Here is a 144,179-nt window from a genome sequence, read left to right as displayed (position 1 = left end):
GACGGCAGCATAATTGATAGGTTGGGCTCTGCCCGCTACCTTCACCCAGGAGTATCTATTTGACATAAATGCTAACCATCACTTGATACTTCTCAACTTGTGAAACTTAGCAGTTTCAAAATGCCATTCACCTTCTCACTATGCCACTATGACTTCAGCTATGTCAAACCATATCAGGAGATGCCACAACTATTATCTCAGGAGCTCAAATCTTGGGAAATTTCCTGGGAGTCTTCATTGAATTCTAACTTCTGAATTCCAATTGTATCACTATCAATATAATGCCTCTCAGCTCCAAAGTCACTCTTTACTGTCTACCCAGCAGACATGGAGTAGTAAGGATTTCTGGTCTGTAAGTAGCTGACACCACATTCAGCTATGTCAATAAAAGACACTGGGGACTCTTAAGAGAAAAAAGACTTCTCCTCCTGGTGCTCTGTGGCTTCGAAGGTACATATAAGGGCAACCAAGGGCATTCTAACTGAGGCCCATGTCCTTTGACTCACAATTTTGTCCCAGCCAAGTGATACCTTCACTTCGGCTCTGCAGGTAAGGACATCGTACCCCAGTGCCTTACAAAGCCTCACAAGTACCATTTTCTACAGACTGTTTTGGTGATCAGCGACTGAAGTCTTAAAAATTAATGAGCAGCCATCTAAGGTATATTTGGCTTCACCCTGTCCAGAGGAAAGAAGAATGCAGGAAACCGAGTATGCATGGAAATCATTATTCCAATGGACCACTGAACCATCAGTCTCCGCAACTCTCAGGGCAGAACTAGATAGTGCTCAGTCACCACTACTAATCACTCTAAAAGAGGTAATATTAGAAATTTCTGGATACCATGGAAGATAAATGTGAAATGAAACCCAAAATTATTAAAACAACAACAACAAAAGCGTGCAGAAAAGCTTCTGAAACTGGGGTTGTGACCCCACATGGTATCATGTAACTGAATGTAGGGATTATGAAAAAGTTGGCAATGGTAAAAGGTTTCTAAATGTGCAATGATTAAAAATTAATGCAAAATCAAATGTGTAATAAATCCAAGATATTTCTGGCAGTGCTTGCCCACGTTGCAAATTTCTCAGGTGAAAAGGGGTCATAAATAGGAAAAGTGTAAAAAGTCCTGGTACAAAGACTAGTGGAACCCCAAGATTGTAGACTTTAGTTACACATTCAGGACTAAAAATGAACTCATCCTTATGTCTCACCTTTCAGCCGAATAACAGACATGTCCATAACAGATACAATACCAATAGTGACGCATGCATACCTTAGAATAATCACTGAATTGAGATCAAAAGGACAGTATTTAACCAAGGACAAATATCAGAACGGTTAGGAAAGAAAGAAAAATGGATGCAGGAAACACAAGAATTAAGTGAGATGTGTGAGGTTCAAGGTGGGGATAACAATAAATGGAATGAAACAATATGTGTATGAATCATTGAACAGAATATTGGTCTGCTCTATAAACCTTTACCCAATTCAAAATAAAAGTGTCTTCTGGATTAAGAAAAGCTGCAAAAATTAGAACCTGTGTAATGCAAAAACTTATCCGAAAAGAAAAACTCAAATATATTCCTAATAGTAGACAGCAATAAAAAACAATAAGATTGTACCCTGTCAAAAGTGGAAAGCATGCAAGGCCAGGAAAATCAAGGTCCTCCTGGGAAGTTATGGCTCTCACAGGTTTCATTATATGCAATCAATAGGGGAAAGTCAGAATATTGGATTAAGTTTTTGAGTAAGCAACTATGAACAGTAATGAGTTTTTCTTTATCTTCTGATATGGAATTATGACCTTGATCTACAAAGTATACAGAGTAACAGGTGTAGTATGAACTTTAAGCAAAAGCTTTCTTTTGCCTTCTAATCCTATGCCATAACAATATATTTCTCTCCACACCGAGGCAAAACACTAAGGGGTGCAACAGAACTGCAAGAGAAAGGAGCGGCAAGGTCCCCAAGAAATGCTGAATGTGGGCTTTGGGGCCAGGGCATGGTGCCCCAACACGCTGGACTGGAAAACACTCCTAAAAGCCAACAAACAATCCTTGAACTAACTACAAAATTTTCTTTCTTGTTGTGTTTTGTTTGCTTTTTTTGTCATTGGTTTATTGTTGTTTTGTTGTATATTGTTGCTTTGTTTTGCTGTCTTGTGTTTGTGCATGTTACTATCTCCGTAGGACTGTCTAAATAAAATAGGCTGGATGAACAAATCTGGAGGAGAAAACACTGGGACCAACAGTTCTGGGGGGACATGGGAGAGGGGTAGATGGGGGGTAATGGTAGTGGGGTTAACAAACCCAGGGACAAGGGAACAACAAGTGTTCCAAATCGGTGGTGAGGAGGGTATGGGAGGCCTTCTAGGGCATGATCATGGGTAATGTAACCAAGAGGAATTGCTGAAACCCTAGTGGGGACTGAGCATGATAGTGGGACCGGAGGATAGTCAAAGGAAATAGAGGAAAGAGCTGGTAGGCAAACGGCATTTACAGAGGTCTAGATAAAGACATGTACATATGCAAATATATTTATATAGAGGATGGGGAAATAAATCTATATGCATATATTTATAGGTTTAATATTAAGGTGGTAGAAGGAAATTGGGCCTCCACTCAAGTACTCCCTCAATGCAATACTTTCTTCTATTAAATTGGCATTCTATGATGCTCACCTTCCCAACACAACCACTGAAGACAAAGCAGGTGAATAAGCAAATGTAGTAAAGAAAGCTGATGGTGCCCGGTTTTCAAAAGATATAGCATCTAGGGTCTTAAAGGCTTGAATGTAAACAAGTGGTCATCTAGCTCAGAAGCAACAAAGCCCACATGGAGGAAGCACACCAGCCTGCGCGACTATGAAGTGTCTAAGGGATCAGGTATCAGGCATCATCAGAACAAAAAAATCTTATCATAGTGAGTGAGAGGGAGGAGTGTGGAGTGGAGACGCAAAGCCCATTTATAGGCCACTGGACATCCCTTTACAGAAGGGTCTCGGGGAGGAGACGAGCCAGTCAGGGGGCAATGTAGCAATGATGAAAAAATACAACTTTCCTCTAATTCCTAAATGTTTCTGCCCACCATCCACTACCATGATCCCAATTCTACCTTGCCTTGCAAGTCTGGCAAGACCAGAGGATGTACACTGGTACAGATAGGAACTGGAAACACAGGGAATCCAGGGTGGATGATCCCTTCAGGATCAGTGGTGTGAGTGGCGATACTGGGAGGGTAGAGGGAGGATGGGTTGGAAAGGGGGAACCAATTACAAGGATCTACATGTGGCCTCCTCCCTGGGGGATGGAAACAATATGTTTCTTTTCTTTTTTAAAACATTTTATTAGGGGCTCATACAACCCTAAAGCGCATCTATACATTCTTTACCCTCATCATTTTCAAAGCATTTGCTCTCCACTTAAGCCCTTTGCATCAGGTCCTCTTTTTTTTCCCCCTCCCTCCCCGTTCCCCCCTTCCTCATGAGCCCTTGATAATTTATAAATTATTTTGTCATACCTTTCCCTGTCCAGCATCTCCCTTCACCCCCTTTTCTGTTGTCCGTCTCCCAGGGAGGAGGTCACATGTACATCCTTGTAATAGGTTCCCTCTTTCCAAGCCCCTCTCCCTCTACCCTCCCAGTATCGCCACTCAAACCCCTGGTCCTGAAGGTATCATCCGCCCTGGATTCCCTGTGCCTCCAGCTCCTATCTGCACCAGTGTACATCCTCTGCTCTATCCAGACTTGCAAGGTAGAATTCAGATCATGATAGTTGGGGGTGGGGGTGGGGGGTGAGGAGGAAGCATTTGGGAACTGGAGGAAAGCTGTATTCTTCATCGGTGCTACATCGCACCCTGACTGACTCATCTCCTCCCCTAGACCCCTCTGCAAGGAGATCTCCAGTGGCCGACAAATGGGCTTTGGGTGTCCACTCTGCACTTTCCCTTTCATTCACTCTGGTAAGATTTTTTGTTGTTGTTCTAATGATGCCTTATACCTGCTCCTTTCAACACCTTGTGATCGCACAGGCTGGTGTGCTTCTTCCATGTGGGCTTTATTGCTTTTAAGCTAGATGGCCGCTTGTTTACCTTCAAGCCTTTAAAACCCCAGACGCTATGTCTTTTGATAGCCGGGCACCATCAGCTTTCTTTGCCACATTTGTTTATGCACCCATTTGTCTTCAGTGATCGTATCCTGGAGGTGTGTACTCAATGATATGATTATTTGTTCTTTGATGCCTGATAACTGATCCCTTTGGAACTACGTGATCACACAGGTTGGTGTGTTCTTCCATGTGGGCTTTGTTGCTTGTGAGCTAGATGGCCACTTGTTTACCTTTAAGACCCCAGACGCTATGTCTTTTGATAGCCGGGCAGCATCAGCTTTCTCCACCACATTTGCTTGTTCACCGGCTTTGTCTTCAGCGGTTGTGTCAGGAGGGTGAGCATCATAGAATGCCAATTTAATAAAAGAAAGTATTCATGCATTGAGGGAGTACTTGAGTGTAGGCCCAGTGTCCTTCCACCACCTTAATACTAAACCTATAAATATAGGCACATAGATCTATTTCCCCAACCTTATATATATATTTGCATATGTACATATGTTTATCTAGACCTCTATAAATGCCCTTTGCCTCTCAGCTCTTTCCTCCTCTCCCACTATCATGCTCCGTCCCCATCTGGGTTTCAGCTATACCTCTTAGTTACATTACCCTTGATCATGCCCTACCAGGGCTGCACACCCACCTCACCACCAATTTGGATCACTTATAGTTCCCTTGTCCCTGGTTTTGTTAACACCACTTCCTTTCCCCCCACCTACACCTATCACATGTCCCCCCGGAATTCTCAGTCCCTTTGTTTTTCCTCCAGATAGTTCATCCAACCTATCATTTAATCTGCAGCTCCGGAAGCGGGACATATCTGATCCAAGCACACGGGAGCAGATGAAGGGGGAGTAGGAGAGAGTGGAGCACATCCTGGCCCACCAGGCCCTGAGGTTGATAATCCCAATTAGAGCAGCCAGTCCACTATGTTGTTTGCACTTTCTAAATTCATGTATCATTTTTGTTTGAATGAAATAACTTAGTTAAAAGTGTTAAAAGGTGGGGGGTGGGCAGTTGCTGCTGAATCACTTCTGACTCATGATAAACACATACTGAGTGCAGAGTAGACCTCCACTCCAAAGGTTTTGGGGTGTGTGACTATTTGAAAACCAATTACCAGGTCTTTCATCCTAGGTCCCTATTGGTGAGTACAAATCACCAACATTTTGTTAGTAGTCAAGGGCTTACTTATTTGCAACACCCAGGGAGCCCTACTTCTATAGTTATGATGGTCTAAATCTTTGCTAATATTCAAGATGACTTTCCTTTTAGTGAGGTGAATCATGGTTTGCTCCTTTGTTTTATTTTGTGTTTACCTTTTAGCTAGTAATATCTAATTGAGCTTGTTGCTGTAGGCTAGCTATTGGACTGCTAATCTCAAAGTTGGGGTCCAAACCCACCAGTTGTTCAGCAGGAGAAAGATGAAACTGTCTACTACATAAGATTTAGTCCCAGAACCCCCATATAAAGCCTATGAGTCAGAAATGATTCAATTACGTGGGTTTGGTTTTGTTAGGAGAGGGTTCAAAAATTTATTTGGATAATATTGATTCGATGATGTTTGTTTTAATGGGCACAATTTATATTTTTGTCATTATTTAATTGACTAAGGTTAAATATATTATCTTGTCATTGTTTTATTTCTCCCTTCTGTTATTTTCCTTCCTTCCTTCCTTCCTTTCTTTCTTTTGAGTTAATTTAATAGATTTGGGAATTCCATTTTATCTCCCTTATTAGCTTATGAGTTTAAAATCTGTTTTGTTATGTCAACAGTTTATTTATGATTTTTTAATGTGTTTACATTTCAGACTATATTCAACAGTTCAAACCACTCATCAATACCCCCCATATCAAAACTTACCCATCCCCCTCTCCTGATATCTCTTCTCCCTCTTATAGATCTCTATCCTCCCTTTCCCCTAAGTTAATACTTGTCACTTTCTAGTCTGTTGTTTTGTCTTCTCACATTTGCCTTCTCGCCCTTGGGAACACCCAAAAAGCTTTTCCCTTTGGTATTCAAGCCTTTGTCTTGTGTAATAGTGGTCCCACACAGCAGACCATTCTCCAGGTCTATCCCTCTCATTAGGTGCTCCAAGGTTTCATCAATGTTTTCTTGGGATTTTTTTAGCAATGCATAGAATTCCATTGTGGGAATGTAACAAAGTTTCTTTATTCATTATTTTACTTTTATAGACAGATGCATACATACATGTCATTATTGTTGTTAACTAGCTGTGATGCTTATATAGTTATACAAAAAGAGAAGTTTGTATAATAAAAATAGCTCAGACTATTATGGGGTGGGTAAATCCAGTCTGGTTCAAGTTTGAGTGTCAGATATTGAGCTGGTGAAGATAAAGCAAATGCATAAGCAAATGTGGTGCAAAAGCTGATGATGCCTGGCTATCAAAAGATATAGCATCTGGGGTCCTAAAGGCTTGAAGGTAAACAAGCAGCCATCTAGCTCAGAAGCAACAAAGCCCACATAGAAGAAGCCCGCCAGCCTGTGTGACCATGAGGTGTCGAAGGGATCAGGTATCAGGCATCAAAGGACAAAAAAAATCATATCATTGTAAATGAAGGGGGGTGCAAAGTGGGGACCCAAAGCCCATCTGTAGGTAACTGGACATCCCTTCACAGAAGGGTCGTGGGGAGGAGATGAGCCAGGCAGGGTGCAGTGTAGCCATGATGAAACATACAACTTTCCTCTCGTTCTTAAATGCTTCCCCCCCCCCACCCCACGCCCCCACACACAAGCTATCATAATCTCAATTCTACCTTTCAAATCCAGCTAGACCAGAGGACGTACACTGGTACAGATAGGAACCGGAAACAGGGAATCCAGGACAGATGATCCCTTCAGGACCAGTGGTGAGAGTGGCGATACCAGGAGGGTGGAGGGAAAGTGGAAAGGTAGAAAGGGGAAACTGATTATAAGGATCAACATATAATGTCCTCCCTGGGGAATGGGCAGCAGGTAAGTGGGTGAAGGGAGACATTGGACAGTGTAAGACATGACAAAATAATAATAATTTACAAATTATCAAGGGTTCATGAGGGAGGGAATAGTGGGGAGGAAGGGGAAAAATGAGGAGCTGATACCAAAGGCTCAAGTAGAAAGCAAATGTTTTGAGAATGATAATGGTAACAAATGTACAAATGTGCTTGACACAATGAATGGATTGTGATGAGAGTTGTATGAACCCCAAATAAAATTATTTTAAAAACAAAAAGATGTTAAGCTGGAGACTCTTCTTGGACTATACGGTTGCAGGAAGATGAAACAAGAAAACCATAGGCTGTGTATGCCAGCAGATCATTCCCATGACTGGCAGAGTCAAATGAAGGAATCCAAAGTCAACAGTGTCTGATGGATTACAAGGGTAGGCAGGTATTATGTTGGGTCATTGATTCAAGTACTAGAGATTGATTAAGCAGATGTGGGATCCAGGACAGCAAGAAGAAATGAAGCTCTATATTGAGCATCTACTTAAGATAAAGCAAGGCTATGACCTGAGTAGCTTCTTGATTTATAGCATATCCCAACATAGAGTTGATTATATTATGCTAAATCACATTACATGGGAGACTTCAACTGAGAATCCTGGCCCAGCAAGTTGATACAGAACTTATCACACCAACTATCCCTCCCATAGTACTCTCTTCTTCTCAGTTGGGTTTAATAATTCATTGCAATGATTTCAAAGAACTCACAAAAATTACTCATGATTTTTTTACTAAAGAAGTTCATAGGCTGCAATTCAGGGTCATAAATGCTTAAAACACAGTTCTTTGGTCAAAACAACCTCTTCTCAACCATGCTTACAGGCTCTGTCTGATCTTTGGCTTGCCCTCTGCCCTGCTTGGGTGATGTTATAAAGCTCTTTTAGCACTAACTGCTCATAAATGAACAAAGAGCACTCCATTCTACCATAAACCATATTCCAAAGGCTCACTGCTTTAGTGCTATGGATTAGCAAACTTAGCCTACCAGATTGCATGCCTGAACACACCCAACTCTGCAAACAAGTCCCTTATACAAAACACTCGGCTTTACTTACACACTGGGCTAGAAATTCCAATACTCTGTCTTGTGCTCTGACTCCATTGTTTCCTCTTCTCTGCTACTCCTCTGATGTCACAGCTTTCTGCCTCCTAGAGCTAAGAAGATCCACACCCAGGAATCTCAGGGTCCAAAAGACATGCACCATTTCAGTTTCTTCTTTCTTGGTGATAGTGATTCTTCCTATTTCTGAGATGGTTCCTTTTAAACCCATCTGCAGATTGATCAATCACCAAATTGCTGTTCTACATTTGGACAATCACAATTAGCTCTGTTAATGATCACACACACAACTGAGTCATGCACTAGGATTTATTTTTTACTTTTTGCAAAGTACAAATTTAATCTTAATGAGTAAGTAAGTTAAGTCGTTTAAAAATCTTATTGCATTATTTAAATTTACATTTAAATATTTCCTAGTTCTTTTTTTAAATCATTTAATTAGGGGCTCATACAACTCTTATCACAGTCCATATATACATCAATTGTGTAAAACACATTTGTACATTCATTGCCCTTATCATTCTCAAAACATTTGCTCTCCACTTAAGCCCCTGGCATCAGCTCCTCATTTTCCCCCTCCCTCCTCACTCCCCCCTCCCTCATGAGCCCTTGATAATTTATAAATTATCTTTTGTCATATCTTGCCTTGTCCGACATCCTTCACCCACTTTTTTGTTGTCCCTTCCCCAGGGAGGAGGTGACATGTAGATCCTTGTAGTCGGTTCCCCCTTTGCAACCCACCTTCCTTTTACCCTTCCAGTATCGCCACTCACACCACTGGTGCTGAAGGGATCATTTGCCCTGGATTCCCTATGTTTCCAGTTCCTATCTTTACTGGTGTATATCCTCTGGTCTAGTCAGACTTGCAAGGTAGAATTGAGATCACGATAGTGGGGTAGGGTGGGAGAACCAGTTAGGAACTAGAGGAAAGTTGTATTTTTCATCATTGCTACATCGCACCCTGACCCTCACTCATATTTTGAGTGTCTTCTGACCTGAGGAGCTCATCTTCTGGCACTATCTCCAACAATGTTCTGTTTCTATTCATTAGGTCATCAGTATTTGACAATGTTCTATACTATATGTAGATTTTCAGCTGCTAATTCCTCTAAAGTAGATAGCAATTCCTTCTTCGGAATCTGTTTTGAGTCTGGAAGCCCTGCTGAAACCTGTTCACTTTGGGTGATCCTGCTGACGTTTGAAATATTAGTGACATAGCATCCAACACCACAGAAACACACAAGCCACCACAGCACAACAAACTGATAGATAAGTCGTGGGAAATTTCACTAAGAAACTATAAACACTTATGAACAGGTTATTTCTTGGCATCTGGCTTTCTAATTCAGTTGGAGTAAACTGACAACACATACTCACAATCATTTCCTTGCTTTCTTTGAGTACTGACAGAGGAACAAGTGCAATCACAGCAAAATCTCAGTAAGTGGGTATCCTTCAGAAAGTCCAGAGTGATGATAGGTATTTCCACCATGAATCTGTACCGGCCATTCCTAATTAGGGTATTCATCATCTAAGTCACCTGCCTGCCTTTCCCAAATTACACACGCCTGCTACCCACCTTGAAACATTCTGAGAAGTCTGGGACCAGCAACATAATATTCTGGGACAAATGAAAATGTGGAACCCTTTATTAACAATTACAAGAATTTCAAAACATTGACAAGAGCATTAAAATAAGCACAAGGTCCTTCAGATTGCAGGGCCATGAACAAGTGGCAAGGTCACACAACCATGAAGCCTGCTCTGAGACTATCATGTTCATCCTGAAAAGTGGTCCTCAAATGACACAGTAATGAAACTCTCCCTAATATCTATGACTCGCAGTTCAATTCCTGAAATTTCTGATTTGAGGACTAGAGGCCTCAGGGCCTAGAAGAATTCTGCAGGATTACTTACCTATCATTCCACTACACACACTGCCATATTATATTACTCTTTGTGTTTTAAAACTATATGTTTGATTTCAAAAGTGGTTTATTTTTATGATTACTTTTATCTTTAAGAAGAAATTAAGCCAATTGCCATCAAGTTAACTCTGACCCTGTGTTTGTCGGGATAGAACTGTGCTCCCTGGGCTTTTCAAATGTCCATTTATGGAAATCAATTGCCTTGCTTTTCTTCCAAGGATCCTCTGGGTAGACTCAGACCTCCAACTTTAGGGTTACCAGTCAAGCATATTAACCATTTGCACCACCCACTTACTCCTCAAAAGACCCCAAGTCACCAGTTGGTGATGGAGTTGGAAGACAGATACAGTAGGTACACTCATTGGCCTAATTTCTATGTGTGTAAGGCAGACACTTGAGAGAAGTTGTGCAAGTTTATGATGACCTGGTCTCTGAGGAGAGAAACAAAATAAATGAAGACCTAATTCCTATGATCAACAATCTTATAGTCTAACAAGACCAGTAGCTAAAGCATACAAAGAAGTCTAAAATAAAGGGACCCTGCCATATCATACCATAAGACTAGAAATAAATCCAAAGTAAATGAAATAGAACTCAGAAGAGCTAGAAGAAGTCAAGCTGTATTGTGACTTTTTAATCTGGCAGTTTCTTACTTATGAAATATTCTGGTAAGAGAAAGTGTGAGGCCAACATGATCACTTCTTGTCTAAAGGCAGCAGATGGTGAATCCATCTGGAACCCTGGTGGTAAGCCCACAACTGGCATGCACATTTACATTCCTTCTGTTTCACAGCTGAATTGTTTCCTGGGCCAAGACACTGAAACAGGCCCCTGGGTGCTTCAAGAATGTGCACATCCCACCTCCCCGCCCCCCCACCCGTGGTATGTTTGTGGAATTTAGTGGGTGTTGTTTCATTTAGGTCACAATAACCCTCTGAATTTGATAAAATCATTACCACCATTTTACAGGCAAGGATATTGAGGTGTGGAGTGGTGAAGTTGATAAATGGTGGCAGAGTTAGCCCGTTCAGAGTCAAAATACTAGACATAGTTTTAGATTTAATTTCTTTTAAAAACCCAAAATATAACAGTCCTTCCCTTGTAGTAAAAATTCCTTTTAAGCTTAACTCAGGAAAGAGGCAAGTATGGCTATTTAAATAAACAATGCAGTATAAGACTTCAGGGGTTGGTGGTCTGAGATTGGTGATCTGATAAACCCCTGGAGAAACAAGGATTGTTTCCTGTTAAAGCATTCTTGTTTTGTCCCATTGTTTGGGGGTCCTGTGATTATTGCAAAACCTGCTAATTATTTACTCGGACCATTGCACAACTTGTTTGTTTCATCACATTGTTTAAGATATGTATCTTACTTGATTTTCACTGATCTTTGGATAAGTTTGAAGGTAGCAAACCACAGTATTTCCTTTTGCTTTGCACTTCCACAAAACAATTTAGAGTTCCTTGAGGTAATCTGGTCTGTCTTTGGTTGAAATAGAGAGAGGCAACCCCAGACTATTGATTGCATCCGATTGGTGACCACTAATGGATTCCATGAGGCCTTCCATGTAGTTCGGAAAACTCATTTAAGGAGCCTTCCTTCCGGGGCGGGGGGGTGGGGGGGGATAGGGGGGTCCTGTGAATTGTCTAAACAAGGAAGACTTTAAGTGGAAGTACCAGAAACCACTAGAGACCACCAAAGGTCCATTTCCTTCTAGAGCTGCTGGAAGGAAATTCACCATCACCATCCCCCATTACCTTCACTTCCAGATTTGAAAACTCTGGTTTCTGGACCCATCTGGTGGGTGCACTTCGTATTATAAGTCCCTGTAGTGGCAACTCCTAGGGTTTAACAGTTTGTATCTGTAGCTGTGTCTGGGAGGTCTCTAAACTTGTAATCTGAAAATGTGGTTTCATGTAATGAGCTCCAAATTATATGTCCAGGAGGAAAGTCCTCTAGGGCATATTCTGTCCAGATGGTCGTCTGTGATTCGTACATTTGGTTGGTTGCTTATAATGGGATTCAAACTCTGTCCTGGAGAAAAGCCTGCTGTCCAGCTGGGCTGCTAACTAAAAAGTGGCAGTTCAAGCCAAATGGCCATTCTCACTCGAATGCACACGTTTTCTGTAATCAGAAGCTCACAGCTTTTAAAAAGACATTTGATAGTATGTTCAATTTTTCCTAATTTTAAAGTTTTTATAAAAGATATACCAGAAAATGGCTTAGGTGCTAATTTTTGATATATCAAAAAGTTTACCCATCTAACCCAAAAAGTTTAATTAATAATATTAATAATTAGTTTTTTGCCATTGGATAAAAATTATTAATAGTTAGTAGTTTGAAAATCAAACTTATTCTTTGAATAGTCTGGCTTCCAGGTGATGGTAGATAAGATTTTCCAAACCACATGATCTCTGAAAAGGCTCCAGCATAACTCAGATCACTCCAGATTAAAAAAAAAATTCATGGAAAGCCATGCACCCTAAACTTAACATCCTTTTGTTGTTGTTAGCCTAACTGCATGCCATGTTTGCTTTGCTCCTCACCCAAGCATTCATGGAATTGGTGTTCATGACTTTTTGTCATGCTGGAGGACAAGCATGGTTCTGGATAATTTGGCCTTGAGGGTCATCTAGAATTATTAAGACAACATGTCATTATTTTATCTGACTGCTATAGTAGAAATTTCCATCAATTCCTCAGTTATACAATAGAGAAACAAAACAAAATTTCAGTAACTTGTTTGATGTTATATCTGAAATTTTAAGCATTGTATATTAAACTATTTCCTTTTGGTCTAATGATCTTTCTGACTTTTTATTTATCTTATTTGGCTTAGTTGTGTTTTGGGAATTTTCTAATCAATTCTTTCACATACATATGAAATATATATTTATATATTTGTATATAAAATAAATTTATACATATTGGTTAACTGTGGTTATATCAACTTTTGTTATCTATAGATAAACTTTTGCTTTCTACTCAACTCACTATTATTAAGTCCATGCTGACTCAAAGTGACCCTATAGAACAGAATAGAACTGCCGCTGTGAGTTTCCAAGATTGTAACTCTTTATGGCAGTAAAAATCCCCATTTTTCTCCCAAGGAGTGGCTGGTAGTTTTGAACTGCTGACCTTGATATTAGCAGTCCATTATAAAAACCACTATACAGCCAAGGTTCCTGCCCCTATCATACTCCTAGGTAATTATTAATCCAGTTACTTTCTCTATACATTTACCTATCCTGGAGTTTATATACAGTAAATCATGCACACACACAAGAAACTAACAAACAACAGCAACCACCAAAAAACACAACATGAAAAATTAAAAGAAAAAAACTTCAGTCAAAAAGAAAGCAAAAAATATATGATCAATAGAAACAACTTTAAAATTAGCCCAAAAGGAGATCAAATGACAAAATATTACATTTTAACCTAACCACATGTGCCATAATCAGCCTTACAATCCTCTCCATCTGATACTAAGACCATACACATCCCTGGACTGTGGTCAGGGGATTCACCAGAGCCTTAATCCATGTGGGAACCCTGTAAATGGATTTTGGGCTTCCACTGTCATCCGCTGCCCAGCAAGCCAGGTGTTCAGAATTAAAGCTTTAATATTGTTCCCTCATCCAGAACTGGATTTTATTATTTACCGTTCTTGTATCACACAGGCTGGTGTGCTTCTTCCATGAGAATTTAGATGATTTTTCACTTAGGTGGCTGTTTTGTTTTGTTCTTAAGGTAAGCCATTAAGACCCCTGATGCTATTTTTTTTATATCAACTGATTTCTTCACCACACTTTCCAATAGCACGCATGATGCCTTCATGAAGGGAAATATCAAGTAAAGTATGTCATAAGAACAAATTAGTTTAGGGCTATGATTAAATTCAAGCCCCAAATCCACTCATATATCTATGGTTTACATTAGTCTCTTGTTCACTATGGAGACATCATAATAATTTTATAATAGGAAACATTGTAAATCATGCCAGTGGGCCTAAGTAATTCTATTATTAGTATCATTAATTTAGCCAATGGTACAGAATTTAAAACCCTTTTGAGGAAAGGAAATTGTACATGCATAGAAGAGCTTTTCCAACCACAATACAGAAATCGATGACTTGTACAGATTCAAAACTTAAGTGATTAGACATGAACAATGAAGATATGGATAGAGCAAAACTTGCAATAAAACGCATTCACAAACCACTCCTGCCAGAGTAACATTAATTGGGCACCCTCAAAGAAAGCGGTTGGAACCCAAGTCAACTACCACCCATTCCATAAACTTGAGATAAGTGTCATGTGCTTCTTCTCATGCTAGGTCCTTTCATTTTAAGTCCAGGGAGTAGAGCAGTTCCTTTAATGCACTACATGTGAGTTTAAGGCAGAGCCCAGTCTCCTTAGTGGCCTTTCAAATCAGATTCTTCTGTTGTGGCCTATGAGGATGTTGCGTACCTTGGAAAAAGACCATCTAAAGTCCCAGTTGTGTACAGCCCATGGCTTTGGTCACCAGGGTCTAGATAGAAACTAAGTCTAAAGTGTTGAATTAGGCCCACAATAACAGACATATTCTCTTCTTGGGTTCTATTTAAATATAAGTGATTTCTCCCTGATGGCATGTTGCTCCAACTGGTATACCTACCAACAGATGTAAAATCACCTTCTCAGAGACAGACATGTCCCTACCTCATGTCTTGATTGAGTTTCCAGTGGGGTTCACTAATCACTCTTGCAGAAGAAAAATTGTTACATGGCAGCAACTGATTAGTCTTCTCCCTCTCTCCCAGTCTTGAGAAACAGACCTCATTGAGGTGAGGCTTCTTCTGTTGAAGTGGTTTTCAGGATGTACAAATATGGTTAATGGGAACTAAGCAGGTTCACTAGCTCATTGCTTGAGAGATGGGATTAGAAAATTGCATTACCTGGGAGTAGAAGCCAGTCTACCTTTGTCATACTGTTCATACAATATTTGCCCTTTTGTAACTAAATTCCCTCATCATAATAGTTTCCAAGTCCTTCCATGTTGGAAGGTGTTTCACGGTTTAAGCACTGTTTTTTAGGGATATATAGAAATCCATTGTGTGTATACAGCAGTTGGCCATTCTTCTACTGATGGGCATTTGGGTTTTTTCCAGCTTCTTGCTATTGTGAGCTTTGCTGCAATGAACATGGGAGAGCATAAGTTTGTCTGTGTGTGTCTCTTACACCTTTAGGGTATATGTATGCCCAGGGGAGGTAATGCTGATTAATATGGTTGTATATATTTATAGTTCCACGAGCAGGGTATAAAAGTTCCAATCTGTCCACACCCTCTCCAGCATTTGTTGTTCTCTCTGTATGTGTCTTAAATTGGGCTACTGCTGTTGGTGTAAGGTGATATTCCATTGTTGTTTTCATTTGCATTGCCCAGTTAACTAGTGATCTTAAACATTTCCTCACCTGTTAGCCATTTGATTGTCATCTATAGTGAAATGTCTATTCATGACCCTTGCCCACCATTTAATTGGATTTTTTTCTTATTGAGGTGTTGCAGAATTCCATTGATTTTATTCATTAGTGTCTTGTCGATTGTGTCATTGTTAAAGGTTCCCCCCCCCCACTCTTGATTAATGGACTCTCATTTTACTCTTTTGATAACATCTTTTGATGTTCGCATGTGTTTTATTCTTAATAGGTCCTAGTCTTCTATTTTATCTTCCACTATGAGTGCTTCATTTATTATATATTGCATTATGTGTATGCTGTGCCCTTAAGTTTCTCCAAAATTTCTCATTAACTATCCATAAAGATCTGTGGCTACATTTAGTTCTCTCTAAATTTAGTTGTCAGACTCTGGTTGCTATTGTGTTGTTGTGGTGCTGGAAGACATGTCACTAGTATTTGAAATGTCAGCAGGATCACCCAAAGTGAACAGATTTCAGTGGAGTTCAAGAAAAGAGCAGATTGTGAGAAAAGAATCTGCTTGCCATTTTTAAGGAAGTAGTTGCTGATTATCTTATGCATAGAATGGAAATATTGTCAGGGCTATAGAACAGAAGCAGAACATTGTCAAAGATAGTACCAGAGGATGGGCACCTTATTTTGGAAGGCACTCAAAATGGAATGGGCCTAAGGCTGTTGGACTGGCACTTTGTGTACTTCATTTGCTAATGGGACGCAAGTCAGAAGAAGAGAAAGAACTGCGGGTGGGGGGGATACTACTAGTGATAAGAAATTAGAATGTATAAAACATGAATCTAGGAAAATTGAAAATAATCAAAAATGAAATAGAATACATAAAAATCAATATCCTAGGTATTAGTGAGCTGAAGTGGACTGGTGTTAGTCATTTGAAATAAAAGTATCGTGTAGTTTACTAGGCCAGAAATGACACAATCAAGAGAAATAGTGTTGTATTCATTCTCAAAAGGGACATTTGAAGATTTATCTTAAAGTATGCATGATGCTGTCTCTGATATAATTATATTTATCAGCATTCAAAAAATCCAATTAGTCAAACTATTATTAAAATGTATGTACCAACCATGGACGTAATTGATGAAGAAATTGAAGACTTCTACCAACTTCATCAGTCTGAAGCTGATCAAACATGCAATCAAGATTCATTGAAAATCATTGGATATTTAAATGCAAAGGTTGAAAACAAGGAAGAACAGTAGTTTGAAAAAAGGTCTTGACAGAAATGAAGCTGGAGATCATATGATAGAATTTTTCAAGACCAATGACTTGTTCATAGTAAATACCTTTATCTAGGGACTTCTCTACATGGAAAAACCAGAAATCAAATTGACAATATTTGTGATGAAAGATGAAAGAGAAACTTAATATCAGCAGGTTAAACTAGGCCATGGGTCGACTATGACAAAGAGCATCAATTGCTCTTATGTAAGTTCAGGTTGAAGCTCAAAAAAATTTTAAACAAGTCCAGGAGAGTTAAAATACAATTTTTACTCTAGCCTACCTGATTTCAGTAACATCTCAAGATGAGATTGATGCATTGAAAACTAATGACTAAAGAACTGAAGATATGTACGGAGAACCCAAGAACGTCATTCCTGAAAAAGTCAGAAGGTGATTAAAAAGACAGGAGAAAAAGAAAAGATCAAAGTGGATGTCAGAAGACACAAAAATTTGCTCTTAGTAATAGATTAGTTAAAGCAAATGAAATAAATGATTGAATTAAAGAGCTGAATAGAAAATGCCAAAGGTAAACTCCTGAAGATAAAGCCAAATGTTATAATGAAATGTGCAAAAACCTAGAGTTAAAAAACAAAAGGGAAGGACGTGTTCACCAGATCTTAAAATAAAAGAACTCAAGAAAAAATTCAAGCTTCAATTTGCAATCTTCAAAGTTCTATGGGCAGAATATTGGAGGCGGCAAGAAGCATCAAAAAAAGATGGAAAGAATACACAGAATCCAATACAATAAAGTACAATAAAGAAATAGTTGGCAGTCCAAAATTTCAGAAGAAAGTATCTGATCAGGAAGCAATGTTACTTAAGGAAGAAGTTCAAGCTGCACTGAAAGCATTTGCCAAAAACAAGGTTCCAGAAATTGATGGGATACCAACTTAAATGTTTCAACAAACTGATGATGCACTGGAAGCACTCAATCATTTCTGTAATGAAATTTGGAAGGCAGCTATTTGGCCAATTGACTGGAAGAGATACATATTTGTTTTCAGAGAAAGGACACCCAAGAGAATGCTCCAATTGTAGAACAATATCACTGATGTCCCATGTTCAGAAGGTGATTAAAATTAAAATTTTGCTGAAGATCACCTAACAATGTTTGCAGCAGTATATAGACAGAGAACTTCCAGAAGTTCAGGCTGGAGTCAGAAGAAGACATGGAAAAAGGCATATGATTACTGATGTTAGATGGATCTTGACTAAAACAGACAGTAGAAGAAAGATGTTTTCCTGTCGTTTGTTAATTAAGCCAAAGCCGACAACTCCTTTCACCCACTTTTCTGTTGCTGGACAATGTAAGATGTGACAAAATAATAATTTATAAATTATCAAGGGTTCATAAGGGAGAGGGAAGCAGGGAGGGAGAGGAGAAAATGAGGAGCTCCAAGGGCTCCAGTAGAAAGCAAATGTTTTGAGAATGATGATGGCAACAAATGTGCAAATGTGGCTGGCACAATGGATATATGTATGGATTGTGATAAGAGTTGTATGAGTCCCTAATAAAATGATTTAAAAGGAAAGAAAACACTGAAATTCTGCAAGTTACATAAGCTTAAGGGTAAACAAGCGGCCATCTAGCTCACAAGCAACAAAGCCCACATGAAAGAACACACCAGCGTAATCAAGAGGTGCTAAAGGAATCAGTGATCAGGCATCAAAGAACAAAAAATCATATAATTGGGAGCACACCTCCATGGTACGATCGCTGAAGACAAATGGGTGCATAAGCAAATGTGGCGAAGAAAGCTGATGGTGTCCGGCTATCAAAAGGTATATAGCATCTGGGGTCTTAAAGGCTTGAAGGTAAACAAGCGCCCATCTAGCTCAGAAGCATCAAAGCCCACATGGAAAAAGCACACCAGCCTGTGCAATCATGAGGTGTCAAAGGGATCAAGTATAAGGCATCATCAGAACAAAAAAATCTTACCATAGTAAATGGGGGGTGGGGGGGAGTACAGAGTGGAGACCCAAAGCCCATTTGTCAGCCACTGGAGGACGAGATGAGACAGTCAAGGTGTGATGTAGCAACGATGAAAAAAACAACTTTCCTCTAGTTCCTAAATGCTTCCTCCTCCCTCTCCCCCACACCCCCACTATCATCATCCGAAGTCTACCTTGCAAGTCTGGCTAGACCAGAGGATGTACACTGGTACATATAGGAACTGGAAACACAGGGAATCCAGGGTGGATGATCCCTTCAGGACCAGAGGTGGGAGTAGTGATACTGGGAGGGTAGAGGGAGAGAAGGTTGGAAAGAGGGAACCAATTACAAGGATCTACATGTGACATCTTCCTTGGGGGACAGACAACAGAAAAGTGGGTGAAGGGAGACGTCGGACAAGGCGAGATATGACAAAATAATAATTTATAAATTATCAAGGGCGCATGAGGGCAGGGAAGGAGGAGAAAAAATGATGCCAGGGGCTTAAGTGGAGAGCAAATGTTTTGAGAATGATGAGGGCAATGAATGTACATATGTGCTTTACACAACTGATGTATGTATGGATTGTGATAAGAGTTGTATGAGTCCCTAATAAAATGATTTTTTAAAAGAACTATATCATATTAAAAAGTTCAAAATACATGTTTAAATTTCAAAATAATCATCAGTATAAAAAATTAAGCAAAAGCATTCAACTATATGGATCATAAGAAGCAGAAATGATGGACAGCCTGAGAAGAAAAACAAGGAAATACCACATGGTTTAAAATCAGGAAAAGTGTGTCAAGGTTGTATCCTCTTATCATATTTACTTGATCTCTATGTGGAGCAAATAATCAGAGAAGCTATAGAATATGAAGAAGAATTTGGAATAAGGATTAGAGGAAGACTTATTAACAACCTATGATAGGCAGGTGACACTACTCTGCTTTCTGAAAGTGAGGAGGACCTGAAGCACTTGTTGGTGAAGTTTAATGATTGCAGCCTTCTGTGTGAACTACAACTGAGGGAAAAGAAGACCCGGATCTTCCCAACTGAAGTAATATGGAACATTATATTAAAAGGAGAAAAGATGGACATTATCAAGGATTTTGTCTTGCTTTAATCCACAATCAATTCTCATGGAAACAGCTGGAGGCACAGGGAATCCAGGGTGGATGATATCTTCAGAACCAGGGGTGTCAGGGGAGATACTGGGAGGGTAGAGGGTGAGTGGGTTGGAAAGGGGGAACCGATTACAAGGATCTACATGTGACCTCCTCCTTGGGGGACAGACAACAGAAAAGGGGGTGAAGGGAGACGCCAGAAAGGGCAAGATATGACAAAATAATAATCTATAAATTATCAAGGGTTCATGAGGGAGGGGAAAACGGGAAGGGAGGGGAAAAAAGAGGACTTGATGCAAAGGACTTAAGTGGAGAGCAAATGCTGTTAAAATGATTAGGACGAAGAATGTACGGATGTGTTTTATACAATTGATGTATGTATGTGTATGGATTGTGGTAAGAGTAGTATGAGTCCCTAATAAAATGTTTTTAAAAAAAGATAAAAAGATGTTTTGCATTGAGTGAATCTACTATACAAGACTTCTTAAAACTGTTGAAAAACAAAAATGTTACTTTTAGGACTGGGGTGCACCTGACCCAAGCCATGACATTTTCAAAGGCCTCAAATGCACATGCAAGTTGGACATTGAATAATAAAGATTGAAGAAAATTGATGAGTTTGAATTTTGGTGTAGAAAAAGAATATTGAAAATACCATGGACTGCCAAATGGACAAATATTTCTTTGAAGAAATATAGCCAGAACAAAGTCCACATGGAAGAACACACCAGCCTGTGTGATCGAGTGGTCCCAAAGGGATCAGTTACCAGGCATCAAAGAACAAAAAATCATATCATTGACTGCACACCTCCATGATAGGATCGCTGAAGACAAATGGGTGCATAAGCAAATGTGGTGAAGAAAGCTGATGGTGCCCGGCTATCAAAAGAGATAGTGTCTGGGGTCTTAAAGGCTTGAAGGTGAACAAGTGGCCATCTAGCTCAGAAGCAAATAAGCCCACATGGAGGAAGCACACCGGCCAGTGCGATCACGAGGTGCCAAGGGACCAGGTATAAGGCATCATGCAAAAAAAAAAACACAACGATATAAGTGTGTGTATATATGTGTATATGTATATATATACCATATTAAATGAAGGGGGAAGTGCAGAGTGGAGACCCAAGGCCCAAGTGTCGGCCAATGGAGATCCCCTCATAGAGGGGTTTAGGAGAGGAGATGGGTTAATTAGGGTGCGAGGTAGTACCGATGAAGAACACAGCTTTCCCCCAGATCCTGGATGCTTCCTCCCCCCAACTACCATGATCCGAATTCTACCTTGCAGGCCTGGATAGGACAGAGGCTGTACACTGGTACATATGAGGGTTGGAGGTACAGGGAATCCAGGGTGGATGATACCTTCAGGACCAAGGGTGTGAGGGACGATGCTGGGAGAGTGGAGGGTGAGTGGGTTGGAAAGGGGGAACTGATTACAAGGATCCACATGTGACCTCTTCCCTGGGAGAGGGACAGCAGAGAAGGGGGGAAGGGAGACTCCGGATAGGGCAAGATATGACAAAATAACGAGGTATAAATTACCAAGGGCACATGAGGGAGGGGGGAAAGAGGAGGGAGGGGGAAAAAAAGAGGACCTGATGCAAGGGGCTTAAGTGGAGAGCAAATGCCTTGAGAATGATTGGGGCAGGGAATGTATGGATGTGCTTTATACAATTGATGTATGTATATGTATGGATGGTGATAAGAGTTGTATGAGTCCCTAATAAAATGTAAAAGAAGAAAAGAGGAGAAAAAAATGATTAGGGCAAAGACCGTACAGATGTGCTTTATACAATTGATGTATGTATATGTATGAACTGTGATAAGAATTGTATGAGCCCCAATAAATTGTTAAAATTAAAAATAAATAAATAAAATAAAATGTAAAAAAAAAAAGAAAAGAAATACAGCCAGAGTATGCCTTTGAGACAAGAATGGCAAGACTAAGTCTATAGTTTGAAATTGTTTTCAGGAGAGACCAGTCCCTGGGGAATGAAATCATTCTTGGTAAATTAGAGAGTCAGTAAAAGAGAAGAAGGTCCTCAAGGAGGTAGATGGGTGCAGTGGTTGCAACAGTGGGATAGTGGGATCAAACATAGGAATTATTATGAGGATGGCCCAGGACTGGGCAGTGATGTACATGAGGTGGCCTGGGGTCAGAGCTGACTTGATGGAACCTAAGCAGCAATAACAACAATCCAACTTTAGTTCATTTTTTTGGCAGATTGCCGTTTTATTCTTTTGCAGATGGAGACACATTTTCCTTAAGATCGGACAATCTGTGGAAGACAGGAGCTCTGGTAGAGTAGTGGCTGCAAACTCCAAACTTTCAGCTCAAATTCAAGGCTACTCAAGAGAAAGATGGAGCTTTCTACTCATCTAAAGAGTTATAGTATCAGAAACTCACCAGGAGCATTTCTACCCTGTCCTATAGGGTCACTATGACTTGACACCAACTTGATGGCAGTGAGTGAGTGAGATTTTCTCAGGATATAATATTGCCTATTGGTTTTTCATATATCACTTTTATAATGTTGAAGAATTTCCTCCTTAAACTGGTAGCTATTAAAGCGTCTGCTTTTGACAATATTTATGCGTAGCATTCCTTTTGGCATCATCACGTTGCTGAAATGCAGTGACGGTGCACAGATACTCTCTTGGTGTATGAGACTGTCTGAGAACTCGCTTACTCAGACCATCACTAGGCATCACTGAGAAATACAGGAGAAAGTGTTCCCGACAACCTCTGCAACAAATAGACATATTCAATGCGGTCATTTCTTCTTCAGTCCTTTAGCCTCAGCCACAGTCAAAAGGTCAAAGAGAAGTCATGGGGAAGAAATTATTTCTAATCCAACCTTACATCTGCCCGAAAACTATTGTATTAATCACATCTACAGTTCAGATTTTCCAAAATCTGATTTTTATTTATCTTATTTTATGTTTTCTTTTAAAGGCACACATTTAGTGTTTAGGAAACACTGCATTTCATTTTATCCTCAGCTGGAGTCTCTCAGGGGTATAAGCAGTTAAGCATTATGCTACTCAATTGAAAGTTATTAGTCTTTTATCTCACAGTGCTCTTTACCATAAAGGAATAATGAAGATGAAGATAAGGATAATATAGAACTCATGCCTTCTGCCCTTTCCTATCTCTGTGTCATAGCCATTTCCCATAAAGTGACAGGAAAATAGAGGGGCCTGTTGGAGGTGGCTGTCTCCAGAGCAGATGGTCCCAATATAGCCACAGTCAGGGTAGACTACATGAACGTATGAGGCCATCAATTTGAGTCTGAATTAAGAACAGTGGTGCCTTGGAGGCCCTGTTTAAGGACTAAATGGGTAAATGGATCAGTGGCATGAGGGGTCCTCTTCCACTGAAAACCCCACAGAGGGATATGGGCATGTGTGCATCAATGTTTACTAACAAAGCAGGGAAGAGTGCATGCTCTGATGAGAGACAGCCCTGGTGTTAAATCCAGGCTCTCATAAAAAAGAAATAAAGAAAGCTGGAAGCTTTTAAGCAAGTTACCTAAGTTCTGATCTGATTTTTAATTTTTCCATCTATAAAATGGAGTTGGAGTTACTAATTCCTTTCTCCGAGTTATTATGAGAATTTTATACTTCCTATAAAATGTCTGGCCCAAATAAAGTGATATAGAAGTACACATTTTTTATTACTACCTCCAATCTACTTCATTATACAATTACCTTTCTGTTACTATCACCATGTTTTGGTTAAAAATGAGAGGCTATTCATTCATGTAATAAATACCAATTTTAAAAGCAACAAAAACAAAATAAACACTACCATCAAGTCAATTCCGACTCATGGCAACCCTTTATGACAGGGTAGAATTGACCCTGTGGTTTTCTAAGAATGGTACTATATATGGGAGTAGAAAGCCTCCTCTTTCTCCCTCTGAGTGTCTAGTGGTTTTGAACTGCTGACCTTATGGTTAGCAGCCTACACATAACCATTATCCAACCAGTGCTCCTGAAATACCTATTAGGAAGCAATTCTTAAAAAAAAAGAGAAAAAAAAAGAAAGGAAGGAAGAAAGAAAAGGAAGCAATTTTTTGCCAAATATATGGAGGCTGAAAAATTCTGGGCTCCATAAAAGTTAATAATACTTAAATCTCATATCTAATTAAGAGAAACTATTCAACAGAAAATAAATATGCACAATTACTTAAAAGAATAAAACAATAATAATTAATAATGTGGGGTCTCAATATGTGCCCATTGTGGGATATGCACCATGTGTGAGTTATATGTGCCTCATGTGGGCCATCTTTTTTCCTACAGTATACAATATAAGTAATCATATTTAAACTTCATGGCAATGGTTGGCATGAGCACTATTATATTTAGATTTTACTAAGATTTAATAAGGTCAAATGAGTTACTCAAGGTCACTCAGCAAGCATACACTGAACTAGAACTCAACTCAAGAATTTTGGTTTATAGGACATTGGCCAAAATTGTACAAAGCCCAAGACAAAACAATTTTTCAGGCAGAGGAAATGCTGTGGAATTTTAACATAGAAACCTGTCCTGGGCTTTGAAGAATGAGTGAGAGTTTGCAACACAGCAATGAAAAAGAACCTGGCATGGAATAAGCAGCTATGGAGTACTGTTAGAGTAGGCCAGGGCAGTGTGGGTCAAGCAAGAGTGGTGAAGAACAAATTGGGTCCAGAGCACAGGATCCGAACCCAGGCTCCACCTTGGTATATCTGGGAATTAGGGAAGGGTGTCAAGGGAGCTGGGCTAATTTATTCTGTACTTATAAAATCATTGCAATAGCAGAGAGAGAATGAAGTGAAGTTGGAAGAACTAAGAGAAATGAGAGACCAGCTGGCAATTGCAGTAATAGACACATTGTGAGAGACCAAGATCTGCAACAATGGACAATGTGTATCTGGAACAGTGGACTTGGAGAGTGATAGAGGAAGTACCCCAAAGTCTGAAAGGGTATGTTATAACTGGTCCAGTGTGTGAGGTGATACAGCCTTCAGGAGAGAGGTGAAGAGAGCAGCAAGATTCCCTGTGAGGTTGTCACAAAGAGTTTAATCATCAGCATTTTCTTAATCCATAGAATTTTATGGGCCAATCTTTGGCCTGGCCTCTGTGGGTATTTCCTAACCCCAATGCAGCCTTGGTGAGTTTCCAGCTACATGGCCTGTGAGCCTGACAGATGCCCAGATTCTTTGAGCAAATCCTCTCTGATCATTTAAATGGCTTCAAGAAAATATCATCATCATAAGCAAGGGCAAGAGAGATAAGCAGAAACAAATCACAATTTCTGGAGAGTTAAGGAAAACTTAAAAGGAACCCAGTTTCCTCTCCAACTGTCCTGAAAGCCATTGTGTGGGAGGGACTTTTAATTGGGAGGAGAATGATTATGGAATGTGGCATTTGATGGAAAGAGTCAGTGTAGGTCAGAATTACAATGTGATATTTATTTCAAACCAACCAGCAAATGATTCACTTTCTTGCTGTCATGAACAGAGAGTCCATTTTTCAAATAGAAACACTATGAATGTGATTGCACATTCTGCACTATGCTCCACAGAACCCTTGCTTCATGCCAAAAACCGGAATTCTTTACCTCCACCTAGGGAATACACGGCTCCATTTCTCAATTGATGAAATATGTTTCATTTTATTATCTATGGGATAGAGTTGGGTTTGTTCCTTAGGAGGTATTAGAAATAATTATGGTGCTAGAAGAGGCTTTAGCAATGGCACATGCCTTTACTTTGCTCAGCCCCAGTAAGGCACTGGAAGTATCCAGTACACTCCTCCTTGCTAGAAATCTTGAGTCATTCAACATCCTTGTGTTTTAATCCTAAATCTGTCCACCAGTAACTTCCATGCTCCAACTCTCTCCAAAGAGTCAGTTTTCAATACCCGATGAGAATCTTTTAACAAATAAGTAGAGAAGTTGGATTATGAAGAAGAATGCAGCATCTGGATTGGAAGAAGGCTTAACATCCTGCTATATGCAGATGACACAAACTTGCTTGCTGAAAGTGTGGAGGACTTGAGGCACTTGCTGATGAAGATCAAGGATTGCAGCCTTCAATACAAATTACAACTCAATGTAAGGATGAGCAAACTCTTCACCACTGGATCAATAGGTAACATTATGATAAATGAAGAAGAAAGTGAAGTTGTCAAGAATTTTGTCTTGCTTGAATCCATAATCACAAATGCAGCAGTCATGAGATCAAAAATCACATGATATTGGGTGAATCTACTGCACAAGACCTCCTTAGAGTATTGAAAAGCAAGAATGTTACTTTGAGGACCCAAAGCCATGTAATTTTGTACTGCCTCATATGCTTGTGAAAGGGAAGAATTGAAGCATTTGAATTATGGTTCTGGGGAAGGCCAAAAGCTCAAACAAATCTGTATTGGAAGAAATATAGCCAGAATAATCCTCAGAGGCAAGGATAGAGAGAGTTTGTCATACATACTTTGGATATGTTGTCAGGAGAGACCAGTCCATGGAGAACGACATCAAGTTTAGTAAGTAGCTCTCAAAAGTTCATTGCCATCAACTAGATGCCAACTCACAGCGACCCTATAGGAAAGGGTATAATTGCCGCCTTTGAGTTTCCAAGACGGTAACTCCTCTTTCTCCCATAGAGGGACGGGTGGTTTTGAAATATTGACCTTGTGGATTGCAGCCCAATGCTTAACCACTATGCAACCAGGGCTCCTCAGTAAAGTAGAGGGGCAGCAAAAGAGAGCAAGGCCTTCAACGAGATGGACTGATACACTAGCTGGAACAATGGACTCATGCATAGGAACACTTGTGAATATGGTGAAGGACCAGGCAGTGTTTTGTTCGGTTGTGCATAGGTGGCTATGGGTCAAAACTGACTCAATAGCACCTAACAACAACATGAGAATCTTAAACAGAAGTTTGCAGCTGTTTGCCTGAAGTCTTCTCTCCAGGATCAATAGTTCAAATTATCTTACGAACTCTATCACATGCAGTGTCTATCTCTACCTTGCTTATGGTGCTTTAGGTCCTTGGAGCTAACGCAGGTTATGGTCTGCTGCTGCGTCAGATGGTTTTTCTTTGCCACAAGACAGTGTAGGTCTTCCATCACTCACCATTTGCTAATGACACGCACCATTTTTGTTGTTATCATTGCTGTTGTTTATTTTTCCCTTATGTGTGGTATCAATCCAACTATGTTTCTCCTATGAAACAAAATATTGGAATCTAATGTCAGAATTTTCTATTTGCTTCTGGAAAGTTTCACTGTGTTGGTCTTGGCTCAATTTATAATTTTAATGAATTTATTTTCAATTTTGTTTGTGTTTTCTATACAGCCTCCATGTCTAGATTATCAGTTCCTGTAAACATTTATAGTGCCAGAAACCCTAAATTAGATGACTATGAGTTGGAAATGACTTAAGAGCCATGGTTTGGGGGGCTGGATGATGCTCAGGTGTTAACAGGAAAGTTGATAGGTCAAGTCCACTCAGTTTCCTCAGAAGCAAGGCTTGGTGATCTACTTCCAAAATGTTAATCATTGAAAATCCTATGGAGGACAATTCAACTCTGACATACATGGGAATATCCTGAGTTGGAGTCCACTAAATGACAACTAATAATTGGTTTATATTTTAAGTTCCTGCAATTTTAGATAAATATATATTCTATGGTGGTCCTTCAAACCACCAGGATTAAAATATTGAAGTAGATAAATTCCATGACAGAGTTCTGACTAGCGACTAAAAACAAGCCCATGTGACAGAGCGCCAGAACTTAACATTATAAACAGTTGTAAGTTAAAACAAAACAAAAGCCAGTTGACTAGGATTGGTTCTAAAGTGCCTAAGAGAAAACTTCCTCACCCTCACCACACTGTCCCATATCTCCAATATCAAAGACGTTGAGTCATCCTCCTTGTATCAGACCCCCTGCCAAAGTCAGTCTGCTAGTCTCCTGCTCCAGGACTCAATTCCCACTCAGTCCACTGAGCAGATTTGCCAGGCACAGCATTCCAAAGCAGGCAATTTTGTTGTTGTTTTTACTTTTTAATTTTGTATTGAGAAGCACACAATTGTTCACCAGTTCATCTGGCAGGCTCTTGGGGAAATAATTTTGTGTAAGGATAAATATGTGATGTCAAAAATCCTGAATCTCCCACCCCAACCCCAACTATCAGGGCACCTCCCATCCTTCTTTTCATAGCTAATTTAGTCAGTTTTTAAAACAATATCAAGCTGGCAGCTCTCTGTTGAAATGGTGACTGAGGACAGCAGCTGTCCAGCCACTGATCCTCGTTACAGCCTCCGGCATACAAAGCATCCATTAGCTTTCCTAAAATAGCAACTTCCTCAATGCTTCTCGGTAATGGCCCTCAAAAGGAAGGATACCCTATTTCCTATGCACAGACTGCTTTATTTATTACCATGCAAAGAGTCCATATTTGGAGAAAAAAATGTGAAATGAAATCATATGTGAAATGAAATCGTGTTGTAAATAACTGCTGTAAGCGTTTAAATTAAATGGAGCTCTCCCAGACAATGAAAGTATGCATATATGGAGATTCACTGGCCAATTTTTTTAAAAAAAAGAAGTAGGTCACCTGGCACTCCTTCCTAATTGCGTTAACTGGTGAGACTCTCCTGATATGTGAAATACCTGAGGCACAGCCTTCAGCATCACGTCCACACACCAGTCACTCGCACAAGTATGCAAACTTGCAGCCAAGTGGTAGTCAAGTGAATGCGATGCTGAAAGCTCACCTTCTATCCTTCTTTCACCCTATCCACTCATTTTTGGTGAGAAATTTTGAAATTAGCAATCTGCTTACATAACTGGATGAGCTCTGTGACCGTTCAAAGAAAGATGACCCACAGAACGTAGATATTATTGAATAATATCACATGGAAGTAAAAGTATGTGAAAGGTAAGTCAAAATAGTTGCAGGATATATTAACAGGAAAGTGCTGGTGATTTAAGCTAGGCTCACAAGAGGAACTAGAGTAAGGGATATTATTGCTGACATCAGACAGAACTTGACTGAAAGCAGAGAATACCAGAAAGATGTTGGCATGGGTTGTGTTGACAATGCAAACAAATTTAATGATGTGGATCATAGAAAATTATGGAAACATTGTATAAAATAAGAATTCCAAAATACTTGGCCTGTGCATGGACCAAGAAGTGGTGGTTCAGACAGACGAAGGATACTGGATTTTTCATATCAGAAAAGGTGTGTGCCAGGGTTTTATCCTTAATATGTACACTGAACCAGTTATCCAAGAAGCTGGACTATATGGGAGATTAGAATGAGGAAGATTTATTAACAACCTGAGATATGCAGATGGCACAGCCTTGCTTGATGAAAGTGGAGAGCATTAGAAGCATTTATTGATAAAGATCAAAGGCACAGTCTTTAATATGGATAACACATAAACAAAGAAAACCAAAAATACCTCGCAATTGGATTAACAGGCAATACCATGATAAATGAAGAAAATATTCAATTCGTTAATTGTATTGTCTTGAATCTAAAACCAATGCCCATAGAAGCAGTAGTCAAGAAATCAAACAGCATATTACATAAGCTGAATCTGCTACACAAGATGTCATTAAAAAGTAAAGTAAAAAAAAAGTAAAGTATCACTTTGAAGACTAAGATGCACCTGACCCAAGCCATTGTATCACCTCATATTCACACAAAAGCTGGACAGTCAGTAAGGAAAACTGAAGAACAATTGATGTCTTTGAATGTTAGTGTTGGCGAAGAACATTGAATATATCATAGATTTCCAGGAGAATGAACAAATCTATCTTGGAAGAAATACAACCAGAATGCTCCTTAGAAGCCTGGAGGGTAGGAATTTTGTCTCATGTGTTTTGGACATGTTAACAGAACAAACAAATCCCTGGAGAAGAACATCATGGTTGGAAAAGTAGGTCAACGGAAGAAAGAACGAAAGAAAGAAAGATCCTCAAGGAGATAAAAGGATACAGTGTCTGCAATAATCAGTTCAAGTAGTAACCACTGTGAGAATAATGAAGGACCAGAAAGTATTTTGTTTGGTTTGTTTTTTTAGTTGGTTTGGTTTGGTTATACAGGGGTCACTGTGAGTCAGAACCAACTCTTGGGCAACTAATGCCAACAACAATGTATGTAAACATATGTAGAGAATCACTATAGTGACGGGACAGAAAATAACAAATGGGGTCTCTGACAACTGGAGAGACTGCTTTGATAAGAACTTTGGCAGCATCATACATCTGCTCAGTCAGATGAAGAGAGCCATGGTGGTAGCTATTTCATCAGTGTTAAAACAGAGCTTTTATTTAGCTATTTAAAACAAATCTACTCACCTTATCCCAGTGACTTTGTGAGTACGTTTCTCCTGTTGGCCCTTCTGACACTCCTGTGACATGCAGAGTCCATGATTTTCTTCCTTGATGTACCAGAGCAGCACCTTGTCCAATAAATGAAATCTGGGAAGCCACCTAGAAGATGACTTTGATCTGCAGCACGCAGGAATCTTCATGAAGAGAGCACCCAAAATGGAGTAACCACGCACATTGAAAAGGCTGACAAGAGACCACCAAGAATAAAGAAGTGAACAACAAAATAGAACCTGGACAGAATCCACGACTATCAGACTAAACCCTTGAGGTTGTACCCCTTATTGGACTGAACACCCATGATCACACCTATGGCTGCATTCCCCCAAAATGGTAGAAAATCAGCTAAGAGCCCAGGTGGAAGAGCTTCTGATTTCTCCAAAGGAACAGAACTCTCACCCCCTCACTCACTCTTGCTGGTAAGTCTGGCCTATTTTTCTTGACATACTATTGATATGTGTGCATGCCCGTTAGAATAAATTGGTTAAAAGACTGTCTGGCTTATAGAGTATGCTATGCTTGTGAAAGAACCTGGCCTAGTTACTGAGCGAAGCCCTGGTGCATAAGCTGACTGATTCCTAACCACATACGAGGGAAGACAACTTAGAGACTGCAAGGTCCCTGCCTCAGCGCATAAGCTGACTGATTCCTAAGCACTGACTTTGGACCCGTCACAAGGTGCTCAAGACAATTGTTTTTAATCATTTTATTGGGGGCTCATAAAACTCTTATCATAATCCATAAATACATCCACTGTGTCAAGCACATTTGTACATTATTTAAGATCTTCTGAGTTTATTTGTACAGTAAAGAATCACTTTATAAGGAAGTTAATTACCATGTTGTCTTGCATTGTTATAGAAAATGAGACATACCAACTGATAAAACAACACAGAAGACCACATTTAATCTCCTCTGGCATCACAAGTAAAAAGGAGAATCCAACTCTACACAAACCCAAGGCCAATTGCCAAAAGGCAGGGGTCAGACGGGCCTCCACCCTCTAGCCTTCCTTCACCCTTTTGTGACCACCATCCACAACACTCTACTTTTCTGCTAGGCTCAATAATTGTTTGCAATGGTCACTCAGAACTCACAATCAAGTAGGTTTATTCAGGAAATTAACAGGTTTCCAAAAGACAATGTATTAGTCTGGGTACTTTAGAGAAATAAATCCACAGAAACTAATGTATTAGAGACAATTTTATATAACAGGTAAGTGCACATCAAGAAAATATCCCAACCCAGTGCTTCCCAAACCCACAAGTCCAACATTAACCCATTAACCCATATGTCCAACACCAATCCGCAAAGTCCTCCTCCATCTCACAAAACAGACGCAATGATGCCGACTGCAGGAGGAAAGCTGAGTCAGTGAATGTGTAAGCATCTCAGCACTGTCAGGGTGCTCCAGCACTCAGGGCTGCATCAAGGAAGGTCCATGTGACTTCTTGAGAATACCTTGCAGGAAGAAAGCCTTGTCAGCTGAAGCAAGAACTGACTAAGGCAGCTGCTCCCTGGTCCAATCATCACAAAGCAAAATACCCGAGAATAAGAAAGGTGAGGTTCACTGAGCCATGTATCCCTCCGCCCTTCAATTAACCACACATCTGTTTATTGGCCAGGTTGGTAGAATAAACTACCTCAATCCACCCCTTGCGAAATTGGAACCTGTACATAGTTCTTTAGCTTCATGATTGCAATTAAGTAACACCTACACTTTAATCCTGCGAATATGTTCCCCCACCTATGAAAGTTTGTAAACCAACCGCTTCATTCCTTTATCCCCCACCAATTTTGAGTATCCAACTTATATACTGCCCACCCACTTACATTAACCCAGCGCTCTGAGAAGACAATCATAGTTTTTGACATCAAGAGTTTTCATTCCAGTTGGAACCTTGTGAATGCTGCATCCATAAGCAAATTCAAATCTGGACAGGGCATCCATAAAGTCAACAACAATATGAACCAGTTCACAGGCTCAAAAATCTCCATCTGGTCGGCTTCTGGTCAACTCAATGTGGGCTGCCTCACTCAGACTCCACAGGGTGCCCATTGGTCACCTTACTTTTAGACCATAGGCTCTCACCCAGTACTCAACAAGCCTAGCCCCCTTGTGCTAGGTCATGAACCTTAGACCAGTCAATCCGCTCACAGCTTCTCCTTTTTTTCCTGTAAACCAGATCCACAGGTGTCAGCGGTCAAACTCAACCCATCTCTTTATTGCTGCATTTTTCCCACTTCCATTCAACAAATAGATCCAGGCATTTCAGCCTGCTCACCGGCATCCTTTAACATTCAGTCCCAGAGAATAGTTTTCTTCATGGTTCCAGAATTTTTTCTACTTCTGACAAAGACTACTGGTTCCTGAGAACTCCAAAGCACTGGGTAGGGCATATATTTTCAATGCTTTCTTTGCAGACATAGCCTAAACCCATCTAAAGATCAAATTTTAATGGCTGAAAGCAAGTGAGCTTACAAACTTTCTATTTTCCTACTTCCCATATTTTTCCCAGAAAGCAACCAAATAATGTGTGGCTTTATCTGACCTCTGGCTAGACAAAGAAAAGCTACCATGAGGGAGAGGTCAAACAAACATCTACTCTCCATCTTATGATTTGTTTCTCCTATACCCCACTCCCAAGATACCATAATATTAGTCTAAGTACTTGGAAAAACAAATCCACAGAAACTCATGTATGAGAGATTTTCATATAAAGGTTAAGTGTGCATCAAGAAAACATCCCAACCCAGTGCTGCCCAAGCCCATAAGTCCAACATTAACCCATATGTCCAACACTCATCCACAAAGTCCTCCTCCATCTCACAAAACAGATGCAATAATGCTGACTGCAAGAGGAAAGCTGAGTCAGTGAGTGTGTAAGCATCTCAGCTCTGGCAGGGGTCTCCACACGGCTACTCCAGCACCCAGGGCTGCATCAGGGTAGGTCCATGTGGCTTCTCCTCAGGAATATCTTGCAGGTAGTGAGCCTTGCCAGCTAAAGCAGAGAACTGGCTAAGGCAGCTGTACCCTGGTCTGAACATCAGAAAGCAAGAGACCTAAGAACTAGAAAGGTAAGGCTTACTGAGCCATTTATCCCTCTGCCCTTCAATTAACCCCACATGTGTTTAACGGCCAGGTTGGCACAATAAACTAACTACCTCAGACAAGATCAAAAAACATTCTGGTTATAGTCATTAATCCACATTATCTCTTTCTTCTGCTACCAGCCAAGTCTCTTGCCAGTCCTCTGCCTCTCACTTACATGGTTCCTAGCCTCTGTCTCAATGGGCCAACCAGTCAGCCTGCTGCTCTGCCTCACAGTCTTACGTATTAGTGCTACTCCTCGCTTCTATCCCATGGTCTCCTTGCCTTGGTATCTGATCCTAGTCAGGTTCCTTTGTTCTACCCCAATGTGTCCATGCCATTGATGCCTTTGGTCTCAGGCTCCATCACTTCAGAGAACTCCAATATGCCCCACTGGAGGCTCTTCTTCCTTGAGCATTCTGGGATTTCTCTTTCTCTGCTTTTGAGAAGGCTCTTATACACAGAGGAATGGCTTTGATGGAAGGATATTTTTGTCTTTCAGCAGAATATTCTCCAGGAAATAAAGGGTGGGTGACTTCGTTCATACCCTCTAGTAAGGTGGAGACTGAGAATGCATCCCACCTTAATCTTGTCTGTTAGCATAAGATAATGCCGTCCAAAATGGCCACAGGGATAGAGGCTAGAATTTATAAAGCAACACATAAGTGAGTATAGCTACAAGGGTCACATTAATTAACTGCATCTCACTTGCTAAGGTTCGGGTGGTGCAAACCATTAACATGTTTGACTTCTAACTGAAAAGTGATAGTTAAAGTTTGCACAGAGGGAGACTCAGAAGAAAGGGCTAGCAATCTACTTGCCAAAAGCAGCTATTAAAAATCCTATAGCACTTGGTTCTCCTCTGATACATAGGGAGGGTTACCATTACTTGAAATCAGCTTGGTGGCAACTGTCTTTTATTTTTTCTCCTCTTAGATAAAACCTGACTTAACTGGAGCACTAATTTTATACAAAATAAAGAATGTGCACTGCTTTTACTTCCTTCTTCTTGTCTCCCAGTTTCCAGGGTTTGTGATGATAGTGGGTAACTTGTCATTATTTTTAAATCAACATGTCCTGGTTAATTGACTATGAAATCAATCATATAACCTCTTTTGAAAGTTGTTTTTGGTGTTTGGTATTTTTCATATATTTTAATATCTATTAAGAATTACATTAATTTTGTTTCATATTTTTGTTTGTCTTGTGGGGAGCAGGTTCACTTTCTTTTATTATTTGGTATTTGTTAGTTTCTCTCACCATGAATTCTCCATTCTTGAAGTTGATGTTTTCTCACTCAGTGCTTTAAAGTGATCCAAATATGTTTTCAGGACACTCACATGGCTTGTTTACCTTTAAGTTCATGCATGCAGAGTATGCTGCTCAGTCTAAAACACTGATGGTCATCATGGGAAGGTATACATTTAGCCAGTGGGAATGCAGAACACTCAGTTAAAATTTTTAAGCTAAATAAATAATAACATATGAGTATAAGGATTCCCCCAATATTATGTGAGCATCTTGCATTTTATCTATCTGTGAAATTTGAGCCGCAATCCTGCTGCCCTCACAATACGTAACCACTGAAGCTATTGCCTCTTTGTGCCACTATGGAGAAGAGGAAGCAAGTTTGAATTTTGATAGCACACAGATAACCTACCCTTATCTGCTTTGATACTCATGGAATTTATTTTTTATTTTTAGATTAAAAATCAATTATCAGATAATTTTAGATATTAAAAACCTTTTGGTAATTTTTATGGTATTCAGACAGCTGAAATTTTCTTTCACATGGCAAAATTTACCATTATTTAATGATAACGCCATACCTCTTTATTTTTCCTGAAATGTTCCAATATTTAAACATTAAATAGTCCACATCTCTGGTCCCTGTCTTTCTTATATTTTCTCCCATTGTCTTTATAGCTTAATTTTCCACCCTGGATTCTATGATGTCAAAATTGGCTTCTATTTCATCAAGCTTATTTTCAAAATGATCTATTTTGTTTTTTAATCCATTCCAATTTTTGAAATTAATTTTTTAATCTCTACACTACTTTCTAAAATCTGTGTAATTTCTTCTCTTCTCCAATCTCTGTTCAGAGTTCATAGAAGAAATATCCTATTAAAACTTGTCAGAAACACAAATCTGGAGTGCTCTTAAAATGTTCCTGTCTGTTTTAGAAACTATATTTCATAGGAAATGCCTTCTCTGCTTCCTCCAAGTGTTCCCTTTATTTTTCATTGTACGGTCTTTTCACTTGTCTGGTGCTTGTCCTCTTCTCCCATTGCAAAAGGTGTGCAACGTTTGTCAAGAGCTGATAGTTGAATCGCACTCGAAATTGTTCCAAGCTATGGGAAGCGAAAGGAGAGAAGAGATAAGGTTCAATTTACTAGAGCTGTACTTTCCGTAGCCTGAGAAGATAGGGCATAAGGGAGCCTGAGGCATTCTTGCAGGGGGTTCCTTCAGATTAGCAGGAAACACAAAATTTCCTGGGAAAGTTCCCTTGTTCTTGACCGAACACTGGCCAGGGAGCACTCTTATTGTCACCCGGGCCTCTTCATTCATGGCAATTGTAACCAAGCATGAGTGGCACAGTGAGTTATAAGAGGCATAATTTCCATCTGCTGAATCCCAAACAGCTGCAATGGGTCTCCTTGTCACACACTGCTAGGCAAATAGGTTTTCCTCTCTGTGCTTCCATGTACATATTCTTTACATGCAAAGAACTCCACATGCCTATTCCAGTTTTGTTGAGTTGACTCTGACTCACAGAGATTGCTAGTGTATTAGAATAGAACTCTGCTCTGGAGGAGTTTGACTAATTGAGTTTTAGAAACAGATTGCCAGGCACTTCATCTGAGGCCCCTCTGGGTTAGCAGCAGAGCATGTTGACTGCACCAGACAGGAACTAAACACATTTCCATAGCACTTAGCTGACAAAATTATCACTGCTTTGTGCTTGAGGTTATTGCCCTTCTCTGTTCTCGAGAGCAGAATCATACCCCATACCCCACCCCACTTTATGTAATAGCTATTCATGTCAGCATGAAAGTTGCATAGGATAAATTTATAATATTTCATAGTTTGCATATTTTTTCTGTCTTCTTTCTGGAATAAAAACAGTCATCTTTTCTTTTGAACAAATGGAATATAAAATAAACTCCACTTTATTATATTTATTATTTTTTAACAGAAACAAACCCAGAGCTACTAGGGTCCTGGAGCAAGGGAACTCTCAACCCCTGCAGCTCAGCACAGACAATTATTCCAGGCCACAGGTGGCCACATTCCACCAGTTCCCACTATCCACACACAGATGGAGGACACTAGGGCACCACCTGACCTCACAGAATACAAACTTCTGGTCAGACCTAAGAGCTTAGCATGTGGCTATCCTGGTCCTGAGGGGTCTGGGGTTGACTCTGAGCATGTTGGGCGCCATCCTCCTCAGGGTCTGGACCAGTAGCACATTCTTCTGGTTCATTCTCGCTGATCTTCATGGACACCTTTGCCCCAGTGCCCTCCTCTGCTGGCTTTGCAGCCTCCGTCTGAACCTTCTCTTTCTCCTCCTGGTCTTTCCTCTTGCATATCATGAAGAGGTGAAGTCTGAGGGATCTGGCAGTGGTGTAGCAGAAACTAAAAATGACACTGAGCTCCGGAGTTGTCTGGTACTGAGGAATGTGGCTCTTGAACTTGAGCCCTGAGTCTGTTGCAGAGCTACATTTTGCACACTGAAAGGAGCACTTGTGTCTTTTAGTGGAAGAGAAAGTCATGCCATTGGTGGTTTCTGCAATGTCCCCTGCTTTACATTCTTTTCCAGATGGCTCACCAGAGGGAAAGGCCCACCAGGAAGTTTGACTTTGGACATCAGGCTCAAATCTAAGTTTCTGCTACTGACATAAGACTAACATGACTCAAGAGGAGGGAGGGCCCAGGCAAGCCAGAGCTGTCTTCCACGCAATCCCCACTAGTGTTGACTTTCTTTACTGTTTCGTGGTCATTGTGGATGTATATTTACAGGCTATTGGGGATGTGAAAGGACTGCTCCCACTGCCAAAGTGGGTAACACTCCCAGACCCAACCATAGCTCATTTTCTTGTGGGACATGTAGCTCTCCTGATCAGGCACCCACTCCTGGCACTGTTGGTAGGTCCAGCTCATAGTCCTCAACTGGGTACTGGCTTCCATCCTGCAGTGGGCTTTAGACCTGCCACAGAGACTAAAGGACAGGGCACTGCCCCAAACAGTTACACCAGTGGCCGCAAGCTCACTGGTGATGCAAGAGTTAGGGAGGCCTAAGAATGTGCCCACCGAAGACCAGAGGCTTGACAGCTCATCCACATTGTCAGGGAACAACATGGGTGGTCTTGATGTGCTGTTTCAGCTCTAACTTCTGAGAAAACAAGGGTGGGCGCTCAAGGCACTAGAAGATGCCCACCTTAGCCTTAGTGGCATTCTTGTAAAAATGCTGCTGGTTGTGCCTCTTCATGTTAAAGACCAATTTACAGGCTTACTTTAAATGAAATAAGCACCATTTTATTTTGGACATTGTTCCATGATGTATACCGTCCAATTTAGCAATGAATTCCATTCTCCAATTTATTCTAAATACTAAGGTCATCCATCAATTTTTAGAATCTGAAAGCTCCTCCATGTTCTTTAGGTTTCTTTGTGAGTGTTTAATAGAGAAACTCTTGCTGAGGAAGCAATCTTGGTTTCATTCTATGATAGGCAAGGTGTCAGGAAAGACTAAATCAAGTGGCAATGGAGTTCCCAAGAAAGTTCCTTCTGATTTATGATGATAGTTCTAACAATATTGCCAAACATTTTACACATTGAAATGACCACGGAGTTATTTTTTACATATCAGAGAACAGTCAGCACATGTCAGAGCCAAGAGTTCAGCTACAAAACAAAAAATGCCTAAGATGTTAATTAACAAAGTTTGGGGGAAAGAACTTCTAATTCCTAATATAAGTCTTTGTTCGTTTGTCTCTAGCACATCTCACACCTAGAATCAATGGAGGTATTAGAGGGAAAAATGTGGAAACTCTCCTAAACTGCATTTGATTTGGGTAATGTGTTATTTATCTGAAATGGAAGGAGAAGAGGCACTCAGGACAAAAAAAAAGAAACTAGAAGTCAATCAATAGCAGGACAGTTACTATGAGTCACAGAAGAAGCCTGAACTATTTTTAGAATGAATCACAGTGTCAAGAGATAAGTGCAGCAGACTTATCTTCCAGTTGTTGTAATTGCCTAGAACCTTCTACAGAATTGTATGGATATTATGATATATTTTCGTTTATCTTGTATTTGGATTTTTAAGAAGCAACTAGGCCAACTTTCTAATAGGAAGCAGGTGTAATTGTAATTTTAAATGTAGTAAAACATAACTACCACCGAGTCAATTCCAACTCATAGTGACTCATAGAACTGCTCCTGTGAGTTTTCCAGACTGTAAATCTTTACTGGAGTGGAAAGCTTCATATTTCTCCCCCAGGAGTACCTGGTGGTTTCTAACTGCTGACCTTGCAGTTGACAGCCCAACACACAATCCTCTACAAACCCATTGCCTTTGATATGATTTTGACTCATGTTATTGCTGTATAGCCGTTTCTGAATTATAGCGACTATGTCCAAGAGGATGAAACACTACCTGATCCTGAGCTGTCCTCACAATTGTTCCTAGGTTTGAGGCCATTGTTGCAACCACTGGGTCAATCCATCTCATTGAGTGCCTTCGTCTTTTTCACTGCCCCTTCACTTTACCAAGCATGATATGCTGATCTCTCCTGATAATATAACCAAAGTACTTGAGACAAAGTTTCACCATCTTTGCCTTTAAGGAACATCCTAGCTGTACTTCTTCCAAGACAGATTAGTTGGTTCTTAGGGAAGTCCATGATACTTTCAATATTCTTCACCATCAACACATTTCAGATACATCGATTTTTCTTCAATCTTCTTTATTCAATATCCAACTTTTACATGCATATGATATGATTGAAAATGGCAAGACTTTGGTCAGGTGTATCTTAGTCTTCAAAGTAGCACCTTGTTTTCTTTCTTTTTTTTTTTAACATTTTATTAGGAACTCATACAATTCTTATCACAATCCATACATACATCATTTGTGTAAAGCACATCTGTACATTCTTTGTCCTCATCATTTTCAAAGCATTTGCTCTCCACTTAAGCCCTTTGCATCAGGTCCTCTTTTTTTCCCTCCCCTCCCCTCCCCGCTCACCCCTCCCTCATGAACCCTTGATAATTTATAAATTATTATTTTGCCCTGTCCAACGTCTCCCTTCACTCCTTTTCTGTTGTCTGTCCCCCAGGGAGGAGGTCACATGTACATCCTTGTAATCGGTTCCCTCTTTCCAACCCACTCACCCTCTATTCTCCCAGTATTGCCCCTCAAATCCTTGGTCCTGAAGGTATCATCCGTCCTGGATTTCCTGTGCCTCCAGCTCCTCTCTTCACCAGTGTACATCCACTGCTCTATCCAGGCTTGCAAGCTACAATTCAGATCATGATACTGGGGCGGGGGTGGAGGGGGGGCTGGAGGGAGGAAGCATTTAGGAACTGGAGGAAAGCTGTATTTTTCATCGGTGCTACATCGTACCCTGACTGACTCATCTCCTCCTCTAGACCCCTCTGCAAGGGGATCTCCAGTGGCCGACAAATGGGCTTTGGGTGTCCACTCTGCACTGTCCCTTTCATTCACTCTGGTAAGATTTTTTTGTTGTTGTTCTAATGATGCCTTATACCTGCTCCCTTCAACACCTTCTGATCGCACAGGCTGGTGTGCTTCTTCCATGTGGGCTTTGTTGTGTGAACTAGATGGCCGCTTGTTTATCTTCAAGTCTTTAAGACCCCAGACGCTATATCTTTTGATAGCCGGGCAGCATCAGCTTTCTTCACCACATTTGCTTGTTCACCGGCTTTGGCTTCAGAGGGTGACATCATAGAATGCCAATTTAATAGAAGAAAGTATTCATGCATTGAGGGAGGTAGCACCTTGTTTTCCAACACGTTGAGGAAGTCTTGTGCAGATTGTCCTAATGCAATGCATAATTTGATCTCTTTTCTGCTGATTCAAAGAGTACTGATTATGGATCCAATCAAGACGAAATTCTGGACAACTTCAATCTTTTCTCCGTTTATCGTGATGTCATCTATTTGTTCAATTTTGAGGATTTTTATTTTATTTACATCGAGTAGTAATTCATATTAAAGACAAATCTTTGGTCTTCATCAGCAAGGGCTTCAAGCCTTTGTCACGTTCAGCAAGCAAGATTGTGTCATCTACCTATTGCAGGATGTTTACAAGCCTTTCTCAAACCTGAAATCACGTTCTTCTTCATGAAATCCAGCTTCTCTGGTTATTTGCTTAGCATACACATTAAATAAGTATGTTGTCATTTTTGGCAGGATCTCCCAGGGACCCAGCAAATTAGTACCAGACAACATAGTGTTCTACTCCATGTTTCTATGAACACTCAGAGATTCTGCAAAGGTGAGCACTTGGGGAATTACAAACCCATATTTCAGGGCTCCCAGAATCTCTGCTAAGTATTATGTAGTCTTCCCATGTGTTTTCTCAGCTGTGAAAATTTTGTTCTTTTTTCAGTGCATCCTGTTGCAATCACTTTTGACTGCCTTATTTGCAGTAAGGAGTGACCTTGTAGTCTGTTAGAGAACTGGCATTTGACCTTCACATAATATGGGGGGCCACCTTTTATGACAGCTTTGCCTCATGGATTCGCTAGAAATAAAGGATGAGATTCCACCATAGATTTCTCTCTCAACCTTAAGAACCTTCTATTTGGGGTTTCAATTTTCTCCTCCATCAACCAACTGCCTTGTGTAATCCTTCATTAGATCTCCCTTTTATTTTTAATAAATAAAATTTTTATGTTAAAGGTATAATTTCACCTCTGGATGGTATTATAAATCATAGGAAAATATGTGTATTTTTTTCTTTTTCAAATAGCTCACTTTTTATTTTATAACATATGTGTGCTTGTGAATTTATTTTAATATTGTGAAAAAATTAATAAAATGACTCATTTGATAGTTTTTTATATGTGTATATCAACCTTAGAACTTGAAACTTTACAGAGAACTTGAATTAGATACTATGTGTTTTTAAAAACTTCAGGAGGTGTAAAAAGGAAAGATTAGTTTCTCTTTTCCCCCTGTGAGCCAGGAGCTTTGTCTTTCAAATTAACTTGAGCCAGGTAAAGATATGTAAATCACTAATCCCAGTGTTTAATTGTTGCCCCGAGAGAGGTGAATGCTACAGTCTGGGGCTGTGGGGAGGCGGTGAGATTGGGGGCTTTTTAAAAATGTTTTATTAGGGGCTCAAACAACTCTTATCACAATCCATACATACATCAATTGTGTAAAGCAAATCTGTACATTTATTGCCCTCATCATTTTCAAAGCATTTGCTCTCCATTTAAGCTCTTTGCATCAGGTCCTCTTTTCCCCCCCTCCCTTCCCGTTACCCCCTCCCTCATGAACCCTTGATAATTTATAAATTATTATTTTGTCATATCTTGCCTTGTCCAACGTCTCCCTTCACCCCCTTTCCTGTTGTCCGTCCCCCAGGGAGGAGGTCACATATACATCCTTGTAATCGGTTCCCTCTTTCCAACCCACTCTCCCTCTATCCTCCCAGTATTGCCCCTCACACCCCTGGTCCTGAAGGTATCATCCACCCTGCATTCCCTGTGCCTCCTGCTCCTATCTGCACCAGTGTCCATCCTCTGCTCTATCCAGACTTGCAAGGTAGAATTCGGATCATGATAGTGTGTGGGGGTGGGGCATGAGGAAGCATTTTTTAAGGAAAAAAGCTCGGGCATGAGGAAGCATTTTTTAAGGAAAAAAGCCCTCCCAAAAATCAGTGTAGAAGGAATGAGTCAAGCACCAGACTGCTAACCAAATTGCCAGCAGTTTGAGCTAAGTGTCCACTACAAGATGATCAGCCAGTCTGCTTTCACCAGGTTTTACAGTTTCAGAAACCTTGGAAAGCAGTCTCTACTCTATCCTATGAGTCAGAAACAACTCATTGGCCAGATTACTTTAGATCAAATGTAGATATTTTTAAGCAATCTAAAAAGCTAAATTTAGATAAAATAAGAAAAATCACCTTGATTATTGAACTTTATTTCAGTAGTGTCTTATATATAGGTAATTTTTAAATCTTTATTTTGTTGATACTAAAATTGAGCTTGTTATGATTCAAAGCCCACATACTTTTTTTGGTAAGAAAAAAATCTATCTGTATTTAAGTATGCTAGTGTTTGCTTATTTTAAAGGGCTATCATGAGAGATATATAACAACAATATTTAAAGAATTCATTGATAGTAAATTTATTTGATATAGTCAAAACTATATCTGACTAGCAGTTTAATGATATGTTTTTTTGGGGGGGCATTGATATAACATTAACAAATAACTGAGGTTCTTGTTGAACTAACAAATGTTGTGGAATCATTAGCTTGAAAGCCTAACTTATCCTTTGAACGCTCTGGCTTTCAGGTGAGGATCAAATGCATTTACTAAATTACATGGTCTTGAAAAAAAACTCATGCTCCAGCATCCTCTCTTAGATCATTGTAGATTCCTAACAAGTTCATGGGAAATCATATCATGGAGACTTACTTCCTCTATTTTTAGTTAACCTAATGCATGCCGTGTTTGTTTTGTTCTTCATCCAGGTTTTGGACTTTTTAAAAAAAATCACGTTCTGTGCTTTTCTAGTATGCTTATTGTGTCCTAGACCTTACTCTGTTGTGCACATCTAAGAATTATATTTTTTCTTAGTAAGTTACAATTTTAATTGCTAATTTGTTTCTTTTGAATCTATCTACTCGCCTACAGGGTAAATTAAAACCTTTTTAACTTTGATGCTTTTCTGAATGATACAGCTTTAAATAAATCTTCCTTGATTTAAACTGTGTGTGTATTTACTTCAATTATTAAAGCATGGCATATATAAGGTGGCAAACCTGCATGACATGATGTCACATATCCTGACTACTTAATGAAGACCACATTAAGAGCTGAGGGAAAATAAGATACAATGGTTTGTAGCAAGTTTTTGTATTTTTGTTGTTGTTGTTTTAAGGTCACTATGTAAGGTCTCTCTCTCTGGGACTAGATTTCAGCCTCGGTCCTTGGCTCCGCCCGAGAAAGATTTCACGCCGAAGCCAGACTCGTGATCCAAGTGAATTTAATGAGAGTTAAAAGAAGTTTCAGGTTTTACGCGGCACCCATAGGATTCCTTTGACCATGCAGCCTGGCAGAGACTGCCCCAGGTCACACAAAGATCTCTCTCCTCCCAGGAAGACGACCAGACCACCCAAGCAAGACCTTCTCCCTCTCGGTTCCTGTCTTCTTAAGGGTTCCTGTCTTCTTAAGGGTTCCCGCAGGAGGTGTGGTGAACGACCCCAGGTCGATCCCATTAGCTGAATTGCAATCACCTGGCCCAGGTGGGCTATTCCAGGTGTAACGCCCATCTGAGCCCACCAGCAGGAAAATCCAGCTTTGTCCTTTGCTGGCTCTCCTGGGCATGTGTAAATGGACTTCCCAATTACCTAGGCTAAGCTACCTAACAACTTTGCTGAAGGTTCTTACAGCACAAATGTTGCCATCATTATTTTCTAAACACATTCTATTTGAGCCCTTGGTATCAGCTACTCTTTTGACCCTCCCTTCCTCCTCCCACCTTCATGACTCCTTGATAAATTATAAATTATTATTTTCATATTTTACACTGACTGCAGTCTCCCTTCCTTTGCGGTCTCTTACCCCCTCCTCTCCCTACCTCCCCCTACCCTCCTGGTATCACTACTCCCATTTCTGTTCCTGAGGGGTTTATCTGACCTGGATTTCATGTGTCCTGAGTTCTTGTCTGTACTTGTGTACATGCCCCAGCCTAGCCCACAGTCAGAGGCAAGATTGGGGTCATGAAAGTGAGAGGTGAGAAAGTCTCAAGGAATCAGAGGAACGCTGTGTGTTTCATCAGTACTTTATTTCATCCTCATTGACTCATCCCTTCCTCATGAACCTTCTACGAGGGCATGTCCCATTGTTGACAGATAGGTTTTGGATCTGTGCTCTGACCCCTTATTCTCAACAATATGTTTTTTGTTTATTTGTTTTGGTCTTCTGATGGCTGTTACCTGATCCCATCAAAATTTCATGATCACACAGGTTGGTGTACTTCTTCCATGTGGACTTGCTTCTCTGCTAGATGGCCGCTTTTTAAACTTCAAGCCTTTAAGACCCCATACACACTATCTTTTGACACCTGGGCACAATCAGCTTTCTTCACCACATTTGCTTGCACACCCATTTTTTTCTTCAGTGATCATGCTGGGAAGGTGAGTGTCAATGAATGCCACAGTGTTAGAGCAAAGTGTTCTTGCATTGAGGGAAGTCTTTGAGACCCAAAGTCCGTCCACTTTCTCAATGTATTGCCATATAAATATATGTACCTATGCCAATACCTCTATTTTTATGAATTAATATATTTACATAAGTGCATACCTATGTTTATACCTCTGTCCATAGCTTTCCTCTGTTTCCTTTTATCTTTCTCCTTTCCCACCATCACACTTGCTCTTCTTCGGTATCTCAGTAATTCCTCTCAGCTGGATTGCGGTTGCTCCAACACCCCCAGGATCTCTTCGTCCTCCTTATTGTTGATTTTCATTCCTTAGTTGTTCCCCTGTCTATGGCATTGTTTGCTTACTGCTCCCTTCCCAGCCTCCTTCTCCAAAGTTCCTCTGGAACCTTCAGGCCCGAGGCTTTCACATCAGGCTTGCTTCCCATGTCACTAGCTTATTTCGGTAGGTAAAGCAACAATAATATAGACAATACAAAAAGAAAACAAAAAATTGAATAAAGAGAGGAAAAAATACAAATAGGAAAAAATGCATATATACTACTACTCCTACTTCTACTGCCCCTACTACTACTACTAATAATAATAATAATAAACTGCCAAAAAAACTGATAAAAGCATAGATAATTCCAGGCCTGTCCACTGACCTTTATTACTATCTCCTCACTGGTCCTCGGGAGTTCGAGGAACTGCTACTCCTAAGCTTGAAGTCTATTTGGGGGTCTCCTCAGGGGCTTTGTGACTTGGCGTGGCTCCTGTTGCTGATTTGCTATGTTCCCTTCTTGGTTCTCCCCACCATGGGGGGTTCAGACTGGACTCAGCCCCCACCATGTGTCCCTAATATTGTCCTCTGTCACAGTATTACCAATGAGGGGTCATCATGTCTTGAGCTGTTGTTGGCCCTATAGTCCTCTCTGTGCCTCTCTGTGCAGGGCTTGGTATGCCAGTATGGGGTCTAGACCGTCACTCTCCTTTTCCTTCTTGGTTTGTTTCGGTGCAGGAGTGGCAGGCAGGCCCCTCTCCCAACCTATAGGTTTAGTGTTGTTCTCTGTAGCACATATTTCTCAGGAAGTTTTGTAAAGGTAAAACAAAAGTGGTCTGTCTTTAAAGCAGAAAGTCTGGTGGTACCAGGATGTAAAAGATAGTAAATGCAAATGTGATGGCATCTGGGAAGATGTAAAAGTTTTGTGGGACAGTGACATTTTCTATCTTTGATCCAGGATACATGAAACAATGAAATGTTTTGAAACTTTTACAATACTAGACCAACTTTCATTGATTTAGTCACAAGATGGCAAAAGGCAGGTGAATCGTTCACCTCAAAATGTTTCTATAACTAGTAATACGCTCTAAGTAGCTATCTTTATGTATCTTAACCGTACAATTGCGCCTGCCGGACCTGTGATCATTTGTTGAGGTCTCTGTCCCCCGACACATCCTGGTCCTCTGGGCCAACCAAGCCCCAAGGTCCTTTTGGCAGGACAGTCCCGTTTTTAATAATTTGTCCCCGTTCCGTGGTGTTTTTAAAAAGTCCTGGTTTTTTTAAAGAATGCACAACAAGCTAGGGTATATGGTTTTCGACCTGCCATGTGGCTATTTTGCCAGGATATGAGTTTTATCAATGGTGCCCCGCTTTACCAATGTTAAAATCTGGTCACCTTACCCAAGAACGTTATTCCTGCTCAGAGTAGTCAATGCATGAGGAGGACCATAGGGCTGACCCCACAATGGGACACAGCGTCACTCACTGAACCAAGGCACCAAAGTGGCCAGCACTGGAGACACAGTGCAGGAATAGTGCCCGGTTTGCCCCATCATGCTGGGCTGAGGCACTGAGGGCGTGCAGTGGAACAGGAGGGTGAGCAGAGTGATGAAACTTCAGGGGAATACCAAAAATAGACTTTGAAGACAGTGTGTCACCCCATCAGTCTAGAATGGAAAACACTCATAAAGGTAAATAAACAGGCCTTGAACTATTTATAGGCTTCTCCATTTTTGTCAATGGCTTTCTTTCTGTTATTATTATTTTGTGTTTGTTTTTTTGCTGTTGTTATTGTTTGGTTGGTTTTGAAGTCCTCTGTTGTTTTATTTGTCTTTGCCTGGTTTTTGCACTTATTAATGTATCTGCATGTCTATTTAGATGAATAATTTGGAGATGAAAAGAATGGGACCAGTGGTTCAGGGAGGGGGGATACGATACGGGAAAAGGGGAAGTGGGAGAAAGGAAATGGCGGGGGATGGGGGACCAACCCAGGGACAAGGGAAGAACAAGTGATCCAAAATCAGTGGTGAGGAGAGTGTAAGAAGCCTGGTAGGGATTGATCAAGGGCAATGTTACCTAGAGGAAATACTGGAACTCAAATGAAGGCTGAGCATGATAGTGGGACAAGAGGAAAGTAAAAGGACAAAGAACTAGGAGGCAAAGGACATTTATAGAGGTCTAAATACAGGCATGTACATATGTAAATATATTTATATAGGATGATGGGGAAATAGATCTATGTGCATACATTTATAGGTTTAGTATTAAGGTAGGTCGCAAAAAGACATTAGGCATCCACTCAAGTACTTCCTCAATGCAAGAACACTTTGTTCTATTAACTTGGCATTCCATGATGCTTCCTGACGCAATCGATGAAGACAAAGTGGGTGCATAAGTAAATGTAGGGAAGAAAGCTGATGGTGCTGGGCTATCAAAAGATATAGCATCTGGGGTCTTACAGGCTTGAAGGTAAACAAGCGGCCATCTAGCTCAGAAACAACAGAGCCCACATGGAAGCACACCAGTCTGTGTGATCACAAGGTGTTGAAGGGATCAAGTATCGGGCATCAAAGAACAAAAAATCATATCATTGAGAATGATGGGCAGTGCAAAGTGGGGACCTAAAGTCCATCTGTAGACACCTGGACATCCCCTGACAGAAGGGCCTCAGGGACGAGGTGAGCCAGTCAGGGTACAGCATAGTGACAATGAAACATACAACTTTCCTCTAGTTCTTAAATGCTTCTTCCCCCCCACTATCATGATCCCAATTCTACCTTACAAATCGTGCTAGACCAGAGGATGTACACTGGTAAAGATAGGAACTGGATATAAAGGGAACCGAGGACAGATGATCCCTTCAGGACCAGTGGTGAGAGTGGGGATACCGGGAGGGTGGAAGGAAGATGTGGTAGAAGGCAGGAACAGACCAAAAGGATCTACACATAACCCCCTCCCTGGGGGACGGACAACAGAAAAGTGGGTAAACAGAAATGTTGGACAGTGTAAGATGTGATAAAATAATAATAATTTATAAATCACCAAAGGTTCATGAGGAAGAGGGGAGCAGGGAGGGAGGGAAAAATGAGGAGCTGATACCAAGGATTCAAGTAGAAAGAAAAAGTGTTCTGAGAATGATGATGGCAACAAATGTGCTTCACAAAATGGATACATATATGGATTATGATAAGAGTTGTATGAGCCCCCAATAAAGTGATTTTTTTAATGTGACTTGAGAAGTAACAGGTTATAAATTAGAATAACAGTAATATTTCCTGCTAATTTCTTAAGAGATTTTTGTATCTTAATAGATGAACATTTTATTGTCATAATCATGCCTTTGCTGACATACAATCTGAAGTTTTATAGAATGTAATTGGTACTAGTGTTATATAAACACACACACATATTTCCTAGTACTTCTTATTCTTGAAACAGATATCTTCAGGCCTTAGTCTTGTGAGTTATTTTCAAACTTTTAACCTAAAATTGTTGTTAATATGTCTGTTCTTCCTCTGACTTTCATGGAAAGTGGGATAACTCAGGTGAAGAATTTTAAAAGTTCTTTTAAAACTTTGCCTCTTTAAAATAAATAAATACTGGTGCCTAAAAGCCATTTAAATGAATTTAAGTTGTTCAACGAAACTAGTTTCCCAAAATATAGAAAGCAGTTCCCACATTATAGTATTATCCTGTATTTGCTTTAATTTAATAGACACTCCTACAATGGGTTTCAGGGAATTTCAATGGAAATTCATGACCAGAGGAGAAGGTATGTTTGTCTCTAAAACGGCAATTTCATTTCTGTTGGTGGGTAAACTAGGAAAGGATAGCCTACACTTTGTGAAGCATTTAACATTACTTGCATGGATTCCCCAAAGGGAAAATGGACTCTGTATTACCAGATATACTAGAGTATAAGCTGACCCAAATATCAGCCAACACACCGAATTTTACCATAAAAACTACACTAAAATGTGCTGAAACTCTCAGTTTATACATGAGTATATACAGTATGTTGTTAGTTATGCATTTTTAACTTCTTTTCTTCCTTGGTTGTGATAAAGGCTGCCTGTATTTCAGATTTTTTAAAAAATCATTGTTAATTGGGAGTTAATACAAACATCATTCCATAGTTCAATCACATCAGCTGTACTTTACCATTGCTAAACGAATCACTTCCCAAGCATTCTTTTCCTTCCTGAACTCCTTGACATTGTCTCCCTTTTAACCCACCTCCTCTCCCACCACCACCACTGTACCACTACCCTGATCCCTGAAACCCTGATTCTATACTTGCTGTTCATATACCAAAAAACATATAACACAATTTCAAGATAAGCACATCTGAGATAAACCCTAATATGAACAAAGAAAACAAAATACAATGCAGAAAAGCAGGTCAGATGCACCATGCATCAGAGAGGGAACGATGGTTTAACTGTTCAAGTCTGATTTATCCCTTTTGTCTTCTGTACTTCTTTCTCCAATGCACTCTGTTTAGTAATCACTTTCCTCCCATCCCTCAATTCTGGAGAGAGGGAGATCACTGGAGGCTTACCCTATGTAATTCCCACAAATATATCTTGGGCTCCCACAGTCATCCACAGACTTCCGCAAACCAAATGCTCACAATTTAGTCTCTGACATTAATCCCTCCTTCGATTCGGGGTCATATGGCTTATAATCCTTCAGTGACTGATGAGGGTGTGCTTCTTCCATGTGAGCTGAGTTGATTACTCACTTAGATGGCTGCTTGTTTAGAGAAAGGTCTTTAAGACCTAAGGCACTATTTTATCTGTTAGCTGGGTATCATCTGATTTCTTGACCACATTTTGCTATAGCATTCATGTCTACTGTGTTCCCTACCTTAGGATGAGTATCCAGCAGGGCCCAAAACCCATTCTTGGAACTATGTTGGGGATTTTTTAGTTTATTTACTTCTTCGTTTGTTTGTTTTAACTGCTTTTGGCTCCCTTTCAAAACCTCCTTGTTAATTTATGGTAGAGAGTCTAATTGATCATCTCTCTGGGGCATAGCAATCTTCCATTAATATTGTCTTTGCGTCGCTCCTGGTTCTAATATTTTAAAGCCCTTTTGAGAGAGGGATAATGGACCAATGTAGGCTAGCACCATATCACAGTACCTAAATAATTCACTTGTGCTGAATCAATCATTTTGTGGCTGAGCGCTATTTACACAATGGGGGTTAATTGTCTGTAGCAAGGACATTTGCCTACAACAGTTCAAAAATTTTGGTACAGCTGTCTTCTGCTTCCTCAAATACTATGTATTTTCCCACTTAAGTTGTCAGGTTAAAGTGTGTCTGAAAGAATCCAGTTCACCCAATGGAGTTTCCACATTAGATCTCACTGAGGCAGCATCTAGACTCTAGAGACTCTTGAAGATCTAGGATTCAGTGTCCAAGCATTCCATGCCACCCAGCGTACATCCCCAGGATGCACTCAGAAGCCTGGGTCAATGTGGCCTGATCCAGTATACATCACCAAAGACACTTCCCTCCTAATGTCCCCAAAAGCATTGTCAGTCATTCTTCCCCCACAAATAGAGGTCACTCCTGCTCTTCTATGTACAGACTTGTATTTGTGCTCCCCCAGATATGTTTGCTCCTTTCCCCTCTCCTGACTTGTTTTTCCCATCAGTATCCCTCACTCCTCTGATAGGGTAGATTATATATATTTATATAGGGTAGATAGATTTACATGGCAGCCACTCGGCAGACAATTTGACCATTTGATCCCAGCTGGCATGAGGCACCTTCCAGCAATGTGACCTTCAAAATACTTACCGTATATACTTGTGTATAAGCCGAGTTTCTCAGCACATTTTTAATGCAGTTTTGTGGTAAAATTAGGTGTCTAGGCTGATATTCTGGTTGGCTTACACTCGAGTATATGCAGTATCTCGAGCAGATGGTGTATGGTTCATTGGCACCCATCAGGCTTTCTACCAGGCTCTCTGACCCCCAACCAAAACACTTGATGCCTTACAAGACTGAGCTTGTGCCTGTTCCGCTGCTTGTTCCTACGCAGTGGACCCATACCGTATTTGTCCTTTTGTCAATGACAAAGCATAGTGTCTTCCAGATCACTCCATGGCTTGAGGCGTTTCATAGATTCATCACTGTTTGTTTTAGGGATGGGTAGTATTCCATTGTGTGTGTATATTCCAGGGTTTTGCTGTTGTTGGTTATCCAATGCTCTATTGATGGGAATTTATGCTGTTCCCAATTTCTTATTACTGTGAATTGTGCTGCAAAGAACATAGGGGAGCATATGTCTGTGTTCTGTTTCTTATTTCTTTGGGGTATATGCCTAGTAATGGTATTGCTGTCTTATGGCATTTCAATTTTAGGAATTGCCAAATCATATTTCACATTGGCTGCACAAGCCTACCAGCAGTGGATAATAGTTCCAATCTTACCACACTCTCTCAAACATTTGTTCTTCTCCATTTTTTAAAAATTAGGCCCCAGTTATGAGTGTTAGATGGTATCTCATGGCTGCTATTTGTGTTTTCTGACTGGCTAGTGACCTGTCCAAACATATTTCCTTGGGTGTTTATTAGTTATTCAAATTTCATCCTTTGTGAATTATCTGTTCAGGTCCTTTGCCCACCTTCTCAGAGGGTTATTAGTTTTTTTCTTGTTGTAGGCTTGTAAAATTCAGTAGATTTTAGTAATTAGTCCTTTCTCTGTTATGTCATTACTAAATATCATTTCCCAATCTATGATCTCTCATTTTACTCTTTTAATGAAGTCTTTCAATGTACAAAAATGTTTTTTTTAAAATAGGTCTCACTCATTTATTTTGTCTTCCACGGAGTGTGCTTCCTTTGTTATCTCTGATAGTTCATGTATTTCCTGCACTAGGGCACTTAGATTTGTCCCAGTTGTCTCATTGATGATACTGATAGCTTAGGGTTTTACATTTAGGTCTTCATTCCTCCTTGAGTTTGTTTTTAAGTGTGGGGTGAGATATGGACCTTGTTTCATTCTTTTGCAGGGGGATATTAAATTTTTCCACCACCATTTTTTGAAGAGGGCATTTAATGCTCATTGTGCCTTTGTCAAAAATCAGTTGTCTATATGCTGTTGTTTTTATATCTGGATTTTCTGTCCTGGTCCATTGATAAGATTATCTATCTTTATACCAGCATGAAGCTGTTTTGACAACTGTGGTTATATAGTAGTAGGTTTTGAAGTCAGGTAGTTCAAGACCACCTACTTTATTCTTCTTTTTGAAGAGTTCTTCACACTTTATATAAATTTGATAATTCATTTTTCCATTTCATTAAACTGGAATGTGGATTAAGCTGGAATTAAGCTGGAATGTGGATTGGGATTGATTGCATTGAATAATAGATTGCTTTAGGTAGTATTAACATTTAACAATATTGAGTCTTTGATCCATGAACATAGGATATTCTTCCATTTGGTTTGGCTTCTTGTAGTAAAGTTTTGTGGCGTTTTTGTACAGAGCTTCTGTTTTCCTGGTTAGGTTTGCTATTAGGTTTTTTCAGCTTTTCTGTGACTACTGTGAATGGTATTATTTTCTTGATGTCTTTTTTTTGGTATTATCATCACTGATCTATAAGAATCCAATTGTGTTCTACTTATTAATTTGTGTTTCATTACTCTATGAAACACTACTATTGTTTCCAGCAATCCTATGGGGAATTATCAATATATAAATTCATATCATCTGCAAATAGCCAAAGTTTCACTTTTTCTTTGCCCAATTGCAATCCCTTGATATCTTGTCATTGTCTTACGGTCTTAGTCACAATGTTGACTAAACGTGGGTATAGGGACCACCTTGTCAGGTTCAGTGAAAATATATTCCACTTTTTTTCTATTGAATGTAATACTGGCTGTTGCTTTTTTATATTTAACCTTTATTTTGTTGAGAATTTTCCCTTCTAATCCTATCTTCTTGAGAGATTTATTAGGAATGGTGTTGGATATTGTCAAATGCTTTTTCTGCATCAATTGATATGATTGTATAGTTCTTATATTTTTTCTTGATAATGTGGTAGATAGGTTATGTTAAATGTTTTTCGATTGTTGAACCACCCCTGCATCCCTGGTATGAATCCCACTTGGCCATAATATATATATTTTTGATATGTTGTTGGATTCTGTTGGCCAGTATTTTGTTGAGAATGTTTGCACCTATGTTCATAATGGATATCAGTCTGTAATTCTCTATCCTTGTGGGGTCTTCGCTTGGTTTGGGTATTAGGGTTATGCTGGCTAAATAGAATGAGTTTGGGAGTTTGCTGTCCATATCTAGGTTCTGGAAGAGTTTCTGTAGGATTAATGTCAGCTCTTTTCTGAATACTTGATATAATTCCCCTGTGAAGACACCTGGACTGGGGCATTTTTTATTTGGTAGGCTCTTGTTGACCTATTCTCTTTCTTCTTTTGTTATAGATCTGTTTAAGTTCTTAATGTCCATATGCCTTAGTGTTTTTCTAGACATTTGTCCATGACATCCAGATTATTAAATTTGTTGCAATACAATCTTTCATAATAATGTGTTATTAATCTTTTTATTTCACTAGGGTCTGTTTTGACTTCTGTTTTATCCCTAATTTGATATATTTGTCTGCTCCTTCTTTTGCCTTTGTTAACTTTGCTAGCAGTTTATCAATTTTGTTGATCCTTTCAAAGAACGAACATTTTGCTTTGTTAATTGTTCCATTGTTTTTCTGTTTTCCATTTCATTTATTTCTGCTCTAATTATGATTTATTTTCTTTTGTTTTTGGAAGGTTTATGTTGTTAGCTCTGTTCTAGTTGTTGGATATGTTGTGTTAAGGTGTTGACCATAATTATTTTGTCTTATTTCATGTGTGCACTGATTGCTATAAAGTGACCTCTGATAACTGCTTTTGCTGCATCCCATAGGTTTGGGTATGTTGTCTTATCATTCTCATTCATTTATTGGAACTTCCTCATTTCCTCTCTTAATTGGGATATTGCCCAGTCTTTTTTGAGTGGTGTGTTGTTGAGTATCCAAGTGTTTGTCTTTGTTTTTTATTCTTTCTATTGTTGATATCCAGCTTTAAAGCACTGTGGTCAGAGAGGTGGTTTGAATGATCTCTGTGTTTGAATTTTCTCAGATTTGCTTTATGGCCTATATGGGCTATTTTAGAATATGAGTCATTTGCATTGGAGAAGAACGTGTATCTTTTTGCTGTTGGTTGGAGATCTCTGTAAACATCTAGAAGGTTGTATGTTCAATTCTTCAGTTTCTTTATTGAGTTTCTTACCTGTTGGTCTATCTTTCTATTACAGTAGTATATTGAACACCTAGTATTATTGATCTGGTGATTTCTCTTTTCATTTCTTTGAGGCTCTGGCTGGTGAATTTCAAGGGTTTTTTGTGGATGCATATATGTATATTATGGTTATGTGTTCTTGGTCGATTGATCCCTTGAGCATTGTAATGCCCATTCTTGCCTCATTATTTTGTGTACCTTTAAGTGTATTTTGTCAGAGATTAATATTGCCACCCTTGTTTTGTTTTTTGGGGTTTTTTTTGGTGAATGTGTTTTGTTTTTTGCCATTAGTTTGGTAAATCTTCACCAGTTTTTGTCTCTCTACCTATTTTTGTCTGTGTGCTTGAGATATAGCTATTGAAGGCAGCAGATTGATGGGTCTTGTCAAATCCAGTCTGTTACTCTTTGTCTTTTGACTGGTATATTTAGTTCATTGACATTCAGTGTAATTAAATCTAAATTTAGATTAATTGCTGTAATCTTGTATTATTTGTGCTTTGTATTTTCCTTCCTTCCCCTTTTTGGGGGTGGTGTATGTGTGATTTGTTTATTCATGTCTTTGTTTATCCACTACAGTTGTCATATTTGGGGTACCATTTTAAGTGTGGTGGCTTCTGGGGTGTTGAACTCTGTGGTGGTCACATGTTTGACTGATGTGGTTGCTGGTTTTGTGCCCATAAACAACTGGACAGTATTTTTTTGTACTTAGTTCTTATGAATTCTCTAAATATTTCCTTGTTTGAGGAACCTTCTATTTCTTCTTCAACTTTGATGGAAAGCTTTGCTGGATAAATATATAATTTGACTACTATGTTTTGATGTTTTATTTGATTTGGCTTGGTGGGGGAATAGTGGCGTTTAATCTATTTTTTGTTCTCTCTGTTTCCTGAATAGTTAGTTATTGTATCCTACTTGGGGAAATTTTCTTCCAATAATTCCCTTACTATTTTAACTGTAGACTTATTTGTTACTTCCAGCATAAAGGCAAAAGACAAGGAAGAGGAGTCATCCCCATTGCCTCACTTATAAAAAGGCCATACCTCCTAAGAGGCATCACCAGTCTGTGACCTGATTTACAGGTTTTATTCCACCCCTACACTTTCATACAAATTCAAGTTCACATACATACAATCTACCTACCACAAGCTATTATCTTTCTCAGGAATTTGTTTTTCTTGGGAAAAGGTTTCAGTTTTGGGCAGTTTGGGCAGTCATGTGGTTGATTTTCATGAACTATTTTTTGTCTCTTTCTCAGTGGGTGTTTGCACAGCCTTAATCCCAACTGGAGTCTAAAACTTCAAAATGCAAGGATGTCTGAGATATTTAGCCTAACTAGTTGGAAATTCACAGAACTCCTTTATAAAAAATCATTTTATTAGCACATGCTTCACATGTCATACAATTTAATCATTCAATCATATTAAGATTTGTTCAGTCATCACAACAATCAATTCCAGGACATTTTCTTCTTGTCCTCATGTTGTTTGCTCCCCATTTCCCTCCATCCTCATCCTCTCCAGGCATGCCTCAGCAATTATCACTCAAGTTACTGTCTCTGTAGGTTTAACTATCCTGAATTTTATATACAGAAAATATTATAAAACAGGAACAAGAAGAAAGCAAGCAAGAAAACAATAACAACAAATAAAACTGAAAAATCTCAATCAAAAAGAAAGCAAAAAATCATAAAAACTGAAATAACATTAAAATGGATCAAAAGGTAAGGTATTACTTTTAACCTAATTACCTAAGCCATATCAAATTTACAATGCTCTCTGTCTCATAGCAAAGTTTTCACATCCATAGGCCAAACTCAGAGGAGATTCAATGGAAGCTCAATCCATGTGGGGATTCTGCAATTGAGTTTCTTTTTTCCACTGTCTTCCATGCCATCTGCAAATGGTGTTCACAATTTAAGCTCTGATACCATTCCTCCTTTGAATTTTATCATTTATAATTCCTGAATCACACAGCTGGTGTGCTACTTTCATGTGAACTGAGTTCCTGCTCCTTTAATTGGATTATTAATTTTTTTCTTGTTGCAGTGTTTCCTTTTTTATGTTTTAGAAGTGAATCCCATGTCTAATGCATAGTTGTGGGTTCTTTTCTACCTCTTTTGGTGAAGGCTTTTAATGTCTTATTTTTAGTAGGTCCCAGTTATCTACCCTGTTTTCTGTGTGTGTTTCTTTCATTTTATTTGATAGTATGTGTATACCTTGAGATTGTCCTTGTACATGGAGTGAGATATGGATCCCATTTTGTTCTTCTACAATTGTAGATGCAATTTTGCTAGCAACATTTGTTGAAGGGACTGTTCCTTTAAATGTTTTTGGCCGTTGTTAAAAATAAGATATTTGTAGGTGGATAGATTTAGTTCTTGGTTGTCTATTCCACGTTGTTTCTATCATTATAATAGCTTGAGGCTATTTGAACTACTGTGATTGTATAATAGGTTTAAAATCCAGGATGTCAGAGGCCTCCTACTATCTTGTTCTTCTTTAATGCTTTATTTATTCTGGGTCTCTTTCCTCTCCATATACATTTAGAATTTTGTTTTTCCATTTCTTTAAAGAATGATACTGACACCTGGATTCAAGTTACATTATATTTATAGGTTGCTTTTTGTAGTATTGATTTTTTCACAATGCTAAACCTTCCTATCAATGAATATGGAACATTTCCCATTCAGATAGGCCTCTTTTGGTTTCTGGTCAAAGGGTTTTATAGTCTTCTTTGTACAAGTCTTTTGTTTCTCTGGTTACACTTATTCCTGAATATTTCAACTTTTGTGTGACTATTGTAAATGGTATTATTTTCATGATTTGCTCTACCTTAGTATACAGAAATCCAATTTTCAGTGTTGATATTATACTTCACTATGCTAATAAATCTTTCAATTAATTTCAATAATTTTAAAAATTATTTTCAATAATTTTCTTCTCTACTTTTGGGGGGTTTCTGTATATAGAAACATATCATCTGCAAATAGAGTGCATTTTTCACCTTGTTTGCTAACTTGGATGCTTTTAATTTCTTTTTGTTGTCTAATTTTTCTGCCTAGAATTTCCAGTGCCATATTGAATATGGATTGTGATAAAGGGCATTCTTGTTTAGCATCCCTTTTCCGGGAGAATGCTGAAAAAGTTATATTTTCAATCATTTCCTTTGACCCACCTGAGAGGAAGTGTTCCATTTCCACCACACCACTTCTTCCAGAAATTCAGCCTGCAAGGGAACACCTTGACACGTACCCATCTTTAACCTTTATTCAGTCTGACAGCAGTGCTGAAGAAGCCAGACTAAGTCATTAGTCATTAGACTAAGTCATTAGACTAAGATAAGTTCCCCAGTTCTGCTCATTTTGCCAACATTATATGATGCACTCATCTTCATTGCAAGAACCCATGGACCTGGCCATCCACTCTAATTCAAATGTCACATTCTGGGATATGTATCTTCTGCTCAAGGAGAAATTAAACCCTGACCCAAAAAAATCCATAAATCACAGACCAAACTACTCGGCTAAAATATCATGCTGGTGCTGAAAGCTACTGGGCTTTTCCCTTCATTTCAAAAGCCTGCCTCAAAGGTCTGGAGCCTCATAATTCTCTTCATCATCACTGCCTCTGGGAATGGTCCAGTTGTCCAGAATATAGAGTTCACCAGACACTCAACAATTTTCTCTTAAGGTAAGTGTGGGTGCACTTGGAGAGTTGCATTTTCATCCAAGATAACTATAAATAAAAATGTCAGGTCTTAGAAATGATCCACTTCACCTTTTCATCTTCAATCCTGTGTCACCTGTTTGGACTTGTATGAATCCTGAAAAGAGGTTGCATGAATAGAAGCAGTTCCTCATTTGCTGATTGCTAAAAAGTTTTTAAACCCCACTCCCATTAGCTCTAAACATGACAACTCTAAGTCAGTTTTCTCTTCTCTCTAAACTCACAGTTCTCATAAAAATGAAAGGAAGAAAGGGAAGAAAGAAAAAGCACAACTATAAGAGGACACAGATATTAGTCTCATATTATTAAATAATACTTCAGAGTTTAAAAAGTGCTTCACCTAAAAAGCCCACATGGAAGAAGCACACCGTCCAGTGCGATCACGAGGTGCCAATGGGACCATGTATAAGGCATCATGCAAAAAATATATATATTTGTGTATATATGTATATATATATACATATATACCATATTGAATGAAGGGGGAAGTGCAGAGTGGAGACCCAAGGCCCAAGTATCGGCCAATGGAGATCCCCTCATAGAGGGGTTTAGGAGAGGAGGTGGGTCAATTAGGGTGGGAGGTAGTACCGATGAAGAACACAGCTTTCCCCCAGATCCCGGATGCTTCCTCCCCACAACTACCATGATCCAAATTCTACCTTGCAGGGCTGGATAGGGCAGAGGTTGTACACTGGTACATATGAGGGCTGGAGGCACAGGGAATCCAGGGTGGATGATACCTTCAGGACCAAGGGTGTGAGGGACGATGCTGGGAGAGTGAAGGGTGAGTGGGTTGGAAAGGGGGAACTGATTACAAGGATCCACATGTGACCTCCTCCCTGGGAGATGGACGGCAGAGAAGTGGGGGGAAGGGAGACTCCGGATAGGGCAAGATATGACAAAATAACGAGGTATAAATTACCAAGGGCACATGAGGGAGGGGGGAGCGGGGAGGGATGGGGAAAAAAAAAGAGGACCTGATGCAAAGGGCTTAAGTGGAGAGCAAATGCTTTGAGAATGATTGGGGCAGGGAATGTATGGATGTGCTTTATACAATTGATGAATGTATATGTATGGATTGTGATAAGAGTTGTATGAGTCCCTAATAAAATGTAAAAAAAGAAAAGAGGAGGGAAACAAAGAAAATGATTAGGGCAAAGAATGTACAGATGTGCTTTATACAATTGATGTATGTATATGTATGGACTGTGATAAGAGTTGTATGAGCCCCTAATAAATTGTTTTTTTAAAAAAGTGCTTCACATGTATTATTTCAATTGATCATCACAATAATACTATGCAGAATATGGAATAGAACTTAATAGTCCCTTTATCCCAATGGAAATAAGGGAGTTAACCTTGAGGACCCTAATATTGAAAGGCACAACTTGACAGATCCTTTAGAAGCACCAAATTCAATATTCTCTAAATATAATCATAAGACTCATGTATATAGACAGATGAGGGGTAACTTTCACAGGTGTTTTGCTTCATTGGTGAAGTTTCTAAAGGCCCAGTTGTCTGCAGCATGCAAGAAAAGTTGTGCCATTTACTTCCATGACTAAGAAAGTGCATGGTAATAAGTAGGGTCTTGGATAATTGGTGAAGTATAGACAAATTTATAAGTACTCACCTGAACAACGTTTAACAAGACCCAGTAAGCTTCTAACCTGAAATGTGGCTTAGAGCAAGGAAAGATCCTGCCATAGAGTCAGAATGTATGCCAACTTCCCTGCTCTCCAAGCAACATGACTGGATAGGTTCTCTGTTGTCTATGACAGAAAAGTGTCTTGTAGGGAGTCTATGGTAAGCCCAAATAAAATTACATCTCTAGGGGTTTAGATCAAAGTCATGCCTTCTGTGGCAGAGAAATGCTCACTATTTTAAAAGACGCTCCAGGTATGTTATTGAACTCCTACTCGTGGAACACTAAGTAAATATACAATTTTACTTGGATGCAATCCCATCCTCTATATGTCTTATGTTTAGCAGGTGTATCAGATCTTTTGCACACATAAATAGTACATTCAAAGCCTGGCTTAAGTGGAGCCAGAAGGAAGAGTAATTACATACTCAATTGGTCCCATACCCCATGTTACCCACCTCTGTTGTACCCCTCTTCTAAAATTCATGACTATGGACTCCTGGGTATGCCTTGAAACCAGCTTCCAGAAGAGAAAGGAGTTCAAATCCGGTCTACACATGCTGCATGATATATTAGAGCTAACAAGCCATATCGACTGAGGCTATGCTACAACCCAACTTGTGAAAACAATGGTAAAGTAAAACCTTTCCAGTAAGCAGAGATACAACCAGTATACTTGGCTTATAAAGTGTGTTTGAAGAGAGAAATATTCTGGGATATGGAAATACAGACTCTTGGAAGAAAATAAATGGCTTGGCTGATATTCATAAGTCGAGATGATTCAATATGAGAAGTTTAGGGGACCAGAGTAGTGGTTCTCAACCTGTGGGTCGCGACCCCTTTGGCGGTTGAATGCCCCTTTCACAGGGGGGTTGCCCGATTCATAACAGTAGTAAAATTACAGTTATGAAGTAGCAACAAAAGTAATTTTATGGTTGGGGGTCAGCACACATGAGGAACTCTATTAAAGTGTCACGGCATCAGGAAGGCTGAGAATCACTGGACTAGAATAATATTGCACCTCTTCATCATCACTCACATTGCCCCTCTTATTGTACCTTTGTCCTGAAATGTTAGGCTTTTTCAGAGGAGAGTTGAGATAGAGAGAAGATTTTCTCTGCATGAATACAATAAACATTCTTACTATGTAGAGTTACAACATTCTCCTGGTCATTTGGGGACACTAGTGCCTGTGAATTATCAGCCAAAGAAAGGTAATTTTTGTGGGATGGTTGTTGTTGTTAGGTGTCATCAAATTGGTTCTTACTCAATGAACCTATGTACAAGGGCCAAAGGCAATATCATGATAAAAAGAGAAAAGATTGACATTGTCAAGGATTATACTGTACTTGAATCCACAATGGAAGCAACAGTCAAAAATCAAATGACATATTGCACAAAGACAAATATTCTGAAAAAGGCTTCTTTAAAATGTAAAACAGCAAAGACATCACTTTTAATACTGAGGTGCATGATACCCATGGCATAGTCTTTTTAATTGCCTCATATGCATCTGAATGTTGAAAAACTAATAAGGAACACCATAAAACAATTGATCTATTTGAAGTATTGTGTTGGCAAAGAATATTGAAATTAACATAGATTTCACAAAAAACAAACCATTCTGAGTTAGAAAAAGTATAGCCAGAATATTTCTTAGAAGTAAGGAGGGCAAGACTTTGCCTCATGAACTTTGGACATGTTATCAGGAGAGTCTAGACCCTCCATAGGGATATCATTCTTAGTAAAGTAGAGGGTCAGGGGAAAAGAGGAAAACTCCCAACAAGATGAATTGACAAAGTGGGTGCAACAATAGGCACAAACAGAGAAACAAATGTCAGAATGGTACAGGACCAGGTAGTGTTTTCATGCTATTGTACAGAAGTTCATTATGAGCCAGCCCCAACACAACAATGCCTAACAACAACATGGATTCTCTTTTGTAATGGATTTATGGAATACTAGGTGATTGATCAATCTGACTCTTGGGCCTACTACAGTCAGTGTTGATGGTGATTAGAGAATTTCAGCAAGCACTAGCTGACGAGGGAAAGACAATGAATGATTTGGATGTTTGGGGCAAGAAGATTAGGCAAGTGGTCCAGACAACCCAAGTATTGGCTCATTTTTGTTGTTACCATCAAATCGGGTCTGATTTTTAGTAGCATTGTGTACAGCTATAAAGAATAAGACATTTCCCAATCCTGTGACATCTTTATGATCTTTTCTATGTCTGCATCCCTTCCAATGTGAAGACATTGTCATAGTGCTTCTCAAAGTTTTTAATGGCTAATTTTCAGAAGTGGATCACCAGGTCTTTCATCCTAGTCTCTCTTAGTCTGGAAGCTCGGCTGAAACTTGTTCAAAGCCACTGCAGTAAAACAAACTGCCAAATGGGTTGTGGAAACCTGGCTTTAGGTAAGAGAAATCTAGAATAGGGAGTATTTCTCTATTGTATCTGAGATAAAGGGCTCACCTGAACCTGCTTTGTTCACACAGATACACACTCCTGAAGTTCAGGAGCGCAGTACCATGTTGGAGGTTCTTTGACAAGGGGAGGCAGGAGCCTATGGATTAAAGTTTTTCTTAATTTCCTCATTGAGAAGGTCTTGAAATCTTTTTCAAATAGTTCCCTAAACTACCCAATGGGATGAGGAAGCCAGGAGACACCAATATAATGAAACTCTTTATCTGGCTCTTCTTCTGTCCTTGTTTCAGTCCCTTGCTTCCTGGATCACACTCCCCATTGAAGCACTTTCACTCAAGTATCTACCTCAGGCTCCCAATTACCATGTTTGTCATCTGCCAGTCTCCTGAATAGTCCCTCTCCTACAAGTGCAGTTACCATCATGGGTGACTAATATTCAAGTCCTATATTTGGAGTTCTCAATGCTTCCATCAGCTCATTTCCAGTCAGCTTCACTCCCATTCCATATTACCAATGAGCTCCACTGCCAGTCAAGAACATTTTCATCAGTGATCACTCCTTCAAGGAGCTCATCCTTCAGTACTTTCACTCAATTACTCTCCGTATATATTATCAATATCTTGCTCAGGAATGACTTACTTTCTCATAATCCATCAACTTCTCCTCTCATCTCAGTTTTTTGTTTATTTGTTTTCTATCCAGCCAAAATCCCGGAGCAATTTATCACACTTGTCAATTTTAACAATTCCTTTATGCTTTTGCCTCACTTTTGGTCCAAAATCTTTTCAGAAGTATTATGTAGGCCTGAATTCTTTGTGCTTACATCCAGCTAGGAAAAAAACCTGAAAGTCAAGCAATTCTGTGCCAGTATAATAGTTGCCAACATGTATTGTTAGCTTTATCTTTGCCAGACACTAGTCAAAGCACATTACATAAATTACCTTATCCAATTTGTACATTTAGTTGGAAAACTGCCCAGAAACACTGTCCTCAAACCTTTGGCATCCACTCTGACCAGAAACTGTTCTCTACTGCTGCTCAGAGAATGTAGCTATCACCAATTAGGAAGTTGGTATGCAACTTCCCTCATCTTTCAGCAGCATTCAGTAGAGATGATTCCTCTCTTCTAAGCACCTTCTTTGACTCCTTAGTGCCGTATTAGACTAGTTTTTCTTCTGTGTCTCTATGCTCTTTTCACTTTCTTAGTAGTCTCCTACATTCCTTTTCACTTGCTTTCATTTAATTTCTCATAATTAGGACATTCCCTTCTTTCCTTAATTATGCATTTTGGGTGATATCTACATTATCACTTCTTAAGACAATGATTTTTTTTAATATGCCCAACCCCGATCTCTTGCCTAAATTGAGATCTACTTAATATTTCCACTTAGGTATAACAAGTCAACATGAGGATACCAAAATAATCTTCACATATAAACCTTTTCGTATATCTCTGAAACCATCTAGTATACCTTCTCTACTTCTAATCAACCCAGCATATCAGCAACATAGTCTGCATTCCTTATTCTCCCTCTGTCACCTTCTATCCCCTACACCCTGCAATCACTTAATTCTCTAGTGGCTACTTATTAATATCTCTGGAAATTGTTACTCTAAGAAAAGTCACCTTCTGTATTATGCAAGAACCTCCTACATAGTCTCTTTGCCTCTGGTTATCCTATTTAGAATTTCTCTCTCAGATTTCAAACAAATTTAAAAATAAAATGCAATTATGTCACTTCTGAAATTAACTCATTGGTTTCTTATAGTGCCTTGGGGATGTACAAGACTTGTTTAATTCACTGGTTCTTCAAAATCTAGCTGCCTGACTCTCCAGGTTCATACCAATGTATTTAAATGATTTTATATATCTTTTAAGATACTTTCTTAAATTTTTGATGCATATTGATATATGTGTTTTAGCATTGATCCCTTACCCTTAAGCTCCCTGGAAAGAGGAACATTTTCTTGGCTTTTCTCAAATTCAGCCTACCTTTAAGTAGTTTGTAATAAAATTTTGTTGCATATATAAATGAACTATGAGTGGATATTTCAATATTATACTTCTAAAAATACATAAGACTGATTCAATATCATATTTTACCTATCTCTCGCCATAGTACCAAGCATAACCATAAACTTAGATCATTTTTTTTAAAAAGAGGGAATTCAACTCCATTCTAGCTGATAACAAAAAGTCTTTTATTTTAAGTGAATTTTTAACCCAGTAGGTAGTGTTTTATTTAAAGAGACCTAAAGGACCTATCAGCAAATTTATCAGATATTAAAAAAAAGACACCACACATACCTCCAATTTCATTTTGTTTTCATCTACAAAGTAGGTGTTAGTAAACCCTGAGTACCCTGAAACACCAGGTTTGAAGTCTGGATTCTGGGAGAATGTGGCTGAGCTATGAAAAGATATGAAAGACAGGGGCTGGGTTTAAAAATCATCAGACACTTAGTCCAGAGGCATAGATGAGACCAGATCTAAAGAAGGAACATAGCAAAAATAGAAGAACCTATGATGAGAGGCCTGAAACCTAAGATCTAGTCTCTAGAAGACCTTAGATCAAGTGTTCTGTCCCAACATGTTTCTTTTCCAACTTCTCTCGTTGGTCTCCACTTAGTTTTTCTTTGTCTTGAGAAAGCAACACTACTGATTCTGAGTTTAGAACAGGCTCAAACATGGTAAGAGAAAAGGTGGATGATAATCATTAACACCCCAGAGGAATGTGAGGAGATGACACCCCACATTCTGTATTTTGTACACCTCAGATTTTTCTTATTGCTAAAGCTTTAACCTAATATATCCAATCCAAGCTAAATTTCAGTGATGCAAACCATTCATTACATGAAAATAATTTTAGGTCTTTTCTTGGTATATTCAGCCTTTAAAAATATTGGATCTTGAGGTAAACTGAGCAGTAGCAAATTAATATGAAAACTAGAGATTCCATCAAGGTCAGAGAAGTCACTGTGGAAAACAGGAGGAAGGTGATGTCAATAGTGACAGAAAATGATAAAAGGAATGGACGTGCTGCCCACCATGAAAAGGAGCGGAGTTGGGTGACTGTGCTGTTTCTCACATGTGTGTATCTAAAGCAACAATGAACCAGGGAATTAGCAAGTGACATCAAATCAGCCTGTCACCATTTAGCTTTGACATGTCTGAGTGTGAGTTCTCCATAGAAAGTCACAGTGCACAGAGAACAAAAGTGATAGGGTACCTTGTCAAATCGCATGCACTACACAGTTCCAAAGTCTTCTGAGAGCCGTGGACCCCTCAGCAGAGAATAACTTTAATGTACTTTACAGAATGTATTCACACTTAGCAATGCAGCATTAAAAGAAGCCTGTGGAAAAGAGAGCTCATTTTGCATCAATGGAAGGATTGTCAGTGGACTGTCCTCCTTAGCCTGCCCTGCAGCAAGCAGACATGGACTGACCTTCTAGGAATTTGGCTATACCCACAGATTTCAAATCTGTAATAGCTGCCATCGTGCATGGTCATGCAACAGAGCCCACATACACATGCTACAATTTCTTTGGAATAAAAGGTTGTGGTATCTTAGATAAAGTAGAACAATTTGCTAAAAATATTGCCCTGAAAGTACCTGCATGATTAACTCTGTGAACTCTAGTCAAGGGACTGTGGGCTACTTGGTAATTCTCAAAATGGCTTTAATCATGTGACCTAATTTGGTGCTAAAGCTGTTGCTATGAATGAGATCAGACATTTAATCAGAGCATCTCACTATTTACCTCATTTTTCTTAGATAAAATAGAATTAGGACTTCAGATTCCCTGCTTAGCTTAGTATGACATATGTCCTATTATAAGGTCTATCATTCTTTTAACTAATGCCCTAAGGACAAAGTAATGCTTCAGTAAAAAGGCAGCAGGTCAGAAAATTCTACCTCTATTACTTTTGGTAATACTAAAAGTCAAATGCATATTTAAAGCAACAGCAGTAGCTTTTATTTATTTTATATAAACTAAACTTTAACAAAAAGTGAGAAATTAAAAAGAGTGGGTGAGAAGATACCTGATGATGAAGAGGAGGAGAGAAAAAGGAGAAGAACAAAAGAGATTTTAGATGGAAGAAAAACACACACTGCAAAAGAAAATCAGAAAGTCCATTAATGGAAATTTACTTCAGAAAAAAAATAATGGTCTAAACTGAAACAGCTTGATGATCTCAGAGTAATAACAAAACTAAAATGCACGTATTTCATAAAACAATTAATAGTACAACAGAAAAAAAATGAAACTGGCAGTACTATGCAAAGGAATTAGGAGGAAATAACAGCATTGCAAAATTTGACAAGGGTGAAAATAACAGAGGCAAATAGAGAGAAAATGGAAATTGAACACAAAAACTGGCTGGTGCAGTGGTTCAGCATTCCACTGCTAACCCAAAAGTCAGCAACTTAAACCTATCAGAAGTTCAGAGGGAGAAATGTTTGGCAAGCTGTTCTTGTACCCCTGCATCCTTACGGAGCAGTTCACTATGAGCTAAAATCTCCCCAATGGTAATGGGTAAGATAAAAATAGTGTATCTTTTTTTTAAAGAATTACATATAGAACAAGTAAAATATGTTTTATCAAATAGAGATTTTCTGTAATGGAGAAAAATATAAACACAGGGAATGAAAGGTCTTAATATGAGGGTTTTCCCAACTGGTCAGACTGTTAATCAAGCTTTCTATTTAGAGGTTCTGAAAAGATTGCATAACAGTGTACAACAAAAAGGCCTTGTCTGTGGCAGATAGGAGACTCGTTTTGCCACCATGACAATGCAGCCATCTCAGTGTGCCAGTTTTTGACAAAAAACAAGAATGCCTCTCTTACCCCTGCACCTGACTCAACTGACTTCACTCAGTGCGACTTCTTTTTGTTTCCATGAATAAAGAGGAGAATTAAAGGACAGCGATTTGACATCGTAGAAGAGGTGAAGACAAAACAAGGGAGGTCCTGTCAGCCATCCAAACAGATGACTTTATGAAATGTTTCCAAGAATGGAAACGCAGCTTTGATAACTGTATTAAATGTAATAGGAAGTACTCTGAAGATGATAATGTTGTTTTATTAAAAGAATTAAATATATAACTTTGAAAAAATCTGTTTGGGGAGGCACCCCTTCATATGTTCTATTAAGAATAATATAGAATAACCCTCAAGATTCCTTACCCCTCAGATGTAAATATTGGCCTGAGTGGCAAAAATGAGGGAAAGTCAAACAGAAGTGGACTTGGAGTCTTTAAGAACATATAAGTTGGAGTCTTTAATAACATACAAGTTCATTTCAAACATTTAAAAATAATATAGAATAAAATACTATTTATTCATTTTAAAGGCATTGAGAAAGTAAAAATTAGTAATCTTTTAAAAAGCTACTAACTGATTACTGTCTTCTTTCCAGCATGTTGTGATAGCATAACTCAAAAAATATATGGAGAGATTTAAGCAGGGCAGTATAACTCAAGAGCTTATTTATAAAATAAGTCCTAAATCATATCATTCCATTACAAAATGAGATATACCCTTATATTATTGAAAACATACTAAACTTATGGGTAGAAGAGTCGGCAGGAAAATTTAGTCGTAAAATTATAGTCATGACAAAAAAAATCTCTCCCAGACCTCCGCTTCCTCAAGGGAACCCTTAACCCCGCAAACCCCCTCTTCCTGACGAATAAAGGCTCTCCAACTCACACACACAAAAGAAAAATCTCAAAACAAAATGTCTAACTATAAACCTTAATGACTTAGAAGAGCAAAGTGAACTCTTATTTAGCCAAAGGAAGGAAATAATAAACTACTAGGACAGAGATAAATTCAAGATATACTTTTGTTGGATAACCTAGATGAAATGTACAAACTCTTAGAAATACACAAACTACCTAAATTGACTTAGAAGAAACCAAAAATCTGAATTGATCCTTAACAAGTAAGTATATCGGGTGTCAACAAAGAACCCAGAACCAGATAATTCTACTACTGAGTTCTACAAAACACTTATTGAAGGATTAAAATCAAACAGTTATCTTCCCAAATCATCAAAACGTCACAAAAAGCTTATGGGAATACTGCCCCACATGAAACAAAAGCCTTCAGATGGCTCCAGAGTTTTAAGCAAGATCAGGAAAACCTCAAAGATAATACAAGACAGGGACAATAATCAACCTCGATGAATGAAGAAAGTATCATTCAAATCCAGAAACTAGTTGAAGAAGACTATAGAATTACCACTGATTCAAAAAGAACAAAGAAAAAAATTAGTTACAGTCTCCCAACTTCATCCTTCCTTCAGTCTTTATAAAATTGGTCTCAAATGTAAAAAAATTTTTTTTAAAAGAATGATCATTGATTCATAACTATGAATCTTAGGATATCATGCTTAGGTATTATCAATATTAAAGGAACATCAACATTGCTCAAAGATCAGCTAGCTCCAAGATTAAAACTAAGGAAGATTATTTTTATGGGATAAATCATTGCCAGGGATGAATTTTGGATTTACAATTATTAACTAGAGAAATATTCTGTCAAATAGTGGCAACTGAGATCTGTTGAATCAGCTCAATTTAGTGCAAATTGGTCAGCTCATAAGATTTTGACAACTCTTTTTGGAATTACAAAGGCATAATCCTGATTTCTACCCCCCAAAGGACATAGGAATATTCTGGAGGCTTATTAGGAAGACATTTGAAGAGAATTGAAAGCTATATTGGTGAGAAAAAGTTCAGGAAATTTAGGCCAAAAAATTGTTTCCCATTATGCCAATGCATGTCCTACTTCATAGGTAACAAAGGTTGAAAGAATTTCACAGGGAAACCTTACCTTATTCTCCCTACAGTGCTGATCGTACACCCTGCAGGCTTCTTTTGTCCGCAAGACTCAAAGGGTAGCTAAAAGAAACAAAGTGTCAGGACCAGGGGAGTGAGGGGTGATACTGGGAGGGTAGAGGGTGAGTGGGTTGGAAAGAGGGACCCAATTACAAGGATCTACATGTGACCTCCTCCCTGGGGGACGGACAATAGATAAAGGGGTGAAGGGAGACACTGGATAGGGCAAGATATGACAAAATAATAATTTATAAATTATCAAGGGCTCATGAGGGAGGGGGAGCAGGGAGGGAGGGCAAAAAAGAGGACTTGATGCAAAGGGCTTAAGTGGAGAGCAAATGCTTTGAAAATGATTAGGGCAAAGAATGGACAGATGTGCTTTATACAATTGATGTATGTATATGTATGGATTGTGATAAGAGTTGTATGAGTCCCCAATAAAATGTTAAAAAAAAAAAAAAAAAAGAAACAAAGTGTATATTGAAGGATGCAGAATTCTTTGGAGGAAGTTTAAGAAAGATACAATGATTTGTCTGTAGATGTTTAGACCTATGGATCAAGAAACAAAACCTTCAGATTTTGATAAATTTTAAGTCAAGCCTTTTATTATTTGTAGCAATACTTTCTGACTTATCCCTGTAGATGCTAAATCCTTCACAAAGTACAGGCAAACCAATTCAAGTAGTATATGAACAGAATTATCCTCCATGACAAGTGAGATTTATCCCAAGATGGTAAATGCAGTTCAATATCTAAAAATCAATCAATATAATACACCACAATTATAGAATGTAGAAGAAAAAACATGATCATCTAACAGATGCATTTGACAAAAACTAACATCTTTTCATGATAAAAATTTGCTATAAACTAGTTCTAAAAGTAAATTTTATCAATATGATTGTGGAAGTTACATAATCTCATGTCAACTTGAGGGTATTAAGAGTGAAGGGTGGGAGTCTAGCCCATCAATCAGGTCACAGCCTGATAATGCCTCCTTGTGGGCATGGCCTTCTCATGAGGATTCTGGGAACTTCCTCTCTCTCTCTCTCTCTCTCTCTCTCTCTCTCTCTCTCTCTCTCTCTCTCTGCCTTGGTCTTCCTGGTGATAAGCCACACAGAGACTTCCTGAGACTGGCAAGAGTTCTCTTTCTCTCTGCTTCAACTTCCTGTTGAAGAGCCACACTCAGAAAGCTGGAGGAGTCATGTGGTGACCCACATGAGCACTGAGATGCTTCCACTGCCATTAGGTCCACAAAAATTTTCAGCCATCAGCTCGTGTTCTTCCTGCGTTTTGCATCATTACATGTGACTAGGTGAATCTGGGGAAGGATTTATGAACTTGTATTGGATTTATGGGCTGATATTGAATGTATGGACTGAGTCTGGACCAGGCTTGGATGTTTTCTTAATATACAATTACTCTTTGAGTGTCTCTAGATTTGTTTCTCTAGTCTACCCAGACAAACACAATGACAGAGGGCATTTATAAAAAGCCTACAAATAGTCAAAGGAATTTCTAATATATGACATGTATGGCATGTTCGGCATGTGTTCTGGGAACCAAATGAGGTGGAACCCCTCTCAGTAATTTCTACCAATCATTGCCGTTTCCATTGCCATATAGGAGAGATCATTCAGGATTATTAAACTAATATTTTATACTGGAAAGCCTTGACAGATCAAGGGAAATTGTGATCTTTCTCTGCTGTGTGTAGAAAAAAATCAACCTAAAAAGAAAAATTACTTTGAACACAGATAAATTTTCATCTGTGAAAGCAAGAAAAGTGAAGTTATAATTTTCATGTAGTGTAATAACAGGCTAAGTAAAATATTACTGAGCTTTACTTGTATTTGTGAGCTTTTATGGTAAAGTTATCTAAAATATGAGTGTCAGATGTTCGAACAGTGGTGCAAATTCAGGGCTTACCATGGGTGCTATTTTTCATAAAATGCCTCTAAAGCTATGCATATTGAATGGTACATGACTGATATATACTGAAAGTATTTCCCTTAAGATCATAAAAGAGACAATCATGCCAAATTTCACCTCTTCTATTTACTATATCACCTTAAGTTCTAATTAGAGAAAATAGGCAAAAAAGACGCTAAAAGTATCCAAATTAGAACAGCTAAAGAGTCCACACAGCAGTACACAGGGCTCAGTTCAACTCACTTTCGTGGAACAGTTAATATACTAGAAGTCTTTCAATTCACAAGGGCTGCCAGGTCCAAAGTCAAGGAAGCAGACAGCTGCGTCTTCCCTGAGGCAATACAGGCAGAGTCCGCCCACAGGCAGCAAACAGCAGGGCGGGTCATTAACGGTCAGCAGCTCAGGAGCTTTAGTGAAGCTGGCCCAGATGGGGTATCGAACTTAAGCAATGCAAGATGACAGGTTCCATCAGTCTCAAACTCAAGTAATGTATATACGAGCAGGATGGTGAAGCAGGTCTCGAAGGAACCTCAAGAACTAGCAATATGATCCACATGTTGCTTGTCCCACAGGAGTTATAGCTCACAAACTGAGGCAGAGAACTGGGTAAAGCAGCCGCATGCTGGTCTGTTCGCCAGAGAGCAAGTGACAGAAGGGCAGGCCTTGCCGAGCCATTTATCTCTTTGCCCTCCAATCCAACTGTGACCTGAGTAATCCCACATGTTCCTATTGGCCAGGTTGGCACAATCAACTACCTATCACACAGAATAACAGAGTTGAAGAAAGCTGAATTCGTGATATTGAAGACAAAACTATGAGAGGAAAAATCAACAAAAAAGTGCAAAAGAGTTTGAAGAAAGTTTAAGAATTACATGGGACAGCATTAAAAGGAACAACTTACAACTCACAGGATTTCCAAAACAAAAAGAAACAAAACAAAAAATTCCACAATGAAAAATAAGAAAATCTGAAATAAAAATTTGAGAACAGCATAAAAGAGAAGAAAATAACTACCAAGGAAGATAAGAGACCCCCAAACAGGATTAACCCCAAAAGAAAGAGGTACAACATATCTTACTCAAACTTTCCAATAAAAATGGCAAAGAATCGTGTGAACACCTAGAGAAAAAAGAATAATCACTAACCTAGTCAAACCTGTAAGAACAAGCTTGGATTTCATAGCAGAAGGCATATGGACAGCAGAACAATGAAATGACGTACAAAATCCTGAGAGAAAATAATTCCCAATGAAAAATCTTATACTGAGCACAATTACCCATCAAATACAAGGGAAAAACTAAGATATTTCCAGACAAGGAGAAATTTTAAACATTTCTAAACACAAGACGAGCATTACAAAAAGGATTGAGGGAAGCACTCTGGACAGATAACCAATACCAGACAAAACTGAGATTAACATAAAAATACCAACCAGAAATCAACATACTTAAAACAGTACTCAAAATAACTAAAAATATATAGAAATAACAATACCATCACAAACAAAAGAAATCACAATAATATGACAGGAACAGGAGGGGCAGGGAAGAAAAAAAATGACGGGAACAAATCCAGTCATATTAATGACACTAAATGTTAATGGATTAAACACACTAGTAAAGACATAAGGTATATCATCAGACTGGATAAAAATAAAAACTCACTGTGATCAGCTGGGTTTTTCTAGAGAAACAAAACCACTGGCACCCATATATATACAAGAAAGAACTTTAGATTAAAAAGTAATCATATATCAAGAAAGAGTCCCAGCCCAGTCCAACACAAGTTCATGAGTGTGAAGTTAACTGGAGCCCTCTTCAGACTCACATAACCAATAACCGATGATGCAGAAAGGTAAAGCAGAGTGCAGGGTGGTTACAGCCTGCAGGGTGCATTGTCTCAACAATCTAACATGTCAAGAGCTCCGAATTTAGTTCCGAGGGTCAGTTGCACACATGGGGACCCTTGGAGGCAGATACAGAATCCCAGCAAGGAGGAAGGTGAAGGGCCAGAGAGAGTGGAGACCTTCCCAGTGCCTCTCTTATAGAAAGGCCACACCCCTAAGGAAGTTTCATCAGTCTGTGACCTGATTGTTAGGTTGGGCTCCACCCCTACATTTTCACACAAGTGCACATTTACATAAATATAATCACCACATCCATCAATATGCTGCTTACAAGAAACACACCTTAGACACAAAGACAAACATAGACAAAAAATAAAAGTCTAAGGGAAAAAAATCAAGCTAAAGACAACAACAAATAGCAAAAGGAGCAATATCAATCTCTAGTAAGATAGATTTCAAGGAAAATACATCATGAGAGACAAAGAGGGGAATTACAAAATTATTAAAGAACAGTAGAACAATAAGATATAACCATAATAAATATATCCACACTCAATGAAAGATCTTTGAAATACATTACTCAAACTCTTATAGAACTGAAGAGATAACTAAATAATACATAAATAACTAGGAGATATCAAACTACTTTTAAGCAAGGACAGATCATCAAACTCAGTAAAGATGCAAAAGAAAGAAATAATGCAAATAAATCATTTGATCTCCTATACATACAGAGCACTACATCCAACAACTTCACATTCTTTACCACTGTGTGTGGAAATTTCTGTAGAATAGACTATTTACTAAGAAGCAAGTTTAAATAAGTTTATAAAGATTTCGATTTTACCATCCAATTTTTCAGACCATGATGCTATAAAATTGTAAATCAACAATACAAGAACAAGGGAGCAAAAGTAAATACAGGGAAACTGAACAAAACACTGCTTAAGAACTGCTGGGTACTTGATATAGTAAGGAATGAAATAAAAAAATCTTTGGAACAAATGAGAACAAAAACTCCACATATCAATACCTTTCACACATATCAAAAGGCAATTTATAGCAATAATCACACACACTAGAAAATGCTAAAATCAACCCTTGAGCCCAGAATCATCAACAACTAGAAAAAGAGCAACAAAATAAATCTTCAAGCACCAGTAGAAAATAAATCATAAAAATCAGAGGAGAAATAAATAAATTGGAAAAAAATGAAAAAAAATAACACGACAAGAATTTGATTCTTTGAAAGGACAAGCAAAAATGACAAACTACTGATAAATTTTTTTAAAGAGGATGCAAATATCAAAAATAAGAGGTAGAAGGAGTGCTATCACCACAAGTCGAAAGAAAATTAAGCAAAAATATTATATTTTCTATGAATGTCTCTATACCAGCAAATTAGGAAACCTAGATGAAATAGACAATTTTCCAGAAATATACTATATACCCAAATTAACACAGACTGACAGAAAACTTCAACAAAAAAGAAATTGATAAGATAATTTTAAAACTTTCAACAAAAATTAAGCCCAGAGTCAAATAACTTCACAAGGGAATTCTAGAAAGCATTCAGAAAATTATACACAAACAATTCCAGAACACAGAGAAGGATAGCAAACTTCCCAACTTCATTTATGAAAAAATCATAACCCTCATACCCAAATCAGATACAGTATCAAAATAGAAAACCAATACCCTTATGATTGTAGATGCAAATTTCTTAAAACAAAATACAATATATCACTATATAAAAAATTATAATATACCACGATCAAGTTTTTACACAAGGATGATTCGACATGAGAAAAATAGTCAAGGAAATCCACCATATAAACAAAAGACAAGAACTATACTCTCTGTGGTAGTTACATAATCTGAGGTGAATTTGGGACTTGAGAAGATTAAGAGTGAAGGGTTGGATTCTAATCTGTCAATCAAGATGTAGCCAAGGAGGCCTTTGTGTGGGCATGGCTTTCTCCTGAAGTTTCTGGGAACTCCTGAATTTCTTCCTTGGAGGTGGAAGACGCTCTCTCGCTCTCAATTCACTCCCTTGGAGACTCTCTCTTGGCGCACCCCCTGAAAGACATCCCTAAGGAGAAGTCACTGGACCTACCCTGATGTTGCCCAAAGGGGTCATGACCCACAGGTTGAGAACCACGGCCTTAAAGGAATGCATCACTAGGCCTGAAGGTTTAAGACAATATTGAAGGAAATACAAAGATCAGATAACGTAATATAGTCCACAAAGACAGTGTTCCACATTGTACTTTTGTGATTAGCCACAGGATCTTAAAATCTAATTGACCATCTAAGGTGAAGTTGTTGGTTTCTCCTTGTTTGCTGCAAAGAAGAGTGAAGAAAATCAAACACATGAAAAAATCAGTCCACAGGACTAATGGATCACTTGAACTTCAGCTTCCATAACCTTAAGACCAGAAGAACTAGATATGCCTTGATATCACTGCTGACTGCTCTGAAAGGCTTCATATTAGACGGTCCAGGGTGGAGTGGGAAAAATTTGAACAAAATTCAAAATAATATTCATAATAAAGCCCCGGCTTACTGATCTTTTAGAGCAGCAATTCTCAACCTGTGGGCCACGACCCCTTTGGGGGTCGAGCAACCCTTTCACAGGGTCACCCGATTCATATCAGTAGTAAAATTACAGTTATGAAGTAGCAACAAAAATAAGTTTATGGTTTTTTTTTGGGGGGGGTGCGGGATGTCACCAAATCTATGGTCCTTTGTCAGGTCCTATATCCTCAGGTCTGGAACTGAACTCACCCATGACTCGAGTTTTGGCCAAACAATAGACTGGTCTTAAAGGTGAACAATCTAGTACTCCTTAGAACAATCAATGTTAGGAACTCACAAGGGCATAGGTATACATCTCAGAAAGTAGGGATAAGAAAGGACAAAATGAAATGTTAAACACAGGATGAAAGCAGAAAGAGTGCTTGTGAAAACTTCAATCAGTATCAAGAAACAAAATGTGGATGAATTGTTGACTGGAAAATTAATGTGTTTTGTACATTTTCACTCAAATCAAATTAAAAAGTAGTTGTGTTTAAACGTGTTCAAAAGGAGTCATTCTGAAGACTAAGCTATGCCTAACCTAAGTCATGGTATTTTCATGCACTTCATATGCATGCTAACGCTGGACAGGTAATATATGTATATATATATATATATATATATATCCATCCTCAACATGAGGATAAGTTATAATGCATATACCCCAGGTGGAATGAGAATTATAGTCCATGTAGCCCAGAAAGTGAAGATATTAAAATTATAAATATATCTGACTTTGATATAATGAATTGATTTCATATGGTCTTTCTAGCAATGATTTTATAACTCTCACAAAATGATTAACTAGACTATGAAAACTGAAAGATTGTTCAGTCCACTAAGGGGATTGGATAGTGCCTTACTATACTCTCATTGACCTTGGATCAATACGTCTCAGAATCAATCAACCTCTCATGTCCCTGCTCCCACTTTCTGTGTCATTGACCTGAAGCATTTTGAGTTTGAAGAGGGTTCCAGCTAGCACTGGACCCAAGAATTTGAGTTGGACTGGGTTGTGATGCCTTCTTGATCTAAAATTACTTCCTGATATAAAGTTATTTCTTATGCATATATGTGGGTCCGTGGTTTCATTTCTCTAGCCAACCCAGCCTAACACAGAATCCCTACAGAGCAGTTCTACACTGACATATAGATTTACAAGTCAGAATTAAAGTCTACAGCAATGCATTTGTTTTGGTTAAAATTGTGAATTCTAAAATGCACCCTTTCCTAATTATGTTAATAATGTACCCACAGGATGTGAGAATGGATAAGAATATGTGTACTCAAGAAAATTATGGCACCCAGCTTTGTTGGTCCAGAAGAGATTCACAATACAATGTTGAGCTTAAGGAGGAGTAAAATAACAGCTGGTAGAATGTGGTCCTATATATGTAAAAATATTTACCATGTGTTAACAGACTTAATGAAATGCTGACCTGAGTAATAACAATGGTTGTTTTAGTGTGATGGTACTCTAGGGACACTTAACAAAATGTCAACATTTAATATTTCTTAATAAAACAATCAAGCTATTTTTGAAGCATTTATCTTTAAAAAATGTCATGCTATTGGAGGGTCTGGCAATTTGGCAGAGGCTAAACAATTTAATATATGCACAGCCACTGATAAAATGCATTATATTTTATGAAAAAAATAAAGTATATTGAAATATAATGAGATCTCAAGAGAAAGATATGACAGTCTGTTTGCACAAAGAAGCCTTAGAAACCCTATTGAGTATTTCTACCCTGTCCTATGGGAGCTTTATGAATCTGAATTAGCTCAACAGCAATGAATTTGTTTTCTTCATGATAGCTGTTGTATAAAGTTATACTTTGTGAATTATCAATGCAATATTTTTATATTAATAGATTTGTGCACATTTTATGAGTTTTCTGGCAGTAAAACCCTATTCCTTATTGTAGCAAGTCACTATTTGGGCTAACAGTGGTGCTTAGATAATATAGGAGTTTTATTACAAGATTATAGTTACAAACCAGAATGCAGGAGGGAAAGAGGATTGGGGAAATTTGGAAAGGAAAATGATGAAGGAGGAGAAGGAGGAACCAGAGGAGGAAGAAGAGAACAAAGAAGAGATTTAGAAAAACTGAATTATGGCTATCCATGCCATGGAATATTATGGAATAATAAAGAATAAGGAAAATCCATTTGAAGTGGTCTAGGACCCTGGGTGGTGCAAATGGTTTACACCCCATTACTAAATTTGGCAGTTTAGGCCCACCCAGAAGTGCTATAAAGAAAGGCCTATTGATCTGATTCTGAAAAAGTTAAACAAAAAAAAGAACACTATGCTAATGTTGACACCAATTACACAGACCCAATGTAGGGTTTCTCAGATTGTAATTAATTACAGACCACTTCATTTTTCTCTGGTTGAGTGTCTGGTGTATTTGAAGTCCATATCTGTAGTTAGTAGCCCAGAAGCTAACCCACAGCACTACCAGGACTCCTTTGGTAAAGACTACAGCTAAAAGACTGCTATGGCGCAGTTCTACTGTTATCACAGATCACAGTAATAATCAATTCACTGATAGTTTTGGTTTGGTTTAGTTGCATTGAACTAGAGAAATATCTAAAATTTGTTATTAGTTAGAGGCAAATTGAAGATAAACCAAATAAGTTCTTATTTTTGTTTTTATTTTGCATTTTAAGGACAAAAAGCCTATTCAAAATATATTTTTGATATACGTTTGATGATTGTGAAGAAAAGCATTAAGTGATATAGATAAGAGCTATCTAGTTTGAGAGTGAGATGGGAGCATTAATAAACAGATATTACTTCTGTCATCTAAAAGTAAAATAAAATGTGAAGGTGTATTGTAATCACATGAAGCAACAATCTTTCAAGTTCTTTTTAGAATGCTAGTACTAAGACTCATTAAACTTGTTCTTTCACAGAATAATTTGCAAAGTGCTGGAACCTTAACAGGATGTGTCATTGTGAGGTGCCGTGACTAAGCTTGAAGACCTAGAGTTGGAAGGAGATAAAAGTAAAGAGAGTTGAGAGTTATTGCAAGATGTCAACCAAGTAACACACACCAGAGGGACTACACAGAAATCAGTGCAAGAGAATCACTGGGAAGAAACTTCACTCTTCCAGGTCACTGGAGGAGCATCATAAAGATAAGTAGAGATGGATCCACAAGTTTTGAAGAGCTGTGGGCTTTTGGCTTACCACTGTGGAGGCTGACTGGGGCTTATTCCTTATTCCTGCCACAGTCTCAGCCGGTGGAGGGCTACTTTGGTGGGCCCAAGGGCTTTACTTCAACATAACCACAGCTTGCCGCTGCCTTTGGGCAGGATTTAAACCCCTCTAGCCTCATGATCAGGCAAACTGGGTTCAACTATTTCTTTACTTGTTTCTCTTTCTTCTCTCTTTCCCACCACAGTCTTGGGCTCAGTTTTGTTCCCCTCTGGTATTATTTAATTTCCCTCCTCTCCTTCCTTTCATACACCACTGCTGGCTTCCAGGCCACTCCCCTCTGCCTAGGACAACTCTGGCCACCCTCCACCCAGCTGGGGGAGCTTCCACCCATCCTCTGCAGCTTTACACTCAGTTGGAGAAATCCCACCCGCATTCTGATGCACCTCAAATGACTGGGAGATCTCACCTTCAAACAGATGGAGGAACTCCTATCTACCCTCCAAAGCCTACTAAGTACCTGGGGAAACTACTGCCTGCACTGTGTGGTGCTCCACTCAACTTGGTGAACCTCTGCCCATCTTTCACGGTGTTCCATGTGGTTGGGGAATCCCCTGTCTCTACTGTGTGACCCTACATGTGGCTCAGGAAACTTCCTCCCACCTGCCACAGTGTTTCTCATGACCTAAGGAAGCTTCATCAGCCCTCTTCAGTGCTCCAGGAACCTCTGCCCAACCTCTGCTTAGATCTTCCTGACTAGAGCAATCTTGCTCACCATCCAAAGTGCTCTACGCTAAAGAAGAAACAACCACCCACCCTCAGTGGCACTCCTGTTGAAGTGGGCACCAGCATATTCCCTCTGAGGAACTCTAAGCTTCTGTGGGCCACACCACCACAGCTTCCTGTGAAATTATGCAGTGTAGCACCACCCTAATGGGCCCACCACCACCCGACCAGCATCCCCTGAGAAAACCATTCTACTGACCCTCCAAAGAACAGAATACTGGTTGGTTAGGAAAAAAAAAATGAAACCACAGGAGGATAAAGCAACAGCCTGGCCCCTCTCTACCCCCAGTGCAGTTTTGTTGCAGGCAGTTAGAAGAAGCATTCCTACAAATCTCCAAAAGAGAGCCCAGTGCTTTTAACTCTTTAGAAAATGGCACCACGTTCATCTAAAACAGGATGTAAACAGAAAACTGCCACAACAACCTCAACAACCAAAAAAAAACAACCAGGAAAAACAAAGATAATGTTGGAAGAAGTCCTAAATTTAATGACAGGCATAGAAGAAGCAGGCATTGATCAGCCACAGAAAGAAATCTTCAGAATGCTGCTTGGAGTCATACAGAACATGAGGGAAGAGATGCAGAAAAAGAATGAAAAGACAGATAAAGGGAAAATGAGACCTAATGATAGGATAACAAAAACCTGTAGCAAACTCACAGACTTAGCCAACAGACTTGGAGAGGCAGAGGATCATACACTGACCTAGAGGAACAAGACAGACTTCAACATATAGAAAAGGCAGTCAAATAGGATCCTGAGAGAAGCTGAAAAAAATCTGAGAGCCAGGTGCTAGGAAACCTGATGCTAGGAAGAGGAACAACATTAGGATAATTGGCCTACCAGAACAAACCACACCAAAGAAGTCAATGGCAAAAAAGAGTGAGGGAATTCTTTGAAGAAAACTTCCCTAGCTTAATGAATGAAAACCAGGAAGCCTTTCAGGAGGTTGAAAGAACACCAGCTAAGCTGAATCCCAACAATAAGTCACCAAGGAACATCATAGTTTAACTATCCAACTTTGAGAAAAAGGTAAAAATTGTAAGAACAGCTAGGGAAAAAGAAGCAATCACCTAGAAAGGCAACCATATAAAAATATGCTCAGACCTATCAGCAGACACTATGAAGAAGAGGAGAGAGTGGGGTAACATATTCCAAAATTGAAGGAAAATTATGCAAACCCAAGAATATTCTGTCCAACCAAATTATCTATCAAGCTTGATGGAGAAGTAAGAGTATTCCCAGACATGGAAAATCTCAAAGAATATGTTCAAAGAAAATCAACTCAACAAAAGATCATTGCCGACCCAGTAGGGGGAGAAAAAAAAACATACACTGAGCACAAATATGACACAGCACATAGAACAACTCCACCCAGAGGGCAACACAGAGAAACAGTCCCCCCAAATGCCCTTTGCCTCCCAGCTCTTTCCTCTATTTCCCTTGACTTTCCTCCTGTCCCACTCTCATGCTCATTTCCCATCAGGGTTTCAGCAATTCCTCTTTGTTACATTACCGTTGATCATGCCTTACCAGGCCTCCCACACTCTCCTCACCACCGATTTGGGTCACTTGTTGTTCAGTTGTCCCTGGGTTTGTTGGCACCACGTCCTTTCCCCCCCCACCTCCTCCTAACCCATGTCCCCTCTGAACTGTCATTCCAGTGTTTTCTCCTCCAGTTTGTTCATCCAGCCTATCTTATTTAGACGACCTGTGGACATAATAACATGCACAAAAACAAGACAGAGAAAAACCAAGCAATAATATACAACAAAACAACAACAAACCACTGACAAAGAACAAAACAAAACACAACAAGAAAGAAAAGCTTGCAGTTAGTTCAAGGGCTGTTTGTTGGCCTTTAGTAGTGTTTTCCAGTCCAGTATGTTGGGGCACCATGCCCTACCCCCAAAGTCCACAATCAGCATTCCCTGGGGACCTTGCCACTCCATTCCTTGCTGTTCTGCTGTACTCCCCCCACTGCTTCGCTTCAGTGTGGCCGAATCAGATCGGGTGCAATTCCCACACTGTGTCTCCAGTGCTGTCCCCTGCAGGGCTATGGGTCAGTGAGGGGCGTCATATCTCATAGTGGGGCTGGCCATGTGGTCCTCTCTGTGTACCGGCTTTTCTAACTGGGTTCATCGTCCTCAAGGTCTGGTGGGCCAGGATGTGTTCCACTCTCTCCTACTCCCCCTTCATCTGCTCCCGTGTGCTCTGATCAGATATGTCCCTCTCCCAGAGCTGCAGATTCAATGCTGTCCTTTGACAGAAATCCAAATGGTCAATAAACATATGAGAGAATGTTTGTGATTATTGCCATAAGAGAAATTCAAATTAAAACAATGATGAGATGCCACCTATCACACTCAAACATAGCCCAATTGAAAATATCAGAAAGTAACAAATTTTGGAGGGGCTGTGGTGAGATAGGAACTATCATCCACTGCTGATGAAACTGTTGATATGTACAACCATTATGAAAATTGATTTAGCGATATCTAAAACAGATGGAAATCAAGTTACCATAAAATCCAGCAAGCTCCCTACTGGGTATATACCCAGAAGAGGCAAAAAACAAACCATGGCCAGACATGTGGGCTCCAATATCCATTACAGCACAGTTCACAATCGCAAGGATTTGGAAACAACCCAAATTTCCCTCAACAGAAGAAAGCATTAAAAAATGGTGGTACATACATACAATTGAGTACTACACATCCCTAAAAAGCAGTGATGAACACATGAAACACACCACAGCATGAGAATAATTGGAGGAAATTAAGCTAAGTGAAGTAAGCCAAAAGGACAAGTACAACATGAGGACATTGAGTTAAGCTTAAAATTTCAAAATGGCCATAGGGGAAAAGCTACTATATACATATATTCCTGGTGTGTGGTCCAAGTACTATGGCAAAGGCCAAACCCAATTCAGGGATAAATATGGAAGCCAACTAAAAATGAGGGGAAAAGGAAGAAAAAATTAAAAAGAGAGACATGGGTTAGGGGGGGGGGCGTTAAGCAGAGCACTGACTCCCCCAAGGGGAGGATATTGTTTATATCTCCACAGAAGAGGGAGGAAATGAACTAGAATTCAATTCAGTGCACCAAGACATGAATTCAACATACCAGCATGATGCAAGGATCCAATGGAGAGGTCTTTGGGCCTGGCTTTTATCCCAACTACATGGACACTGTCCTTGTCCCTTTTCCTCCCAAGAAGAATGCTCTTCAGAGTACATATACTACTGAAGCTACAGCTCAGGGAGAGGGGTGGATCTGATCAAAGCACACAGGAGCAAACAAAGAGGGAAAGAGAGAGAGTGGAACACAACCTGGCCCACCAAGCAGAGAGAATGATATTCTTGCTCAGAGCAACCAATGCACAAAGAGGACCATAGGGATGGCCCCACAACAAGACACAACATCCCTCCCTGACTATAGCACTATGGGGGACAACCCTGGAGGCACAGTGCAGGAATTGTGTCCAATCTGATCCCACCACACCAGGGTGAAACACTAAGGGCGTGCAACAGAGCAGCAAGGGAAATAAAGCAATGTAGTCCCTGGGGAATACCAAAAATTGATTTTGGGGTCAGGGCAAGGTACCTTGTCAGACTCAACTGGAAAACTCTCCTAAAGATCAACAAACAGACTATTGGATTTTCTTTTTTTGTTGTTGATGTTGTTGTCGTTTCTTTGTTTTGCTCTGTCTTGTTTGTGTGCTTATTTTTGTCTCTGCATGTCTATCTAGATAAGATAGGTGAGATAAACAATCTGGAGGAGAAAAACAACGGGACTGACAGACACAGGATAGGTGGAGGCTAGGGAAAGGAAAGGGGTTGTCAACAAACCCAAGGACAAGGGAACAACAAGTGATCTAAAATCGGTGGCAAGGAAGGCATAGGATGCCTGGTGGGGCTTAATCAAGGGCAATGTAGCCTAAAAGAATTACTAAACCTGAATGAACACCAAACATGATAGTGGGACAAGAGAAAAATCAAAGGAAATAAAGGAAAGAACTAGAAGACAACAGACATTTACAGAGATCTAAATACAGTCATGTACATATGTAAATATATTTATATATAATGATAGGCAAATAGATCTATGTACATATATTTATATATTGTTTTAAGGTAGAAAATGGACACTGAGCCTCAACACAAGAACACTTTGTTCTAATAACTTGGCATTCTGTAATGCTCAGCTTCCCTACACAATCACTGAAGACAAAATGGGTGCATAAGCAAATGTGAAGAAAGTTGATGGTGCCTGACTATCAAATACCAAGTGTCTACATGTACAATTCAGTGACAATGATTCTATTTTGTTTGAGTTTTGTAACTATTCTCCCACTCCTTTTCTGAGTTTTGCCTCACCATTAACATAAATTCACTAACTCCTTAATTTCCTAGATAATCTTTCAAGGTGTTGTTATCAATTTGATCCCATATATCCATTCTTAAAAAGAAAACTATGCTCAAGAGAGACATTCTTTTCTAGTTACGCTAAAGTATTTCTTGTCATTTATTTATTGTTTACTTTATGTGGCACTTGTGGTTTAAAGTTTAAAAATTATTTAGGGCAATATTTTCAGGGCCTTATGCATCCTTCATGGCTCTAGAAATGTTGGATACCATGAGAATTTGAAATTAAATTTTGCATTTTCTCCTTTTGTTTAGCATTTTCCTATCCCATTTTTGATCAAAATGTTCAGTAATGGTAGCCAGGAACCATCCACTTCTTTGGACTCTTGACAAAAAGGGAATTGTTCACAAAGGCAATTAGCCAGACATTCCATTTCTTCCTCTCATTCCCAATTCTTGATCTTCCTCTGTTGCTCCAGATGAATAAAGACCGATTTTTGTGTCTTGGATCACTGCAAGTTTTTAAGACCATAAGCACTACACAATGAATTAATATGCCTAATAGAAGTACTAAATATGGTATTAGGCCAATTATCTAGGATGTCCATGAAACCGACCTCAATTCTCCACACCAAGGAACCAAATTCCATGAAATGTTTGATTGTATATACAGAGCTTCAACAGCTGTTCTTTGGTGTCAAAAAGAAAATTTTAGATAAAAGTGTAAGAAGGCAGGCCAGTGGGAGGGGGTTGGGGACACTGTCATTTTTACTGCAGTGTTGTTAGACTCATCCGAAAGGTGTCGATCTTTCAGCTCAGAGTTTTCAGAATCCTGAACTCCTTACTCCCAAATTTCAGAAGGTGGGATAGCAGCCTTGAAGACCCAATTATTCTTTATAGAAATAAACCATCACAAAAAAATTAGTGTTTTTGTATAAAGTTAAAATCATGAACTGCTACCCATCTGTTAGTTTGTTATATTGTGGTATTTTGTGTGTGGCTGTGATGCTGGAAAATGTACCACCAGTATTTCAAATACCAGGAGGGTGATCCATAGAGGAAAGGTTTCAGTGGAGTTTTCAGATTAAGACAGACTAGGAGGGCCAGCCCATCTACTTCCAAAATCTATCCAATAAAACGCCTAGGGATAACAATGTAATATTGTCCACATGGCACTGATAGAGGAACCTCCTTAGGTTTGAAAGACACTCAAAACAAACAGTGGCTACAAAAATGAACTCAAACATAGCAAGTATCATAAAGGTGCGACAGGATCTGGCAAGGTTTTGTTTTGTTGCACATGGCCTTCACAGAAGCTAACAACGAAAGTGGGAATATGGTGTTCCCAAGACTAGGATGATGTCAGGGCAAATAAGAATGGGTGATATTGACAACTTGTGCTACATCCCCTACAGTGATCTGAGAGCAGCTAAGGTTTTAGGGCATACGAATATCTGTACTGTTAGCTGCAAAGAAACGAAAATTACATTCTGTTCCTTATTAAACAAGTAACAAACATTTCCTATGGTGACCCACTAGGTATAAGATGCATTTCCAAGTCCCCATCCTCCAGTACCCAACAGATAAAAATGTAATCACGGAGCAAAAAAGAGGAAGCAATGGCATTAATATCAACCACATGAGCCAAGGAGAAGCTTGGGTTCATTTCCCTGGATTCCATTGCTCAAAGATTCTAATAAGATTTACTTGAAAAGGTTTCCAGTATTGTGTTTCTTGCTAACCCCAAAGAGTCAATGCTTGGAGCCAAGCATAACTTGACTTAGAAAAATACAGAAATATGATACATATTGCATTCAAGTATAGAGCAGCAATCGATAACATGCACTATCTACTTATTATTGTGCCTATCTAGCCATTTATTAATTTTTCTGCCCATATTTAAACAATTTGAGATTACCTTAAGCCCATTGCTCATGGCACTGCTCTCCTTTCCATTCAACATTGAGCACAGTCAAGGAATTTTATCTAACTTTAGCTCCCATCCAAATGAGGTGCTAAAAAAAAATAGAAAGAATACTTTGAAGGCTGTCACAGCAGAATGAAACAATTTAAGAAATAGGGTTAACGAACTTTCCAAGGATATTAGTAGGCAAATTATTTACCATTTTAATGCATGACATGACAAAAAGTATCACAGCCCCAAATCCAAAGAGGTGATTCACCCAATTGGAAATGTCTTGTAAAGTTTCCCACCAATTAGACATAAAAATGCTCCTGTTGTTAGCTGTCCTTTAATATGTTCAGGATCAGAGCAACCCTATGTACAACAGAACAAGTCTTGCAAAATCCTCACAATAAAATTGCTATGTTTGACCAGGATTTTGAATGATTTCATTCCAGTTTGACCCCCTGATGAGAAATGCATTTCCACCTCAGACATACAACAGAAACTACATTTTAACAATCATGGTGTTTTTCTCCAGAATAACCTCTCCAAAGTAGATGAGATAGAATCTTAGCATCCGTGCTCCTAAGGGGCATTCTGGCTATACTTCCTCTAAAACAGATATATTCATTCTTCTGATAGTTCACAGAATATTAAAAATTCCTTGCCAACACCTTAATTCAAAGGCACCATTTTTTCTTCAGTCATTATTATTAATCATCCAATTTATACACACAAAGGAGACGATTGAAAATACCATAACTTGAATCAGGTCATGTTAAACCTTGAAGTGACATCTTGGATTTAACACTTTGAAGGAGTCTTTTGTAAATTTGTCCAATGCAATAATTTCTTATATTTCTTGACTCTTACTTTCATGGGTACTTACTGTGGATCCAAAATAAAGCACATGACAACTTCAATCTTTTCTTCTTTTATTAAAATTTTGATTATTGCTCCAGTTATGAAGATGTTTTCTCTTTATGCTTATATATAATCCATATAGAAGGCTAGTAAGTATAAATAAATATTAAAAAATAAGTAATTAGAGGTAGTAATTGCCATAACATAAAATACAGTAAATGTTTTTTAAGTTTAATCCTATAGAGCACCATTCTACAGGTTGATGCTGCATTGGGCCCCAGTGTCTCACTGGGGCTTTATGTATTTTGTTCTCCTTTGTTTCAATCTTGAACTTCTCTTAGAAATCATGATACATAAACAAATCATTGCTCTTTCCTATTGTTGGATTTTGGTTGGTAGTGGTAGTAGTGGTAGCGGTGCTAGTGGTGGTGGTACTGTTGGTTGTTATGTGTCATTGAGTAAGTTGTGATTCATAGGAACCCTGCACATGATGAAATAAAATGTGTGTGGTCCTGCACCATACTCACAATTATTCTTATGTTTAGGCCCATTGTGCAGCCACTATGCCAATCCAAATTGTCAAGGGTCTTCCTCGTTTTCACTGCCCCTCTATTTTACCTGGAATGATATTCTCTGCCAGGAACTGGTCTGTCCTCATAACATGTCCAAAGTACATGAGACAAAGTGTCACCATCCTTGCCTCTAAGAAACAATCTGGCTCTAATTCCAAGACAGATTTGTTTGTACTTTTGGCAATTCATGGTACTATCAATACTCTTCACCAGTCCTATGATTCTAATATATCAATTATTTTGTAAAATTCTTTATTTAATATCCAACTTTAACATGCACAGGAGGCAATTGAAAATACCATGGTGTGGGTCAAGTGCACCTTATTCCTCAAAGTAACATCCTTGCTTTTCAACACTTTTAACTGATCTTATATAACAAATTTACCAAATGAATTGTGTTGTTTGATTATATGACTGCTGCTTCCATGAGCATTTATTATAAATCTGAACAACATGATGTCTTTAATAACTTTGATCTTTTTCCATTTATCATGATTGTACCCACTTGGTCAGCTGTGAGGATTAGGGCTTTATTTGTATTGAGTAATCCACACTGAAGGCTGCAATCCTTGACCTTCATCAGCAAATGCTTCAAATTCTCCTCACTTTTTGTAAGCTAGGTTGTATCACCTACATATCAAATGTTGTTAATAAGCCTTCCTCCAATTCTGATACATTCTTATTCTTATAATCCAACTTCTCCAATTATTTGGTTTGAATAAGTACGGTGAGGATGCAACCCTCTTGCACACTTTTACTTATTTTAAAGCATGTGATATTCCCTTGATCAGTTTCCACAACTGCCTTGTGATCCATGTACAAGTTCTGTAGGACCATAATGAAGAGTTTTGGAATGCCCATTCTTTTCAAGGCTATCCATCGTTTGCTATAATGCACATAGTCAAATGCCTTGGCATAGTCAATAGAGCAAAATTAAACATCTTTCTAGTATTCTGTGCTTTGAGTCAAGATTCATTTGACATCAGCAATGATATACTTTGTTCCATGACCTCTTTTGAATCTGGCCTGAACTGTTAGCTCCCTGCTGATGTACTGCTGCAACCATTGTTGGATGGTGTTCAGCAAATTTTATTTGCATGTGATATCAATTATATTTTACTAAAATTTGAACATTCTGTTGTCACCTTTATTTGAAATGGGTACAAATATGAATCTCTCCCAGTCAGTAGGTCAAGTATCTGGCTTCCAAATTTTCATAGATGAATGAGTTCTTCCAGTGCTTTATCAGCTTGTTGAAACATTACAATTAGTATTGCATCAATTCTTGGAGCCCTGTTTTTGGCTTACGCTTTCAGTGCCACAGAATGCTTTCTTTAGTAACAGGTTCTTTATCATATGCAACCTCGTGGAATGTTGACTAATCCTAATTGGCACAATGAATCTGTGTATTCTTTCCCTTTTCTTTTGGTGCTTCCTGCATCATTCAATATTTTCCCCATAAAATCTTTCAATATTGCAACACAAGGATTGAAGTTTTTCTTGAGATCTTTCAATTTATGATATGTTGAGTGTGTTCTTCCTTTTTGGTTTTCTAAGTCTAAATATTTGCACATTTTATCATAATATTTTATTTTGTTTTCTCAAGTTGTCTGTTGAAATTGTTCAGCTCTTTTACTTCATCATTTCTTTCTTCTGCTGTATCTGCTCTATGATCAAGAACAAGTTTCAGAGTCTCTTGAAATTCACTTTGATCTTTTCTTTCATTCCTATCTTTTTAGTGATATTTTGCTTTCTTTATGTATGATGTTCTTGATGTCATCACACAGCTCATGAATTCTCCTGTCATTAGTGATCAATGCATCAAAGGTGTTCTTGAGATGCTTTCAAAATTCAGGTGGGATATACTGAAGGTCATATTTGGGCTCTCATGGACTTTTTAAAATTTTCTTCAGCTTCAACCTGAACTTACATGTAATCAATTTATGACCTGTTCCATAGTCACCCCTGGCTTGGTTTTGGTTGCTCATTTGAGATTTTCCATCGGTTCTCCCTACAGATGTAGTCAATTTGATTTCTATGTATTCCATCTATAAAATTCCTCATGTACAATCACCTTTGTGTTGTTGATAACAGCATTTGCTATGAATAACTCATTGGTCTTGCAAATTTCTAGCATGTGATCTTCAACTTTATTTCTATAACCAAGACCATATTCTTCAAATAGTGTTCCTTCCTCTTTGTTTCCAACTTTGTATTCCAACCACCAATAATTATCAACATACCTTGATTTCATATTTGATCAATTTCAGACTGAAAACATTGGTAAAATTCTTCAATTTTGCATCAATAACCTTAGTGGGTGGTGCATAAATTTTCATAATAGTTGTTAACTGAATTTATTTGTATGCAAATACATATTATCCTATCACAGACAGCCTTTTTTTCATAATAGATCTTGAAATCTTTTCTTAAAATTATTTTATGGGGGGGCACATACAATTCTTATCACAATCCATACGTACATCAATTGTGTAGAGCACGTTTGTACATGCATTTCCCTCATCATTCTCAAAATATTTGCTCTCCACTTAAGCCCCTGGCATCAGCTCTTCATTTTTCTCCCTCCCTACTCATTCCCGCCTCCCAATCTTGAAATCTTTTAAACAATGAATGTGACATCATTACATTTGAATGTGTCACTCCCAGCATAATAATAACATGATTGTCTGATTGAAAATGGTCAATACCAGTTCATTTCAGCTCACTAACAGTATCTCAATATGCCTGCTTTCCATTTCATTTTTGACAACTTCCCCAATTTTCCTAGATTTTTACTTTGTATATTACATTTCCAATTAATTAATAATAAATGTATCCAGCTGCTTCTTCTCAATTTGAACCATGCCTATCAGCAAATAAGGTCCAAAAAGTTTTACTGCTACAGGTCTTACTCTATCCTCTTCATTATGATGGACCGTACTCTGAGAGAGCAGCTCTCTCTCTCCGTCATATTCTGAGTGCAATCAAGCCTGAGGGGCTCGTTTTCTGGCACTATCTCTGACAGTGTCTTGTTTCTACTCATGAGGTGTTTAGTGTCTGACAATGTTTTGATGCTGGCCATAAAATTCCCAATGGCTAATTCTTTGGAAGTAAACAGCCTATTCCTTCTTTAATCTGTTCTTAATGTGCAAGCGCTGCTGAAGCTCTTTCACTTTGGGTGAATCTGCTGGTATTTGAAACATCAGTGACCTAGCTTCCGGCATCACAGCAACACACAGGCCACCACAGTACAACAAACTGACAGACAAGTGCTGGCAGTTTCCCTTTAGAAGTTAGAAATTAACTCACCTTCATTTGAAAGACCTAATTTCCTAACAATACTTGCAGCTGGAATGTCATGTCAGCAAACCCCTCCAATCAAAGAGAATAATCTGATAATCAGATGATCTATCTCCAACCAAATTGTTCCAGAATATCTCATCCCGCTAAATGTTGTCTATGAAACTCTCCTCAACCTGTTTCTCTAGGAGGCAGATTATTATAGAACAAGATGCCCTCTGTCTCCTGAATACACATTTTCTCATTCACTCACTGAATATAGTGGACTATAATTTATCGCAAGCCTAAATCGCCAAATTATCGCAAGCCCCTGTGAGTTTCTGAGGCTAAATCTTTTCAGGAGTAGAAAACCCTGTCTTTCTCCCATGGACAGAGGCCTGGTTGTTTTGATTGGTGACCTCATGATTAGTAGCCCAGTTCATAACCCACTATATTACCTACTACACCTTTCCTGAATAGTGTTATTGTTGTTGCTGTGAGATGCCTTTCAGTTGGTTCTGACTCAGCAACCCAATGTATAACAGAATGAAACTCTTCCAGGTCTTGTGTCAATCTCACAATTGTTCTTCAGTTGGAGCCTATTGTTGTAGCCAGTGTGTTGTTGAGGGCCTTCCTCTTTTTCACTGACCATTTCCAATACCAAGTATGATGTCTTTTTCCAAGGATTAGTCTCCCCTGACAAGATATCCAAAGTACATGAGACAAAGTCTCAACATCCATTATTATGAGGAGCATTCTGGTTGTATTTTATCAAATACAGATTTGTTTGTTCTTTTGACAATCCATGGTACTTTCTATCTTCTTTACCAGCACTATAATTCAAATGCATAGATTCTTCTTGGTCTTACTTATTCAATATCCAACCTTCAGGTGTGTAAGTGGCTACTGAAAATACCTACCTATAAGCAATCTCTCCTTTGGGTTCTGAGTGCAAACTCATGTTGACCCTATTCATGCAGATGGGGTGACTGACTAGATGTGAGTAAGTCAATACACAAGATAGGGTGGAAAGGAAAGTGAGAGTATTTACTTGATACTAGTGTTCAGGAAAATTCCATAGGAGGCAATTGAAATTTTCAATCACATATGAGTGAATATACCATGTGATTGAAAATATCAATATATTTTCCTGAACACTATTCAATAAGTACTTTCTCTCCTTTCCACCCCTGTTTTGTGAATTGGCTGTCTCACAACAGGCCACCCAAATAACCAATACTGTATGAACAGGGTTAACATGTGTATGAGCTAAACCCAAAAGGAACTACTCCTATATGAAGAAGCCAAAAGACAAAAAAAATTACCTGGAGTCAATCTGAGAGACATTAATTTATGTGCATTAGTGGGCTTACAGATATGGGCATCAGTACTGCACCTAGTGGTGGCCAATTGAACAGTAAATGATCCACTAAGAGGGTAGCTATGGGGGTACTTCTTAGACCAATTAAATCATTTTGAGGGAAGTGGGTACAGGAAACCCTGCATACTTATTGTTAGGTTATTTTAATAGTAAGAGGGGAAGAGGGAGCATTCAAAATGCATCTGGCTGAGTTCCACACTGGCTGCATGTTGGAGAGGTTGAAAACCTGCTTAGCTAAATGCAGCCATTTTGGAGAATAAATGAGGCCATAGCATGGGAAAGTTTCAGAAAAGCTTCCAGATGAAAAGAAAATATGAATAATAATCCATTTATAAACATGTGCATTATGAGTAGAAAGCAACTTCCTGACAACTGACTTTACTGGTGGGTTTGAGTGGCTCATGAAAGGATATTTTGATTGCCCTGGAAGCATAACTTTGCCTCTCCTTGGTTCATACTCTCTGCTCAGTGCTGTCAGTGCCATTCATTCCTTATGACTCTCCTGTGAAATACTATTAGGGGATCCCTTCTTAAGTTAATGGATGGGAGATGCTTAATCCCCAATAAAACTCCCTTTCTTTTCACAAATGTTTCTGAAAAGAAATATTGAAGTAGTGGAAAGATGCATAACCAAAGGGACTAAATCCAAAACATTCCTTCCGAGGCTGCACAGGAAATCGTAGTTCCACTGAGAACCTGGACCACCAGCGAGGTTAGAAACCTGAGCAGAATGTCAGAAAAGCAGAGTGAACTTTTATAACACATTTCTCTGTTAAAAAAATTTTTTTAAATCATAGGACTTTTCCTTTCTTAATAAAGCTTCATGGAACAAAGCTGTTGTTGATAGAGTTGAAGTTTCTGTGGAAGTTAGGTGGAGGATGCTCCTTTGTAGGCTCAGGAAGGCCATAACATAAAGCTGAATGGGTCGGCAAGAGCATTTTACTTGTGCATCAAGGTTCCCATCGTTAGAAGAAAAAGAAAAAACTGGAAAAAGTCTTGCCCTGGGAAGATTCCCTACTAAGGAGAGATTCCAAATGACCCCTAATTGTTTCAGTTCAAAAACAATACAGTGGAGTTATACAAAGAAGAGAACAAAGAAAAGGTACTTCATAATCATTACCTCATTTAATTCCGGCAGAATAAGAGGTATAGAGTATTGTTTATATTATACAAAGAAACTTGAAAAAATTTGTGGAAAATGTATTTAAAAACACGAAAGATTTCCCATGTAATTTTTGAAGCCTTCCTGTATTAACCGCATTCCAGAAAAATACAATAGTGAAAAAACGAAAGAAAAAACCCTACACCCACAATTAAAGCAAAGCTATTAGCATCATTTAGATGTGTTATTTTTTGTATATTGACATTTTAACAACCTGTTTTCTTAGAGTTGTGGTCAAAGTATTAGCTTCACTTTGTAGCCTCCCCTTTAATTGTTCATGAGTCATTCTAAAGGGCCCTGGGTGGCCTGCTGGGCTGCTAACCACAAGCTAAACAGTGAAAAACAGCAGCTATTCCTAGAGAGAAAGATGAGGCTTTCTACTCCCACAAAGATTCACAATCTCAGTAACCTACAGGGCAAGTTCTACTCTGTCTTACAGGGTCATTATAAATTGGAATTGACTTAATGGCAGCAAGTTTTTTGTTTTATTTTTTATATACTTAGTCGTTGTAGCATATGTATTTCTCAAGATGAGTGTTTTTTTCATTGCCTTCCTAGATTTAACCAGTTATCTCCATGCAGCCAGTTTTATTAAAGCAGCTCTTTATAGAACATCTGCGTTGTATCAGGAATGTTTTCCCTATATTTTAAATAATATTGCAATTTTAAATGGCTTTATTAAGACAACTCCAATGGGAATAAAGGGAAGAAAGAGAACTGGGACAGTCATCAGAAACTTTCAAATAAGGTTTCCTTTGAGATTTACACTATAACAACTGACTCATAATTCATTTAAAAATTAGGTATTTTCTTAAAAGATAGGTAGAGTGAAATAGGCCACATTATTGAAGGTATCAATGTAGCTAAAGGATGTAACATCAGAAGAGAGATAAGTTAGCCAGGGAAGCCCAGGGGGAAAAAGTGATCATACAAGTAGGTAATATTAGTGGGTGCTGGAATAGCCCCAATTTACTTATTAAAGTGCCAGAAACTTTCACTGTATTTTAAATACCAGCAGGTTCGCCCATGGTAGACACGTTTCAGCAGAGTTTCCAATCTTAAAGAAAGTAGAAAGAAAGCCTACTAATCTATTTTAAACACCAGTAAATGAAAAGTTATACAAAAGCCATCACAAAAAAATATTGTCCATCATAGTATTGAATGATAGAGTCCCTAGGTTGTAATGCACACAAGACATGCAGTGGCAATAACAAAGGACTCACTTCTACAACTGACTGTGAAAATGGTGCAAAACCAGGCAACACTTCATTCTGCTGTACTCAGGGCAGCCATGAGCTAGAGCCAACTTAATGCAAATTATCAACAATGTTAATACTCCCTTCCCTTTTTCATTCTCAAAACTGTCTTTTTCTATAAAGTCAATTACATGACCACTTTTCCACAAATGACTACTTTTGAACAGGCTTCTCCTTTATAGTGACCCTAGTTTTACGTCAGACAGATGCGTATTTTGGACAAAAAAAGTTAGGATGACCCATTTCACTTTTGAGAGTTGACAAAGAAGAGTACATCTGACAGAAGGATGGTGGTTCTTCAAGGTTTGGTGGCAAGCCCCTCTGGATACAGAACCTCCAGGGAATAGAGCCTCAGCAGGTGTCACCAGAAATGAACTTGCAATGACTGTATGTGTAACAGGAGTATAGGAAGGGACTCTGGAACCAAGACGAGCAGAGACCATAAAAACACCAGAAAGCCACTCCTCGTTGGCCAGGGAAGAGTTGGCAGGACTACCTATCTAGTAGGGATCAGCCTAGTCAAAGGGTATACCAGCAGCTCTCTCATGGGGATGGTAGGATGATGTCTTCATAGTACCTTTAAGTTGAAGGACCTGAATCTCTCCATCTACATATTTAGAGAGCCCACCAAACTATTTCTTGGTCTTCCTACATGATCCAAGGCAAAACCAACATCGATTTCCCTGCCAAAGCTTGAAGTGAAGTGCACTAGGAGATGTAAGAGCATCCAGGATATTAAAGTAAATGTGACACCTTCTGCATGCTGTGTAGCAGTGTATAATGTCGAGATGTATGTGGCAGGCTGGGGACTAAATGATTGAGGAAGTCATGGCCTCTTTACTCTGACTCCACACTCACAGAGTGGCTCCTGAAGGTCATGAGCATTCTGTGGGCATGGGAGGTGGACACCTTGATAGGTCAATGTCTCTGTATAAAGTAATACATTGTCACTAGATTTTAGACAACTCTTTATAAAGTTATATAAGCATTTTTGTGTTTGTTCAAGCCTGGAACAATAAAAATATTGAGTTTCTTAGCCAACAGGGCTAAGGGCAGGCCCTGCCTCTAAACATTTTATGAATATTTTATTCTGTGTTTTGTTGTCTGCATTTTCGTTTTTATATTAATCTGAAAAATAATTTTATGTTGTAGTTTTTAGAATGTGAATTAGTCTTCCATTCTTAATTGCTAGCATGTTATTTCTAAATGATTTATCAAATAATATTTTATTTTCCATTTATTCGAAAAGCTTTATTTACTAAACAGTCCATTGATATATACATATATAAGAAGGTCTTTCAGTTATTAATTCTGTCTAACTGCTTTATCTAATCATATTGTATTGATAATTATATCTTAATAGCAAATTAAATATTGTAAAAGCTAATCATGCTTATTATTTTATTCAGATACTTATTTTAAACACATATTATCCTTAGAACCTCTAGATTTGTTCCATTTCTAAATTACCATGAGGATACTGAAAAACATCAAGAGTGTGCATTAATTTGATAGCAGTATTTTCACATATCTACATATTTACCTACATTTATATATTTATATGTACATTTTAATAGTAATAAAGTGTTATAGCTTTCATTACTTGGCAATGCCAGTTTTCCTTAAAAGTATTCTTATTTTGCTGTTATTTTAAATTATTCTTTGTATTTTTCTCATTAAATTTGCTTATTTCTGGATAATTATATATTCAATTACCATTTTAGGCATAAAAAAACTATGGCCTATGGAGGTTGACATGTTTCTCAAGGTCACATAGCAATGAAGGTAAAGTACTTTTAAACCAGGTATGTATGAATTCCAGCCTCCATCCGTGAAATTTCTGCTATACTAGATTGCTTCCCTGGCTCTTGACCATGTATTCTCTAATGTGCACTGGTGGTAGTTGCCTCAGACCTGGTCTCTTCACCCCATTCCAACCACAGCCAGCTCCATAACGGCCTCTAGTAGTCTATGTTTCTGTATGAACTGGCTCTTAAGCTTTCCACTTGGTCAAGCTTTCAGCCAGTACAATTCCCAAAATTCCCTTCTTGCTCTGAGTATGTTTACTTCTCTTTCTTCAATAAGAAATATCCACTGAATGCATGGAGACAATAACTGATACACTGGTTTATGGGGGGTGTTGGGGTGGTGTTTGTGAAGGGAGCATGAGAGGATTTGGGAAGGAAACAATGAATGTGGGAAGGGGAAGAGAACATTAGAATTGATTTTCATGCTCTAAGAGTCATATATACAACTCTTTTAACAAGTGACAACTATATAAGCGTATGATGTGTGAATACTATATCATGAAAACAAGAATGAAGTGCTTTAATATTGTGGCATTGTATGATACTCACCTTCCTGATGCAATCACTGAGGACCAAATGGGTGCATCAGCAAATATGGTGAAGAAAGCTGATGGTGTCCAGCTATTAAAGGTATAGCATCTGGGGTCTTCAGGTTTGAAGTTAAAAAAGCAGACATCTAGCAGGGAAGCCCACATGGAAGAAGCATGCTCCATCATGAGGTATTGACAGGATCAGGTAACAGACAACAGAAAACTCAAAACAAACTAACAAAAACATATTGTTGAGAACGAGGGGTGTCGGACTAGAGACCCAAAACCCATCTGTAGACAATAGGGCATCCCTTCACAGAAGGTCACAGGGAAGAGATGAGTCAACCAAGGCACACTATAGAACCAATGAAACACACACTAGTCCTCTGGTTTTCTGAGGCGTCCTTACCCCCACCAACATGACCCCAGTCCTGCCTTTCAGTTCTTTCTAGACCAGAGCATGTACACTGATATAGATAAGAATCCAGGTCAGATAAAACCCTCAGCAACAGAAATTGGAATAGCTATACCAGGAGGGTCGGGGAATGTTGAGGAGGAAGGGATAAAGGGGGAACTGATGCCAATGATCGACACATAACCTCCCCAGGGGGATTAACAGCAGAAACGTGGGTGAAGGGAGTCAGTGCAAGATATGAAAATAATAATAATTTATAATTTATCAAGGGGTCACGGGGTTGGGAGAGGAGCTGATACCAAGGACTCAAATAGAAAGCAAAATGTTTGGAAAATGATGATGGAAACATATGTACAAATATGTTGATAAAATTGATGTATGGATTTTTGTAAGGGCTCCCAATAAAATGATCTTTAAAAAAATAATAAAAGATATAGTGTTTGGAGTCTTAAAGACTTGTAGTTAAATAAACAGTCATGTAGCAGGGAAGCAACATAGCTCACATGGAAAAAGCACACCTTCCTGTGTGATCATGAGGTATCGATGAGAAAAATATCAGAAGTTCAAAAACAAGCAACCAAATTATCAGAGGGGGCACAGATATAGTGGAGGCCCAAAACCCACCTATAAGATAATTGGACAGTCCCTCTCAGAATGACCACATGGAAGGGATGATGAATACAGGGTATGGTATGGCACTGATGAACCACATAACTATCCTTGAGTTCTTTAATATTTCCTCCCCTTACTATTATGGTTTTTATTTGTTTTACCTCATAATTACTATGATAGATTTGCATATATTCATTTTTATATTTAAGATCATTGGTGCTGTTGTAGTTACATAATCTGGTGTTAATGGATTAAGAGTGAAAAGTGGAGTATAGTCTGTCAATTAGCTTATAGCAAATGAGACTTCTGTGTGGACATGGCCTTCTCCTGAGAATTCTGAGACCTCCGGTATTTCCTCCTTGGAGGTGGGAGACACATGCTCTCTCTTGGCTCACTCCCTTGGAGACACTCTACCGACAAGACACAAGGCACTATGCTGACAAACCCCATGCTCTGGGAACTGAAGGAGCCACATGGAGACACCTGCCAGCACTGAGATGCTTCTACTGTGATCTTCCTACATTTGGTGTCATTGCATGTGTTTTGTGAGTCTGAAGAGGGCTTTATAGATTGGTATCAGACATATAGGCTGATATTGGACTTATGGACTTGATCTGGACTGGGCTGGGATGTTTTTGAAATATTCAGCTACTCTTGTATATAAAGCTCTTTCTTATACACAAATGAATGTCTATGGATTTGCTTGTATAGTCTACCCAGACTAACACAGATACATGAAAGTCAAGATAGATAACCCATCAGAAACAGTAACAATAGCAATGTGTCCCTGAGGTTATGGGAAGGTAGGGGGAGAGGCGAGGGACTGGAAGCTGATAGCATTAATGACTGTATAACCCCACTCTATGGGATCAAACAAGAGTATGTATGTGAATGGATATATTGGATTGTGTAAGATATGGGTGGGAAAAAGAAGGAATAAGGGTTCCTAAGGGGTATATTGGAGTATATTGGGGGAGGGAAGGGATAAAGGGGAGCAAATATCAAGAAGTGAAAGAAGAAAGAAAATGTCTTGGAGCTGATGTGGTAGCAATTGTATAACAGTGCTTAATGTAATTGAACTATTGAATGCTATGATATATGTAAGAGCTCCCAATAAAATTATTTTCTAGAAAAAAGAAACTAAACTTGACCAATGGTTACCACAGGTGAAGGAATAAGAGTTGTTGCTTAGAGGGCATTGAGTTTGTGTTGATGGTGGAAGTAGAATACTTCAAGAAAAGATACCAAATGATTGTACAACACAAAGAGTATAATCAATGGTCCTGGATTATACATGTAGACATTGCTGAATTTGAGAATGTTTTGTTGTATATATTTTGGGACTATTAAAAAATAAGAAGTACATGAATAATAAAGAACAAATATCCACTGAGTTTTCCATCTATGCTTACTTTCATATGCTCTTGATGTGGAGACTTTGTCTGAAGAGGAGGAGAATCACCATCATTGGCATCAGCAGTTCAAGGCAATTTTTATAAGGCTGAAGTCAGACATGCATCACATGACAACTTTCCCCCAGATTCTGACTTAAATTGTCCTTTCCAAAGTGCTTTCTTCTTGTTAGCTGCAACAACTAACATGATCACATAGAACTTACAGACACTATTCAGAATTATGGGTTTAATTAAGGAATTTAACAGGTTTCAAATGCTCAGCATGTAATCATTCAGACAGGAGAGCCTTTTCTAGGTTATCCCTGCATTCAGGTCTCTCACTGATTTTTGTTCTCTCAGCCACACAGCCTCTTCCCAGCTTGTGAAATGTTAGAAGCTCTGTTATAACTTCCAATAAACACCCAAAGAGCACACTTTCTGCCATAAGCCTCAGCCAAAAAGCACTTAACTCTAACTCCTAGCTCTGAGGCAGCAAACTTAGATACTCCAGTTAAGTGCCTTGAGTCATTCAAATCTGCAAACCAGTCTCCAGCCCAAAGGCAGATTTGGAAGTCCACCATTCTGTTTCATGCTCTGACTCTTGATTCTGCTGCTACCACTTGTCTGCTACTCCTCTACTGATTCTATAGTGTTATAACTGTCTCTTGGATTATGAAGTTTCAGTGCACAGGAATCTAGCTATTTGCCCTTGCTGATAGTGAAATTACCCCTTTTTGGCTCATTCAGCAGGATGACAATCACAATGCACCCTGCCAGCAATCATTCAAATGGGGGAAAATACTGGTAGGATTTGAATGATTGCTGGCAGGGTGCATTGTGATTGTCATCCTGCTGAATGAGCCAAAAAGGGGTGGAAGTTACAAATGCTATGGCTATAAAAACATTACTAAATAATTTACAGCACTGAATCAGAAAGCAGTGCTACAAAATCAAAGAAAATTACTAAATAAGAGACTTGTAGGAAGATGGAGACTGAGTAACACATTCTAGAAGGACTCCACAGAAATCAGTGCCGGAGAGTTACTAAGGGAGATTCCACACTTCTGGGTCACAAGAGGAGCATCATAAAGATAAGCAGGCACAGATCCACTAGGTTTTGAGGGGCTGGGGCTTTTGGCTTACCACAGTGGAGGCTGGCTAAGGTTTGACTTTAGCCCCGCCACTGTCTCATTCAGAGCCAGGATCATTTGGAGTCAGTGTAGGGGCTTTCTCTCAACACAACCACAGCTAGCTGCCACCTCAGGGCAAGGATTAAATTCCTCCAACCCCACTGTCAGGGATCAGTGCTCAGCTATATCATTACTTTTGTTTCGCTCTCTTGTCTCTACTCCCCCTCCCCACCCACACACACAGTCTCAGTGGACTTAGTGTCTTTCTCCCCTTTTTCTTTTGTTTCTTTTTCTCTTCCCTTTTCTCTAACATGCCACTTCCTACCTCCAGACCACCCCCCCTTAGCCTAGAACATTTATACCTGCCTTCCAACCAGCTGGGAGGGCTACACCCTCTGCAGCATAACCTGAGGTTTGGAAAAGCCCACCCACCCTCAAACAAGGGATATCCTGCCCAACTTCTGGGGGGGGGGGGGAGAAATGCCACCTGCCCACACTTTGCAGTGGTTAACACTGAAGAAATCCTCTCCACCCTTTTCTGGAAATACTGCCTGCTTGGCTTGGGGCGTTCCTATCCATCCTCTGGGGTTCCACATGACTGAGGGAACTTCCTCCTACCTTCCATAGTGCCTCACACAACCTAAGGCAGCTCTGTTAACACTCGCCAATATTCCACGCTGCTGCCGGAACCTCTGCCTAACCTCTGCAGTGATCTACCTGACTAGGTTAACTCTGCCCACCATTCGCTGTGCTCTACACAAAAGCACAACCCACCAGCCTTCTGTGGGACTCCTGTTGCAGTGGGCAACACTGTACACCTTCTGTGGTGCCCCAAACTGCCATGGGCCACACCATAGTGGCTTCTTGTGAGATCACCCAGTACAGCACCATCCTCATCGGTCCACAACAAACTAACCAGCATCCCCTGTGAGGACCATCCAACTTACCCTCCAAATAACAGAAAACTGGTTGACTATGGAAAGAGTGAAGCCATCAGAGGATAAAGTGGTAGGCTAATTCTATAGTGAAATTAGCTGCAGGCAGTTCAAAGAAGCATTCCTATGAGTCTAACAGAGAGAGCCAGTGTTGTTCAACTCGCTGAAAAATGGCACCTGGTTCCTCTAAAACAACACAAAGCAAACAGCAATCGGCCCCAATGTGCTCAATGGGAAAAAAAACTGGACAAACAAAAGGCAATGACAGAAGAATATCCTGAACCTAACTGTGCATAGAAGAAGAAGGCACTGATCTGCCACAGAAAGAAATTTTCAGAATACTTCTTGGAGTCATACAGGAGATGATGGAAACAATACAGAAAAAGGATGAAATGAGAAAATAAAGTCCATATACCAAAGGGAAATACAAGAGCTTAGAGATAAGATAATGAAGACCAGTAGCAGACTCACGGACTTCGCCAATGGACTGGAGGAAGTGGATAACTGCACCAGTGACCTAGAGAACAGTCAAGCAGACTTTAACAAATGGAAACAAAAATCTAATAAGATCATCAGATATCCTGAAGAGAATCTAAAAGCTATATCTGATCCTATGAAGAGGAACAACTTCAGAATAATTGAATTACTGAAGGAAGACACAACAAAGAAGACATCTACAACAACAGTGAGAGAAATCTTGGAGGAAAACTTCCCCAGCTTAATGAATGAAAACCAGGAAACCATTCAGGAGGTGGGAAGAACACCAGCAAGACTGAATCCCAAGAAGTCATCAAGGCACATAATAGTTAAACTATCCAACATTGAGGAAAAGGAGAAAATCATGAGAGCAACTAGGGAAACACAAGCAATCACATATAAAAGTTCCCAAGCAAGAATATGCTCAGACCTATCAGTGGATACTATGAAGAAGAGTAGAATAATATATTCCAAAAATTTAAGGAAAATAACACAAACCCAAGACTATTCTAGCCAGCCAAATTAGCTATCAAGATAGATGGAGAAGAGTCATTGCAGACAAGGAAAAACTCAATACATTAGAAGAAACCCAGCCCTACAAAAGAACCCTGATAACCCAGAAGGGCAGAAGAACAGCACTTACCAAGCATAAACATGAGACAGTCACAAAGAACAACTCCACCCAGAGGGAAACAAAGAGAAAACAGATCCCAAGATAGCATTGGCTTAAGGGTGGAAAGAAGTCAAGAATTAACCACATACACATGTATAACACACTGATAAGAAAGGGATGTAGGAAAACACCCAACACAAAAAAGTATAAGATGACATCAGAGTCCACAGATGGAGATAATAACCCTGAATTTCAACGGAATGAACTACAGCATTAAAAGTCTGAGACTATCAGACTGGCTTAGAAAACACAGCCCATCAATCTACTGCCTACAAGAGACACATCTCAAGGCTACAGACAAGAATAGGCTGAGAATCAAAGGCTAGAAAAGGCATATCAAGCAAACAGCAGTTAAAAAATGCAAGGTTACAATCCTAATCTTGAATAAAATTAACCTCAAAGTGCAAGCCATAAAAAGAGATAAGGAGGGACATATATAATGCTCAAGGTTACGGTAGCCAAAGAACCACTAAGCATTTTAAACATATATTCCCTGAACTAGAGACCTGCTGAATGTCAACCAAACACATCAAAAGATGAAAAAAGAAATCACAGAGTCAACAATTATACTTTAATACACCACTATCTGAGAAATATAGATCACAGGGAAAGAAACTCAACAAGTATGCTAGAGATCTAAATACTACAATTAGACAATTTGACCTGATAGATATTTACAGAGCTTTGTATCCAAATACCAAAAAAATTCACATTTTTCTCAAGCCCATGTGGCACATATTCGAAGATAGACCACATGCTGGGCCATAAGGCAAATCTACATAAATTTAAGCATATTGTTATCATACAGACCTCTCTGTCTGACCACTGTGCCATCAGGCTGGAAATCAACAAAAGGAAGACGAAGAAAACAAGAGCAAACAATTGGAGCATGAAAAACTCTCTAATGCAAAAGAAGTGCATACTGGCCCTGATCACAGATGAAATTAGGAAACTTCTAGAAACCAATAAGAATGAGAACACAACATACCATAACATACTTATGGGATATATCATAACATACTTCTGGGACTCAGCAAAGGTAGTTATCAGAGGATGTTTCATACCAATATATGCACACATGAAAAAGGGAAAGAGACATATGATTGATAGGCTGGCACAAAATTTAGAACAACTAGAGCAGAGTCAAGAGGACAATCCTACTAATAGCAAAAGAAAATAAATAATAAAATTTAGGGCTGAGATTCAGGGGAGGGAAAATAAGAAAACTGCGGGAAAAAATTAATGCTGCTAAAAGTTGGTTCTTTGAAAGGATAAACAGATTCAACAGACTGCTGGCAAACTTAATGAAAGGAAGGAGGGAACAAATTTCAATAGCAAGAATGAGGGATGAAAGAGGGGACATTACAACAAATCCTAATGAAATCAAAAGGATAATCACACAGTACTATGAAGGACTGGATTCCAATGAATTCAAGAACTTGAAATATATGGACAAATTCTTGGGGGAAAAATCCCTCCTTAGACTATCCTAGATGGACATCAAGAATGTCAACATACCAATAGCAATAGAGGAAATAGGCCAGGTTATCAATGGAGTACCAACAACAAAAAAACTCTGGACCACATGGTTTCACAGGAGAATTCTAACAAGTATTCAGGGAAGAACTGACACCAAGCCTACACAAATTCTTCCAGACCATAGAAAAAGACGGCAAACTCCGAAACTCCTTCTAAGAAGCTAGTATAACTCTGATGCCGAATCTGGGCAGGGATCCCACAAGAATTGAAAATGACAGATGAATATCCTTAATGAACATCGATGCAAAAGTCCTTAACAAAATACTGGCTAATAGAATAGAAAAGTGTATAAAATAAAGAATTCACTATAACCAACTGGGATTCTTACCAGGCATGCAGGGATGGGTCAACATACTAAAGACCATTAGTATCATTTGCCAAAGTGACATGAAAAACTATAAGAATCACATGATAATATCAATAGATGCAATAAAAGCATTCGACAACATCCCACACCAATTCCTGTCTAAGACACTCAAGAAGATAGGAATATAAGGAAAATACCTCAAGTTAATACAAGCTATATATGAAAAACCAACAGGCAACATGGTAGTCAAAGGAGAAAAGACTAACACAATCCCACTGAAAAGGGGGACCAGACAAGGATGCCACTTGTCCCCACTCTTATTCAATATCATGCTGTAGGTTTTAGCTAATAGCATAAGGCAAAGAAGAGACATCAAAGGTATTCATCTGAGGAAGGAAGAGGTGAACCTATCATTCCTTGCAGATAATGATTTTATATATGGAAAATCCCAAAAGCTCCACAAGGGAAGTATTGGAAGCAATAGAAGAGTTTAGCAGAGTGTCAGGATACAAGCTCAACAAACACAAGTCTATCAGATTGCTATACACATAGGATAAGACCACAGAAGTGGAGATTAAAAATGTGGTACCTTTCAAAATAGCCAAGCACAAATAGAAATATCTAAGGATATACCTGACCAAAAGAACAAAAGATTTATATGTGGAAAACTACAGAACACTATTACAAGAAACCAAGAGTGATCTCAACAAATGGAAGAATATCCCATGCTCATGGATTGAAAGACTCAATATAGGAAAGATGTCAGTTCTAGCCAAGGCACTTACATAAGTTTAATGCAATCACAATGCAATTACCCTCATCATCCCTCAAAGAAATGGAAAAACTGATTACCAACTTCACATGGAGAGGGAGAAGCCCAGAATTAGCAAAGAACTCCTCAAGAAGGACACAGTGGGAGGGCTTGCTTTACCTGACTTTAGCACAGCCACAGTGGTCATAACCGTGTGGTACTGGTACAATGACAGAAACTCAGACCAATGGAAAATAACTGAAAACCCAGAAATAAAATCATCAGCATTCAGACAACTGATTTTTGCTAAGGGCCCAAAAAATATCAAATGGGAAGCAGATGCCCTCTTCACCAAGTGTACTGGAAAAAAATGGATATCTACCTGCAGAAAAATGGAGCAAGACCCTTACCTCCCTCCATGTACAAGAATAAACTCAAGGTGGATCACAGACCTTGAGGTAGCATCTCAAACTATTAGGGCCATCAATGAGGGAATTGGGACCAACCTGAGAACTTTGGCACAGGGAATACATAGGCTATCAGAAATATGGAAGCACACAAATGCAGAGGAGTCACAAATTGACAAGTGGGATATTCTGAAGATAAAACACCTGTGTACATCAAAATAATTCACCAAGAGAGTAATAAGAGAGCCCACTGACTGGGAAAACATCTTTAGCAATGACACATCAAACAAAAGCCTTATTACTAAAGTGTACAATACTCAGCTAGCTCCCCAAAAGAAAAAACACTAATTGCCAACTGAGGAAGTGGGAAAAGGACCTGAACAGAAGTTTCACAAGGGCAGAAATCCAAGTGGCCAATAAATATATGACAAAATGTTCCTGATCATTAGCCATAAGAGAAATGCAAATTAAAACAGCAATGAGATACCACCTAACACCCTCAAAGACAGCCAAATTAAAAAATCAGAAAGCATCAAGTGTTGGAAAGGCTGTGGTAAGTTAGGAATTCTTATCCACTGTTGGTGGACCTGTAGGTATGTATAGTCACTATGGAAATCGATTTGGTGATAACTAAAACAGATGAAAATTGAGCAACCATACAACCCAGTAATCCCCTTACTGGGTATACACCCAGAAGAGGCAGGAAACAAATCACGACCAGACATCTGTGCTCCAATGTTCCTCACAGCACAGTTCACAATTGCAAAGAAGTTGGAAACAACCCACATTTCCATCAACAGACGAATGGATTAAGGAACATACAATGTAGTACTACACATCGCTAAAAAACAGTGATGAACTCCTGAAGCACATCACCCCATGGAAAGAACTGGAAGAAATTATGCTAAGCGAAGTAAGTCAAGTGCAAAAGAACAAGTACAGCGTGGTTCGCTAAGGTAAGCTTAAAATGAATGCAAAAGGGGCATAGGGAAAAAGTTACTGTATAAAAACATTCCTCGGATAAGGTCCAGGTAGTATGGCAGGGGCCAGACCAAATCCAGGAATACAGATGGTAGCCAATTAAACCATGGGGTGGGGGGAGGGGAAGGGGAAAAAAAGAAATGGATAGTGGGGGAACAGGTCACTAACCCACCGAAGGGGAGAGTATTGTTTATATCTCCACAGGGAAAGAGGGACCAGACTTCAACCCGGTGCTCCAAGATGTAAATGCAACATACAGGCATGATGCAGGGAACCAGTAACGAGTTCTAAGGGACCAGCCCCAATCCCAACTATACACTCACTGACCCACAGACCTACAGGGGACAACACTGGAGACACTGTGTGGGAATTGTGCCTGATCTGACCCCACTACACTGAGGAAAACACTAAGGATGTGCAACAGAACAGCAACAGGAGCAGAACAAGGGAGTCCCCTTGGAGTGCCAAAAATAGTCTTTGTGGCCAGGGTGTGGCTCTACTTCAGACTCAACTGGAAAACACTCCTAAAGGTCAACAAACAGACCTTGAACTATTTATAGATTTTCTGGGTGGTTTTTTTTTTATCATTTTGTGTTGTTATTGTTTTGCTTTGATCTGTCTTGGTTTTGTGCATATCATTATTTCTGCTGGTCTATTTAGATAAACTAGGCTGGATAAACAAACCTGAGGAGAAAACAACTGGATTGATCTTTTCTGGAGGACATGGGAGAAGGAGAGATGGGGGAAAGGAAGTGGTGTTAACAAACCCATGGATAAGGGAAAAACAAGTGATCCAAAAATCACTGGTGAGGAGTGTGTAAGACGAGGCCTGGTAGAGCTTGATCAAGGGCAATGTAACCTAAAGGAGTTACTGAAACCCAAATGAAGGATGAGCATGCTAGCGGGACAAGAAGAAAGTAAAAAGAAATAGAGGAAAAAACTGGGAGGCAAAGGATAGTTACAGAGGTCTAAATACAGGCATGTACATATGCAAATATAGTTATATAGAGATCTATGTGCATATATTTATAGGCTTAGTATTAAGGCAGCAGATGGACTTTGGGCCTCCACTCAAGTACTTCCTCAATGCAAGAACAATTTGTTCTTTAAACTGGAATTCCATGATGCTCATCTTCCCGACATGATGGCTGAAGTCAAAGCAAGTGCATAAGCAAATGTGGTGAAGAAAGTTGATGGTGCCCAGCTATCAAAAGATATAGTGTCTGGGGTCTTAAAGACTTGAAAGTAAACAAGCGATCATCTAGCTGAGAAGCAACAAAGCAAGCACACCAGCTTGTGTGATCACCAGGTGTCAAAGGGATCAGGTACCAGGCATCAAAGAATGAAAAAAATCATATCATTGAGAATGAGAGGCAGATGATCAATGCCCATCTGAAGACAACTGGACATGGCCTACAGAAGGGTCACAGGGAGGAGACCAGCCACTCAGGGTGCAGAGTAGCACTGATGAACCACACAACTTTCCCCTAGTTCTTAAATGCTTCCTCCCCCTAACTATCATGATCCCGAGTCTACCTTACATATCCGGCTAGACCAGAGAATGTACACTGGTAAAGATAGGAACTGGAAACACAGGGACTCGAGGACTGAAGAACCCTTCAGGACCAGTGGTGAGAGTGGTGATACTGGAAGGGTGGAGAAAAGGTGGGGCAGAAAGGGGTAACTGATTACAAGGATCTACATATAACTCCCTCCCTCGGGGATGGTCAACAGAAAAGTGAGTGAAAGGAGACATCGGAGAGTGTAAGACATGACAAAATAATAAAGCAAATGTTTTGGGAATGATGAGGGCAACAAATGTACAATTTTGCTTGACACAATGTATGTATGTATGGATTGTGATAAGAGTTGTATGAGCCCCCAATAAAATGATTTTTTTAAACTAAATAAAATATAAAAATGTGAAGTTATTGCTTCTTGACACATCCTCTATCTAGGTCTTTACACTTCTGAAGGCAGTCTTTCCATCTGTCTTACGCTTCCCCAAAGATTTCTGTGTTCTTTGATTCACACTACATCAAAACAGCAGTTTGGGCTTTTTTAAGGGAGGCAAATCATGTTCCATTTAAATGTTCTTTGAGTTTTTATAGCAAAAACAAGTTTGAAGAGGCAAGGTCAGAAATGTAGGGTGGATGGAGTAAGATCCCTCCTCCCCCAAAATGTATTGTAGGAAAGCCCTTGCTGCCCTCAAAGCATAAGCAGTTTCACTGCATGACAGAACAAATTCCTTGGCACAACCTTCCTGACCTTTTTCTCACTGCTGCAGTTTTCAATGTTCTTAAAACTTCTTTGTGGGAAACTATCACTGAGGGAAACATGGCTAGACCTTATTCCTTAACTTATAACAGAGGGAATCTGGAAAGCTAGTATTCCACGTTAGGAAAGCTACCATTTTGGTAAGTTATAGATAAAGTCCAAGTACATTATCCTTCTGCCCCGACAGATATGCTGCCTTAAGGTGAGCACATGGTTGATTCTGTCTCATTATAGATGCAGACATTCTTTTTATCTCCTCCTGTGGTGACACCCATCTCCCCTCTTGCATTCCCCCAATACAGCTATTAGGTTTCCTCACCTGTGAGTACAGAGACTTTACTATGGTTACCACCCACTTGGTCACATATGTAACTACTGAATATGTATGACTTATGGATACCTGTAAAAGCCCCCAAAGAGTATAGACACTCCCTCTCTCCTTCTCTTGTCTCCCACATCCACGTGGACCACCAAGAGGGGCTGAGGTGAACATGCTACCATAAAATGTGTCTGACTCCTTTATTTTATCTTCTCTCCTAACTCTCCTATCTTCTATGATTTTACTATAATCTTTATATATTATCGCCATACAATTGTGCCTACAGACCCGTGATATTATCAGAGGCTGGTTACTCTGACACTTCTTCCCATATTAATTTGATGTGATGAGTTAATTCAGCAAATTAAATCTGCAATGGGAATATGACCTGGAAAATTTGATTTTACCGTCTCAATAACCAGGTGGAATAAGTTCTGCTTCACACTTGTTTGAATTCTAGTATTTAGGAATTAGAGCATCTTATGTTCTCAAAATCCAGCTTAGATAGGAGGAATTCAGTGATCAATCCAAATGAAAAAGGCATGACTAGATTAGAAACTAGACTTTTGGACTGCTACTGACATCTATGTGATCCCATTCTGATCGGTGTGTATCTGCATCTGCAACCAAAAATTGTTCATCTCAATGTCTTCTAAGCTTAATTTTAGTTCTGAGATTTTAGAATTTTAATCTGTAACCATAATCACTTTAAATTTTACCTGCTCAATTAACTATTTTTAAAAAAGATTTTCTCTTAATAATACCCCTATCTTGTTATCTGCATCCTCCTTTTGCTTCCATCCGGTATTGATGCCAGCCTATAAAGACTCATTTGTTTCATATTTATATTCTCTTCCCCCCATTAAAATCTCAGTTCACTCACATCAACCACAAGAAGCGCCTCAAGGTGCAGCAAGCAAAGAAAGGGCAGACTGAGCAGCTCTCGGTGACGGGGGAGATCTGAGTATGAATCAGCACAGAACATTGGCACAGAGGAGGCCGTGCCCACCAAGAGGCTTGTCTTCCCATCTCTCTCTGGGGATGGGCCACTGGGTGGAATACTCCAGTCCCACCATTGAAAGAGACCTGGGCGAAGACATCTACTCCTGTTATAAATCATTTGAAGTTGAGGCATCTAGAAATCAGAACTTGTCATACAACCAAGGGGGTTAGACCTGAGAAAAACTGCTGACTTTGTGTAAGCCTTTTTTTCTAGGACTCAAGTGGAGGACACTCTGGCCCTTATCAAAACCGAAAACCTCTTCCTAGAGTTTGTTGAGGTTATAAATGGTTAGCCTTTAAAGGGAGACCACCTCTTGAGAGCAATTGGACAAATTGCTGACAAAGGAGGAAAAATGAAATTCACCATAGAGAATGTGACCCGACATGGATTATTCCGACTGATGTGGAAATTCATCTTCGTGAATTTCCAAAACATCAGCTGGCAAAAACTGCCATTTACAGCTTCATTCTGGGATATTCTCCCTCAAAGGCGTATGGTAATATTAGCACCTGATCGATTCTGATTCACGTTAGAGATGCTTGTCCTTGACTCTAGAATAAAGACTGCACATGCTACAAATGAAACCATGTGAAGAATTATTTATAAGGGACCATGTGAAGGATTCTTCGGTCACATCCTCCCATTCTTAGCCAGAAGCACCAACAGGAAATGTGTGATTGGGTTCACACTACAACCTTAACTATCAGAAGTTAATACTGTTCTACATCACACATAATGTATATGTTTCTGATAAAGTGCCTGAAGCAGATATGTAGTTTATAATTCACTACTTAGAGGGAACTACCTTAACTTAAATAGCTATTCTGTAGGAATTTTTTAGTTTGTTTATACATTTCTATAGATTTAGAAATATTCTCTGTGAATTTTAATTATAAAATTATCATACAAAATCTATGAGGATGAGCCTTCACACGAGGAAGTGGTGTGTGACTAGGTTAGAATCAGGCCATTAGTAGTGCTGGCTATGCTGTATAAGCTATGACAGGCTAATCTTTGTACCTGTCTTGCAGTCTTTAAAATTAAAGCTTTATTTTGCAAGGTTAGTATAAGGAAAGTGTTACTTTTCAAATAGGTGTTGATGAAAGCCATCAGAATTACCAGTGTTGAGTATATTACCTATACATTTAAAATAAGGAACCTACTTCATTAAACATGAGTATGAAATATTCTTTTATACAGCTCTAAAATCTTTGATTAAAACTTTTAAAATGTTTTATATTAGAAAGTTCACTAAAAGGCGGAAACATATTTATTAAAAATAATCTCTAAGATGAGAAGAAGCATGTTATTTTTCTTTGCTGTTATCTCCCCAATGCCCAGCATTGTGTACCTGACACAAAGTAGGTATTTTCTATTTGGCAAATTACTTAATCATAGTAATTTCTGATCAGATTGTTTGTATCAAAAGGGAGTTAACTCTTTACAAAGCTAAGAATGCTATATAAATTTCCTTTATATTACTGTTTTGAAAGCATTTCCATCAAAACCTTAAAAATATCAGTCTACCTCAGTGGTTGTCTAAACCACAACCATCTGCCAGGTTTCAGGAGAAAATTGACATGGAGATTGGTCTCTGTGTCCTGAGATCTTGAATTTAGAAATATCAGAGTCCAGGGGGAAGCAGGATGACCTTGAAGGCTTATATTGAAACACTGTCTTGAAGATGATAAGCCCTAAGAAAGTACAATAAGAGAACATATCCCGTGTGGATTGTGATAAGAGTTGTATGAGCCCATAATAAAATGTAAAAAAAGAAAAGAAAAAAAATGATTAGGGCAAAAAAATAAATAAATAAAAAGAGAACATATCCCAGGGATAATCCGGTGTAGCTTGCATTTCCCTTGAGGCCCTTTGCCATATCTCCTAAGCAATGCCACAGTCCAGAAAGATCTCACAAAACACCAACAATTAGGGGGATACACCTAAACAAATGTATGTGTTTTGAATGTTGGTTTGTTTGGTTTAGTTCGTTCAACGAAATTAAGGTCAAATTTCACGCCCATGCCGTCCTAGACTGTCATGCATAGAAATCATATCATACCAAAAGGCCCTATGTGTAAAGAGCTGGGACTATACAACCAGGACATTGCTTGTGACTAATTTAGGATCCATTGTGTGCACACCATCCTTAATATCACCCTTCCTGGCAATGAGCAATCAGAGGTGACTCCTACTCCTTCTTGGTCAACTCTGAGTCATTGCTCTCAGTTCTGAGGCCAGTAAAAGAAGAGTCCACATTAGAGCTAATGCAATGGGTGTGGCCCCTGGGGGAAGTCAGAGCAAGGATACAGGGCAGTGACTGTTTAATGGAGTCATCGAGCAATTGGCGGGCTCCAGACTGCCTTGGCCAAGGTCTCCCATCCTTGGTAATCACAGAGCACACTTACTTCACATGGCAAGCACTGCTTCCTTTGTTCTCTTCAGTCTGGAGGGGGTGGGGGTTGGGCAGGGGTGGAGGGAGTCCTTGTGCATAATAACATGCTGCGAAGGCCAGCAGATTGTTTCTGCCAACAACAGTTCTCTGTGTGAGCTGTGACTCCAAGCTACATATGACAAAGTCCTTAGATACTGATGCAGATAAATAGTAACCCCCAAGTCAAATTACTATCTAAAAAATAAATAAGTAAAGATAGATTTGTCATCATTAATATCAGTGTTAATATCTTGCTTTAATGATGGGTTCCTCATTTTTTAACAAGACCCTATAGATATCTTTTCCCATTTATTAAATCACCAGTCCCATAACATGCATGTGCTTTGCTTGTGTGGTGTGTGTGTGTGTGTGTGTGTGTACATGTGGCAAATGGCGTTGATGCAGAAACAGAATCCAAGTTTTAAGAAATGGCTTATACCTATTCCAACAGAAACTTTTTCGAAATATCATGGGTGGATCGTGTAACCAATTCCAGTGCTTTTTTTCTTCCCAAAATGAAAATGTTTTTGGGGTTAGCAGTCTCGTGAAAAGTCTTTACAAGTATTCTCTTGTAAGAAAAGACAAAGTCTAAAGATAAAAATTAGAGCATCAAAATGGGCAAGGTTCCCACCAGTCATGACTATACATTGGAATCTCTCAAGGAGATCCACGCAAACCAATCCCAGGCCCCAACCCAGACTAATGAGTGCAGAATTATTGGAGTGTGGGCCTAGATATCTATTTTATACACTTCCCTGGTGATTTTAATAGGCAGTTAGAGTTGAAAATTATGTATTGTCTTAAGAGACATTTTAATTGTGCTTTCTTGCTCTCTACACTAAACTGAATGCAATTTTATCCATACATCTGGAGTCTCTCTCCTCAAAGGAGACCAGACCCCATATTCACTAATCCAAAGGTTTCTAAACTTTGATATATGTGTGAATCATCTAGAAAGACCATAAAGATCACAGAGGCTCTGCAAATTGAAGCAACTTGAAACAGGCTTTGGGATTTCACAAAGGTGATTCCCATGCTCACCACAGTTAGAGAACCACTAGGCAGAATCTTATGGCGCAGTTCATATAATTGCTTCCCTATGTGGCCAAACTTCAGGATAGGCTTCTATAATATAAATAGCAATTATTAGTTAATTTTCCATCCTGAGCCAAGCTGAAGTCCCTTGTTTACCTGTGCCCCCTCCCTCAAACACACACCAGAAATTCTTATGGAGAAATGTGTCTGAGAAAAATTTTCTTTAATCATCTGAGCCTAGAAAAGTCTCCAGCTAATCAGACCCAAGATAACAACCAAAATTGAATGACTTTATGTCATAAAACAGGAAGGTAGAAATGGGACTCACTCCCAGATTCACTGCTATCAGGAATTAGGTGTTTGTGAAGGGGGGCAGGGAGGGAGGTGTCTCTTCCCAGGAAAGCAAGTTTCTGCCTAAAGCTTGCAGTGGTCTCTGAGGTTTGAGGAGACAGAAGTTGGCTAGCTGGAGAAAAGCAGGAGTGGGGTCTTAGACTGTCTACCTAAAGACATCTTCCTTAACTGTACTCATCCCCCTACATGAAGTGGATGAGTGGGAAGGGAGGACGTACCTTTGAACTATCCACCAAACAGCCAGTCTCAAATACCATTGACTAGAGGATATTAGCAACAAAAAATAAGAGTGCTTCATTGCAGCCTCAAATTCCAGGCCAGGGAAAAAGATACAGGACATATATGAGCCAGCAGATAAGGTTGAGGCTGGCACAGAGCCCTAAAGAGCCAGCTCTACATGCTTAGCCCACCTTGAGTCTATGACTAGGATGCAGGTCCACATGTTCCTCATTGCTGGCCCTGTTCACACTGAGACCCCACCCTTGGACTCATGGTATTTCCCTCTACACATTTCTATCTCTGTCGTATCTTGACTTGCATCTCCACTTTGTGTGGCTTTTTATCTTTACTGCTTGTTGGTGTTAGGTGCTGGCAAGTCAGCTCTAACTCATAACAGCCATATGTCCAATAGAACTAAACATTGCACTGTCCGGCATCATCTTTACAAATTGTTATATATGAGCCCATTGTTGCAACCACCATGCCAATCCACTTTGAAGAGGACCTTATTCGTTTTTACAAACTAAACATGATGCACTTTTCCTGGGATTGGTCTCTCCTGATAACTTGTCCAATATATATGAGATGAATCCCAGCCATTCTTGCTTCTAAGGCACATTCTGGCTGTAAATCCTCCAACCTACTTGGCTAGTCTTTTGATAATTAATATACTTTCAATATTCTTCTCCAACACCATAATTCAAATATATAATTTCTTCAGAATTCCTTAAAGATAGTCTAGTTTTCATATGCATATGAAACAATTGAAAATAATTTGCCCTGGGTCAGGCCCACCTTAGTTTTTCAGGTGACATCTTTTTTCTGCACCATTTTAAAAAGACTTTGTGCAACAGATTGATTCTTTGCAATACATCATTTGATTTATTAACTGCTATTCTGAAGATATAGTTTTTGTATTCAAATAAAATATAATCTTTGACGCTTTCAATCTTTTCTCTGTTTATCTTAATGTTGTCTATTGGTCCAGTGTGAGGACTTGGTTTTTATTTACATTAAGTGGTGATCCCTACTGAAGGCTATAGTCTTTGAGTTTCATCAGTAAACTCTTTCAGCCCTCTTCTTTCAGCAAGCAAGATTGGGCAAACTTCATGGCAGATTGTTAATAATCTTCCTCCAATCCTGATGCTGACTTCTTCACTTAGTACATCTTTTAAGATTACTTTTCAGCATACAGATTGATTAGGCCTCATGAAAGGATACAACTCTGAGGGATACCTTTCCCAATTTAAACCACACGGTAGCCCCATCTTCGGTTCAAAAAACAATCTGACTCTTGGCCTATGTAGAGGTTTTGAATGAGCAGAATTAAATCTTCTGGAATTCCTGTTCTTCACAATGTTTTCTAGGATCTACATAGTTTTTGTATTGTCAGTGAAATACAAATAAGAATCTTTCTGATGTTCTTTAATTTCAACCAAGATCCATCTTACATCAGTAGTGATATCCCTTGCTTCATGTCCTCTCCTAAATCCAAGCTGAATGTCTGGCAGCTCCCTGTCAATGTACTGCTGCAACCATTTTCTAATTTTTGTCATAAAAATTTACTTACACGTGCTATTAAATATATTGCTTATTTATTTCTCTATTCTATTAGGTCACCTTTCTTTGGAATGGGCACAAAAAGGATCTCTTCCAGTCGGCTGGCCAGGTAATTGTCTTTAAAATTCATGGCACAGACTAATGGGTGCTGTACAAGATTGAGCAGTCTGAAAGGGATGCCAGAGGGTACAGTATAGCATAGGTGAAAAAAGCAGTGCTCCACTGTCCTGGGAGGACGAAAATGTAATAGCTTAGTGGAGTCCAATGTCAAACTATGTGATTGTTCGATATTTCCTGGTAGTGTTTTATTAGTGAGGTTTTTAGTTTGGGGGGTATATAGAGGCAGAACTATTCAATAAATGTGTGTATAGAAGGGAAAAATGTTGAATAAAAGATAAAAATAAGTCTATCATAATGGTTTCCCAACAGGCCATGTAAGACAATACATGTCTTTTTGCATTTCTCAAAGTAACTAACATAACCTGTTTCTAAATACACACCTTTTGGAATTTAAAATAGGATCAAATAATCACAAAGAGTATTTTTCTCCTTGACTCTGAGATCACTTGAATAGGTAAGTAATTAGCCCTCCTCAAGGGAATAACTGGAGAAGTTTGCTTAATCTTAATCCCCTCAGGTACTTCTTGACCCTTCAGCTCCCTTATGGGTTCTACTGTGTTCCAACCCAGGGCAGTATAAGCCTTCCACAGAACACCTTTACTCTGTGAAGGGGCTTCCAAGTCCCCAAGCTTCCAGGAAGCCCCTTTGGGACCTGCTCTCTCTGCTGGTTTGGATAAACGTGGTGGTCGTGCCATGATGTAATGGAGATCTTCTAATGTCATAGAGAGATGAACTGGCCAAATTAAACATACTAAAAGTCCACAAACAAAGCAAAAGAAGTGTAGTAATTGAGCATAGTTAGCTAGGTGACATGAGTACTAACACATAGCTGGTAAAGGCTGAACCAAGATTTGAATCTTAGATGTCTGAATCCAAAGCCCAGCCTAGGCATATAACATTCTCCTTGCTGTATAAGTTTATACCTGAATCGCCAGGGAGGCTTTTGGCTTTCTTTCCATTTCAAGGCCAGAAGTGATGGGAAAAGACAGTTTTGAAAAGACTGAAGAGGGAACAAGAACACCACCTGAGAGCTAGGCCTCACATGGTTAGCAATGACTCAGCAATCTTTCAGTCCATTCTATGCAGCATCAGTATATATATATGAGCATTAGTCTGCCTGCACAATTTGCTCTCTTGTGAGGACAAAACATACAGTACTCAGTTAAAACAGAACACAGATGAAGGTAAATCTACAACTGGCCCTACTGAATTTGCTATTGGCCTTGCTATCCTCCTTTATACAATTAGATAGTGGATAAGCAGAGCAAATGAGCTTTTAGTCTTTTCTGGTCCTATTGGATGTGAACTCAAATTACGGGGTAGTAGTATATCATTAATTTCAGGTTTTCTTAGTTAAGAGTTTTAGTTATCTTCAGTTGATATAATCAATTCTGATTCATGGTGACCTTCTTATGTCAAACTAGAGCTATGTTTAGTTGTATTGTGCATAGGGTCCCTATTAGTTGTAGTCGACTTGAAGTTTCCTAACAGTCGCTACAACAAAGGGAACCAAAAGATAAAAGTAAATACTAGTCCAACAAGCATGAAAAAATACTGAACAAGCATGAGTAACAGTATCTGCCTGCCTCAGGGGGATGTGGCAGAACCTCAAGTGGATAGACCAGAAAATAATTCCTGAGTCTTGTTCTTAAGATAAAGACCTCCAGATCTGAGAACCACATCACTAATGCCTTCAAAGCAGTGGTACAGACCTCACAGGTCACGAAGGGTAAAGTGCACTTTCAATCACTTAGGCAAACAGTCCTCACCCATACCAAAAGAATGTTATTATAATAGGGACCAAAGTTGTTGTACTACATGATATTGAATAGCAAGATAAGAATTCCTTTCTACTGACATTGGATTATCTCCAGGTCTTCAGTTTTTTACATAAAAACAATAGCAATTGTCTGTCCTCTGTCATTTCCTAAGAACACTTACAGGACAACGTCCTGTAAGTAAACAGCATGAAAGCCAAAAATCCCTGGCAATCATGTCTCAATATGATTCATCTGCTAAAAAGTGTTCTTTGTAGAGAGGAAAATTGGGCGCAGCAAGGCCCTCCCTAAAGTTATCTTCCTGTGGCAGACAAACCAGGGACCAGACTGGAGAGAAGACTCTACCCAGCCAAGCTACATGTGGTTTATACTTGACACTTGGCCTATGAAGACAGGCAAGCATGATGACAGTGATAGGATGTTCTTCCAGAAATGCCAACAACTTCCTAATGGAGTTTTATCTGGGAAATATTTTTTTCTGACAAAGTGGTGGGGCGAGTAGACCTTTTATTCCCTCTAGGACTGGGATCAAAAGGAAGGTATCTTTAAGTATTGACAATGAATCACAGAAAGAGCTGAAGCAAAAAATCATAGACCAGGCACTTAGTGCCTGAAAAAGTATCCGAAGGAGGTGGGCCTTGAACCACCTAGAGCAGCATAGAGGATGGGTAGCAACATAATTTGGGCATTAGGAGAGTGACATCAAGGTGCAATGAGTCTCTAGAGAGTGCAACTTTACTCAGCACCCAAGTCAGTGCTAAGCAAAGCTTATTGAGTGGGTGGAGCTTGATGACAGCCATTTTTGTACAAACTCATCTTATCATCTACTAACTTGTCTGTCCTGAGCATCCATCTAAAATTACAATCCACGCTTTCCCAAGCAATCTACTTCATCTGTTCTGTTTTTCTTTGCTTTTTCTTTCTATCATGCTCTGCCCTTTATGGATGGATTTGTTGACTATTTATTGGCTACTCCTTAAATTGAGTATGCATGAACTCAAATCAGAAAAATTGTCTTCCTCACTGATTTTCCCCAAGTCTAGAGTGTCTGGCACATAGTAGGTGCTCAGTAAATATCAGTTGTGTTCATTAGATGTACCCATGAGAGATAAACTTCCCCACTTGATGGTCTACAACATCTACATGTTAGAGGGGCACAGACTCAGCTTTTGTGTACAGACATGGTGGTCTGTTTTCCATTGATTGGAACACACAGAGTATCAGCTCTAATATTCACCATTGATTTCAGTAAAGTAAACACATTATCAAAATGCAGTCATTATCACTTATCTTCATTTCATTGACACATTGTGTAAACTGTTATAAATCAGGACATAAAATCCATTGTCATTGGGTCGATTCAGGAGGTAGCATATGATTAAGAACTGATGGTGCTGAAGGAAGAAGGTACCAAGGAGGAGAAAGTCACCATGGTGCACTGAAGCATTAGCAAAAACCAAGGCTCAGGAAGTGAAGGGCTAACACTGAAATATTTCAACACACTGATGAAGCAACTTGAAACACTCACTAGTCTTTGCCAAGAAATTTGGGAGACAACTATCTAGCCATCTAACTCAAAAATATCCATATTTGTATCCATTCCAAAGCAAGGTGACTCCACAGAATGCAGAAATTAACTAACAATATCATTAACATCACATGGAAGTAAAATATTACTGAAGATCATTCAACAAGTGTTGTAGTAGTGCATTGACACTGAACTGCTAGAAATTCAATCCAGATTCAAGAGAAAACATGGAACAAAGGATAACGTCACTGATGTCAGATGGATTTTGACTCATATCAAGGACTACCAGGAAAAGATGTACTTATCAAAGCACTTTCAACTGTGTGGATCATCACCAACTATGGAGAGCTTTGCAAAGAATGAAAACTCCAGAACATTTCATTGTGCTCATTCAGAACCTGTATATGAATCAAACCTGCATGGTTTGAAATCAAGTGTGCATCAGAGTTGCATCCTTTCGCCATACTTTTCCAACCTGTATGCTGAGCAAACAAGCTGAGAAGCTGGATGTATGAAGAAGAGTTTGGCATCAGGATTAGAGGAAGGCTTGTTAAAAAGGCTTATTAACAACCTTTACTATGCAAAAGGTCCCACTTTGCTTGCTGAAAGTGAAGTGAAATCAAAGCACTTGCTGAGGAAGATCCAGGACTGCAGCCTTCAGTGTGGACTGGAACTCAGTGTAAAAGAAATCAAAACCTTTGCAACTGGACCATTATGATAAACAGAAAGATTGATGTTGTCAAGGATATTTTGGGTCCATAACCAATGCTCATGGAGGCAGAGGTTAAGAACTCAAACAATATATTGCATTGTGTAAATCTTCTGCATAAGATACCTTTAACGGGTTGAAGAACAAAAGCCTCACTTTGAGGACTAAAGTGTGCCTGATCGAAGTCATGATATTTTCAGTTGCCTCATATGCAGGGAATGTTGGATATTGAATAAGGATGACCAAAGAAGAATCAATGCATTTGAATTATGGGATGGCCAAGAATATTGAAAGTACCACGCACTGCCAAAAGATCAAACACATCTGGTTTGGTAGAAGTACAATCATAATGTTCCTTAGAAGAGAGGCTGAGGATACTCCATCTCATATACTTTAGACAGGTTATCAGGAGAGATGAGTCCCTGGAAAATAATACCAAGAGGCAGATCCATGAAAGGATGTATTGACACCTTGGTTGTATCTATGAGCTCAAGCATAACAGCAATTGTGGATGATGCAAGACTGGGCTTTGCTTTGTTTTGTTTTACACCAGGGCAATATGAGTTGAAATTGGCTTGATGGCACGTAATGGTAACATAGGACAGAGTAGAATTGTTCCTTAGGGATTCTAAGATTTATAGGTTTATAGCAGCTGACAACCACATCTTTCTCCTACAGTGAGTGATTGCTTTGAATCACCAACCTTACAGTATGTGCCACAAGGGCTCCATAAAATGCGAATGCATATTTACAGACTTTCCATGACTAAGGTGTGACTGACAAAATAGATAGGACAAAAATGTCACATCTATTGAGCTATCAACTGGAAAGTGTGCTCTTTCACTTACAGATATCTTTGTAACACACTGGAAGTTTTCTGACAGAGCATTCTGGACAACAGATTTGGAAAGACCTTAAAAGTGAGCTCCATAACGTCCTTGTACTTGAACTCCATACCGGTACATTTTAATTTACTTTATTCACATTGTGCCAAGTCCTCATAGAAGGCATTCACCTCATCCAAACAACAGTTCTACACACAAAATGGGATTACCCACTCTTTAAGATTAAACAACCCAAGTATCTGAAAAGTTGAGCAATTTACCCCAGGTATAAATAACTTGCAAAGCCAGTACACAAACTTAACTGTGTCTGACTCCAATTGAATACTCCTATACAACAGGAAGTATTCAAAGACAACAACTCTCTGCTCAGAATGGTAGGTTTGAACTGTTGACCTTGCAGTTATCAGCCCAACATATAAGGAAGTATATATCTCTAATAAATTAACCCTGTAAAAATAAAAGAACTTGAGCTTAATCAAACATTGGATGTAACCATTACTAGTTTAAAGAAATATGATTAACTTCTTCATTGAAGAAGCAATCAGCCATATTCAGAATTTGCACAATTCTATGGGACAATGATTTATTTTCAACAAATGAAAAAAGGAGTGTGATCATTAAAATTATATGACACTTGGCTAGGTCTTAAGTTAAAGTTCAATTTGTTTAGTCGAGTTTTAATTTGCATCCTTCTGGTGTGGCCTATGCAGGTATCTCATGTCTTAGTATTACAAAGTCTCTTGTTTGGCTTTCATTGCCTGAGTCACCAGGGGTTGATCAGGAGCCAGCTCACGATTTCCAAATTAGGAACAAATTGCCTGGTGTATTCCCCGCTTTGAGCTTCTAAAATCAGGGTACGAATTTTTCTCGGTGCCTTGGTGTCCCAACAACCATCTAAAGTATGTTTGCTCTCTCCAATGTATACATGAGTCTCCCCTTCCCTTGATCTGATTTCCCAGTAAAGTTCACTGATTATTCTTAAATACATGTCTGTTAATTTGAGATAATCATAAAACACTGCCTTGTGGCTGTAATTTTATGGTTTTCTTCTACTTCCTTCGATTTGGGAGATTGTTCCAATTTTTGGTATGTTAGTCTCTTTTGATGTGGTTTTTGAGATGTGCTGACTGCTTCTTTGGTTGGAGGAACTTGTTTAGAAATCTGTGTTTTGGAATCTGGAGACTGTTTTTGTTTTTATCGTTATAGTAATAAACTCGTACAATTTTTGTGCCTCTATGATTCAATAATTTTACTCTGCGTAAGAGTTTTTGTTGCTCTTCATGTCCTGAGGTGTTTCTTGGTTGCGTCACCATTTCTTGGGAATTCATAGTACTCCATTGTTCATCAGCTGTTGGGAATTTAGGTTGTTTCTAGATCTTGTTACTGTGGAATATGCTGCTATAAATAAGAGGGATATATGTCTGTTCCTGTTCTTGGTCAACAGATGTATTCCTGGACCATGTAGTATTTTTATTCCCAGTCATTTCAGATCGCACCATAACACTTTTCATAATGATGGACATATTTGCAATCCCACTATCAGTGTATGAGCGTTCCAATCTCTCAACATCCTCTCCAGAATTTGTTATTCTCTGGTTTTTTATTTTATTTTAATTTTTCTATCTTTTGGGGGATAAGATTCTGTCTTATTTTAATTTGCATCTCCCAGATGGTTAGTAATTGTGAACATTTTCCCATGTGCTTGTTAGCCATTTGGGTGTTTTCTCTGGTGAATTATCTGTTCATATCCTTTGCCAAATTGGATTGTTTTATTCCTGTTGAGATGGTTCAGAATGCTATATATTTTAGTGGTTAGTCCCTTGTCTGTTGTGTCATTGCTAAAGATTTTTTTCCCAGTCAGTGGGGTCTCACTTGGCTCTTTTGATGAAATCGTTTTATGTGCATATGTGTCTTAATTTTAATATATCCCAGCCATCACTCTTGTCTTCCACTGTGTGTGCTTCCTTTATTATGCAAATCTGTATGGTAGTTACATAATTTTGTGTGAACTTGAAGATATACAAGTGTAGGTGTGGAGTGTAGCCTAACAATCAAATCACAGCCTGATGGTACCTCTTGGTGGGCATGGCCTTTTCATAAGGAGGATTCTGAGAATCTCCTCTCTCTCTCTACTTTCACCTTTCTGTTGACAAGCCATGTGGAGCCATGCTGAGACCAGCAAGAGCCCTGGAGATGGTTCCACTGCCACTGGATCCATAAGGGTTTGCACCCACTGGCCTGTGATCTTCCTGCATTTTGCATCATTGCATGTGTTTCATAAGTCTGTAGAGGGATTTATGTACTGATATCAGACTTATGGGCTAATATTGGAATTATGGACTTGATCTGGACTTGGCTGGGATGTTTTCTTAATATACAATTACTATTTTATAAAACTCTTTCTTATAAATATATGAGTGTCTCTGGATTTGTTTCTGTAGTCAACCCAGTCTAAAACACCCTGCAATAGGGCCCATAAGTTTGCCCCGCTTTTCTAATTGATGATCCTGTTAGCTATGGGGATTACATTTTTATCTCTGATACATATTTAGTCCATTTTTTTTGCAAGAGGTGAGGTATAGGTCCTCTATCATTCTTCTACAAATGGAGATCCAATTTTTCCAGTATCATTTGCTGAAGAGGGTGTTCCTTTCCCATTTAAAGTCTTTTGATCCTCTATTGAAAATCAGTGTTGTGCGGGCAGAAGCTTCTATTTTGGGGTTTTCTGTTCAGTCCCATTGGTCTGTGTATATGTCATTACACCAGTACCAGGCTGTTTTGAAAATTGCGACTGTATAGTAAGTTTTGAGGTCAGTTGTGCAAGACTCCTTTTTTGCTATCTTTTGGGGGGTAAGATTCTGTCTTATTTTAATTTGCATCGCCCAGATGGTTAGTAATTGTGAACGTTGCTTGTTAGCCATTTGAGTGGCTAACTATGCTAAGATACTTTGATCTTTTTAAGAAGTTCCCTGCTTATCCTGGACCTCTTCCTTCTCTATAGAAAGTTGGCTATTAGTTTGTCCATTTCTTTAAAGAGGGTTGGTGGGATTGGGATAGTGATTGCATTGAGTTTGTAGATTGTTTAATAGTATTGACAACTTCACGATATTGATGTTTCCTATTCGTGAATACAGGATATTCTTCCATTTGTGTAGGTCTCTTTTGATTTCTTATAATAATGTACTGGTAGTTTTCTCTGTAGCGGCCTTTTGTTCCTTTGGTCGGATTTATTCCTAGGTTTCCATCTTGTGTGGCTATTATTAATGGCATTGTTTTTTCTGAATGCGTTTGTGGAGCTCTCTTTATTGGCATATAGGAATCCAATTGAATTCTGCTTTTTAATCCTGTATCCTGCTAATTTATTAAATCTCTAAATTGTTTGCAATAGCCTTTAGACCTGGGGGTTTTCTCTATATAAAATCATAATTGGCTCTAAATAGTGAGAGCTTCACTTGTTCCATGTCCAGTTTTATTCTCTTGATTTATTTTTATTTTCTAATGGTTCAGAAATTCCCTAAGGCTCATTTGCTAACCTGCTGACTCTGGGTTTTAAACTTTTCCTTTGCTTGCTTATGCTTGCTATTTCTGCATTAGTTTTCCCACCCAGAGCTACCAAATTTAAAAATTCGAGGGTCGACCTCCCTGCATGTCTGCCTGGTAAGGGGCACCTCCCAGGGGAGGTGCCCTCAGCACTTTGGCTGAGCCCTGTGACAGCCACCTGGCTGCAGAGCACCTCACAGAGACCGGGCCTGCTCTCAAAGTAAAAACCTTTTCCTTCCTTCTGTCTTGTTGAGTTGGTAAGCTTCTTTACTTTTGTTATACTTTTTTGATTTCCTTTCCTGGGTGGAAACATTTAAACTCTGTTGAAAGAAGACGTTTAAACTCTGTGTGAACGTGCAAGTGTAACTGCTTCGTGTGGCTCCCACCTTTGCCATGCACCTCTTGGGAGGACTACATGAGTCTGTCATCCAGATGACACAAAGATCTTCTTCTCCTCTCCAGGGACCTTCATCCCAGTCCTGGCTCTGTGGACTCTGTTCTCTCATTCCCTTGGGAACTCTTCCTACAGAGGACTTTTACTGACTGCATCCCAGACAAGTTGGAGTTCTATGGGTTTTGCCTCATCTTACTCCTCTCCTCTTGCCTGAAGGCTGGGTGATACAGTCACTTAAATCTCCGTGGTTACTACTTTTACTGTGCAGTTTGGCATGACTATAGAAACCATAAGCCATACTTGTGCTGATTCCCTGCCAGAAAGTTGGTTGGGTCCTTGCATACATTCTTATTTATCTTTTTTATTTAGCTGCCAAGTGTCTTTGGTCAAGTCAGAAAATAAATAAATAAACATTTCTGACACAGGAAGAACTTGGCTGGTCGTTGTGGAATCTCATCAGAGGCCTAAGTTAACAAAGACACTTGCCTGGCAGTTGTGGGATCGCGTCTGAGGCATAATACTTCCTGGTTGTACTGTGACATCAAGACGGAAGTAAAAGGAGGGGCGGGCTGAATTGAAAGGGATACTTAACCTGGTGAAGGTCCCTTGATGTGTGGATTATTTCTTTTTGAGGGCAGTTCTAAGGAATTCCTTGATCCAAAGCCTACTCAATTGCTTTCGTTTTTCTCTCCCCTAGGAGACCTTTTGTCCTTGTTGTCAGTCTATGTCAAGAACGGGGTCCCTGCTACTAGATTCTCTTCCTTTTATACTCTCTTGCTTCACTTTTAAACCGCTGGGCATCCCCATAGGAACCAACTAGATTTTACCTGCTCTGTGAAAGCTATTCGCTTCAGTGACTTTTCTTTTTCTTCTTTTTTTTGGCCAATTACACAAGGATGAGGTACAACTCAGTGAGTGGAGACCTGGATATTCAGAAGACTTCGTTTGGAGATTCCTCTAGCTTTTTCTCATTTTAGGCCAGAGAAACTCAGAGGACTTAAGACTAGCCCCGTTAACGAATATTTGAACTGCCAAGGTTTTTCACCAAAGGAAATCTATAAAAATTTTGTTTCTCTCAGGACCAGGGTGCAGGGTCCGATATCCGTGAAGTAATAGGCAAGTGGACAAATGCTGGTGTCCCTGCCTGAGTCTGCACTCTTCTCATTGTATGCTTTTGATACTTGGAGGCATTATAAGTATTTAGGGTGTAAGGCCAGAGCTTAACAAATGCTAGGAACCATGGGAAATGCCACCAGTAAACCCCAAACACATTACAATATAGATTATGAAACTTTGCAATAAGATTTTCCATAGATTATGGAGTAAGACCATCTAAAAATAAGCTTAAAACTGTTTGCCAATTAGACCGGCCAAGCTATGGGATTGGGTGGCTGGATTTGGAATCATTGAACCCCGAGTTGATCCATAGGGTGTGGCTAATAATGTCCAGAAAAATAAGGCAATTAAGTCAATACCCATATATAGATCAATGGTTAATTTGGGTTCAGCATCTCACACCATGACTTAAAGGATGCATGAATAGTAAATGTTCCTGCATCCTGGCCTCTTACCAGCTCCACTGGGGAGCTGGAGGAGGAACAGGAGAGGGTCATTGGATCTTGCCCCCCTTATCCCTTCCAGAGGAATCAGACCTCTCTCTACCCTACAACCCTGTGATGTCAGTGAAAACTGAAACCCCGAATCCCTAGACTCATCCTCCCCTCCTATGACCCATGGGAGAGCACGATGTGCCCCAACCGCAGTGACAACCATGGAGCAGACACCTCCGACAACTGCCCTGCTTTTTCCATTAAGAGAGGTGCCACAACCAGATGAAGAATGACATAGCGACGGGCCATTTTTGGTGTATGTACCTTTGTTCACTTCAGATTTATAATTGGAAGGCACAAAAAAAACAATTTTCTGAGAAGCCTCACGCATTTTCCTGCTAGAATCTGTGGACCCCACTTATCGCCACCCCTGGTCAGCAACTTTTGTTGACAACAAGAGAGAGAGAAAGGATTAGAGAAGAAGCTAGGAAGGCACTACAAGGATGTGTAGCCGAGACACAATATCCCTCACTGCACCATAGCACTACGGGAGACAACACTGGAGACACCATGCGGAAATTGTGCCCAATCTGAGCCCACCACATTGGGATGAAACACTAAGAGCATGCAACAGAGCAGCAAGGGGAGCAAAAGGATGAACTCCCCAGGGAATACCAAAAATAGACTTTGGAGTCAGAGTGTGGCACCCCATCAAACTTGACTGGGAAACACTCGTAAAGGCCAACAAAAAAACCTTGAACTATTTATAGGTTTTTCCATTTAAGTCAGTGGCTTTCTTTTTGATGTTGTTATTTTGTTGTTTGTTGTTTTTGTTTTGTTGGTCTTGACTTCCTTTGTTGTTTTGTTTGGCTTCACCTGGTTTTGGGGCTTTCTACTGTCTTTGCATGTCTATCTAGATAAGATAGGTGGAATAAACAATTTGGAGATGAAAAGAACAGGACCTATGGTTCTGGGAGGATACGGGAGAAGGGGCGGTGGGAGAAAGGAAGGGGGGCTGGAACTAACCCAGGGAAAAAGAAACAACAAGTGAACTAAAATCAATGGAGAGACGGACATAAGATGCTTAGTGGGGCTTAATCAAAAACAATGTAGCAGCGAATGAAGGCCGAACATGATAGTGGGGCAAGAGGAATGTAAAAGGAAACAGAGGAAAGAACCAGGAGGCAAAGGACATTTATAGAAGTCTAAATACAAGCATGTACATATGCAAATATATTTATATATAACAGAGGGAAATAAATACATGTACTTATATCTATATGTTAAGAATTAAGATGGTAGATGGACATTGGGCCTTGATTCAAGTACTCCTTCAACACAACAATCCAGCATTCTGTGATGCTCACCTTCCCGACATGATCGCTGAACACAAAATGGGTGCAAAAGCACATGAGGTGAAGAAAGCTGATGGTATGCAGCTATCAAAAGATATAGCATCTAGGGTATTAAAGGCTTGAAAATAAACACATGGCCTTCTAGCTGAGAAGCAATAAAGCCCACATGGAAGAAGCACACCAGCCTGGCTGATCATGAGGTGTTGATGGGATCAGACATCAGGCATTTAAGACCCAGAACAAAATCATACCCAATGTGAATGGGGGGGGGGGTGTTTGTGGAGTGGAGACCCAAAGCCCATCTGTAGGCAATCGGACATCCCCCAACAGAAGGGTCACAAGGAAAATATGAGCCAGTCAAGGTGCAGTGTAGCAATGAGGAAACACACAGCTTTCTTCTAGTTCCTTAATACTTCCTTCTCCCTACTATTGTGACCTCAATTCTACCTTACAAATCGGATTAAACCAGAACATTCACTCTGCTACAGATAAGAGCAGGCAACACAGGGAATCCAGGATACATAAACCCCTCAGGGCCAACAAGGAGAGTAGAGGTACCAGGAGGATTAGGGGAAGGTGGGTGGAAAAGGGGATAATCAATCACAAGGGCCAACATATAACCCCCTCCCAGGGGCTCAAGTAGAAATAAGATGCTTTGAAAATGGTGATGCAGTATATGTGCAAATGTGCTTGACGCAATGAATGAATGTATCGATTGTGATAAGAGTTCTAAGAGTCCCCAAGAAGGAAATTAAAAATAAAATTGATATCACATTAGCAATTAAATTATTAAAGGATGATATAATATATAATCAAAGATTTTAAATAAAATCTATCATCAGAGGAGGAAATGTATTTGAGTTTAAATTTTTAAGCACTTGGTTTGTAGAAGCACGGTGCTATTTAAGTCACATTTTAAGCTTTGACTCAAGTTCAGCTTCCATTTAAATTAATTCTGACCTCTAACTAGAGCTGTGATGCTTTACCCCCAGTAGAATGTGTTTGAAAGTAGATAAAGACTGCCAGCCAGCCAGAGAGGGGCAGACTTGCCCTCATGGAATTGGCCTGTATATGCCCTTAGTGATTGATAGATGCATGTCCCCTAGACATCAGGATATCAGTGCCAGGAGATCAAGAGTCTTACATCGCAATCACATAACCAGGTAGTTCAAGTGCCCCAGAACCAATCCTATAACTTTTCTAATCTGAAGAAGGAGGGATTCATGTCATGGCTCAAGTGGAGTCAAATATACTAGAAGGCATGCTCAATCATTCAGGAGGTGAAAGCCTCCTGTTTTCCTTCCCTGATGCTGGACCAGGTATTTCTTCATACAGTTGTCGAGCCCTGTAAAGGATGTGATAACCAGGTTTGAGGCCTATTGTTCCAAATAAACCACCCCTCGTTGACTTATTTGGCCATACCCTGGCCTGTATGTGACTTGAATATGTAAGGTTTGATTTTCCTCAGCCTGCATGGAATGTTTGCAGAAGCACAGATGGGTGTAAAGAAGCAGAGGTCCTTCAGATCTGTGGTCTAGACCTTAAATCCTGTATCGTTTTGTGGAATGCCAAGTCCAGCTGACAAATTAGTGCGATTCTTTTTCCCATCTCACTTGTCCACTGGGTATCTTCATTTCTCTGTGTAGCTTCATGAGATGGAGGGCCATGATTGAGATTGGATCTATTACTGACTATCACTCAAGAGAACCCTACATCACCACCATTTCTAAAGTTAACACTTCCTTTTACCTCTCCATGCCTTACTTGTCAGTGATTGATGCCTACAGCAGAGTAGAACTCAGTACAATTCAGCCCAGGAGGTGAAGTGGGGGAGTGCTGACAGCATAGAGTTTGGGGCCAGAAGACCTCAGTCAGAACTTAGGTCTGTCTTCAGGCCTACTCATTTTCTGTTTTCTTTGAATTAAATATTAAACCAATTGTATTTGAGGTGGTTCTGACTCATTATGACCTCATGTGCATCAGTGTAATTTGTTTGCCATACAGTTTTCAATGGCTGATTTTGTAAAGTAAATCACCAGGTCTTTCTTCAGAGACAACCCTGAATGAAATCAAATCTCCACCTATTGACTAGAGACTCACAAATTAAATATTAGCTATCATTGTTATTATTTTGAAGTTACAGCCAACTAATGAAAAAGGAACAAAATTAAAAGCTCTGCTGTATGTGAATGTTATTGTTGCTGTTTTAGTTTTAAAATTTATTTTGTCTTTATTTAACTTTTTATTTTGATTTGGAAAGAATTTTACAAAGAATATTTGTTTCATATTCAACACTTTATACACATTCTGTTTAGTGACATTGATTGTTGTTGTTTGGTGCCATTGAGTAGCTTCCACCCCATAGCAGCAATAACAACAACAACAACAAAAACACCACCAGGGGTACTGTGCCATCCTCACATCTCCTTGAAGGTCTTCTTTCTTTTACCACCCCTCTACTTTACCAAATATGATGCCCTTCAGGGACTGACCTCTGGTGATAAGATGTCCAAAGTATGTAAGACAAAGTCTCACCAACCTTCCTTCTAAGGAGAACTCTGGCCCTACTTCTCCTAAGACAGGGGATTTGTCCTTTGAGCAGTCCTTGGTACTTTCAATAGTCTTCTCCAGCACCACAATTCAAACACATCAGTTCTTCTTCAGTCTTCTTTATTCAGTGACCAACCTTTACATGCATATGAAATGATTGAAAATACTATGGCTTTGGTGAGGTGTGCCCTAGTCCTCAAAGTAACATCCTTGCTTTTCAATACGTTTCATCCTTGTTTTGTCCAGCAGATTTACCTAATTAATGCAACTCATTTTTTGATCTTTTGACTGCAGCTTTCATGAGCATTGATTGTGTATCTAAGAAAGATAAACTCTTTGACAACTTCAAACGTTTCTCCCTTTCTTCTCTTGTTCTGTTTGCCCAACTACATCTTGCTTTGTGTACAAGTTCTGCATCAGTATAATGAAGTGTTATTGAATTCCCATCCTTCTCAACGGATCCATGTAGTCAATTGTTTTTGCATAGTCAATAAAACACATGTAAACATGCTTCTTGTATTCTCTGCTTTGAGGCAAGATCCATCTGGCATCAGCCATGATATCCATGTTCAACGTCCTCTTTTGAATGAAGGCTGGCACTTAGGCAGCTCTCTGTCAGTGCATGGCTACAACCATTTTCAGCAAAATTTTATTTTCATGTGATATCAATGATATTATTATAAATTTTAAAATTTGAGCATTCTGTTGTGTCACCTTTCGCTGAAATGGGTATAAATATGAATCTCTTCCAGTTAGTTGGCCAAGTAGCTGCTTTCCATATTTTCTGGCAAAAATGTGTGAGTGCTTCTTGTGCTTCATCAACTTGTTGAAACATTTCAATAGGTGTTCCATCAATTCCCGTAACCCTGTTTTTGGCTAATACTTCCCAAGCAGGTGGACTGAACTTCTTTCAGTAACATTGGTTCCTGCTCATGTACTACCTCTTGAAATGGAATGTCCACTAGTTCTTTTAGTATAGTGACTCTGCAATTTTTCCATCTTTTTTTCATGCTGCCTGCATCATTCAATATTTTGCCCACAGCATCTTTCAATATTGTAAGCGGAAGCTTGAATTTTTTCTTGAGTTCCTTAAGTTTAAGATATGCTGAGAATGTTTTCCTCTTTGGCTGTCTAACTCCATGGCTTTACACATTTCATCATAATGTTTTACTTTGTATTCTCAAGCAGCCTTTGAAAATTTCTGTCCAACTCATTGCAGCCGTATATATGGTCTCCTAGGCTGTAAATCTTTATAAATAGAGTTTCATTTTCTCTGGTGTGTTGGTTGGGTTCAAACTGCTGACCTTGCAGTTAGCAGACCAACATGTAATCCAGTATGCCTATAATATGAGAGCTCCCTAATTGTCATTGAGTTAAATCTGTCTCAGAATGACCCCAAAGGAGAGAGCATAACTGCTTTCTAGGTTTTCTAAGGTTGTCAGTATTTATGGGAAGATATACCCTCATTTTTCTCCTATTGAGCAGCTGGTGGACTTGAACTGCTGATTTTTCCATTAATAGCCCAACTTTTAATCCACTATGTCACTTCTTTCACCAAAAGCTTTCCATCTAAACAGGGACTTTAACCCTGAACCCTCAGATTAAAAATTCAATATTCTGACAATTGAACTATCTGGGCACACAACATTGTAAAAGCACATATAAAAAAAACCAATACCCAGAATTACTTTCAACAGAGATACCTAAAGCATCCCTCTTGTCAATGAGAACCAGAAAATAATGTCTTTTATCACCACTCCTTTTCAGTATTGTGATGGAAGTCTAAGCTAGAGGTATTAGACAACAAAGGGGAATTAAAATCATCCAGATAGACAAATAAGGAGTAAAACATTATTATTATATAATATAGGCCTATACATTGAAAATTCCAAAGACTTAGCCAGAAAAATTGGGGAACTAATTGAAATATTTAGCAAAATGCAGGGTATAAGGTCAACAAACAAAAATCAGTTGAATTCCCCTACATTAACAAAGAGAGTTCTGAAAAGGAAAATCAGGAATACAATACCATTTACAAGAGCCATCCAAATGTCAAAATATTTTTGAATACATATAACCATTGAAACAAAAAAATAGGTTAAAAAAAACCTGACAAAACACTCCTACAAGGAGCCAAATGAGGCCTACATACATGGAAGAGTATAGTGAGTTCATGGAGAGGAAGACACCAGTTGGAGAATGTCAGGACTGTCAAAAGGGATTTACAGATATAATGCCACCCGGATCTCGAGTCCAGCATCACTCTTTAAAGAGATAGAAAAACTAATCAATAACTTTAGACGGAAAAAAGACCAGGTGAATCTACGATCTCTAGATAGGACTGAAGACTATTAGTAGTCTCTAGCAGACCTATTTAGAGACGTGTAGCTACATGATTAAATAATATGGATACATGGTGATATATAGCTGCCTGGTGAAACAATGCAGAGTCAGAGTGAAAGCAAGAGCAATGGCCATGCAAACAAAGGAAGGATCAGGAGATGTCAACGAGCAGTACACAGATAAGACTTGAGGAGCAAGGGGAAATACGGGTGTCAGGTTTGGGGTGTCGATGTGGTTAATTAGGTTTGTAACAAAATGTGCAGAATGTATTCTGATAAGATTATGAGGAAATAGTTTGATCAAAATATATTCCGGAATTAGCGTGATCAAAAGAACAAGAAGTACATCCAGAATGCCAGTGTATGAGGATGGTGAAATATGTCTCATGTAATTTGGGCACGTTATCAGGAGAGATTAGTCCCAGTAAAAGGATACCCGGAAGACCCTTGACAAGATGTATTGACACAGTGCTGCAACAATGGGCTGAAACATAACAATAATCGTGAGGACAGCACAGGATAAGGCAGTGTTTCATTCTCTTGTAGCTCAGGTCACTATGAGTTGAAACCAACTGGACAACACCTAGCAACAGTGACAGTGAGGAAATGCATTAAGATTGAGTTTGAAGCATACTATAAGGAGATACATTCTGACAATTGAAATGTCTAGCACTAATGAGACATACTGGCTGTAATGTTTGCATAGAATAAAAGTATCGATTTATGAGTAATCAGCATAAGACTTTTGATGACACAGTGTTTTGGGGATTCCCAAAACCACTCTCAGTTTTAATAATCCACTAGAAAGTGTCACAGAATTTAGATCATATATTACACTTAAGGATTATTCCAACAAAAAGATTAAGATCAACAATGGAAAAGGGAGTGCTCAGGAGAAACTAGGCATGGACACACAGTTGTGCTTTCACAACAATAAGGGACATAAAAACCCAGAGAACTGGCAACTAAAAGTGTTCACTTGGTGTCCAGAATTTGTATTATGGTGAGCCACATTGGCATGGAGTACCAGAGTGATTATCCTTAGCTTCTCTGTCTAAAAGCCAACTCAAGACACAAAGTCTTTGGCTTCTACTAAAAATCACTTTATTAGCATAAACTATCTATCATGGCTCAATCAAAAAAAATCACTACCAACTAGTTAATGCTGACTCATAGTCATCCCTCTATAGGTTTCTGATACCATAATTGTTTGAGGGAGTGTTAAGTCCAGTCTTTCTCCCATGGAGCAGCTGGTGGTTTCGATCTGCCAATCACTCGGATTGCAGCTCAATGCTCCTAGCCCCAGGAAAACAAAGACAATTGTGGTAATTACATAATCTGGTGTCAATTTGGGATTTGAGAGGATTAAGAGTGAAGGGGTGGAGTCTAGTCTGTCAATCAGACCATAGCCAATGAGGCCTCTGTGTGGGCATAACTTTCTCCTGACAATTCTGGAAATCGTTTTTTTCCTCCTTGGAGGTGGGAAAGACTCTCTGTTAACTTCCTGGGAGACATTGCAGCTGAAAAGACACATGAAACTACTCTAGTGCCCTGAGCTGAAGAAGCCACATGGACCTACCCTGAAGAAACCAGATCTCTGAAGCTGGAGAAGCCACATATTCTTGCCAGTCCTGAGATGCGTAATTACGACACCACTGGATCCAAGGACTTCTACCCACTGGCCTGTGATCATCCTGCATTAGGTGACATTGCATGTGTTTCATGAGTCTGAAGAGGACTTTATAGATTGGTATCAGATATATATGCTAATATTGGACTTATGCCTTGGACTGGACTGGGTTGTGATGCTTTCTTAATGTACAATTACCCTTTATATAAAACTCTTTCTTATACACATATGAGTGTCAATTAATTTGCTTCTCTAGTCTACCCAGGATAACACAACACTCTTATCAGACAGTATATTTATTCTTCTTCTATTTTTTTCAAATCATTTTACTGGGGGCTCGTACAGCTCTTATCACAATCCATACATATATCTATTGTGTCAAGCACAATTTTACATATGTTGCCATCATCATTTTCAAAACATTTTCTTTCTACTTGAGCCCTTGTTATCAGCTCATTTTTCTCTCCCCCTCCCCTCCCTCATGAACCCTTGATAATTTATAATTTTTTTCATGTTTTATACTGACTGCAATCTCCCTTTACCCACTTTTCTGTTGTCCATCCCTCTAGGCGGGGATCATATGTAGATCATTGTGATCGGTTCTCCCTTTCTCCCCTATCCTTCCCTTTACCCTACTGGTATAGCTATTTTCATTATTGGTCCTGAGGGGTTCATTTGTCCTGGATTCCCTGTGATTTGAGCTCTTAGCTGTACCAGTGTACATGCTCCGGTCTAACCAGATTTGTAAGGTAGAATTGAGGTCATGATAGTGGGAGGGAAGAAGTATTAAAGAACTCGAGGCAAGTTGTATGTTTCAACAGTGCTATACCCTGACTGGCTCACCTCTTCCTTGTGACCCTTCTGTAAGGGGATGTCCAATTGTCTACAGATGGGCTTTGGGTCTCCACTCCGTGCTCACCCATATTCACATTTATATGATTTTTTGTTCTGGGTCTTTGATTCCTCATACCTGGTCCCATTGACACTTCATGATCACACAGGCTGGTGTGCTTCTCCCATGTGGACTTGATTGCTTCTCAGCTAGATGGCTGTTTGTTTAGCTTCAAGCCTTTAAGATCCCAGACACTATAACTTTTGACAGTTGGGTGCCATCACCTTTCTTTACCTCGTGTGCTTATGCACCCATTTCATCATCAGTGAGTGATCTTGTTAGGAAAGGTGAGCATCACAGAATGTTCGGTTATTAGAACAAAGTGTTCTTGCATTGAGGGAGTACTCGAGTGGAGTACTGCTATCTTAATACTTAACATGTAAATATATGTACATAGATCTATTACTCTATCATTATATAAAAATATATTTACATATGTACATGCCTGTATTTAGACCTCTATATATGTCCTTTGTGATATTGGGCCTCCACTCAAGTACTCCCTCAATGCAAGAATACCTTCCTCTATTAAACTGGCATTCTATGCTGCTCACCTTTCTGACACAATCGCTGAAGACAAAGTGGGTGAATAAGCAAAGGTGGTGAAGAAAGCTGATGGCGTCTGGCTATCAAAAGATATAGCGTCTGGGGTCTTAAAGGCTTGAAGATAAACAAGCGGCCATCTAGCTCAGAAACAGCAAAGCCCACATAGAAGAAGCACACCACCCTACGTGATCACAACAAGGTGCTGAAGGGATCAGTTATCAGGCATCAAAGAACAAAAAAAATCATATAATTGTGTGCTCACCTCCCTGATATGATCACTGAAAAAAATGGGTGCTTAAGCAAATGTGGCGAAGAAAGCTGATGGTGCCCAGCTATCAAGAGATATAGTGTCTGGGGTCTTAAAGGCTTGAAGGTAAACAAGCGGCCATCTAGCTCAGAAGCAACAAAGCCCACATAGATGAAGCACACCCACCTGTTTGATCACGAGGTGTTAAAAGGTGATGTCAGGTATCAGGCATCATCAGAACAAAAAATCATATCATTGTGAATGGGGGGGGTGAGTGCAGAATGGAGACCCAAAGCCCATTTGTAGGCCACTGGACATCCCCTTACAGAAGAGTATTGGGGAGGAGTCAAGCCAGTCAGAGTGTGATGTAGCAACAATGAAACATACTACTTTCCTCTAGTTCTTAAATGCTTCCTCCCCCACCCCCACTATCATGATCCCAAACCTACCTTACAAATATGGGTAGGCCAGAGGATGTACATTGGTACAGACATGAACTGGAAACACAGGGAATCCAGGGTGGATGATCCCTTCAGGACCAGTGGTGTGAGTGGCGATACTGGGAGGGTGGAGAGAGGGTGGGTTGGAAAGGGGGAACCAATTACAAGAATCTACATGTGACCTCCTCCCTGGGTGACGGACAACCGAAAAGTGGGTTAAGGGAGACATCGGACAGGACAAGATATGACAAAATAATAATTTATAAATTATCAAGGGATCATGAGGGAGGGGGTAGTGGGGAGGGAGGGGAAAAATTAGGAGCTGATGCCAGGGGCTTAAGTGGAGAGCAAATGTTTTGAGAATGATGAAAGCAATGAATGTACAAGTGTGCTTTATACAGTTGATGTATGCATGGATTGTGATAAGAGTTGTATGAGCCCCTAATAAAATGATTTTTTAAATGTCCTTTGCTTCCTGGTTCTTTCCTCTATTTCCTTTTGTTTTCCTCTTGTCCCACTATCATTTTTGGCCTTCGTTTGGGATTCAGTCAACCTTCTCGAATACAGTGCCCGTGATCAAGCCCCACCAGGCACCCTATGCCCTGCTCACTGTCAGACAATATATCTTGCTCAGACAGTATATTTCAAGGGCTTAAAGATTATCTCCCAGAAGTTGGTCAGAGAAAAAAATTTATATTTGTAATGTGAAGAGTTTGAACCACCTATGCCTGCTGAGTCAACTTTTCATGTGGGCTCAGAGGGGCTATGAGGATAAAAAGAGAGGACAACCAATGGCAGTATCAAACTCTTCGGTAGCGTATCAAACCCTTCAGGCATAGAGAGAAAAAGAGGATCTCACAGGGAAAATGGAAGGAACATCAGAGTTAAAACACACTCTGAAAAATGCTGGCCCAGAAATCACAAGGAGTAGAAAATATCCTGCCTCAAAAAAATTAATGGAGATTTGGGTAAAAAGATAATTGAAAAAGGATTTATTGAATTTATAAATTAGAAGATTCCATCATTTTTAAATAGTGGCAAAAATATATCTAACAAAATATTGGTCATTTCAACCTTTTTCTACATGTACAATTTAGTGACATTAAGCTCACAATGCTATCCCTTATTCTCATGATTTGTTTCCATTTTAGCTTATTAACCTTAACAGTAACTTAGTGTCCATTAAGCAATTAATTTATCCTCTGACCCAGCCCTCGTCATTGCCATCAATTCCATTACAATTCGTAGTAATCTTATTAAGACATAGTAAAACAGTTCACTAAAGTTTCTGAGGCTATAAAGCTTTGTGAAAGCAGACGGCTTTCTCCCACTGAGCAGCTAGTGGATTTGAACCACTGACCTTGTGATTAGTATCTCAAAGCTTAACTCACTCTTCTCTCAGAACTCCGTGGTCAGAGATAATAAAGCTATTTATTGCAAGATAATATCAAGGGAAAGTTGATATCTTGCTGTAGTTTTTCCATCTTGATTAGTTACACATTCAAAAAGCCTGGGGAGGTATGAGCAGATGCCCAGTTTTGTTTGTTTTATCCCCTCAGTCATTAGTGTGTCTTTAATCAAAGGAGTAATTTTTTGTTGGTGGTGGTGGTTCTTTTTTTTAACTTTTTAATCATTTTATTGGGGGCTTATACTGCTCTTATATTCCATATATTCATTGTATCAAGCATATTTATACAAATGTTGCCATTATCGTTTCCAAAATATTTTCTACTTGAGTCCTTAGTATAAGCTCCTCTTTTTCCCTGCCCTTCCCCACTCTCCCACCCTCATGAGTCCGTGATCAATGATAAATTTTATGATTACTTCATATCTTACATTGTCCATTGTCTCCCTTCACCCACATGTCTGTTATTTGTTCCCTTGGTGGGGAGGGGGAAGAGGCTATATATCCAATCTTGTGATGGGCTCCCCTTTTCCCCCCATTCCCTCTCCCCAACCATCTCCCTACCCTCATAATATCGCTAGTCCCACTACTGTCCCTGAGGGGTCTATATGTCCTGAATTTCATGTGTTGAGAGCTCCTATCTGTACCAATTTGTAAGTTATAACTGGGTCATGGTAGTGGGGGACAAGAGGCAGGGAAAGCATTCAGGAAGTAGAGGAATTATGTGCATTTCATTGGTGCTATACTGCACCTTGGTTGAATTATCCCTTCTTTATAACTCTTCTGTGGGAGGATATCCTATTGTCTATAGATAGGTTTTCAGTCTCCACTCCAAACCCCCTTAATCGGATTGATATAGTTGTTTTGGATCTTTAGATACCTGACACCTGATCCTGTCAACACGTCATGATCACACAGGCTGGTGTGCTTCTTCCATGTGGGCTTATCAGATGTCCTGTTTTAAGGTCCACTTTAAACCTCATCAGATCTTGGTTTACTTGTAATTGGTTTCAGGTAAGGCCAAGGCCTTCAGGACATTATCAAAGTTCCCAGGGGAGGGAACCCAAAGTACAGTTGCAGGAGCTACACAGGGAACAAGCCTCCAGTGATTTCCCTCGAATCATAATTGAGGGGTGGGACTAACCTTGTTATCAGAGAGAGTATTGGAGAGACAGATATATCAGTTTGATAAATCTGATTAGAATGGCTAAAATCTTGTCATTTGATTTCACTTTTGATATACTGTGTGCTTGACCTAGTTGTTAAAATTTTGTTTTTATTTTCATATTGGTGTTTGTCTCTGTTGTATTTTGTCATTGTTGTTAGCCTTCTTGACTCTCTGTTATGTATTTTTCTGTTTTATGATATATGAAACCCAGGACAGGTGAATCTATAGAGACAATAAGTGGAATAAGGGTTCCTAGGGGTTATAGTTGGGGCTGTAAAGGGTGAGTTAAGAGGTACCTAATATCAAGGAGTTTCAGTAGGAAGAAAATATTTTTAAACTGATTGTGGTAGTGATTTACAACACTGTCTGATATGATTGAACTATGGTATGGTATGATATCTGAATTGGCTCCTAATAAAATGGCTTGGAAAAATATTTTAATAAATAAAGTATGAACTCTAAATTTTAAGAAATAAAAAAGGGGGTAGAAAAGAAAAGAGGCTTCAAATGCTACCTCCTAGGTCCTTATTTAGATACAGAGTCAAATACATACCTTGGAAACTTTGTGTTCTGCAATTCCAGAAGCAAAATTTCAGGTGGTTACAGCCCAGTTCTGAATCAGTCCTAGAGGTTGCCTTTAATCATGATGGGATTAGCTCTTGTAAAATATTAAGGTTCTCATTCAAATTCTGTGGCCACTCTCCAGGTCTCTGCAAAGTTGCCAACTCAAAATGTATATATTAAAATCCTAAACTTTACACTCACAGATATTGTTCTGTTTGGGAGTAGTTTTCTTTTTATGTTAATAAACCCGTATGATTTTAGGGCATATCCTAAGCTCAATAATTTCTGAGTTATAAAAAAAATCAGATTACACACGGAAGAAAACCTAAATGGGGGTTATATGAAGATTCCTAAGGAACAAAGGAAAATCAGACCTACGGAAACTGAAACAGAGAAGGATGGATCTCCCTCTTAGAACCACTTCCTGAATATGGACTATTAACCTCTCAAGCTGTGAAGAAATATATTTCTGTTTTTAAAACCTTTTGTGTTATTCCTATTACTGTTGCATTAGAAAGCTAAGACATTTATATCTGCCAGACTCAACTACTCTGGGGATTCTGTTTATCAGATTAGAAACTCCGTGCTTTCTGCAGTGACCCCAAGAACTCCCTTAGTCCTATTCAGGAGAATCCTGACCTCCCAAACTCTAGACCTTCTCAGCCACCCCAACCCTGGTGGGAATCCCCTTTAATCCTGTTGAAAGAATGGGGAGCCCTTAAGCCTTGAGATACCTTCATCGGTTTCTCTTTCTGTCAGCAGGAAGGTAGACCCAAATACAAGAGTAGGTAGGATAGACCCTGACTGGAGCCTTCTCCTCAGCTCAAACGGTGACTGGCCGCTATCTGGTCAAGTCTTAAACAGTCCCTCGGAGGGCTGGCAGGAGAGTTGTGAAGGGCTTTGTGCTCCCAAGCAAAACAGTGAGCTTACTCATGGCAACTAACTGCTTTGACCCCAAAGTTCCAGCCCATCAGCCTTGGCTGTGTGGTTCTAACTAGTCAGACCTTTATTCACCAATGAGTCTCAAGGCTGCAGGAAAGGTGTCCAAGGCCCATTTCCCATTGCTCCAACAACAGAGACATTGACTTTATGGGTGTTACAGGCCCTTCTTGTTTCAGCAGGAGGATCCTGTGTGTTTGATCTAAATCTGGTCTCCCATTACAGAGACACAAACAATCTAATTCAAAACAGTGTTAACAGGAAACCTGTTTCTCAGGGCCAAGAAAGCAACCTAAATAGCTCCAAGTTTTTAATATTGAGAGCAGCACCATTTGGGAACATCTGAGAGAAACAAGTAGAATTCTGTCCCCAAATATTAGGACCCAAGGCCTTTCAGACTGGTTAAGGGTCTTTTAGACATCTTTTTAAAAATAACTCCTTCAATAAATTCACTTTCTGTTCAAACCTTTTAAAAAGTATTTTAAGTCCTATTTCATCACCCTCCTCAGAGACTTGCAGCCAAAAGAAGCAACAGAATTACCGAGGCTCCTTATGGTTCTTGGACACACAGGATGGATGGCAGAAGCTGTAATAACTATCTTCAGTGTGAAAATAAATGAAGGTCTAGCTGATTATTCTAGCTCTGATTCAGAATGTACCACCCATACAGCCACTTGGTATTTTTATTTGATGAAGATTTTAAATTTACTTTAAAGGAAAAAATCCTGATTTCAAAGCATTTTATTTCACTATACTTTGTTTATAAATTTACCCATAAGCTTATTATAGAGTGATAACAACAAAGAAAGTTTTGTCAGATATTTCAATATGTTTATGTACCTACACATACACAGACACACACAAAACACAACTATATACATACATTCATGCAGGCACACCCAGTGTACACATGTGCACCCATAGGCACCCACAAGAATGTAAACACAAATATACATATTATACACATGCACATAATCATACATACACACCCATCACACAGACAGATACATGCACTGGAAGCACATACACACAAACATATGCATTCCACACACAGGTACACACATTTTACATACAAAATTTGTGTTAGTTTGGGTAGACTACAGAAACAAATTCATAGAGACACTCATATGTGTATAAAAAGGAGGTTTATCTGTGTTATAAGCATTTTGCTTTAGAGTATAGTGTATATATAATGAACAAAAGTCCTAATTTTGCAACATCTAGTTTCTAGATGTTAAAAGAGGTTGCCAATGTATGACAATAGTAGAGTTAGTAAAAGTAACATTTTGTACACCTTGTGAATTCATGGTAAACTTTGTCTTCTGTCAATGACTTTTGGATATGAATTTGTTTAGCCATCTCTGAGCATTACATATGCCTGTACTTGTCTACTGGATTGGTGGTGGAAAGAAGTGAGGATAAGACCAAAATGGTAATATTTAGAAGATACCTCAGATTATAACCATTGCAATGTGTGTGCAATTTTATTTTTTACAGTACTGTGTGCATATAGTGGGCAAGTATATTCTCATTTGAGATAGCTAGTCTTTCTAGATGTTCAGATGTGCTTAGTGTATTTAAGTAGGCTAACACTTTGTAAATAGCTTTTTAGGATTAATAGCTTAAAAGAAAATACTGTCTTTGGGAATGGAATTGTGAAACACCTCTGTGAACTCTGTATTTGCTTATTGCTTTTTTCATGGGGTTAAGGGGTGGGCAGAAACTGCAAACGGTGTTTGAGTGTACCAGAAAATTCTAGATTTACCATTGCCCCTGTATTTTACATGCTTTTCATTTAACCTTGCTGTACTGTATATGCTGTATGTATATATTGGACAAATGAGTCCTAATTTTATAATATCTAGTCCCTAGATATTAAAAGAGGTTGCCAATGTATGACCCAAAAAAAAGGAGGTTTATATACAAAAGCAATTGAATATTGAGAAAACATCCTAGTGGACTAGGATCAAGTTCATAAGTCTGATATTTGTCCATATGTCTGATACCAATCACAAATTCCTCTTCAGACTCATGCAACACATGCAATGGCACCAAATGCAGGAAGATCAAAGGCGAGTGAGTGAAAAGTCTTGTGGATCCAGTGGCAGTAGAAGCATCTCAGCACTAGCATCAGTTTCCATGTGGCTCCTTCAGCTCCCAGGGTTCTGATTGCTTCAGCATAGCTCCATCAGACTCATCCTCAGTAATACCTCACAGAGAGTGAGTATGTGTTCTGCCTCCAGCAAGCTATTTCCCTTCTTAGTGCCTCCAAAAGAGATTATCAAGCTGCAACCTGATTGATAGGCTAATATCCATGCCTTCACTCTTGAGTCTCAAATTGACAACAGGTAATGTGAGTACCACATAAATATACCACACACATGATACTCCTACATGCACACATGTGCATATGTACATACACATGCACACACACGATCATGAATACTCAGTCACACATACCACACACACATGCATACATGTGTACATGAACACCCTCTTTAATAGGTTTTTGTGCCTCCCATTTTTACTCTCAGCCACCAATTTTCCTTGTTCTAGAGACAACCACTGTTGTCAATTTCTGGAGATCTCTCCACATCCAAACAAATAGATATTTATTTATATATATTTCCTTATCTTTCATAGCAAAATACTCTTATTTGGCATTATAGAAAAATACATTTTGGGGCCTACCTCTCTTTTATTTGGCAATGTCTTGTGGAGAGGGTCCCATGTCACCACATACAGATATGCTTTATTCTCCTTAAAAGCTGCATGACAGGTTGCACAATCAGCCGTATAATGTTATTATATGGATAATTTGCTCAGGGTCTTAATGTATTCAGTTAATTTTTATCCAAATTTTTAATGTTAAAAAATTAATCACCATTTCCCATGTCCTAAAAGTGGCATTATTGGGCCCGAGCACTTACTATCGTAAGAGCACTCATTCGATTGCTCTTCAGAGACTGCACCAATCTGCACTCCTACAGGAACTATAGAAGCAGGTTCTTACTTCCCCCACACCAGTGAATGCACCATCTGCTACCACACTCTCTACTGGACATTTTGCCAATCTCATCATTCAAAAATTATGGCTTTACTTTGTATTTCTTTTAAGAATGAGATTAAACATCATTTCACATATTTGACAGCATTTTGTTCTAGAAACCGCCCATGTTACCAGCTCATTCTCTACTGGGTTGTTGGTATCAATCATTCATATCTCATTTTTGAGAGCAAAGTTTTACGTCTTTTACTTTTTAGTCAAACAAACATGGAAACTGAAGAACTGCTCACAATACGTCATTTCTTTATCTTTTTACTGTCCTGCCTCTCTGATAGTCTGCTTCTGGCCAATGTGTCTGAATCATGAAATTCATTATTATATCTGGTCTCAAATCAGGTACTCAATAGCCCCTTCCACCAGCACATGTACTCAAATTGTTTGATTGTAATCAAAAGATAATTAATATTATATATTAATTGAATCATTTGCCCAGGAGAACTCTGCCTTCGTAGATTTTTACTTTAATTGTTTTATCACGAGTTGCCAAAGGGATCAGTTACCAGGCATCAAAGAACAAAAAAATCATATCATTGTGTGTTCACCTCCCCGATACGATCGCTAAAGACAAATGGGTGCATAAGCAAATGTGGTGAAGAAAGCGGATGGTGCCCAGCTATCAAAAGATATTGCATCTGGGGCCTCAAAGGCTTGAAGGTAAACAAGCGGTCATCTAGCTCAGAAGCAACAAAGCCCACATGGAAGAAGCACACCAGCCTGTGTGATCACAAGGTGTCAAAGGGATCAGGTATCAGGCATCACCAGAACAAAAGATCATATCATAGTGAATGAGGGGGGGAGTGTGGAATGGCGACCCAAAGCCAATTTGTATGCCACTGGACATCCCCTTATAGATTTTTATTTTTAAAGATTTTTAGCTGCATTCTTTCTTTTAAAATTGTCTGTGAATGTACAGATGTGCTTTATACAATTGATGTATGTATATGTATGGACTGTGATAAGAGTTGTATGAGCCCCTAATAAAACGTTTAAAACAACAACAACAAAAAAACTGTCTGTGTCTGACCTTAAATTCTTTTGTAAGCCCCCTTTGTTAGGCTGAGTTCTCTAGAGAAACACAAGTGGTGCTTATATATGTATAAAGAAAGAATTTTATGGGGGTTCCAGCAAGATGGCAACCAAATAACACACACCAGAGGGACCTGTGGAAATTAGCACAGGAGAGCCACTGAGAGGGAAACTCCATTCTTCCAGGTCACAGGAGGAGCATCATAAAGATAACTAGACTCAAGGGGGAACCGATTATAGGGATCTACATATAACCTCCTCCCTGGGGGACAGACAACAGAAAAGTGGGTGAAGGGAGTGTAACAT

General features: G+C 39.1%; 1 pseudogene; it reads left to right on the top strand.

The window, feature by feature from the left end:
• The first annotated feature begins 37,261 nt into the window (after positions 1-37,261).
• LOC142422735 (RNA-binding protein PNO1 pseudogene) lies at positions 37,262-110,152 on the top strand (annotated as a pseudogene).
• The last annotated feature ends 34,027 nt before the right edge of the window (positions 110,153-144,179 follow it).

This window comes from Tenrec ecaudatus, chromosome 12 (genome assembly GCF_050624435.1).
Source record: "Tenrec ecaudatus isolate mTenEca1 chromosome 12, mTenEca1.hap1, whole genome shotgun sequence".
Classification (NCBI taxonomy): domain Eukaryota; kingdom Metazoa; phylum Chordata; class Mammalia; order Afrosoricida; family Tenrecidae; genus Tenrec; species Tenrec ecaudatus.
Note: the sequence above shows the minus strand (reverse complement) of the source record. Positions and strands in the feature narration are given on the sequence as shown.